The 144,179-nt window shown below is 41.9% G+C and overlaps 1 non-coding gene and 1 pseudogene across 1 annotated transcript; both read left to right on the top strand.

The window, feature by feature from the left end:
* Window positions 1-45,482: 45,482 nt before the first annotated feature.
* On the top strand, window positions 45,483-132,670 carry LOC140699894 (formin-2-like; annotated as a pseudogene).
* Window positions 117,780-117,888, top strand: LOC140699956 (U6 spliceosomal RNA). The gene has a single exon (XR_012078181.1). It is a non-coding gene; the product is annotated as a U6 spliceosomal RNA (small nuclear RNA).
* Window positions 132,671-144,179: the final 11,509 nt, after the last annotated feature.

Below are 144,179 nucleotides of genomic sequence, written 5' to 3'. Positions count from 1 at the left end.
AATTTTCCCTGTACGGCATGGAGCAGCCACAGAGACAGGCTGGAAAAGCTTGTGGCAAACCTGGTGCCTGCTGTCCTGGGCGGTGACCTCTTCTACCTGCACACATTCCTGGGCACCTATAGAGCTTTGGCTACAACCCAGGAGGTTCTGGACCTTCTGTTCCAAAGGTGAGCATTGGGAAAATTGGGTGAGCAATGACCATGGGACATTGGTGACTCAAGCACCTACTAGCAGTGAAATGGGGTAATGTCACTCTACCAACCTGAGCCTGTTTGCCCCTATGTACACTGGGGTCAAGAGAGGATCAGGCCCTAGGAGAGTAGGAATAGAGGGGCTCCTTAATGGAATGTGCTTTTGGGGGACCGGGCCCCTGGACAGGTCAGCTGGAGGGGCTGTGGTTGTGCTCATTGGTCATTTTCTGCTCCCCATGAGGACGCCTCTGCCTCCTGTGTCACTGGGTCTTTGGCTTAGGGTTGAAATGCTTTCCCATTTCAAAGATGACTTGTGATTCCATTGCTGTCCCTGTCCTAGGACAGTGAGAGCAGGGATCCCTGGGAGGAAGAAGTGGGATCCCAGACCCACTCAGGTGTGTGTGATGTGGCTAGTTGGGGGTCATTAATTCCTCAAATAAATAGCAAGGTCCACTAGGGACAGGAATTTTTCTAGGAACAACCATCATTTAATGGGTCAAGTACATAAGAGCCCTGCCTCCAGGGCTTCCGTTCTCCCAGGAGTCACGTCACACTAGACATCACATTTGGGTATTGTTCTCAGTACAGTCCTTGTGATGTCTTTCTGGCCTTGTCTAGATATGGATGTGTTCTGCCTTATAGTGATGAGGACAGTGGACCCCTGCACCAGCTGAAACAGTGAGTTTATCTGAATGAAGAAGGAGGGTCTCCCTTCCCGAAAACAATGTGGAGCTTTGGACTGTGTGGATGGGCAGGGCAGGCAGAACCTTGGATCCCACACATTCTCTGATTCTGACTTGAGAGCAGAAGTCTTAGGGCTTCTCCTAGCAAAGAGGAAAGGAGACCCATAGACCTGTGGATGGGGCTGTAGTGCTATGAGGGACATCTGAGAGGTCAGAGGTCAGAGTCAGCCCCTAAGTGAACCCACAGCCATCCCTCCTCCATCCCAGCCCTGCCCCCACCCCCATCCTGGGACCCAGAACACAAGGGGTGGAGAGCATCCTGCCAACCATCTGGTGGAGCCTCAATGGTGAGGACTCAGTTGGTGTTCAGAGTACCCAGTGAGCCTCAGGGGACAGCTGAGCCCACCCTGTGGGAGGTGAGTGGCAGGGGCAGGAGGGGACCCAGGCAGGATCCCTGGAAGATTAGGCAGCAGGCAGGTGCAGGAGCTAAAGTCTGGGGTGTGAGGAGGCCCATGGGAAGCCTGGGTGGCAGACACAGCCTGTCTGTTCCCTCCTGGGTCAGACACTCATGGAGCAGCTCCCGTGTTCCCGAGATGGCAGTGCCCAGAGCAGACAGCCTGCCTGTCCTCACAGAGGTGCCATCCAGTGGGGAGGGGCTGGGAGATGGACAGAGCAGTGTGACAGGCATCCTTGAAGAGGTAGAGAGATAGTCATACCATTGAGCAAAGGCTGTTCCTTCAGAAGGATTGTAGAAGCCCCTCCTCTGTGTCCAAGCCCACCTCTGCCCAGACTGCCAAGTAAGATGGGACATGGAGAAGAACTGCCTCTGGATGGGCAGGAGCTGAAGGCAAAGAGGCCCAGGTCCCCAGAGGTCTTCCCTGGGAGTGCAGCCTGGAAGTAAAGGCCAAGCCTCTGACTCTGGTGCCCTCATGACTACCCCCAGGGCCATGTCCTCCATCCTGGGCACCTGGCTGCTTCAGTACCCAGAGGATTTCCACCAGCCTCCAGAATTTCCCTGCCTGAAGATGATACTAGCTTACCTAGAGCTCAGCATGCCTGGCTCAGATCTGGAGCACCAGGCCCACCTTCTCCTGGCACAGCTGAAGCTCCCAGAGACAGAGGGTGATGGTGAGGAGGATGCAGGGTGAGTGATGTGGTGAGTGGAGAGGGGAAGGCTTTGGACCACATAGGGCAGAGCCTCCCCAGGCTGGAACTGGCCCAGGAGTGATGTGGAGGCTCAGATCACTTTTCCCCTGGATTTCAGTCTGGGAAGTCTTCCTGGGAGTGGGACCCTGGTCTGAGACTTCACTGATTGGCAGTGAGAACTTTCCTGACTTTTGGGATACAAGTGAGAAAGCAGTCCTATTGATGAGAGTTTCCCTTCTTGGAGCTACAGCACCAGCTCAGAGCAAGCTCTGGAAACACCTGGAGACGTAAAGCCTGCTGCACCTCTCCTGCCCAGGACAGCTCCAGAGCCAGAGCAAGCTCAAGCCACAGCCCTTGCTCAAGTTCAAGGGCCAGATGAAGGGATATACCAACTCCAAAACCAGAGCCAGAGCCTGCTCCCGCCCCAGCTCTCATTTAAGTTCAAAGCCAAGAAAAGCACCTGCACAGGCTCCAATTCTAGAGGAGGTTCAGGCAACAGCTGTCCTCCATCTCAGAGCCTGAAACATCAGGAACAGCTGCTCTAGCACTTCCTCTACCACCTCAGCCAGCCGCCTGCCCTGCCTCACATCCAGAGCCTCAGCCAACCTCAGCCAGAGCTCCCCCACTGGCCCTGGGGTGCCACTGTGCTTTGGCCCAGCTGTGACCCCACTGTGCTTTGGCCCAGCTGTGACCCCACAGGGTTATCCAGTTCTAGATCAGAGACCACAGCACACCCAGTTCTCCTAGTTACTCAGGTGCTAGAGCCAGGTCCTACCCGGATACACCTAGAGCTGCTACCCGATCAGCAAAGAGCACCAGCACATGCAGTGCCTTCAGGGCCGTGGACTGAGCTGCCCCGGGTGCCAGCAGCAGCACTGGAGACACCCTTCCCCTTCCCTGTAATTCCTTCTTTCTTGAAAAATAAATTTGTTCTTATCTTATATATACTAAATTATTCTGTGGTATAAAGTTACCTTAAACTTTAAAACTTTTAATATTTTAAATTCTACTTGTACATGGTATTAAGCATATTCACAATTTTATATAACCCCATTTAATATCTATTCCAGAACATTCTTATCAAAGAAAGTGCTGTAAGTATCAGTCTCTCCTGATTTCCCTCACCTTCAGTGCTGTGACAACCAATGTTCCTGATGTGTCTATGAATTTACAATCCCTGATTATTCTTATTGGTGATAACATATTGTTGTGGCCTGTTGTGTCTGACTGAGCAATATATGAGGAACCTTATTATCATCATCTTTTGCTTTAAATACAAATTTTAAATATTAAAAATAAGGCTGGTCACCAAATGAAAGACAAGGCCTTGGATGGGTTCCCCCCCAATGGAATTTCCTAGCTGCAGCACCAGCTCCCACTTGAGCTCATATGAGCAGAAAGAGTTGTAACAAAACATATCAGGTGTTCAAGGAAACTGCAGGAAGGTCAGAGTTTAAGGCAAGGTGACTGGGAGCTGAGCACAGGCCCTCCCACCCCTCAGGCTTCTCTAGCAGTGACTCTGCCCCATCCCTGGTCCAGCCCCTTCAAGGCTGCCATTCAGATTCTGCAGGGGAAGGAACTCTGCCTTTTGCCCCAAACCACAAATGGAATGGAAGGTGGGCCAACATGTCCATCAAAGTAAGTTCAGGGGATCCCATGGTCTGAGTGACTGAGAAGACGGTCAGCAACCTCCCTCCTCTCCGCCCACAGACAGAGCCCCCCAAGCAGAGAACATAGGTCCTCACAAAAAGGAAATTCCAAGCTCTCCCTGGAGGAGGAAAGACAGAAGCCCCTGTAAACTGGGAAGCAGATGAAGTAGAGATCCAAGGGCCCAGGGGAAGGCCTGCTTGGGCTGAGGCTCTACACTGAGGCTTAGGAGCACAGGCTCTGTGTTGGTTTGAAGGAAGTGACAATGAATCATCACATCAGAGTCTCTTTGCAAAACCAAATCTGCCTCCAGAAAACTCCCTCAGTACAGATCCCCAAACATCCATTTTCCACTTGGAGGCTGTGGACTTTTAAGATGTTGTGTAGCTCATAAATAGGGAGAAGGATAGTGGAGGGGGTATCCACAGAGTCAGGTCAGGGCAGCTAAGGTTGTCTGACTTCACAGGAGGGGACCACTCTAACTGGATGCCAATATTTCCCTAATAGAGCAGAAAACTGAGAATATCAGGGGCAATTGGGAGTTTTTTTCCATCCTCATGGAAAAGAACTACGAGTGTAGAGCGTTCATACTGTCAATAGCACACCACTGTAGCCAGCCATTATCTGTCTTTCTGCCCCTTTCAGCATTTTTAGCTGGTGTCCATCCTCAAGGCTGTCTCTTGGTCTGAAATGGCTGCTGGAGCACGGGACTTGATCCGCCAACATGCCTTCACCTCTGAGGCAGGAAGGAGGAAAGATGAAGGGCCAAACGACCAACTCAGCTGCATCTACTCTATCTAAACAGCCTCCCCAAAATCCACACAGTCCACACGATCCTTTTGCTCACTTCTAATCTGCCTGACATTCATCTGGCCACTTTCAGCGACAAGAGACCTTAGGAAGTCAATCACAGAATTGGGGAAATTCTGTCCTCATTTAGACCATTTTTCTCTTCTTAAGTAAAAAATGAAAGCCATGTGGTGATGCCCTGGGCTGTTTGCCTACACTAAACAGCAAGAAGAAGGGGAGGAGATGGAGTGATTTTCAGATGAGTTGGGTTTTGTTTACCCACCATACAGGCCCTCTGCTTGGTGTCTCTTCATTCCCAGGGGAATTAGAGATGCAGATTCTAACCAGGATTTTCTAGAGGCAAAGGTGCTTTCATTTCCCAGGCAGGCGGCTGGAACCACAGTGGGGCTTTCATCTGCCTGTTCCCTGGAAGCAGCTCAGAGAAGATCCTCTTCTGTTCCCTGATGAGGTGGGCAGAGGTGAAGGATGGGAACTTTGGGGGAAGCAGTATGTCCAAATCGCTGGATCAAAATTGAGATCTGTCCAAAAAAATCTGTATCATAAAAAGTGGACCTATTTGACACCGACACTTTCAGCCTAGGGATATGTGGGCCATCAGGGTGATTATTAGTAAAAGTACTTCACACCCAATAAAACTCCACATGGTCAAATGTATTATTCACTGATAATTTATGGAAGGAAAATACACTACTGAACAATTTTGATATCTGCTGTTTGACTCAGGTCAGTAGCCAGGGTCCAAATAATGATCACTAAGGAAATCTTACAAAGACAGACTCTATAGTCACTAAGTTATGTTTTGGACAAGAAATCTTGTCACTTATTTCCTTTACATTTGATCCCAGGTGAAATACTTTCAGTAAATGAAAAATAAACATGGTTACCCCTGCAGCAGTCCTGAGGCTGGGAGCCGCCCCCAGCGCCCCCCCCCCAGGAGCCAGTGCACAGGCGTGAGCAGAGGCAGGTGTGAGGGCTGCGGGGAAGGGGATCAGCCGCTGAACTGTGTGGGTTCCTGGGAGGCCCTGGGTCCTGAGAAGGGAAGATGAAGACTGAGTGGGTCACCAACTATGTGACCCTCCCTGCGAGGGAGAAGCTCTGAGACTTTTAAGTGCAGCTCTGCCTGTTGCTTCTCCCCACCTGCCTGCGCACCAGCAAGGGGCCTGACTCTCCAGCTACCAGGCTGTGATCCTACCCGGATTCTCAGTTCCGGGGCCGCTACCAGTCACAGCCCCTCCATCATCGGCAGGGTAAGGACCCCAGGCTGGGGCCACAAAGTCAGGCATTGAGTGGAGGGTGCCCCGCGTGCTCACAGCCCTCCCTCCAGGGCGCCCCTGGGGCATCCTGGGCGGCGGGACTGTCCTGCAGCGCGCCTGCGGTGGACGTGCGGCGGGACCTGGCCCTGGTCTGCGACTGCCTGGGCCTGTATTCAGAGAGAACTTCTCAAAAGACTTAAGGAGTAGGATCAGCTCCAGAAGTCTCCAGGTTACCTTTGAGCATTTTCCCTCCTTATTGACTCAAGTGACAATTAACCAATTGGAGGGCAATTGGTGGTGACATACTAACATCTAACCATAATTAGAAAGACATTGCCAGCTTTTGATATTTTTGCATCTGGAGGGCCTCTTGAACTTTGTGTGTGTGTGTGTGTGTGCTTCCTGTTGGTGGTACTCTTTTCCAGCAACAGGCCGTTTTTTGGTGAACCAGGGTTGCTCTAAGTTAAATCAACGTTTAAAAATTCATTTTGAGCAGTTATCATAGACACTCAAATATTTGAAAAATTTATTAAAATGCTCTGTGGCTTTTTGTTTTGAGGGGTCCTGTGGTAAATTATTCATGAGGAAGGGAAGCTTACGGAAGCAGGAGAAATGCTTATTTCATGACATTCTGCTGTGCACTGTTGCAATTTTGAATAACTAATTACAGGTGAACCTCAGATTGGCTCCAGAAAATGAATATTTTCTTTTGAGAATACTTTGCTATTTGTCCTCTGGATTTGTATGTACTATTTTGTTGGTATAAATATGCCCAGTTAGCAGACTTCAAATGATAATAGCAGGTTGTTAAAACTAGGGAACTCTGTAATTTAAAATGCTTTGTAAGACAGAGATTGGATGTCTTTCTCTATTAAAATTTTTTCTTGAGGTACCAAACTTTCCACACAAAACACTCAGAAATGACTTTAAAAAAGAAAAAAAAATGCACTGTCCTTTGTCTCTGGTAGTGAGGAAGCCAGCACATCATCTCACTGTTGAAGACAATGACCTGCGATTGAAAGATGGGGATGGAGTACAGAAGAGTCTCCTGACCTAGAAGTGGCTGTGGCCTGTATTCACCAAGAGGTCACTCACAGTCAATGAGTCTTTCCCAGGCAGCATGGGATTTTAATTACTGTCATCTGGGTTTAGTGAAGTTTCAACAGAGGCACTTGCCAGTGATTGTGTTTTAGAAAGAGCCCTGCCTGTGGGAACCTAAGAGAGGCAGAGACATGTTTATCAGGCATTGACCACAGCAAAGGTGAGGCAAGAAGAACAAAACAGAGCAAGTGAGAGAAAGGAGAGAGAGAAGAACAGAGAGACACTGTGACAAACACAAAGACTGACAGGGAGCGAAAGAGAGACTTACAAAGACAGGTGTAAGGAGAGACTCAGAGTTCAAGACAAAAAGACCAGCAAGGAAACTGCCAGGGTTGACAGTGAGAGGAAGGTGGAGAGAGGGAGTGTGTTAGCCAGCTCAATCTGGCTTTGGGAAGGCTAGCATTGTCTCCCCAGTCCTGGGTACAGGGGAGATGCCTGCAGGAGAAATGATTCCTTTATTTGACTGCAGATGGTGTGTTTTTGATAATTCTGTGTCCTTACTGAGAGAGAAAAGTATTATTCTTCAGAGAGTCTAGAAACACCACCAGGGGACAGCTGGAGCCTACCCCAAACTGGAACATGGTACCAGCACAGGTCTTTCTAACCTCATGTGCTTCTTTGTCTTTCTAGGTGCTCTGGTGAGTTCTCCTGATATCAAGATGTCATTGCTTTAAATAATATCCTGAATTGTACTGGAACTGTTTTTGTTAGGACTTGGAGTCCTAAGAGGGTACTTGTATATTTCCTATGCAGGGACCTAGGGGGAAATTTGGAAGTGGGTTGGCTGACCTTTTTCAGTATTAGGCTTAAACTGGAAAGATTATGTAAATTTGGTCTGAACAAACTGTTTGCTAGTGACATGAGTGATTGAGACTGCTCATCTCTGAAGAAAAGGGACATTTGCTTTTTCCAGCCACAAGGCGTTCTCAGCCAACTGAGAACCTAGTGGAATGTCTGAGGGTTCATCCACTTAACGGTTAGTGGTTCTGCAGAGGATTTTGCTATAGCAATTATGTCAATTCTGCCAGACATAAGGTAGATCACTTCGTCCTCCAAATACCCCCAGCAGTTCCTGTCAGAGGGAGACAGATGAGAGAGTCCAACAGGCCCGAGTGAAACCTTGGGGAGCGAGACTCAGAAGCAGCACACTTTGGATCCATCAATTGACCCTCAGAAGGTTGTTCAGATCATAGCTGATTTAGGGTACCAAGTTAATGACAGGAAACTGTAGCTCAAAAGCTGAACAGCTCCTGGAGAGGCAGCCACTTGCTGGATCTCTGGCTGACTGCTTGTGTGATTGGAATGAAGCCAATGCTGGCAAAAACTCAACTCTGAAATGCCAGGATGAGTTCTTTTGACATCCCAAAACTGTTGAGAAAGCTGACGTGGTAAGACATCTTTTCAAAATGCTGACCCTGAGAGAAGAAAAGTATTTCCAAGGAGAAAAATTGAAGTTATAGCTCTTATTATGTCCTTGAAATTTATATACAGCCCCCATCACCTGAGATAATGGACTTGGCTTAATTAGCAGAACTTGGAAGGGGAAAGCAAAAACAAAAAACAAAAGAAAGAGGCTTTTTAATTTTTTTCTTTTTATTGAGTTATAGTCAATTTACAATTTTGTGTCAATTTCTGGTGTACAGCATAATTTTTCAGTTATAAATTAATATACTTATATCCATTTTCATATTCTTTTTCACCAAGAGCTACTAGAAGATCTTGAATATATTTCTCTGTGCTACACAGTATAAGGTTGTTTATCTATTTTATATATACCTCTTAGCATCTGCACACCTCAAACTCCCAGTCTATCCGTCCCACACCCCTCCCCCATGGCAACCACAAGTTTGTATCTATGTCTGTGAGTCTTTTTCTGTTTTATATTTATTTGTCTTTTTTCTTTTTTTGGATTCTATTTATGAGTGATATCATATGGTATTTTTCTTTCTCTGTCTGGCTTACTTCACTTAGAATGACATTCTCCAGAGACATCCATGTTGCCACAAATGGCATTATGTCATCATTTTTTATAACTGAATAGTATTCCATTATGTAAATATACAATGGTTTCTTTATCCAGTTATCTGTAGATGGACATTTAGGTTGTTTCCATGTCTTGGCTATTGTAAATAGTGCTTCTATGGACATTTGGTAGCAGATGTCTCTTTGAACTAGGATTCCTTCTGAATATATGCTGAGGAGTGGGATTGCTGGGTCATATGGTAAGTCTATTTTTAATCTTTTCAGGAATCCCCATACTTTTTTCCCACAGTGGCTGCACCAAACTGCATTCCCAACAGTGTAGGAGGGTTCCCTTTTCTCCAGACTTTCTCCAGCACTTATCATTTGTGGACTATTTAAAGATGGCCATTCTGACTGGTGTGAGGTGATACCTCATGGTAGTTTTGATTTGCATTTCTCTGATAATTATTGATATTGAGCATTTTTTCATGTGCCTATTGATCATTCATATGCCTTCATTGGAGAATTGCTTGTATGGTTCTTCTGACCATTTTTGAATTGGGTTGTTTGTTTTTTTTCTTATTAAATCATATGAGCTTTTTATATATTCTGGAGATCAATCCCTTTTCATTTTCATGTTTTGCAAATATTTTCTCCCATTCTGGTTATCATTTTGTTTTGTTTATGGTTTCCTTTGCTGTGCAAAAGTTTGTAAGTTTAATTAGGTCCAATTTGTTTATTTTTGCTTTTATTTCTTTTGCTTGGGTAGAGTGCCCTAGGAGAACATTGCTGAGATAAATGTGAGATAATGTTTTGCCTAAGTTTTCTTCTAGGAAGTTTATTGTGTCTTGTCTTATGTTTAAGTCTTTAATCTCTTTTGAGTTTATTTTTGTGAATGGTGTGAGGGAGTATTCTAACTTCATTGATTTACATTCTGCTGCCCAGTTTTCCCAACACCATTTGCTGAAGAGACTGTCTTAATTCCACTAAATGTTCTTGCCTCCTTTGTCAAACATTATTTGACCAAAAGTTTGTGGGTTCATTTCTGGGCTCTCTATTCTGTTCCATTGATCCATATGTTTGTTTCTCAGGAGTGCTAAAAGGACTCTTCTCCCCTGAACAGGAATTAGACTTGTGAGAAGAGGGGCAAATCATGTGAGATTTCACACCACCTGATTAGGATGAGGGGTGATCACCTATGGGAGCCTGCGCTACTGCTGGCCTGAGAAGGGAAGCCACACAGACAGTAAAAAACAGCTTTTCTTCTCAGGAATGCCATAGGAATTTTTCTCCCCTGAACCAGGGACTTAGTCTTGTGAGAAAAGGTGCAAATCTTGCAAGATTTGACTCCAACTAAAGAGGATTCAGGGTGATCACCTGAGAGAAACTGGGCTACAGCTGGCCTGAGAAGTGAAGGCATATAGACAGAAAAGAAAAGCTTTTACATTCAGGAGAGCCAAAGGGATTCCTCTTGCTTGAATAGGGTACTCAGGCTCTCAAGAAAAGGGGCAACTCTCCTGAGACAGCTGGGGTTTCTGTGAGAGGATGTGTGCTCACTGAGATGAGTCAGACTGGATTCATGATCATGTAAGAAGAAAATGCATCCTTACAAAGATAGGTGTTGTCTCCAGAGCTATGAGTAACACCATCTGGGGATGGAGCCCTTTCATCCCTTCAAAAAAAGAACTGACCTGATTTCCAATAAGGGAAATGATTTTACACCAGAGGAGAGGACTGAATTTGGCAAGTAAAGGGGAAAATCTCACGAGACATGGTTCAACCTTAAGAAGTTTCAGGATGACCACCTGAGAGAGGATGGGCTACAGCTCGCACAAGAAGGGAAGATATACAGACAGTAAAGAAAAGCTTTTATTCTCCAGAGGGCCGAGTGATTACTGCCCCCTGAAAAGGGGACTAGGTCTAGCAAGCAAAGGGGCAAACCTCGTGAAATTGCTGAGGCTTCTGTGAGGAGATATGTACTTACTGAGCCAAGGGAAGCTGGATTCATGCTCCTCTGAGTGCAAAACTCATCCTTATAGAGGATAGGACTTGGTCTCAGGAGTGAAAAAGGGCACCATCTGAAGATGGAGTCCATTCTTCCCTTCAAATAAAGGACAGGAGTCATTTCCAATAAGGGACATGACTTTCCCAGATAGGAGCAGCAAGAATCCATGTGAAAAGTGGCAACTCTCATGAGACTTGGCTCCACCTAAAGAGGATTCTTGTGATCACCTGAAAGAGGCTGGGCTACTCCTCGCCTGAGTAGGTAAGGAATACAGACAGTAAAGAAAAGCTTTCGTTCAAAGAGTGCCAAAGGGAGTTATCTCCCATGGTCTGGAGACTTATTCTCATGAGAAAACTGGGGCCTCTCTCAAGATTTGGCTCCACGTGATTAGGATTATTGGGGATCACCTGTCACAGACTGGGCTACTGCTCACCTGAGAGGGCCAGCCACACAAAATGTAAGGAAATGCTATTATTCTCAAAAGGGGAGAAGGGATTCCTCTCCCCTAATCAGGGGACACATTCTCAGAAGAAAACGGGGCAAATCTCAGGAGGTTTAGCTCCACTTGAAGAGGATTCGGGGTCATAACCTAAGAGGCTGGGCTACTGCTCTGCTGAGACTTTCCACCGCCACTGCCACCATTGAAGCCTATGTACTGCTCTCCACAAAAGAGGCACATCAGTGTCACCCAGGGCTCTGTGACTTTTCTTCTGTCTGCCAGATTCTGTCAACCTGCCAGGCCTTGAGAGAATGCAGTACACCACCCCTGCCCTATTTCTTAAAATGTAGAAAGCTCTTGGTCTCCTCTACATAAAACCTCTTTTTTAATGCCTTGATTTAGAAAATGCCATAAAATGTGGAGAAGACAATGACGATCGCTTTTGACACCACCTCCATGTTCTCCCCCGCCCTCCTGCAGCTAAAAGCTGCCACGTGGCCCTCTCTGCACAACTACATTGGCTGAAGCTCTGATCCTGGATGATAAAAAGGTAAAGACCCCAGGAGAAAGGCTTTTCCCTTCCGCCTTCCCCGTTCTTCCTTCAGACCTAGAATGTGGATGGCAGATCCAGAAGAGGCTGCCATGTGACCTTGCAAAGCCAAGCAGAGACTGACAGCCTCACCCCAGATGGCAGTGCTGCCAGATGACAGCAGTCAGCATTTTCAGCCCTGGACACATGACACATGAGACAGTTCAACCCTCTACTGGTTCAGCTCCTGCAGTAAACTTTTCAGTTATTAGTAACACAAATGCTAACTGTTAACCACCAACATGAAATGACTGTTTATCTTATGATGTTTCTCTTCCTGTCATTTTCTCTATTCAGTTGTAATTTTGACATACAAGCAGACAACAGGATCATACATGAAATAATTTTTTTTCATTTTTTTATTATCTTTCTCCCCATAGAGGGATAAGACTCATGAAAAGAAAGATAGGGTATATCTCATTTATGATTTTACTTCCTGTATCCAGAACAATGCCTGACAAATCTCAGTGTTCAATAAATGTTAGTTAAATTAATGAATTAATTAGTAAATAAATGAACATTTTAATGTGAGCCCTTTCCTGGCTGTGAATTTATTTTCTGAAATCTTTTTTTTTCCTCTGATGACACATCTCTCCTATACACATGCAATTATATATTTAACCAGTCACTTGCTAGTGGACTTTTTACGCTACTATAAAAGTACTCATATGTGCATTTTGGGTCTTATGCAATTATTTTTATGATAAAATGATTAGAAAGGTATGCATAATTTATATATTTTAGTACATATTTCCAAAATGATCTTTGAAAGCAGTTTTTTAGAACCAATACTTCCAAGAGAAAATCATGACTGTTTCTTTCTCTGCATCTCCACCAACATTAGGCATTATTAATTTCAAAAGTTTTTCATTTTGGTAAGTGAACAATTATGTCTCAAAGTTGTTTTAATGTGTGTTTCCTGATCACTGGAGTCACAGAGTGTTCTTTTGCCAGTCTGTGGTTATTTGGCAGGGTTTTTCAGGTCCTAAGCTTCTAAAGGAGGAGGGGACCTGCATCTGCCATGGTCTATTGGACATATGTGACCATAGATGGTTAAAGTGGGGTTGGCCAGTATTCAGGGCCCTCCAGGAATTATAGGGGAGGAAGCCAAGAGCTAGACCCCTGAAGTCCTTGAGATTCCAGGACTAGAACCACTGAGCTGGGACTCCTCTTTACTGGAAGCAGGACCACGTCCCTGGTCCCTTGCTAAGGGCCATGGTGGGACAGATACTTCTTCTGGTGTGAGGTTCAGGCCATGATGGCAGGAATTTGGGTAGCCCCAGATGGGGCTAAGACTGCTGTTGGGGGCTGAAATGGGCCAGAAAAAGTGAGCTACCTTGAAGTCTGTTAAGAACTTCTGAGAAGCCCAAGCAGGGTTAGAAGATGATGAAGAAGAAAGGGAGGGCCATTCCAGGACACAGAGGAAAAGGCACTGAGCCTCTTCAAGAATGAGGTGCACTCATGTCCAGATCAGCCCTATCTTCAGGACCACACAGCCAGCCACAGCCTGGAGCCATCCTCATGGCCACACTCTACATCAGTTGGTCACATGTCCAGAAATACAACCCCCTACTCCCCATTTCCCCATTCCCTTAACACACTCCCCATACCCCAACCAAATGACATCACCTCCCAGCCCAGCCCACTCCATAAAGAAGGCCATGGTGGAAGTTGTTAAAACATCTCCTACCCCCACCCTACAACCCTAAGCCAAGCCCTGCAATGCAGCACAGTTGTTCCCATTTTACAGATGAAGAGATTGTGCACCATGTCAAGACCATCTTCTAGTGCCTCCAGGCTGCACAAAGGGCAGAGAAAGAGCTACACGAGTCCCACAGGGTTGGGAGCCTCCTGAAGGAGGATGCCAGGAGCTGTACTGGCAGAGACAACAGCCACCCATGCCCAGCATGCCAGGCAAGAGGAGATCCTGCCAGGTACACAGACCCAGACTTCTCAGGCTGGACCTACTGCTCTGAGCAATGACAGCATGGTGCAATGCTGACCTATGCTGGCAGCTTGGGATCAGGCCCTGTTATGATGGCCATGAGAACCCCAGGAGACAGGACCTGGCTGGGAGATACAGGCACCTTGACCTGGGTGGGGATTGCTGTGGGAAGCTGGGCAGTAGTTAGATCAGAAGCTGGGTAGGTCCTGATCTCAGTGAAAATGACAATACTGGCCATAATTTTCTATGAACTAGGCACACCTCTTATGCTTTATGTATATTATTAATGCGTTTACTCTTAATTCTTAATAGGGGAAACATGCTAATTATTCTCATTTGACAGAGGAGAAAACTGAGGTAATAGAAGGTTATGTAAGTTGCCCACCTAGGAAGTGACCAAGTAGGATTTGAACTCAGGCAGTCTGACTCTACCACAGTTTGAGCTATCTGCTTGTCAAAAACAGGAATAGGAGAGTCTGCTTTTATATGTCCCAACATGGTGTCACTTTCTGTGATTTCTAGAGCCTACCTCACCCCCCGGCCACTGCTGCAGAAGAGCAGACATCCTATAGCCCTGATTATATACCATTCTCTGTCTGGGTCACTTGGAAGGACCAAAAAACCCTGGATATCATATGGGCCTGGGACTACTTTGAGCCTTCCATGGAAGTTAACAAGGTGAGGATCTTGGCAGAGCCCAGACTTTAAGGGAGTGACCTAGATCTTCCTTGTCCAAGGCCACCCAAGATCCAGAGAAGGAGAACCAGGTGGGCCTTTGTGTAGAACACCTGTATGTGCAGTGTGCATCCTCTCTGCTGCAGAAAGCTCTGCTCCTCCTCTACTCTTGCCCTGGTTTTGCAAAAGTTTCAAGCTCAGTCCTCTACAAACCATAGGTCAAATGATAACATCCTGCTTAAAGTCTTTACTGCAACTCAACAACACAAAAAATAAGTGAATTAAAAATGGATGAAAAATATGATCCAGCAATCCCACTCCTGGGCATATATCCAGAGAAAACTCTAACACAAAAAGACACATGCACACCAATGTTCACAGTAGGACTATTTACAATAACCAAGGCATGAAAGCAACTCAAATTCCCATCAAAAGATGAATGGATAAAGGTGTGGTATGTATATACAATGGATACTACTCAGCCATAAAATAAGAATGAAATGTTGAAATTTGTAGCAACATGGATCTAGAGGTAATCATACTAAGTGTATTAAGTCAAGCAGAGAAAGATAAATATCATATGATTTCACTTATATGTGGGATCTTTAAAATTAAAACAAATGAGATTATTTATAAAACAGAAAGAGACTCAGACATGGAAAAGCAATGTAGAGTTACCAAAGGGGAAGGGGCGGAGGGATAATTTAGGAGTTTGGGATTAGTAGATACAAACAACTATATATAAAATAAACAACACAATTCTACTGTAGAGCATAGGGAACTGCATTCAATATTTTGAAACAACCTATAATGAAAAAGAATATATATTTATATGTATGTATAATTGAATCACTATGCTGTACACCAGAACACAACATTGTAAATCAACTAACCTTCAACTAAAACGGGTGAAGGATTTTAAAAGATATTTCTTCAAAAAAGATACTTAAATAGCCAAAAAGCACATAAATAGAAGCTCAGCATCTTTAGTTATTAGGGGATGCAAATTAAAACCATCATGTGACATAGCACCTCACAACTATTAGGATCTAAAAAAATTTTTTTTAAACAAATGTTGGTTTATGTGAAATATGTGAAATATTTCAAATATGTGAAAAAATTGGAAACTTTACGTACTGTTGGTAGGATTATACAATGGTGCAGCTGCTATGGAAAACATCTTATCAATTCCTCAAGAAACTAAAAATAGTATCACCACACATGAAAAAAAAATTGTGTAACTACCTATGGTGGTGAATGTTAACTAGACTTATTATTGTGATCATCTCACATTGTATACAGATATTGAATCATGATGATGTACACCTGAAACTAATACAATGCTATTTGTGAATTCTATCACAATAAAAAAAACTAGTAATATACAGACTAAAAATTACATATGATCTAGCAATTCCACCTCTGGGTATATACCCAATATAACTGAAAGCAGGATCTCAAAGAAATATTAGTACACCCATGTTCACAACATTCACAATAGCCAAAAGGCAGAAGCTACCCAAACGTCCATCAAAAAGATGAATAGACAAACAAAATGTGGTATATATGTACAATCTGACCTCATAATGGAAGGAAATTCTGACCTGCTACAACATGGATGAATCTTAAGGACGTAAGTCTTTGAGGATAAATAGGTCAAAAAAGATAAACACTCTATGATTCCATGCATATGCGGTCCCTAGAGTAGTCAGATTCATAGGGATGGAAAGTAGAATGGAGGCTGTAAAGAGCTAGGGTTGGGAGGGGAGGGAAAATGGGGTGTGGTGGTTTAATGCGTACAGAGATTCAGTTAAGGAAGTCTATAAAAGTTCTGGGTCAATGTATAATTCTATGTCGTAAGTTTTATTCAAAATTTATTCAAAAATTAATTTTGTTTAACCTTTTTACATTTAATTATATAAAATGCTGTTTAATGTACATAAATATGAAACATCTAACAGAATCATCTAAATAATATTTCAGTATCTAGTATGTTTAGGTAACACAGATGTTTTGAATTAAAACTCATGCTGATGGCCTCCTGGAATACCAGTTAGAATACAGATAAAAGGACTCCACTTACCTTGCTTTATCTCTTCATGGGAAAACACTATGTATTATTAGATTAAGTAATTGTACAACTAAGGTTGAAAGTGACAGCAACATTATTCACTGAACCAGTGTGTATTTTATTACTAATTAATCAAGCTATGAAAATTATACATGCCAGATAAATACCAATTTTACCAGTTTTGTACCTTTCAGGGCATAGATGGCCTTCCAGATGTTTTCCATGAGTAGTTACCTCCCTCTGTATTCATAAGCAACACAGCAAGTTCTTAGTCTAGTCCATCATTATATATTCCCTGGGAATCCCCTCAGAGATTGACAAAAATGATAAATTAGCTGTTGATTCAAGATCTGTTCTTTTTCTTTTATGTAATTTCCTAAGAAGCTTGAAAGTCAAAATTCTACCATATAACTTGTAATAGAAAATATCCAAATGTACAAAATGGTGCAGAGGGTGTGTAACTAAAGTGGAAGAATTGATAAACAATAAAAAAAATCATGCTGAGTAACTTATATCATTTACCACAAATAAGTCAAATAGAAACTTGCTTTTACAGCTCTGGAGATGGATGGTTGAACATCTGTGTGACTATACTTAAGGGCCGTTGAGTCGTTCACTTAAAAAATTGTTAAAATGACAAATTTTATGTTATGTGTATTTTATCACAATTAAAAATTTAATTAAAATTAATTAAATTAAATCAATCCTATACTGGCTCCTCTGACTGCCAAACAAAGGTCAGACTGCTCAAGCTGCAGTGAACACCTTCAGGACTGGCACCCAGTAACACCTCCTCCCCTGGGAACTACACTAACAGTCAGGGCTGCAGCAGTAATGGAGGTCTTGCAAGAGCCTGCCCCAGGCTACACACGATTGGTCTAGAGATGGCCACTCATCCAAACTAAGCCAATCAGCACCCTTCCCAAAGGCTTCCCCTCTCCCATCCAAACAATTCAGTACCACTAAAGAGCCATGCTCTTTCCCACCTTTCAGCCCTGGCTCATGCTCTTCTCCTACAAATGGCTTCTCTCCTGAGTTGTCCAGTGAAAATTTACTCAACCTCTAAGATAAATTCAAGCCTCACCAACCAAAAAGTCTTTGTGACCCACACCCCGGACAGCTCATAGAACCCACCATCCTGTACTGCCTTTGGCTATAACACTCCCCTCCGCACATGCCTGTTAACAAGTCTACCGAAACTCAACTTGCTGGAAGAGTCTCACAAACAGAGGCTTAACTTTGTGTTCATACTCTCCAGGTTAGTATCTGGCACCAAGTGGACACTCCGAGTTTACAGAATAAACACATAAATTCCAAGTAAATATCACCAAACCTCTTTCACAGAACCAACATCTGAGGCTCAAAGATGTGGAAATCCCAGTTTAAATTTCTACAAATTCTATGCATCTCTGTGCCTCATCCTATCCCCCAGGCCTCTGCAACTGCAAAAACCCATCACTAAGCACTTGGAAGTCCCGGTCAATCACATAGTCAATGAAAAGCCCACATATTGATATAATGTAGAGCAACAATAGAAAACTAAGACAGAGAAAATTCTTTAAAGAAGACGGAGAAGATAACAGACTCCTTAGACTGACAGTTGACTTCAGTGTGATGCATGCGTGCGTACACACACACACACACAGGGCAGGAAATAGTGGTATGAAACTTTGATGTACTAAAGAACATTCCTGACCCAGAATTCCAGACTGGGGGAAAAATATCTTTTGAGAAAGACGGTGAAATATTGATTTTCAGGCAATCAAAACTCAAAGAGTTTATTGAGAAGCAGGTTTGCACTAAAGGAAATGCTAAAGGAGGTATTTCATGCAAAAGGAAAGTGATCCCAGGAGGAAGGACTGAGACACAAGAAGGAATGGAAAGGAAAGGGCATTTAATAGGTTGGTAGATATAAATGAGCACTGTCCACACCAGTGATGGCTGTGAAGTAAAGTAAAAGTAAAAGAATGAAAATACAAGGCAGCTTATGAGTTGTCCAGGAACATAGTAAAAATATCGGTTAATTGTAGAATTGGTAAATTAAGAATGCAGATTGTAATTTAGGTGAAAACAACCGACAGACACAAAGAGGGGCAGTGAGGAAAATTCAGGGAGGAAAATGTACAGATAGATATAAACAAACCCAAGGGAGCAGGAAAGGAAAGGAAAGAAAAAGAAAGATGAAAGAGGATGATGAATAGAAAGAACAAAATAAGATGTTACTTTTAACATGAACACATTAATAACTATATCAAATGTAAAATAATTAAATGCTTTAGTTATATGGCAAATAGTAGTAAATTGGACTTTTAAAACATTCAACTGTTTCTTTACAAAGCTCACATCTAAAACATAAAGATACAGAAAGACTGTAAGTAAAAGGAATAAAAGTAATATGCTGTGTGAACACTAACCCAAAAAGAGCTAGTGTGGGTATGTTAATATCAGACAAAATATATTTTAAAGTAAAAAACTATTACTAGAGATTAAGAGAGTTATTATAAGATAATACAAAGTTCAACTTACCAAGGAGATGTAACAATTTAAGGTTGATATGTACTTAAGAAAGTAATCTCAAAATATATAAAACTCAAAACTACAGATATGCAAAGACCAAAATATCAATGGAAGGATTTAACACAAGTCTCTCAGGAATAGATAGAAAAAGCAGTCAAAAGCAGTTAAATTCAGTGAAGAAATAGACAATTTGATCAATATAGCTATTAACACATTTGACCTAATGACACACCTACAAGTTGCACCCAGTGAGTACAGAATACACATTCTTTTCAGGCCTATTTGAAACATTTACAAAAAGACCATGCTTAATTGAAATACTAGTAAACATGATTTACAACAATGCAAATCAATAATGGCAAGACATGATGAAAAGATAATGAGAAATTCCCTATATATTTGAAAATGGAGAAATACATTCTTAAACAACCCAGTGGACAAAAAGGAAATACCAAATGGAACTTAGTAACTCTTTAGAACATAATAATAACAAAAATTCCATAAATAAAATTGGTGCAGCCACTATGAAGAACAGTATGGAGCTTCTTTTAAAAACTAAAAATAGCGTTACCATATGATTGAGGAATCCCTCTCCTGGGCACATATCTAGAGAAAACTCTCACTCAAAAAGACACATATAGCAGCATTATTTGCAACAGCCAACACATGGAAGCAACCTAAATGTCCATTGACAGATGAATGTATAAAGAAGATGTGGTAAATATGTGTGGAATACTGTATGAATTAATGCCATTTGAAGCTACACGGATGGGCCTAGAGATGATTATCCTACGTGAAGTAAGCCAGACAGAGAAAAAGTAATATCATGTGATATCACTTACATGTGGAATCTAAAAAAGTGACACAAGTGAATGTATTTATAAAACAGAAATAGACCCACAGACATAGAAGACAAAATTAAAGTCACCAAAGAGGAAAGGGGAGTGAGGAGGGATGAATCTGGAATTTGGGATTAACAGATACACACTACTATATATAAAATAGATAAATAATAGGAACCTACTGTATAGCACGAGGAACTAAATTCAATGACTTGTAATAACCTATAATGAAAATTATCCAAAATATATGTTTATATATGTATAACTGAGTCATTTGCTACATACATGAAACATTATAAATCAACTGTCAATAAAGAAAATTTCAATGTTACATGTCAAAATTTGTGCTTCTAAGTAGATTTTTAGTCTTGAAGTAAGAAATGCAGCAAACTAATTAGAAAGCATCCATTTTAGACATTAGGGATAAAAAGTAAAATAACTCAAAACCATACAATAAATAAAATAATATGAGTGGAAATTAATAACATATAAAAAAATGCAACATATAAAATGGAGGGATCAAAAGAAGAGAAAAAACAAGGTTCTTTGAAATGACTAATAAAGTTGTAAATCCCTGGGTGGCAAGACTGATCAAAAAACTGAGAAAGAGAGAAAGAAAACAAAAAAACCCCCAAGATTTTAAAAAAGAGAAATTAATTAAGAATCCTACAGATACGGGAAATAATGAGAAAATACTATGAACAGTATTTAAAATTCAGATGACATGGATATATTTCTCTCAAAATTACAATTACCAAAATTTATATGAAAAGAAATGTAGAATCTAAATAGTCCTATAATCATTAAAGAAATACACATCTTCCAGGTCCAATGACTTCACTGATGAAGTTTACCAAACATTTAAGGAAGAAATAATATCAACAGTACAGGAACTCCTGCAGAGCAGAAAAAGAGGAAGCAAACCCCAGCTTGGTCACAAAGCCAGCGTAGCCTTAATACTAAAACTTCACAAAGACAGAGAAATAAAAATTACAAGCCAATAGTCTTCAAGGAAGTAAACGCCAAAACTGTAAACGTAACAGCGGCCAACCAAATCCAATAGTATGTAAAGAGAATAATACACTATGAGCAAATCAGTCTATTCTAGGCACAAAAGCACTTTAACACTGGAAAATCAATCAGTGATATTCATCACATTGTAATGGGTTGAAAGAGAAAAAGAAATAGCATTTACACTGGTGTCAAAAACTATGAACAATGTATGGACTGTATGGATTGAAAGTGTGCAGGAAGAAAATCTTACATTAGCCTTTATTGGCAAGTATCAAAGAACACCTAAGTAGATGGAAAGATATGTGATGAATAAACACTAGAAAAGTAAGTATGGCATAGATATCAATCCCAGTCAAAATCCAAACAGAGATTTTGGTAGAAGATATCAAAAGATTCTAAAATTTGTAGGGAGTGTAGTGCCAAGATGGCCAAGACACTCTTAAAGAATGAGATGGGAAAACCTAATCTACTAGATAGTAACACCTATTATAATGCAATAGACATTCAGACAGCATGCTACTGATCTAAGGATAGAAAGACAGGATGGAACAGAACAGAGAGATCAGAAAGGACACTGACATACACCAACATTTGTTATCTGACAGAAATGCCACAGCAGGACAGTAGGGAAACAACATTCTTCTTAATAAATAGTACTTAAATATTCACACAGGAAAAAGACTACTCTTCACACCACACACCAAAATAAGTTCCAGGCAGATTAAAGGCCTAAATAGGAAAGAAGCTAGAAAGCTTTCAGAATTAAAAAAACAAAACAAAACCAGAGTTTTTTATATGTATAATTTTTATTCCAGTCATCACTATTAAGAGTAGGAAGCTCAATTCAGTTTAAATTTTAATATTGGAATCTACATTTTTCTACACAATTATCTTGGCAAAGGAAGTAGTCAAATGACACTTCAAAAGAAAGAAAACTCTTGCTTATTGACACCTGAACACTGCTAAATGTTGGGATTTTTTGTTTGGTTGGTTTTTGCCACTTTATTTTTAAAAATTGGTTTTTCCTGAAGGCTATTTGAAGTGACTATTCTAGCCTGTAGGAGAACCTCAGGCTCAGAGCCCCACAAGGCCTCTAGTTACAGGCTGCACTTAACTTCCTGGTGCAGTTTTTTATTTCCCCTTCAAGGACTTCAGACTTAGTCTCAGCATTCCTTTAATCCTATAGAATTGTCTTTCCCAAGTTTTTCAAGTTACTATTATTGCAATTACTTTAGTGCCTTGTATGTGGCCTTCAGAAAAAGACAAGGTCAAAGTAATGAATACTGTGTGCAAATTAATCAAATTTTGTCAAAGAAGATTCTCAAACCTTAAAGGCACTTTTGTTTTTAATTCAGAGATTTTTGTAGGTTTAAATGTAAAAGTAAAATAAATGCAGCAGCTGCCTTAGGTCAGACCAGGAAGAAAAGCCATCAAAGTAGAAGTTTGAAGAAGTTTGCATCACTGATTCAGCAGATAACCAAGCAGCAACATTATGTAAATAACGCTTCAAGCTGTGACTAATATTTCTTAGGACGAAGACAAGTTAACATCAGTGATACTGGAAGGTACTGAACGTACACCAAATGGCAATAATGAAATGGCTTCCCAGGCTCCAGACAAACTACTTTATAACTCAGCTATCTGAAAAACATCAGCCCAGGCTTTATCAAAGGACAGCCATCACTTTAAGTTGCTGTCTAGTTTGAGCCATGGCTATTCATGACACAAAGCTCTCATTTCACCAGAACCACTCCTGGATTTCCTTTTGCAGACCTCTGCTTACCAGCAGGCCCGCCTCTCTTCATTCACTGCTCACAAACTGGGGGCGGGGTGGGGGAGGCCAAAGATGTCTGGAAGATACAAAGGAGGAGGCAATGCTCCCTCCCAGAGGGAACAGGAAACAAAGGAAACCACTACACCCGACAGCCAAAGCTTTCAAGCTTTGCGGATTCAGAAGCGGGCTGTGAGCACTTGACTTTGAAAGTCTCAGTTCCCAGTCTCCCCAGACAAAACACGGACCGAAGTTGCAACACCGGAATCTCATTTGGGCAATTTCACAGCGAAGTGGGAGGAATCACCCTGCTGAAAAATGCTCTAAAATCAAGTTTAGCCGCCACTAAACTATCTGAATAATCCCTATGAATAGCATTCTCAAAGTAGTCAGAGCCCAAGGGTCACTTGATAAGGAACACTAAGCCAGTCGCCCTCGCCCTTATTTTTACTAGGATCTAACACCCACAGTCAGAAATCCAAAAGAACTCTCACAGGACTTTGCACGCCGCTTTCACTCACCTGCAAGGTGCAAAAAAATACAGGGGCAAGATATGGATTTTATATGTACAAACCTCCCTGGCACATCGCACTGTCTGTACTAATAGTTTGGATCCTTTCAGATTTAAAGTTGCTTGGATTTAGACAAGCGCCAGCGCCTAACTCATAGGCATGACATTAAAAAAGACAGTAACAATTCTCCTAAAAATTCATCCTTAAGAAGGAAGGAGGGGAGCTGGAGGAAAAGTCCACTGGCCCCATCCCCAAGGCGAACAGGACCTAGGGTGGCGTCCTGTCCCAAGCCCAGCGCCCATTTCCCAACGGCCGGCGGAGGCTGGGAAGGCAGAGTCCCGCATTCCCACCCGGCCCACACCCTGGCCTGGGCGCATCCCGAGGCACAGGGTCCCTCCTCCCTCAGACTCGGCCGTGCCAGAGCCCCGGATGGAAACCACAGGGCCCGGAACCCCAACATCCTGCCGGCCAGCCAGCTCCCCGACGAACCCTCACAATGCTCCCTCCCCAAAAGTGGAGCCCCAGGGCCCCCAAGGAGCGGAGCCGCCGGAACCCGGGCCTGGCCACCTCCCTCCGTTCCCTGGGCACGGCCAGCCCCCGCTGCCTCCTCGGAGCCCCCAGCCCGCATCCCGAGGTCCCCACCCCAGGCCTCCGGGCTGCACCAGGCAGGCTACCGGCCGCCAGGGCCAGGCGCCCGCGATGAAGTTTGGGTCCGAAGAGGGAGCGGGAGGAGCTCCGAAAGGGTAAGGAAAGGAGCGCCCCACTACGTCGGGGGATCGAGCTCCTCCCGCCGCGGTAGTCCGACCGCCCTCGGCCTGCAGCGGTGGCTCGGCGGGGGCCGCCGCTGCCCCTCGGACCCTCCTCCGTCTCTGCTTCCTCTCCCTCTCCACTCCCCGAGCTGGGCTAACGCGGCTGCCACAGACCCAGAGGCTTAAAAAACTATAAAGTTTTTAAGAGAATATTTTCATGACCTTGAGGGAGAGAAAACCTTCTTCAACAAGACTCAAAAAGCACTAGTCACTAAGGGGGAAAAGACATGAAGAGAGAGAAAGCCACTATGGGAGATGTCATTCCAAACCATGGAACTGAGATTAGATTAACACAGATTATACAAATTCTGTAAATCAATAAGGATAAAGTGGACAAGCGCAGGAGATGAAAAATGACTACAAATTGCTTGCTGGTCCTCTCACTGGAGGGTGGACTCTAATTTCCCTTCCCTTAAATCTCGGTTGTCCTCACAGACTTGCTTGATGAATAGACAAGGCTGGAGCATGCATGATTAGATCAGAAGAAGCCTTGCAGCTCCCCTGCCCCACACACAAAGATCACTGGCAGTGCTCCCTGCGGGGGCACCGGCTGCTATGTAAGAAGTCCGACCATCCTGAGACCACCATGCTGTAGGCAGCCATGCTCCAGCTAGTTCAGATCCCAACCCTGAAGCATCCCAGCTGAGGCCAAGTCCTGCTCCAACTGAAGACTCATGAGCAAAGGACAACTTTGTTGCTGTTTAAGCCACCAAGTTTTGGGGTGGACTTTATGCAACGATAATGAATTACAATAACAACCCATAAAAAAAAAGTGAACAGGAGATTTGAACAGTGGGTTCCAGGGGCATAGAGAGAGATTGGTAAAAGAGTACAAGCCTTCAGTTATAAGGTGAATAAGGTCCCAGAATCTAATGAATAACATGGTGACTACAGTTGATTACACAGTAGAAGCAGATCTCAATTTATTTTAATTTCCTGTACTGTTCTTTGAAGATACTGTGTTGTTTTACAAATTAAACGTTTGTGACAACCATGTCAAACAAGTCTGTGAACACCATTTTTTCCAACACTATTTGCTCCCTTCACGTCTCTGTTTCACATTTTTGTGATTCTCACAATATTTCAAACTCTTACAACATTATTGTAATTGTCATGGTGATCTGTGATCAGTGAACTTTGATGTTACTATGGTAATTGTTTTGGCATTTTAAGCAATAAAGTATTTTTTAATTAGGGTAAGTATATTGATTCTTTAAGACATAATGCTATTCTAGTTTGAGCAGGTGGGGAGACGGCGCTGTTGCCTGGACAGAGAAATGGGTGGGAAAAGAGTTCCAGAAGGCATCTTAGGGCCGACGGAACTTTGGACACTTATGAGATTAGATCAAATCTGATACACTTTCCTCATGAAATCACTGGGAGAAACTGATTACCAGGGAATTTCCACTGAGACTGAGGGTCTTCTTACTCCAACGGATAAAAAACCTGTTGTTCCTGGGGAAAGTGACTGTTTATACTGGGGTTGGAACTTGGGGAGAGGCATGTGAGGACAGGAACATAGAGGCAGCAACAAATGAGACTGTCAGATCTCTCTGGTGACAGCAACCCTTCAACTGCCCGTCTGTCCCTGGACCACTGTGTGTCCAGCCAGAGATGACCCTGCCAGGCTGTGTGTCCATGAAGGGGACAGTCTCCCTGCCCCCAGCACTGTGGTTCTGAGTGTGGACAGTGGAACCAGACTGTGTGAGTCTGTGATCCCAGCTCCAGCCCCTGCTGCCTGAATGGCCTGGGGTCACGGTGCTCTGACCTGCTGGCCAAGGCTTGAACGCCTTTCACCAGGTTTGCTTTGGAAATTAGAAACCCTCAGACCTCAGGAAGCTCTTGCTCAACCTTCCCATGTGAGGGCAGTTTTCTGCTGGACACACAGAGAGTGAGCTATGGCTTACACGTGTGCACAAGCACACACACACAAACACACACACACAGACACACATGCACAGTGACATTAAATAAGGACTATGGGGTGGGATCAGGAGAGGAACAGATGTGTAGGTGGTAATAAGACAAAAACATCATGGGGTCAGAGGCATCACCTACAAGTGACACCACTCCCACACTTCTCAGGTCTTATCCCATGTGCGCCTGAGGACGTCCCTATAAGTATGAGCTGGAATTAGCCCCACTGTGCAGGTGGGGAGACCGTCCTGGAGAAACAGCAGGATAAGTACAAGATGGACAACAGGTAACAATGAGGAGTTGAGTCTGGAAGCCAGGTCGTCTCCTCACAGCTGCACACAGAGCCTCCCCGGGAGCTGTGGAGAGGGCACGGCTGCTGTAACTGTAGAAGAGGTGGGTCTGTGTGCAGAAGGGGGTGAGCAGGCAGCAGCCCAGAGGGCTGTGTGTGGATGTGTTGTCTGAGGAGAGGGTTCAAGGAAGCAGACCCCAGGAAGTGATGTCACTTCCTTGACAACAGACCCCAACAGAAATGGAACCTGGTTACCAGGCACCCACATTCTAGTTATGGCCCCTGAGCCAACTCACTTCGCTGGAGACAGTTCATAGAGAAACATGTTCTCTTTCTGTTTCACAAACTCCCAGGGCTTCTCCTCCAGGAAATCCTAGAGTGAGTGGTTTCTGAGAAGCCGTAGGCATTGGTTGAACCCTCAACCCCAACACTTCAGGTCTATTATGAGGAGGACACCTAAGGTAACACAGGACGGCCTGGAGGAGGCCGGTCCTAGCCCAGCCTCCTCTCGGAGCCCTCCCTGGGCAGGCCCACATCCCCTCAACTCCATGTGGGGAAAGGAGGACTTGAGGGGAGATGTCCCCTCTGGGAAGGAATGGGTCATTGAACATGTGGTAACCTGGTGGTCCTGTCATGGCCACATCTGAGGACAAGGCTGGCAGAGGGGAAAGAGGAATCCTGAGGGGCCTCTAATCTGTGCCAGTGGGAATCCAAGCCCCTCAGGTTGTCAGCTTTTTGTCCCTGATGGAGGTCTGTGTGGAGAGTGGTGTGTGCGTGTCGAGACTGGAGCTGTCTTATGGGTCTGAGAACCAGTCAGGACAACCAGACAGGGCTCTGAGGTTTCTGCCTGGCTGCTGGGCACTGTGTTTGCAGGACTCCACACAGGAGATGGGACAGGACCTGGTCCATGAAGGCCCCCACTCCATCTCCTTGCAGGAAGGGCAGGTGCCCCACAACACCAACAGAGCCCAGAACAGGCTCAGGGTGAGTGCCAGCAAGGAGACTCCACACCCAGGAAGCCCCGGGTCCCAGAGCTGCCCTGCTCCTCCCCTGGGCTCCCTCTAACAGACCTGCTGGCAAAGGAATCTGATTCCCCATCTCTCCTACCCGCCCTCACAGCCCAGGCCCTGCCTTGGCCAGATGCAAAGTCAATGCCCACATAGAAGTCAGAATCTCAAAAAGAAACTTGGACAGAATTTCAGTTCATGTTAAGTCAAGGGTGTTTCTGCATTTTTCTACAGACTGCCCTGTTTCTCCTCCATCCCCACATGTCCAGTTGGCCTGACGATCCTGAATCCTCCCACACCGGGATGAGCCTCTGTCCTCTCATCTCTAGAATGGGATATGTGACAGCAGTCTCAGGGGTGAGGTAGTTCATCAGGGAGGTGCTGTCACCGCTGTGCTGACACAATGATCTGAGACACTAATGTATCTAATCATCACCCTCCGCCCTTGTACTGGTGATGCCAAGAACCCTGAATCTGCTCAGGGCTCCCCTCTTCCACCTCTGGCACAAGATCTTGAAGCTTGAGCATTTGGTCTCAGCTCCAGCCCAACCCCCTTGGGGTCCTCGGTGCTGCCTCTGACTCATCTCTCTCCTTCTTCCACCCCAGAGGGGAGATGGACCATCAGGGAGCAGGGATGAGACCTACAGGGTGTAGAGCCTCCACAAACACAGGCTGGAGAAGATGGTGATGAACCTGGTGCCTGCCATCCTGGGCAGCAACCCCTCCTACCTGCACACATTCCTGGGCAACTATAGAGCTTTCACCACTCCCAGCAGGTGCTGGGCCTTCTGTTCCAAAGGTGAGCACTCTGTCCTCATGGGACATTGGTGACTTAGCAACTTACTAGCAGTCACATGTGGGATTGTCACTCCACCTCTCTGAGCCTCAGTTTGCCCATCTGCACACTGGGGTCAAGGGAGGATTAGGCCCTAGGAGGGTAGGAACAGAGGGGGCCCTTCATGGAAAGTGCTTTCTGGGGACCTGGCCCCTGGAAAGGTCAGCTGGAGGGGATGTGGTTGTGCTAAATGGTCACTGTCCTCCTGCCCATGATGAAGCCTCTACTTCCTGTGTCACTGGGACTTTGGCCTTGGGTGGAACTGTTTTCCCATTTGAAAGGGGACTTATGATTCCATTAGCGGTCCTTGTCCTAGGAGAGTGAGAGCAGGGACCCCTGGGAGGGAGAAGTGGGGTCCCAGGCCCACTCAGATCTGTGTGCTGGGGCTTGCTGGGCTCATTCATTCCTAAAATAGGAAGGTCCTCTAGGGACAGGTGCTTTCCTAGGAACAACCATCATTTAATGCACCCAGCAGACAACAGCCCTGCCCTCCAGGGCTCCCATTTTCCCAGGAGTCACAGTCACACAAGATGTCACATCCAGGTAGTGTTCTTAGTACAATCCATGTGACTCCATCCTGGTCTCCTCTGCAGGCCTTCCATGCAGGCCCATTTGAATTCAGTGACCTGGGTGTATGCTACCAAACATCATCCAGTACTAGGAGGCAGGGGTGGCCCCACACCTGGTATCTGCCCCAGGAGCAGCTCCCTGCTGGGGAAAGTACCTCACAGGCCTTTACTGTCCCCAGCACCACCTCTTCTGATGCCTCCATCTCTGTTCCCTTAGTGGGCTTCAGAGCCCAAGCCTTTTTCACAGCATGGCCTGTGCCTCCCTCACCCATCAGGTTCATGGAGTTTGAGGTGAAGGAGGAGATGCAGGTTCAGGAGGTGCAGTGGATAAATAGGGTGAAGGCCTGCCTCCTCCAGCCCCACCAAAGTTGGAACCTCGGGGGCCCCAGCCCCAAAAGTTGGCCCTCAGCCAGGTACCCACGTGCACAATGGAGCTGAATGCAAAGGTAACAGGGGCTTAGGGACAGCCACTGTCCCCACATCAGTCCTGTTCCCTCAAGGGGGTCATTGGTCTTTCAACCTCAACAGCCATCAAGGGGTCTCAGCTGTCCTTTGTCACCCTGGGGTATTAATTTGGTCAGTGACAAAACACCCACCTCCCTGTCTAAGGACACCACATAAAGTCTGCCTTAGAAGCGGGCTGGATGGGGAGACACTTGGAAAATTGGAGGTTCCACACTTCCTCACATGTGACTCTCTTAGAAGCTCCCCTTATCTCTCTCTTCTCATTCCCCATCACTGTGGGTGAAGATGCAGGCAGTCTTGAATCCAGCCACACCCATGTCCATGTCCAAACACTGTCTGAACCGACATGTGTGCTGCATGGTCAGAAGCTGGATGCAGGAGCCCCTCACCTTTATTTCCTCCTCGCGCTCTGCCCCAGTGTGTGTGCCCAGGAAGCTACACAGATCCCAGTATCCCTGGGAGAACATGGCACCTAAGGAGATTCCCCCTGAGGCTGTGAAAAAGTATGTGGACACCATGGAGGAGCTGGTGGGGCCTGCCTCCTCAGCCACTGAGGAGCTAGATGCAGAATTCCAAGAGGACAGAAATGAACTGAAGCAGGAAGAGAACGGGGCCTACATGGACCCGGATCTCCTGAGCTACACTGACAAGCTGTGCTCCCAGGAAGCCTGCGTCACCAAGGTGGGCTGGGCCTGGAGCCTGGGGGCTGCAAGATTCCAGGGACTGGCACTCTCAGCACCAGGACAGGGGTTCTGCCCGGGCCTTTGGGACTTAAGTTCTGATCCTTGTCCCTGAGTTCTCTCTCTTTCTCTGTGCGTGCGTGTGTGTGTGTACGTATGTAGCTGACTGCCTCGGTGGTTTAAAACAGGCTACCTTGTGGAGGACAATGGGGTGAGTCTGTTTTTCACTTTCCCTCCAGGTATTCATGGCTCACAAATTACTCCAGGCCAAGGATACTCACAGCCGCTTCCTTCCTTCTTAGGGAGAGGCAGTCATACACCCTCGATTCCTGGCAGACTTGCTTTCCCCAGGGCCACAGCTGGACCTCTTGGTCCTAGCTGAGGAGTTGGAACAAAAGGAAGGACCCAACCTTAAAGAGGTGAGCCAGAGGAGGCAGGGACACTCAGGGAGACAAGGGAGGGATGGACCCCAGGTAGAAGAGGGAAGGCATAAGACACTCAGGTAACCCAGGGAGGCAAGGACCCAGGACAGCCGGGGGATGGATGGGACCACAGAACAGGAGGCCCTCATGGCTCTGTTCATTCCCCCCTGCCTGGAAGGTCAGGCCTTGTGGAGGGCCTGCTAGGGACTGGGTGAGATGCAGGACCATAGGAAGGAGAGGATGGGGGCCCAGAGGGACAGGAAGGACACACAGCTGGGAATAAGGCCCAGGAGGACAGCAGGAGTGCTCTAGTGTCTGTAGTTTGACTGGAGTCCTGGTGACACCCCCTCTCTTGCTCCCCAATGCCATCATTCTCCTGCCCAGCCCTCCTTCTCCCCTCACCCATGTATGCAAGGCCAGTCACTGTCCACATCTCTCCTACCAGCTGGTGCAGAAACAATTCCTGGACCTGAAAGAGGAGTTGGGTGTGCAGGCACCCACCAGTCACAGGGCACCCACCAGTCACAGTGCACCCCGTTTGGACTCAAGTCCTTGTGAGTCTGATGCTGGCCAAGATGCCCAGATGCATGACCAAGGCCCCCAGCTAGGAGTCAGTGATAAAGACAGCCCAACAGATGTTGATTTTGAGGAACTTCTAAGGCACTACTGAGCAGACAGTAGCCTGTTCAGGACCAAACACTTTATTCTCTATCCAGGACATCAGGATTTGCCTTCCTGCCGGGCTGGACAGCCCCTCTCCTCCCTGGGGTCAAAAGTGCACTGCACGGAGCCTGGGACCCAGTGATGCCTCAGTTCTCAGAGAGACGACTCCTATTAGGGAGGACCCAGGGCCAGGGGATGGGTCCAGTGAGGACAAGGGGCAGCTCCCCAGCCTGGCCTTCCTCTTGGCCTCTCAGTACAGCCTGTGGCCCTGGGGGATGTCCCAGAGCTCTGCCCCAGGGCCCTTGAGATTTGTCTGCCCTGGAGGTCAGGGGGCTCCCCAGACCCCCTCCCCTCAGAGAGTTGGCCTCAGCCCAGCTTCTCCGCCAGCTGCCAAGTTGAGGAAGCGGCCTCTAGTGGAGGCCCAGTGTCTGCTGGGAAGCTGTCCCTGCCCAGGCCTGACCTTGGGGTGTCTGGGAGGCCAGCCTTGACTCTGGGGCTGGTTCGCCCCTCACAGGTGAAAAAAAGAAGGTGTCACCTGTTTGTCTCAGGGAGGAAGAGGAGGAAAAAGAGGCACTGCAGCCAGTAGGGAACAGCGGGCCAGCCCTCCACTGCCAGTCCCCAGGGGGACCCCAGAGGAACTTGGGGGCTCCTCATTCAGTGCTGACCCCAGGGCCAGGGTGGACTGGGGTGGGGGACTTAGAGGCTGGGGAAGGTGGGTCTGGGTGGCTGTGGGTGGGAGCAGCACCTTGGGGTGATGTATGTAAAATGTGAATAATGATAGTTTTGTTTGGAAATGACCTCAGACCACTGTAGTCTTATTCATGTCTGCACTGCTCTACAGAGAGGGGTCCTGAGAAGGAGGCTGAGGAGGTCCCAGGAGCTATGGATCCACAGGGGGCTGACTAGACCTTCCTCTGCATTGACACGGGGTCCTCACACTGCTCCTGGGAGCCTGCGGCTCTTTCCCCAGGGACCTCTGCATCGTCCTTTTCCCTCGAGCCTGATTGGCCACGGGCCTGTGGGGCATCCCATCATTATCTGCATCCCTGAGCAAACTAGGGATGGAGAGCTACTTTCATTCTTTTCAGCCCTCTGGACACGAACCAGCTCTCTAGAATGGAGCCTGGAGGCAGCCCTTGTCCTTGGAGAGCTTCAGTCTGCTTCTCTGAGGCAGCCAGAAGACAGGCCAGGGTGTCCTGTCTGGGTGTCCTGACCAGAGGGGAAGACCTGGCCTGAGAGACAGGGCTTTTTGCCTCTCTGCACCATTGTAGAGGGAGCCTCTTCTAGCCTCCTGGGATTACTGCAATGTGGGGAGTGGTGGAGGCAGCTCCCTCTTAATCCCAAGGACACAAGGGGAATGGGCTGAGAGGAAGTTCACAGGGTGCCTGTTAAAGGTGTGTAAAAGGGGAATGACAGTCAGCATCGCTGTGGGATTTGTGGGATTTCTGTACGGGAGCATCTTGTCCAGCTGAGGGAGGACGACTCATCTTGCTGTGGCCTTAGGGGCTACTGAGTTTGTTAAGGTGCCCCACAATTATGATTTGTTCCCTTCCCATCCACGGCTGAACCTGTGTGTGGACTAGTGTCGACATAGATTTGTATTTGCATATGAAACAGTTCCTCCTGTAATGGAACCCCCCTACACTGTTGGTGGGAATGTAGTTTGGTGCAGCCATTATGGAAAATAGAGTGGAGAGTCCTAAAAAGACTTACCCTATGATCCAGCAATTCCATTCTTGTGCATATATCCAGAGAAAACTCTAATTGGAAAAGTTACATGCACCCCAACATTCATAGCAGCACTATTTACAATAGCCAAGACATGGAAACAACCCAAATGTCTATCAACAGATGACTGGATAAGTAAGTTGTGGTACATTTACACAATGGAATATGTTCAAGCTATAAACAAGTATAAAATAATGCCATTTGCAACAACATGGATAGACTTGGAGATGGACACTCTAAGTGAAGTTCACCAGAAAGTGAAATATAAATACCATATGATATCACTTAAATGTGGAATCTAAAGGAAAAGACACAAATGGACTTATTTACAAAACAGAAACAGACTCACAGACAGAGCAAACAAACATATGGTTATCAGAGGGGAAGGGAGTGGGAAGGGATAAATTGGGAGTTTGAGATTTGCAGATACTAACTACTATCTATAAAATAGATAAACAACAGGTTTATACTGTATAGCACAGGAAACTATATTCAACATCTTGCAGTAACCTTTAATGAAATAGAATATGAAAGCAAATATATGTATGTTCACTTATGACTAAAGCATTACACTGTACACCAGAAACTGACACAACACTATAAACTGGCTACACTTCAAAAAAAAATTACACACACACACACATACACACAGAAAAGAAACATGAAATGGGTAAATTACTTGAAAACTACAAACATTTATAAAGAATAATATGAATTCCACAAAATCTGTTCCCGCAAGTAGAAGCAAAGTGATTCTGCTCCAACTTATTTTACGAGGCCAGCCAACGTAACACCAAAACCCGACAATGACAGCTTAAAAAAGAAAATTTCAGACAGATGTCCCCAGGAATATGGATACACACCTTCACAAATTCTCAACAAAATAGAAGTGTGTTCATTTTCTCTGGCTGTTATGACAAATTATTATAAAGTATTACAAATTACAAACTGTATCATTAAATTACAAATTACTATTTAGTAGCTAAAATATCTCAGATTTATTACAGTAATGTTTTGCAGGTCAATATTCTGATATCAGTCAAGGTGTCAGCAGGGCTGCTTCCTTTTAAGGCCTTACAGGAGAATCTGTTTCCCTTTCCCTTTCTGGCTTCCAGAGAACGCCTGCCTTCCTTGCAGTTGGTCCCTTATTTCATCTTCAAAGTGCATCACATTAGTCTCTGCCTTCTATCATCTCATGGTCTCTCTGACTCAGTTCCTGTGTCCTTCCTTTTATATTAAGCAAACCCAGAAAATTTATAATAACCGTATCTCAAGATTTTTAACTTAGTTACTTCTGCAAAATCCCTTCTGCCATACAAGTTAACATTCACACATTGTCATAGAAGTGATTAGACATGGACCCCTTCAGGGAACCATAATTTAGCCTACAGCAAGAAATCCACAAGAATACCTGCCATAAGAATCCACATGAATAGATGATCACCAAGTGGAATTTATTCAAGGAATGCAAGCCTGGTTCAATAGTCAAAAACCAACAGTGTAATCTACCCTATGAAGAATCTAAAGAAGAGAACCCATGCAGTCACATCAATTAATAAAGAAAAAGTATTAAACAAAATTTAACACCCATTTATATAAAAAATGCTCAGAAACTAGGAGTAGAAGGTCACTACCTCAACCTAACAAAGAACATCTGCAAAACACCCACATCCCACATCATAATGGTGAAAGAATGAACTCTTTTCCTGAGTTCGAAAACAATGTTAGGATGTCTGCTCTCTTCTGTCAGTTTGCAACTTAGCACTACAGGTTCTAGGTAGCGCAGTGCAGCAAGAAAGGAAATAAAGGCACACCGACTAGAAAAGAAGAAATATAATCATCATTATTTACAGATGACATTATTGTCTATGGAGAAAACTCCAAGGAATCTATAAGAAAACTCATAATAAATTATAATAAACGGCTTTAGCAAGATCCCAGGATAGAAGATCCATACATAAACATGAATACACAGCATTAATCATACTTCCATATACTAGCAGTGACCTGAGCAATTGAAAGCCAAATATTAAAACATATACAATAGGTTTCAGTTCAAGGTGGTGCCATGGAAACATACTGAACTCACCTCTTCCCACAACACACCAAATCTGCAGCTACATGTGGAACAATTTTCTCTGGAAAAGCCTAACAAATGGTGGAGCAACCCCTTCACATCAGGCAAACAAGAGGGAAGCCACATCAAAGCAGGTGGGAAAGGCTGAGGCATGGTTTCACCAGAAACCCCACCCCTGGTGTGCACAGGCACACTCAGGAGGGAACTCAGAACATGGAACTTCTCCCTGAGGTGTGAACAGTTTGTACCCCCACAGTGGGAACTCAAACTTTGAACACTGACAACTGACAGATACCCCCAAAGCAACGAACTTGGAAGACCCTCAGGGTACATGCCTGTGAGACCCACTGGGCTGTGGTAAATTCAGGAACCACTCTTAAAGAGCCTGTGCTCTTGGTCCCAGGGCCAAGTGCAGAAGCAGCCCTTTGCAAAGCACCCAGACTTCAAGTGAAAGAGAATCATTTCCTAATTTTGAAGCACTGGTCTGAGGGGCAGGGGCTGCTGGGCTCCTCCCCAGGGACTGAGGTTGATGGGTACCATCCTCCTGCTCTCCCTCTGCCTTAATAAAACCAGCAGGTCCTATCTATTTTTTGTTCCCTTCCCTTATGGTGTCAACTTTATGCTCCAGCCAGCAGATGCCATCTTCCCCGCTCTCCCTCTGTCTTGCTATATTTCATTCTTCTTTTTTTCTTCTGCTCCCCTTTATTCAGGAGGTGTCATCTTTGTACTCTCTCACTGCCTCACTCCAGCCATCTTCGCACTGTCCCTCTGAGGGGCTCGAGAGTGCCAGTATCTCCAAGCAGGGAATGTCTACACACTGGTGACCCAGTTTTCATGGCTCCACTCAGGGGCTGCTCCTAGATCAACTGGCTCTGGAGGCCAGGACCGACCGCATGTCTCACTCCCATAGGACTGTAACAGTTGGAGAGACACTTATTGGCAGGCTACTACTTTCAAGGCACTGCACATTAGACTGAGACACACCCCCAGCCTTTATGTGAAAAAAAGGCCTACTTTCTAGCCTTAGCGTTTTGGACTTGGAGGCAGGCTTCAGGTTTGGCACACATCAGGAGGCTACCGAGGTTCTCTCAGGGAAGGTAGGCTGGGGGTGCCATCATTACACTCTCAGTCTGCCTTGCTACAGCTCACTGACATTTCCCAGAAAGGAGTTTTTACACTTATCTGAAGCCCTGTTGTTTGTGACTGTTCTTGAGGGGACACCTCCAGACTTCCTAGCTCCGGGAGCCAGCAGGGCCTGAATGAAATCGAATTAGCAATAAAAAACCTCCTTACAAATAAAGTCCAGACCAGATGGCTTCACTGGGGAATTCTACCAAACATACAAAGAAGAACTCGTATCAGTCATTCTCGAACTCTTCCAGAAAAACAGAGAGTACTTTTTCTATGAGTTTCTACAAACTCATTCTATGAAGCCACCATCACCCTGATATCAAAACCAGGCAAAGAAACTATCAAAAAAGAAAATCACAGACCAATATCAATGAACATAGATGCAAAAATCCTCAACAAAATATTAGCAAACAGAATCTAACAGCCCATAAAAAAGATCATACACCATGAGCAAGTTGGACTCATCCCAGGAACTCAAGGATGGCTCAACATAAGCAAATTCATCAATATAATACACCACATCAACAACAGACAGGACAAAAACCACATGATCATCTCAATAGGTACTGGAAAAGCATTTGATAAAATTCAACACCCATTTATGATAAAAACTCTTACCAAAGTGGGTATACAGGGAACAGATATGAATATAATAAAAACTATTTATGACAAACCCACAGTCAGCTTAGTACTCAATGGTAAAAAACTAAAAACTTTCCCACTAAAATCTGGGACCATCAAAGTTGTCCACTCTCACCATTCCTATTCAACATAGTCTTGGAAGTCCTAGCCACAGTAATCAAGCAAGAAAAAAGAAATAAAAGGGATCCAAATTGGAAAAGAAGAGGTAAAATTGTCACTATATGCAGATGACATGATATTATATATAGAAAAACCTAAAAGTTCCACACAAAACTACCAGAACTAATCAAAGAATTTAGCAAGGTAGCAGGATACAACATTAATGTACAAAAATCAGTTGCACTTATTTACACTAACAATGAATCAACAGGAAAAGAAAGTAAAGAAACAGTGCCTTTTTAAACAGCACCCAAAGTAATAAAATACCTAGGAAGAAATTTAACCAAGGAGGTGAAAGACTTATATGTGGAGAACTAGAAAACATTGATTAAGGAAATTAAAGAATACTTTAAAAAATAGAAAGATAGCCCATGTTCCTGGATTGGAAGAATCAATATTGTTAAAGTGGTCATACTGCCTGAGGCAACATACAGATTTAATGCAACCTCAATCAAATTACCCAGGGCATATTTTACAGAACTAGAACAAATCATAATAAAATGTATATGGAATCACAAAAGACCCAGAATTGCCACAGCAGTACTGAAGAAAAAGAATGAGGCTGGAGAATAACCCTCCCTGATTTCAGACAATAATACAGAGCTACAGTCATCAAAACAGCATGGCATTGGTACAAAAACAGACCTACCGACCAATGGAACAGAATGGAGAGCCCAGAAATGAACCCACAAACTTTTGGTGAATTAATCTTTGACAAAGGAGGAAAGAACATACAATGGAATAAAGCCAGTCTCTTCAGCAAATGCTGTTGGGAAAACTGAACAGCAGCATGTAAATCAGTGAAGTGGGAATACTCCCTCACACCATATACAAAAGTAAACTCAAAATCAATTAAAGATTTAAACATAAGACAAGACATAATAAATCTCCTAGAAGAAAACAAGGCAAAACATTATCTCACATATATCTTGGCAATGTTCTCCTAGGGCAGTCTACTCAAGAAATAGAAATAAAAGCAAAAACAAACTAATGGGACCTAATTAAACTTACAAACTTTTGCACAGTAAAGGAAAATATAAGCAAACCAAACAGCAACCTATGGAACGGGCTCACTCTAAGCCAGGCATCCACTGTCCATGAGCTGCCTGGGGAATAGGTGTTCTATTCACTGAAGTAGCTGAACAACTAGTATGTGTCCTAGTGCATACTGACACCACTTGCTGAATTAATTACAAACTGGGAAGCCCAGGTGGAGTTAGCGGCTCTGTCCAGAATTATCTCATAAAAGTGTTTTCACCAAATGACACAGTAATCTATTCCCTTATCAGTCTGTCTTCTACACCACCTGCAGCATTCCTTAGGGTGGGTGGGAACATGGACCAGGGCCAGGCAGAGAAGATTCTCTAAGTGATAAATCTCACCAGGAGAGCATGTTGCCCTAGACCACACAACCGTGTGACCCAAGTCTAACAGTGTCACTTCTGCGGACTCTGCTTCACACTCCAGGATGATGTCCAAGAGACTGAGGGGAGGGAGGACACTGATCTCACCAGGCCTGCTCACTTCCAGGGAGTAACAACTAGAGCACTAACCCAAGGCCAAGGGCTCAGTGCTCACCTATGTGTTTTATTCAATCCTCCCAACCCTAAGGTGGGTATTGCTACCCCCACTCTACAGGAGAAAAAAACAATCTCAGGTCACATACAGGTGCCCAGAGCCCATGCTCTTTCCCACTCTACTGTACAGACTCCCAGCCAGAGATCAGGACATGGGCCTCTGAATCTGGTGTGAAGTCAGTCAGTGGGTGGTGGACTCTTGGGTGTTTACTGTTAGGCTGTATAACTCACATGTAAGATATGTATCAAATATTAAATATGTTGTAAAGAATGCCACCCAGTTTGGCTGCCACCCTCATACTGCCAGAGACAGGAAAGCAGAAGCACCCAAAAAGCAGCCCAAAGCCGCTCTCCTGCCTAAATGACATTGCCCTCCCCTCTTCTCCTCCCCACCAGCCCCCATCAGCAGGCCCCAGCCCAGCACAAGAAGAGCCAGGGAAGCAACACCAAGAGCTACCCTGGTAAGTGTCAGAGGTCAGTGGGAGACACCACAATACCATCCCCACATCACTGTGCCACTTTAGAGAGGCTAAGCCTTATCAGATGACTCCACCTGGGCCTCACTGCCCAGACCAGTGGTGGAAACTAGCCCAAGCTGGATCAGATTCTCTCCCCCAGGAGTCAGAGTGCTCTGAAGACACATAACTCTGGGAAGCGAGGGTCAGCTCTCTTCTGCCAAGTGCATGGGGATGTGGTAAAAGTGAAAAGAGAAGAAACAAAAAAACAGCTGTGCAGAGATGCAGGGTGCAAGAAGATTCTGTAAATGTATAGAGGGTGGGGAATTGCTGCCTTGATCTAGTTTTTAGTTCCTATCTTCCTACCATCTTTTAGTTCCTATGATCTAGTTTTACATCCATACCTGAAGCTTTAACTGCTCCTTCTGTCTATGCAACACCATGAGAAATATTCCTGGATCTTAATCACAAACTCCCCAATTTCTACAACCTATTTGCCACAAGTAGTGCCTGAAACACTTTAGCACCCTCCCCTATCTTTCACCCAGCTAGCTCTAAGTCATTCTCCAGGTCCCAGCTTAGACAGCACTTCCTCCAGGAAACCAGCCCAGACTAGTCCTCAAAGCTTTGCTCCATTTTTAAGGGTATAAAGGGTAGCACTCTGCACCTCATCATTCAATAAATGTGATTACTTTCCTGTTAGACTGTAAACACTAAAAAGGAAAAAAACCACTTCAATCCTACTGCTTAGCACACAGGTCGGTACACGTTCAGTAACATTACTAAATGAATGAAAATCAAGCAACTGGTGGAGGTACGTAGGAAGAGCGAGAAGGATCAACACTGATAAACACACTTCTGATAAAAATGAAGCTGCTTTGACCCTACCTTCCTCACCCCTTCCAAGTTTCTGCTTCCTCCCTCTTCCAACCCCACAACAGGCCCAAGTTTGCCATGACAATCATCATGTTATACTTTGGTGCCAGTACATTCAGGAACCCAGGCTGGAAAAAGCATGTTTCCAGGTAACTTGTGACAAGAGAGGAAAGCCTACAGTACTTAAGGGAAAAAAAGAATAATGACAGGTTTTGAGGTCCAGACAAATCCCAGTTCTACTATGCAGTTATTGTCTATGAACCCTGGACAAGTCACCTGATGCCTGGTTTCCTCATCTGTGCAGTGAAAAAAAAATAATACCTCAAAGGTGAGGATGAAAATGACTCTGAAACCATAGCACCGAAGGCAAGCTTGCAACTAATATTACCTCGTCATGGTGAAGTCCACGCAGACCTCACCTCTACACCCCAGCCCCAGCTCCTACCAGCCACGGATGGGTTCAGAGCCCAGAGCCTGCCCTAAGACCGAGCATCTGAGAGACCCTGGAGACCATCTATCCTGTTGGCTTTCCAATGTATGGGAGCCTCAAGAAGTGAAAGAGAAAAGACAAGCAAAAAGGAAGAAACAGTATCTCAGGGTCAGGCAGGTGGGTGGGCAGAGCAGGCTGGATGTGTGGGGTAGCTTGAGATGTTTTTTAGGGAATCGCATGATTTTTACTTAACAGCTACATAACTGTGAACAATGTGAGGAATAAACTATACATAGTTCCTGGAAACCTCAACTAGGATGCTTTTCATTAAAGCACTTTTATTAATAATTGAGAATTGAAAACATACAAATTAAATTCATCAGAATAGCATATACATTTTCGCTAACCACCAGGAGCACATTATTAGGGATGTTACTAATATCAAAATGAATTTTCTTTGCATTTTACTTGCACTCAAAACTGTTCAGAAACTCTGGGTTTTCTGTTGCTCATGTAAGATGGTCTCCTCCCATCTTTGAGCTCCAAAAACCATACAAGAGACTTCTTTATTAAAAGTCATATTAACAGCTAAATCAGCACAACTAGGAATATGGTCAGGAGCCTCTGTAGATGATTTATATCATTGCTGGTCCTGCTTTTGAAACAAGTCCCAGGGAGGGATGGAGGGAGGGCTAGAGCTGAAAGTAATAAGGAAAAGCTGATGGAAGAGATGAATCTAAGAAAAAGGCAGAACCTGACTAGGGCCCAGCCCTTCTTGGGGATGGGCTGGAGGGAAACAGCACTGGCATCTAAACAGGATGCTCCTCTGGTGTAGGGACTGAATGTGCTGCTTGCAAACTGCATGCAGGTCATTTGGCACGTCCGCCTCCACCACATACACACCAGAGGCCAATAAGACCTCCAATCAATGCAACAACAAAAAGCGAAACAATGCCCACATACATTTCAATGCCCCTGGAGACTGGATGAAAATCACACACGCTGAGTAGTAGCCCTAAATAGGTAGAAAGAAGAGACAAGTACAGCGGGTAGAAAGTCAAAGAGAGACAAAGAGGGAAACATAAAATCTGATGAGGAACCAGCAGAAAAAGGGCATCCTTCAGGGACCTTCCCCTACCATATCAAGTCCCAACTGCTTAGGAAACAAAGCCCCACAGAACTCAGCCCCAGCCATCCCAGCTGCCTCCACTCCAGCTTTCTCCCCAAGGCACCCACCCACAGCCTCACTTCTCAGACAACTCCTGCTTTTCCTGACCGGCTGTGACCTGTTCAGACTTCTGTACCTCGGCGAGTGCACTCTCCTCTACCCAGAGTGCACATCTCATGGCAAACTCCCAGTTAGACACCAACACCCAGCGCGAAGCTTTGCAAAGCCAGACACAGACAGCCGCAAGCCACTCAGGACTTTGTCACCCACAGCACTCTACAGGGGCTTCTGTGTTCCCGCCCAACTGCACCCCATCGTCTGGAACAAGAGCTACTGAAGGGCAGGCGCCATGTGAGTCCTTGCAGAGAACTTGTGCTGAATGAATTCTAAGTGAATGACCTTGCATGAAAGGTTTTTAAAAGGCTAAAAAGCAAACCGTGCAAAAAGCAGACAATAGATATTTTCTGCTACTGAAAGCATGCATTTTCTCAACTCTAATCTTTGGCTGAGTATCACTTAGGAAGCAGACACAGATGCTCTACCACTTCCTAGTTGGGCATCTGTGGGCAAATTAAGCAACCTCGCTGTGTCTCAGACTCCCGCTTACCGAAAGGAACCACCCCTGCAGTGTGGTTAAGAGGCCTAATGAATATATATTTAAAAAAACAGAAAACATTGACTAAATGGTAGTTCATACTTGCCTGCTGTAATCACAGAAACATTAACAGGACCAGATACTGCACCATCAGGAATATGAACATGACAAAATTTTTGTTAAAACTATGTTTTTTTGAGGAGAGCTGAAAGTCAACAAATCCAACAGCTTGTCTTCCAGCTGCACCCTGCTCTCTACAGTCCTCTGTACCGAACCCTAGTGACCACTATGTCCCTGGCTCCTCCGACAATGCAGACTCCCAGGTCTCTGGTCTCTGACCACAGCTCCTCCTCCTCTTCTGTAGCCTGCCCACTAAGGACACCTAAAGGCAGGCATTCCTTCACCTCAGCTCACACATTTTTTCTCATCTTATCCCCTCTCAAGCCTTCAATTATTATCTCTATGGAGATGGCCCCATGACCTCTCAGTCACATTCAGAAAATGTTTCAAGCTGCATTTATCCAACACAGATGGTTATCTTAATTAGATGATGAAACATACAGCTTCAACTTCTCTCTTTCATATCAATTTTTTCCTTTTCCCCTGAGTCTTATACATCTCACCAGTCCTAAGCTTCCTCTTCCTTTGCCCACCTCTTAAAACTACTTGCTTGCTAAGGCTTCTTTGGTTTTTCTGTTCTGTCTCACCGGTTCCTAACTTCTCTGGGATAATGAACCCTTTGAAAATATACTGAATGATATGGATTGTTTACTAAAAAGAGAAACACAGAATGTAGGTAAGCAATTTCACCTAACCAATGACCTCAAATAACAATCTGTGTTCCTGTACACCAGACTGCCACTTACACAAAGTTCCATCTCCAGATTCTACATCCCTCTTATTTTCAGGATGCCTTGTGGATACAACCTAAAGGGCCTACTTGCATCATAAACTTAAGAAGTCCAAACCAGAACTATTTCTCCTTAACAAACCTCCTCTACCTACAGTATTCCTCCCCTAATAACGGCACCACCATGTCCCTAAGCTAGAAGCCTTGCAAATAATAACCTTCCCCATACCACATCACCAGGTCCTGTCTCAGAATCTTTCCCAAATCCAAATCCCAACTCTTAAGCCTCTTACCCTGTAAGACCTCATCATCCTTTGCCTCCCATACCGGCCATGATGAAAAGTCCACCACTCCTCTGACAAGAGCCCATTATTGACTCTAACATCTCCATTTTCCGCACCGCTACATCACTTCACCTTTAGAAGGTCACGAGCCAAGCTGATTCCCAGCCTCAGTTTTCTCCTGTCATTTCCACTAGTGTTGATCTACAGTCTCCCAAAATTTCAAAACTGATCATGTGCCTGCCTCTTTTCAAAAACTCTGATGCCTCTCCATTACACAAATATAAAATCAAACTCCATTCTGCCTACAGAGTCCTCCACAATTTGCTACCTAAGTTCTTTTCCAGGATTGGATTCCATAGCTTAGATTGTCACTCGCACCTATTATCTTTCTATCAAAATCACACCACTCAGAAAGGCTCAATTCAAACTCCACTCTTTATATTCCCTATGTAATGTTTACGAAAGGACTTTTCATGGAAAAGGCAAAATTCCTAATGAACAGATTCAGAAAATTAAACAAAATTGTTTTCTTCCTTAAAATTTTAAGTCCTTCTGGAAACATTAAGCTTTTCAAAATATCAGTTCTTCAAATATTATTAATATTTCAATCAAGAAATCCTTCAAAAACCCAGCATTGTTAACCAACATTTACTAAATAGTAATAATGCACAATGTAGATTAAACTCTCATATGAAGTATCATCAACCTGAAGATTAAAAGCTATAATCTAGATGCAGGATTCTAATTCCAATATTTGTACTTGGATTTTACTTAAGAAAGGAAAATATATATAAAGCAAGTGGACTTGACGTTTCACCTAATAGAGACTTAAGTCACGTAACTCCACAGCCGAGATAGAAAGTTACCAGATCTAAATCATCTTCAGGCTAGGAAAAATTCTCATCAGTTAAAAAAAATTTTTTGACTGAGAAGTCATAAAATTAGGCTTTTTCAGTACACATTTAAGCATTAATTTTTTCTAAGGGCCCAAGGATGTGATGGGCAATTCCGAGCTTCTCACAACGAGACCTGGTGACTAACACACATACCAGCAGGTGCACAGCAATCAGACCTACTCCAGGTAAGTGATGTTGTGGGCAGTACTGTCTTTCTGTTACCTTCTAGGACCTTGTTTCTTTTAGCCCTGACCTAATTTAATTCCTTTTATCTCCTAACCTACTGAGTTCACGAGAATCTTCACAACTGTGTACTGTGAAGCACTCTGCTCCTGAAGAGAATACAAATAGTCAAGTATTTTTTTTTAAAGAATATTAACTAGTCTTTGTACCTAGCTAGCATACGTGGTAAAATATTCCCTCTATGTATTTCTAAAATTGTGACCATTCAAATTTGAATACGTTTCTGAAATAAATTTGCTTGTAAGAGTAAAATATGCTAAAATTTCAAAATTATTAATAACACTAATTAAGTAAAATAGGGAGTAATGAAAAGAGCTCTGGCAACTGAAACCGGATCTCAGGCTACAATCTCAAGTCTGACTCTTTAGTTGTGCGACCTTCAGAACTGGCTTCACCTCAAAACACTTTCACATCTAAAATAGAGCTAGCACTGCCCTTCCCTCTCTGCTGGTGGCTGTTCAGGTAACATGAGATAAAGGTACATAGCACAATACTTGACATGAAGTGATCATAAATAGTCTGCTTCCTTCATACAACACGAAAGACACACATGAAGGTTTAGGCATAAGGAAGCCTACACCACAAATCTGCATGAGCACAAAATATCACAGGTAGTTGGTTCTAACAACAAAAAACAAACAAACAAACAAAAATCACCATCAACCCCATCCCACGAACACTTCTGAGGGATCTCGAGCCAGACAAGGGAGCCTGCATGTGGTTCTGCAATAACTCCGTCAGGGCGGCATACACACAGACCACTAAAGCTCCAGAGTCATTATGCTAAAACCTCTGGAAGCCTTTATGCCAGTATGAGAGCTCACGCCCGGTAAAAGGGGGGACAAGTCAAATTAGGGCCAACTCCAAAAGACTCCTTAAATAAATCACAACAGCGATGCTGGCTTACCCTTCCTGAAACGCGAACAGTACCATGCCCAAACCCATTTAAACACTTGAAGATGGAGACATTCCACACCCACACTGGTGCCACTACATGCCTTTTAGAAAGCCTGCGCAGGGGAGCACCCCGGCACCACGGAAGATGCTGAACCAAAGCCGACCGCGGAAAAGGCAGGGGAGGGGGGAAAACAAGACGATCACTTCGGGGTTGTGCACTCGCGCCGCTGAGAACCGCTGTCCAGACCGCAGCCGCCTCCTCAAGCATCTGAAGTACTTCGCGGCTTCACTATGGGGACGTCAAGGGAAGGCCGCTAGTCAAGCACCCTGGGGTGGGGGCCGTTCCCGTCCCGGGGGTTCCGGGTCCCGGCCTCCGACCCCCGCGCGGCTCCCCTACTCCGCGCGCCATCGAGGACCGCCCGGGAAGCACCGCGAGTAACGACCCGGCCCGAGCGGCCCGGCCCCGCCCGAGACCCCCGGCGCGCAGACGGCAGGCAGCCCGGCTGCGGTCCGGCCAGGGTAGGGGTCGCGGGTCGGGCACGACGCCACTGCCGCAGCCAACGAGGCGGAGCGGGAGGCCGGGCGGGCGCGGCCGGCACTCGGGGCGCGGACACTCACCACACCACGCGGTAGGAGCCCTCGAGGATGAGACTGCTGGAGCGCGGCCCCACGTGTAAGACCTGCCGGCGGACCACCTCGGGGCCGCCGCCCGCCGCCGCCGCCGCCGCCGCCGCGCTGGGCTTAACGCTTCGCGGCCGCCGCTCGGCCCACGCCGCTCCTCCCGGAGGGACCGCGCTGCCGCCGCCGCCGCCGCCGCCGCCGCCGCCGCAGCAGCAGCTGCCGCCTCGGAGGAGCCGCGGAGCTTCTGAAACTACGGCCGCTCACACCAACTGCCTACTGCCAACTGGCGAGCCGGTAGGCGGAAGGAGGGGCGAGGCCGTGGAGGGCTCTGGGGTGGGGCCTGTCCTGGCAGCGAGCGCGCGGATTGGCTCCTGTGGTCTGGGGGCGGGGCTGCGACTCAGGATGGAGACAGGATACCTGAACTGGTGCCCACACAATTTGTATTTTTTTCTATTAGGAATAATTTTGCTGTGAACATTTGTAAACCAGTTTTTGGGGGATCTAGGTTTTATTTCTCACAGCTGCATACCTTAGATTGTCATGGCTGGGTTATAAGGAGACTCAATGGTTGGCCTTTTTAGAGACTCCAGACTGCTTCCAAAGTGGCTGCACCGTTTTACATATTTCCACTAGCAGACTCTGAGGGTTCCAATTTATCTCGACATTATAGCCAACACCTGTCATCGTCTGTCTTCTTGATGATAGTCGTCCTCATGTTTCTGAAGTGGCATCTCCTTGTGGTTTTGGATTGCGCTTCCCTGATATTGAGCTTCTTTCATATGCTTGTTGGCCATTTGTATATCTTCTTTGGAGCAGTATGTATTAGCAATTATGTATTCTAGATAAAAGGCTCTTTTCAGAAATATGATTTGTAAAAAATAGTCTCTCATTCTGTGGCTTGTCCCTTACTTTCTTGAGAAATTACTGCCCCAGGGCCTGACATTAGCTCTTACCTCGCATTGAATCCTCCCTGGACGCATACGTGGTGGTCTCCCTCCTTCCTTCAGGTCTTGGCTCAAATGCCTGCTTGTCAGTAAGATCTCCTTGGATCCCTTGTAGTGATCACCCAGTAAGAACAATGATGACAGCCCCATGCATCAGCATCCGTCCCACCTCCCTGCCTCATCTCCCTTCAAGCTTTTATCACCATGTCCATGTAAAGTAGTCTTTTGTGAATTGTCTAATTCTTAACTGATTTGGAAATTTCATAAAGGATTTTTTTAATCAGTTTGTTACTACTTTATCCCAAATGTAATTCACTTTACGTAATCCAGTATGAATGCAAATGGAAGAATGAATGAATTGCATAAGAAACAATAATATATTTCACTTTATTTTAATAAACCTATGACTTTTTCCAAATCTGCATGTGAATGCATATGCCAGCATAGTTCAGTCATTCTTTAGTTGGCTGATATAAAACTAATTTCTTCATTTTTTATGGGAAGTAACCTTTGGCTTTGGAAGATTTAATAGAAAATAATGGAGGAAAAGCTAAAATAAATAAGTAACTACTTAATAAAGACTTAAATGTGGCTACCAGCGGTGCAACTTTAACTGATTGAAGCTTGAGGATGGGTAGCTACTGGGAAGCATCATATTCTGCCACTGTGTCTCCCCTCTGAGTGTGAGGAAGTTTGCATGTCCATGGATGCATGTGTGACCAGTCTGGGGGGGTCACAGTTCTGGAAGGCTTGTCAGTATCAGCTTCTGCTCTTTCCTGGCCTGGCCTTGTGTAGATTGACAATCAGGTTCAGTCCTTGGGAGTTTACTGGGAGTGTCTGTCTTTCCCTGGGACACAACTGGGAGAAAGCCACTGGCTCTCCCGTGGATGACAGAACTGGGATGTGGGGGTCACCAAAGGACATTTCCTGCATACTCAAAATTCAGATTATGAAGGAAGAATCATATAAGAATCTGAGCCAGTTATTCCCTATACAATGTGCCACAGATCATATTTCTGGTATTTGGGGGCAGGATCCAAGTCTAGCTTGGGTCTCAAATGCCTGTACTTCTTCCCAGGATTTGGCTCTTCTCCCCCAGCTGTACATTTGGCTCTTCCTGGCTGTGTCCTGGTGAGGGTCCTCAGTGAGGACCTTTTCTTATTTTGTATCCAGAAGCAAGAGCCAAGACATTGCAAATTATGGACTGTGTTAATATTTTTTCCAACACCTCCATAGTGTAATGGAAATAAAAGCAAAAATAAGCAAGTGGGACCTAATTAAACTTAAAAGATTATGTACAGCAAATGAATCCAAAAACAAAATGAAAAGACAATGTACAGAATGGGAGAACACATTTGCAAATGATGAAACTGACAAGGGATTAAATTTCAAAATATACAAACAGCACATATAACATGATGTAAAAGAAAACAACCAACCCAATCAAAAATGGGCAGAAAATCTAAATAGACATTTCTCTAGGAAGACAGACAGCTGGCCAACAGGTACATAAGAAGATGCTCAATATCACTGATTGTCAGAAATTCAAATCAAAACTACAATGAGATACCACTTCACATCAGTCTGAATGGCCATCCTTACAAGTCTACAAAGAATAAATGCTGGGGAGAGTATGGAGAAAAAGGGGACCCTCCTACACTGTTGTGGGTAATGTAAACTGGTGCAGCCAATATGTAGAATAATATGGAAGTTCCCCCAAAAAACTAAAAAGAGAGTTACTGTATGATTGAGCAATGCCACTCCTGGACATATATTTGAGTAAAACCATAACATGAAAAGATGTATGCACCCCAGTGATCCTAGCCACACTATTTACAATTACCAAGATATGGAAGCAGGATAAATGTCCATGAATAGATGACTAGATAAAGAAGATGTGGTATATAAATACACAATGGAATATGACTCAGCCTTTAAAAAATGAGATTACACCTTTTGCAACAACATGAATAGACCTAGAGATTATTATGTTAAGTGAATTACATCTGACAGAGACAGACAAATGCCATATATCATATATATGTGATATCAAAAAATAATGACAAAAATGAAATTTTTACAAACTAGAGTTGAACTCACAGACATAGCAAATAAACTATGGTTACCAAATGGAAAAGTGTTGAGGGGAGGGATAAACTGGGAGTTTTCAAAGTTTCAACATCATTAAGACTTAATTCTTGATGGACCTTGCAGTCTTCTATATAAATTTAAAATAAGTGGTTAAGTTTATTAAAAAAATCCTGATGCTGTTCAATTTATTACATTTGTAAATGATATTGAGGACTATAAGCATTATAATAATATTATCCAAGATCTCCTTTATGAAAGATCTCCATTTGTTCAGATCATCTTTTATGTCTTTTTAATAGAGTTTTAGAGTTTTAGACTTCTTTAAAGAAGGTTTGTGTTTTCTTTGCTGAGCTAGTTTCTAGGTACTTCGTATGTTTCATTGCTCATGGGAATGGTATTTTATTTTTGTATTATTTCTAGTTATTTTGAGGGTAAAGAAATGTTTTCAGTGTCTTTCAGTTGTAAGAATTATATGATCTCCCTTATGAATATTTTTAAACCTAAATGTTAGTTAATAGTACCTATACGTCATAGTTAAAAGAGTCTAACACTAATTGAGATGTTAGGGATTTCTCCCCACACCAGTGAGCAATTCTCTGTGACACCAGCTGGGTGTTTACAATTCAACTCAATTCAGACAGTGTTTATGTGGAGATAGTGTTGGAGTCCACAGATGAAGGGCTCAGTCCTGCAAGACTGCCCGCTCTCATATACCAATCAAAAGTTGTGACTGAGCAGCTTATAGGTTCCAACAGTCCCCTCCATGGGTTTCATTAATTCTCTAGAGAAGCTCATAGGACTCAGAGAAACATTTCAATCACCAGATTACCATTTTATTATACAATGATATAACTCAGGAATAGTTAAATGGAAGAAATGCACAGGGCAAGGTATGGGGAATGGGTGTGGAGCTCCTGTGTGCCACTCTCCCTGAATCTCCACGTGTTCACTGACCCAGAAGCTCTCTGAAACTCAACCTTCTGGGTTTTTATGGAGGCTTCATTACACAGGCTTGACTGATGAAATCATTGCCATTGATGATTGAACTCAGTCGCCAGCTCTTCTCTCCTCTCCCTGGAGGTCAGGGGTGGGACTGAAAGTTCCAACACTCTAATAACTCAGTTGGTTCCCCCTGACCACCAACCCCATCCTTAGATGCTATCTGCAAGTCACCTCATTAACATAAACTCAGGTGTAGCTTGTTATGAATATCAAGACACCTTTTTTACTTCAATCACTTATGAAATTCCAAAGGTTTAGGAGATCTGTTCCAGAAATTGGTCAAAGACCAAACACATATTTCTCATTATAAATCACAATATCACAATAGTCATATGAGATTTTAAAAGCAAAATTTTTATTTGTTTACAGCAAAATAATTGAAACAATCAGAGAAGTTAGTATACACTTTGTAGAATCTTTTGAAATTACTGTGGCTTTCTTTTTGACCTTATGTAGGATCAGTTTTTGTGAAGCTGTGCCCTTTTGGGGGAGCTATAATCCTAAAATCCAGAAACATTATTTATATTTTAATTTAGTAGGTTGTGTTTTACTCTCAACATTAATAAAAATCTCTAATTATTTAAAATTCTTCAAAAGCATCATTTAAACAAATGTATATTTAGTCCAAATAGAGAAACACTAATTTCTTGGTTTCTGTTACTTATTTCTCTCTGGCTTACCTTCTATATTTTGGGCTGGCTTTTATGTATCTTCTTTTCATCCTTTTCTTCCACCTGACCCTTGTTAACTAAATACCACTTCCCCTAAGCTTCATGCTTAGTCCGTCTTAACATCTATCCTCAGGAACCCTTTCCTTGTGTTTTTATGACTCCAGATTCGAATTTCTGGCTCAGATCTCTCTGAATTCCAGACTCAAATTTCCTGTCGCTTTTTAAAATTCTCTGTATGGGTATGGGACGTGATCCAAACTGAACTTCCCTTTTCTCCAATCCCACTCTGCTCCCCTGTTCATTGCCTGCCCTGGTGGATGGTAATAGCGTCTGCACAATCCTTTACCCAGTCTCTTCTGCCAAAAGCCTGGGATGTGTACAACTTAGTAAGTTCCTCACATTTCATTCTTGTATCCAGCTAGGCAATTTCACTAATTTCCTGTTAAAATTTACCTCCAAAATTAAAACAAAAACAAAAACCTCATCTCCTCCTTTCCAGGTAGATTTTTAACATTCTTCTCAGAATTATTCTATGGCTCTCCATTAACTACCAGGACAAATTTTAAACCTGAGATTTATGTTCAAGCAGAAGATTGAATGTGTTCAGGATGGAGGTGATGGATTTGCTAACAGTTTGTGATTCAATGCAGCATAAGGGAGGCATCCATCCTAGGGTGTCCAGCCTTGGAATGGCTGGTCCCAGTTGGAGTGATTGCACTATTCACTGGAGATGTTCAGAGACTGATTGGAGATGTTCAGAAACTGGCTGGAGATCTATGAGGTGACCACAACCCTGGAGAGGCTGAACTTGACCACTGACTTTCCTTCCAACTGCAAGAGTCAATCTGATGTTTGAGTTCAAAAGTTGAGTGGCAACTATGGTCAGTGTGTCTCATTCCTTTTACGAGACTGCTTTAAATTTGTGGAAAACCCTTCACTCAGAGGTATTTTAAAGCTGACATTTATTAGACTTGCTTTTATGGATTTAACATAATAGATTGACATGAAGTTTTTAAAGGCATTTTCCTTTTGACATTTTTATATTGTTTTCTTTGAACTTTGATTTATTTCATGATTTTTGAAGAAATTACTGGAGAAATCCATCATCTAACATACGTCCTGAGAGGGGTTGTTTGTCATTGTCACATATGTTCTAGGATATTCTTTGGGCAATTTTATTAGATTCTTTAGAGTAAATTTCTCAGCTTGTTCTTGTCATGTTTTAGTCCTTGATCAATTGAAGTTTCATAGATTCTTCTTTCTTTTTTATTGGGTTATAGTCAGTCTACAATGTTGTGTCAATTTCTGGTGTACAGCATAATGCTTTAGTCATATATATATACACATATATTTGTTTTCATATTCTTTTTTATTATACATTATTACAAGATATTGAGTATAGTTCCCTGTGATGTACAGAAGAAACTTGTTGTTTCTCTATTTTATATACAGTTGAAGTTTCACGGTTTCTTTTCTTCTCCCCCCAAAAAAGCCTTCATGGATGCCAAAATTGAACTTTAAATTTATACAAATTTTAGTAGTGACTGTATAGTGACTGTAGTCAGAGCTCTCTCTATCAGGTCACTTTTTGAATGCTCTGTCGCTGTGTGATGTTTTATTGTAATTGATTTTGAACACTTTTTTTGCTACTTTTTCTCCATATTCTTAGTTCAGGTAAAAGAAAAAAAATGCAACACATGTGAGTCCTGCTTCATCAAACAGAGCAGTCACCTTCTTCAAAACTATTATGAAGATACATTATGGTCACTTACTATTAAGGACTAAGAAAACCAGCACATCTGTACCCCATCTGCATTTTATAAGTTTAAAATATCTAAGGCTTCCTTCTTTATCTGGAGTTTTGAGCCCGAGTGTGGGAGTGTTGCTGTAAGAGTGTCTGGATCAGCACCAGCCATGGGCCCAGTGGGTTCTGAGCCCTGGGAAGCAGGGAGCTTGGCCCCTTGTGCTGAGTCCCTTCCTGAGCTGTGGGTGTCATCTCTGCAGGTGGGGCCCACTTGGGTCCTTGCTCCTCCCATGACCCATCCAGCCATCTGACCACTCACTCGCCTTCTTTTCTTGAGAAATTGCCAAATGTTTATTCTCATAAGAGCCACTCTTCCACTGTAAAACTTGCAGCACTTTGGATCTGACATTAGACATGTTAATTTCCATGTGATTGTAATTGGCCTTGTCTGTTTTTATTATTTATCCAGCATAGGCCATCAGTATATGATGATACATAATATGTGATCTCTCTCTATTCTCTACATCATGAACTTAAGGAATCATCATTAATGTCTAACTCTGGATTTGCTGGTCAACTGCATTTCCTCTTATGATTTAAATTGGTAGATAATATAGGATTTCAAGAGAAATTTATTAAATAGATATGTCTGAGCTATGATATCAGAAAAAATTAACATAATGAGACTTATTTAATTCATTTTGCATAAGAGATGTGGCCTGTTGAAATAAAAACTTATATTGATACCTTTCAAAATATAGCAATTATATTCATCCTTCAACCATTAAAAAATATCCAAAAGGAAAAAATATCCACTATATGTTTCTAGGCTGTTAAAGTATAAATTGAAAACAGACTATTACAAATTAATGATATTATGGTACATAAAATAACCCAAAACTCACACCTAACCTTCCCCCGTGTATGAGCTGGGACATGTTACCTAAGTATTTGGCTCTTGATTTCTTTGCAGGAAAAATTAGAGTATTAAGCCAAATAATCTCTAAGGTTTCTGGCTCTAAAATACTGGAAATTAAGTGGTGGATTGTCACTGAGTCATTAATCCTAATAACAACAAACAATTGTTAGTATTTGGGTCCAATGAAAACAGAAAAGTTGCATGTATCATCAAGGCTAGTGGGAAAAGAGGTCTCCTGTTGTCTCCAAGAGCTAGTATCAGTATGGAAAGTTTCTCTTCCTGTTTGGACACTTTATAGTCTCCAGTAGACAGAGAAGGAGCCAGGGACTCTCCCTGCTCTGTGTTATCACTCGTCAGGAGCCCATACTCTGTCTACATCTCTTCTACAAGAGTGTCCTGCCTGCATTGGCCTATTATATTGTCATTAGTTAAGGACAGGGAGCATGTTTTCCTCACGATGATATCCTTTGGTGAACCCAGGAGATTATTCGGCACATGATGACCCCTAAGAGCTTGGTTATATCTTGTCTTTGCTATGTCCTGCCCCCCAGTTCCACTAGAGATGTTTAATTAAGATAGTATGTTCTGAATAGAATGCACTTAAAAGTATTCCTTCTTGAGCTTTGGTCAGTGTGATTAGTTGTTAGCCCCTGCAGGGCACAGACCTTGTGGTCTCTTTTATATCTTAGAACAGAATGTTGGTCAGAAGTTTTCCCAGAGGTGCTGGCCCACACAGAAGTGGGAGATGCTTAGAATAAAAATTAGGAGAGCAGAGTACGTGTCCAGTTTTGGTGCTGCCAAGTCTATGACATCAGGCAGATTCTAGAATCTTTTCATTCCTCATTTGGTTTCTTTGAAATCATGATGATAAATTCTTTTTTTTTTTTTGGTTTGCTTTTTTGGGGATTTAGAAATATTCATCTTTTTTATTTAAGTATAGTCAGTTTACAATGTTTATCAATTTCTGGTGTACAGTGTAATGTTTCAGGCATATTTATACATACATATATTCATTTTCATGTTCTTTTTCACTGTAGGTTACCTTAAGATATTGAATACAGTTCCCTGTGCTATCCAGAAGAAACTTGTTGTTTATCTATTTTACATGTAGTAGTTAGTATGTGCAAATCTCCAACTCCGAATTTATCCCTTCCCACCCCCTTTCCCCTCTGGTAACCATAGGTTTGTTTTCTATGTCTATGAGTCTGTTTCTATTTTATAAATAAGTTAATTTGTGTCTTTTTTTTTTAAGATTCCACATACGAGTAATACCATATGGTATTTTTCTTTCTCTTTCTGGCTTACTTCACTTAGAATGACGATCTCCAGGTCCATCCATGCTGCTGCAAATGGTATTATTTTATTACTTTTTATGACAGAGTAGTATTCTATTGTGTAAATATACTACAACTTCTTTATCCAGTCATCTGTTGATGAACATTTGGATTGTTTCCATGCCTTGGTTATTGTAAATAGTGCTGCTGTGAACACTCGAGTCCATATGAATTCATGATGATAAACTCTTGCTCTGCTTTACAAAGCTGACAGTAGTTGTGGATATGTCTTTTTCATTGTATAGTTCTATTCATATAGAAGGTTTCTTGCTTTATATAATGTCACGGCTTCCTTACCCGACAGCACTCCATTGTAGGGACTGATGATTTTACTTCATTGTGCAAGATCACTGTGTGTGTTGTGATGGTAAATAGTCCTTTCAGATTGTCCCCTGGCTGTTGTTTCTATGTTTATCTAGCCCTGTGATGTTTGCTTACCAGTGCTAGAGGAGTATTTATAGATATGGATATAGTCGGCCCTTTGTATCTACAGGTTCTCTGTATCCACCAGTTCAACCAACGGCAGGTCAAAAATTAAAAACAAAAAATCCAGAAAGTTCCAAAAAGCAAAACTTAAATTTGCTGGGTCCAGCAACTATTTACAGAGCATTTGCATTGTATTGGGTATTATAAGTAATCCAGAGATGATTTAAAGTATAAGGGAGGATGCGTATAGGTAATACGCAAATACTAAGCCATTTGATATAAGGGACTTAGCATCTGCAGATTTTGATATCTGAGGGGGTCCTGGAACAAATCCGCCACAGATGCTGTGGGACAACTGCAGCTTAAGCCTGCAAAGCGATTCCACGTGCTAAAGTTAATAGTGTGTAAGTGTATGTGGGAGGAGGGAGAGGGAATTAGTGCAGAAATAATTGGAGAGCATTAATGATTAGTAAGTTCCCTGACTGTCACTGGGTGAATATGATTTTATCATTAATTTAATAAAATAGTAAAACAGACAATGAAAGCATCTTTTTTTAAACTGAAGTTAAGAATTGTAGCTAGGCTGGAGAGGCTGTGGAGAAAGGGGAACCCTCCTACACTGCTGGTGGGAATGCAGATTGGTGCAGCCACTATGGAAAACAGTGTGGAGATTCCTCAAAAGACTAGGAATAGACTTACCATATGACCCAGGAATCCCACTTCTGGGCTTGTATCCAGAAGGAAATCTACTTCAGGATGACACCTGCACTCCAATGTTCATAGCAGCACTATTTACAATAGCCAAAACATGGAAACAACCTAAATGTCCATCAACAGGTGACTGGATAAAGAAGATGTGGTATATTTATACAATGGAATACTACTCAGCCATAAAAACCGACAACATAACGCCATTTGCAGCAACATGGATGCTCCTAGAGAATGTCATTCTAAGTGAAGTAAGCCAGAAAGAGAAAGAAAAATACCATATGAGATCGCTCATATGTGGAATCTAAAGACTCATGGACAGAGAATACAGACTTGTGGTTACCAGGGGGTTAGAGGGTGGGAAGGGATAGACTGGGATTTCAAAACTGTAGAATAGATAAACAAGATTACACTGTATAGCACAGGGAAATATACACAAAATGTTATGATAAATCACAGAGAAAAAATGTGACAATGAGTGTGTATATGTCCATGAATGACTGAAAAATTGTGCTGAACACTGGAATTTGACACAACATTGTAAAATGATTATAAATCAATAAAAAATGTTAAAAAAAAAAGAATTGTAGCTAGGAAAATCATAAATATTTACCTTGTTGATATAATTAACATACGCTAAATGTAAAAAAAAAACACTTGATGGTTGAAGATATTTTAATCCGTGTTAACCTTGCTTATATTTTTTCTTTTAGATTCTGGGTACATTCTTATGATTCCATTATTTACTTATGACTTCCATTAAATTGAGACAAATTTTTATTTATCCAAGTACAGAGCCTTTGAGGAAAAAAGAAGGTAATAGATAACATTTACTGGGCACTATGTTAAGCCCATTACAAAAATTATTTAATTTAATTTTAAAAACTGTCATAGGAGGCAGTGAGGATAATTATTCCAGGTATAGGCGAGGAAACTGAGGCTTAAGAGGGGTCCAGTCAGTTGCCTGAGGCCACAGCTGGGGCGGTGGCAGCATCAGGAGGCCCCAAGCAGGGGCTCCACAGCCTAAGCTCCTGGTTGCCTAGGCTGCGCTGCTTTGCCTGGATGGCCTCATGGAGTCTAGTGACAGATGTTTACAGTGGAAAGGGATGGGCAGAAAGGACACCATTCTATAAAAAAAGAGAAAGAATTTCCCTAGATTTCTTCAGCCATCCATTAGGTATGTGATGTATGTGATTAGTGAGATGAGCTTTCCTAGGTAAAGACAGTGTGACCTAGCATTCCTGGGCCTGCATTTCCTAATTTATAAAATGACACTTGGAGGCTGGGTTTGAAGAATAGAAAGACTGCCCCTCCCACTGGGTCTTCTGTTATTGGGAGGAAGGGAGAGCCTGAGAAGCTGCACCCCTCTCCTGCCCACATACTTGGAGTCATAGATTCACCAGAAGGTGCTTCCTGGGTGCCTATGGAGTTTATACCAACCTGTTAATGCTGCTTTGTATGTAGTAAGAGCTCTGTAAATGTTGAGTACGTAATGAATGAAAATATGAAGTAAAATGGTTTAAATAGCAGAGCACTTAGAAAAGTTATGCTTATTCATATTCTAGGGCCAATTATTTTCATTTGTTAGTGTGATCGACACATCCAGTCTAGAAACAGGTGCTTTGACCAAGGAGCAGAGTAGAAGGCCCAGGATTTGGGGGGCCCCCTGAACTGCTTGTCAGTGTGGGGTGGGTGGTGGGGTGGGGAAGGGGGTGCCAGAGGGAACCTGGGGGCCTCTGTTTCCTGGTCACAGCCAGCTAGTTTGTTCAGTTAAGAAGTAAGCTTTGGTTCAGAAGCCTTAGGTCAGCCCATTGTCCCCAGTTGAGATGCAGGACATCTGATGTCTGATAGGGCCTGTGTGCCCCAATTAAATCCCTGGCCATCAACTGTAGGAAGCAGAACAGAAGGTCATGTCTCTGTCCACTCCCCCTGCTCTAGTCAAACTACATTCACTGGTCAGAAAGGGAGATCGGTGCAGTCCAGCTAGTGTGCAGGTCCTAGAAACAAGGAAAACTTTCCATGTTCTCACCACAGTGGTGTGACTCTTTAATAAGCGAAGTCACATCTGCTATTTTTGCAGAATCAGGAGCATGCCTTGCTGAGCTTTGTAATCTTGATTATTTCACATAACACTTGTGACACATTTTCCATGTCCTTAAATCATTTTAGTAGCATGATTTAAGATATTTATTGTGAAAATTTGATCATACATAAAAGTAGAAGTATGATGACGTCCCATGTACCCAGCTTCAGGAATTATCAGTGTTATCGATGCCATAATAGCTTCGTCTCCCTCTGTCCCCCAACCTGCCACCCTTCTTTTATGAACTAATTTGAGACAAGTTCCAGGCATCATGTTATTTTAATCTCAAATACTTAAATTTGCATCTCAAAAATGTACTTTGAATATGCCATAACTTCATTATTGTATTGAATGCGTATAGAATTCGTTTAGTGTTACCTGTTGATCAGCGCATTCACACAGCTCTCTGATACCCGAGATGAGAGGTTAGGTCCAATCTGACATGGTTTGACCCGTGCTTTTCCCAGAGGGACAGCACATGTGCTTGATGGGCAGCCCTGTGGACTTTATAACCCCGCCCATCTAGAGGCTCACTGTGTTTGCCTGTCTCAGTTGTGTTGACTCTGTGAAGGACTTGTGGGTTTGGAGATGACAGTTTGATCTCTTCTTTGCAAATTTTTCAATTGATCTTTTTTCTAATGGGTTTCCCATCTATTCATTAAGCGAGTCATTACAGATTGCAATTTTCTAATATTGTCATTTCTTCGTATTTTTTGGCTGGAATTTTTCTGTACTGTGAACTTCTTTAATCACTAGGTATGTTTTAATACCCTAAAATACAGTTCATTCCAGGAAAGGTAGATTAAATGCTTCATTTATTTCCCATTTATTCTGTTATCAGTGATGACTGGTGGGTGCACTGGTGTTCTCCAGTGATATCTGTTGAGTGTTACTTTTCTTATTCCTTTCCATACATTCAATGTGTTTACATTAATTAAGTTGTTGTTCTTTCTATAACAACATGACTTGATGGCTGTATAGTAGGCCATCATTAATATATATTCTTTTTTTTTTAATTGAACTATGGTCAGTTACAATATCTCAGTTTCTGGTGTACAGCCTAATGTCCCAGTCATACACATACATACATATATTTATTTTCATTTAAGGTATTATATAAAATACTGAATTGTGCTATACAGAACAAAATTTTTTTTATTGATTTTTATATATAGTAGTTAATATTTATAAATTTCAAACTCCTAATTTATCCTTCCATCATATATATATACAGCTATCTTTAAAAAAATCTATGTCATTATTGTTGGACATTTCAGTTTCTTTCATTTTTTTTCCCTAATAACTGTCCACTTATTACAGTACCAGGAACTGTGCTAAGCACTTTACATGCATTATCTCATTTAATCTTCACAATAATCCTGTGATGCATCACTTTTTGAATATACCTCTGAATATTTACCTAGGATAGATTTTCCAAAGTTGAATTTTTGGGTCAAGGGGTGAAATTTTTAAGATTATTGACACACATTGCCAGATTGCCCCCTAAAGCTTTCTTTCCCAGTCAGTGCTGATACCCACTTCTGGGTTTTGGGTCCTTGAGTCCAGGTTGAGGGATACTGGGGGAAGAAATCTCCCGCTGGTTTGGTGGGTTTTTGAACTCTCATCTTCTTCCCCAGGCCTCCTGCCACTATGCTACAGCCTTGAGGATCTTCACAGAGCTGCCTCATGCCTTCTAAGCACCATGTTGCTTCTGCTGCATGTAGTTGATGCAGTTACAAAAGCTTTTCCAGTTTTAGGGAGAGGAGTATAGACTGAGAGAGACCACAGGAGAGGATATGGGAAGAGTGGGGAGAATGCCATAGGATGAGCTCAGACGCACTCAAATGTTAACATTTAATAGAGAAGCCAGTACACGGGCCTTGAGAGATAGTGGCCAGGGAGGTAGAGAAAACAGAGGGCAGCATCAGGAAGATGCCTGGAAAGTGTTCTTGGAGAGATTAAGAAATTGAGTAAGATAAAGGCGTAAGTATTTTTGGTACAATGCTGGCTACCAGTTTCTGTTGCTTTGGTGGGGGTGGAAGTCAAATTAGACTTGTCAGATGAGAGTGGGCTGGGTCCGGAGTGAGGGGCTCGAGGTAGCAGGTATAGGTAATTCCAGCCAGTCGTCTTCTCTAACTGAGATATAGCTGATTTACAATATTGTGTTAGTTTCAGGTGTACAGCACAGCGATTTGGTATTTTTGCAGGTTGTACTCCATTATAGGTTATGACAAGAAATTGGGTATAACTCCCTGTGCTCTACAGTAAATCCCTGTTGCTTATCTATTTTATTTATAGTATCTTGTATCTGTTACCCCCATGCCCCTAATTTGTCCCCCCCCACTATGTGGTAAGCATACATTTGTTTTCTATGTCTGTGAGTCTGTTTCTGTTTTATATACACTCATTTGTATTATTTTTTAGATTCCTCATCTGACTGATATCATACAGTATTTGTGTTTCTCTTTTCTCAATGTCCGACTTATTTCACTATGCATAAATTATTCTCTAGGCTTATCCACATTGTTGCAAGTGCAATATTTCATTCTTTCTTATGGCTGAGTAATATTCTATTGTGTGTGTGTGTGTGTATACACCACATCTTCTTTGTCCAGTCATCTGACAATGGACATTTAGGCTGTTTCCATGTCTTGGCTGTTGTAAATAGTGTGGCTGTGAACATTGGGATGCATGTTACCTTTTAGAATTAGAGTTTCTGTTTTTTTCTGGTTATAAACTCAGGAGTGGAATTTCTGGATCATATAGTGAGTGGTTCTATTTTTAGTTTTTTAAGGAATCTCCATGCTGTTTTTCATTGTGGCTGCACCAGTTTACATTCCCACCTACAGTGTATGAGGGTTCCCTTTTCTCCACATTTTCATCAATATTTATTTGTAGACTTTTTGATGATCTAGCTGGTAGTTTTGATGTAAAGGAAACTAGGAAATGGGACAGTAGCTGGGAGTAGGGAGGGATGTGGGCTCCGGGAGATTTTTCATAAAATTAAGTGCATCTGCTAAAACAGGGTCTCCCTCCATGGGAAGGAGTCGGCCCCAGATGGACCTAAACTCAAGGGACGAGCTCTTTGCAGGGTGAAGGCAAGTAAGGGGGAAAGGGTGACAGAGTGGTCAGGACGTCCTCTCGGGCAGTGACGACTGAGCAGATGCATGAATGAAGTGACAATGGGTGAGTGGGTCATTCAGGTATTTGGGGAAGAGTGTTCTGATGCAGAAGCTCCGAGGTGGGGGAGTCAGGGTGCTGGAGGAGGAGGAGGCCGGCAGGGGAGCCTGGAGTGGGCGGGGCAGGAGGTGCAGGGCAGCAGGGGTGATCCTCAGTCAGGGCTTTACTCTGAGGGGGTTGGCGAGCCCTGGAGGGTGGGAGTGGCCTTGGACGTTGGTGTGGGTACTGGTAGTATCACTGGGGCGGGTCCCTGCGGGGGGTGGAGGAAGCTCAGGAGGCAGGATTCAAGGTCACAGGTGAGTTATCTCCCTGAGTGTCTGTGACAAGGATGAGAGGAATCGAGGTGGAAACGAGGGCAGTGAGTCAGGGGGTGAAGGGTTAGTGAAGGGGAGAGGAGGACAAGAAGGCTGTGGATGGCAGGGGGTCTCGCCAGTGGCAAGAGTTTCAAGGGAGCTGATCAGTTTGAAGGAGTCAAACTATTTGAAAGTGCGGGTGGGGATCAGAGATCACCACTGACTTCTGGTCGCTGAGATAGGTGGGGTTTGACATAAAACATCTCCACTGAGAGGTCTGTAAGAGGAAGGCCCCAGGGCAGCTGGGCTGTTGTTAATGCGAGGAGGTGGACTTCCCTTCAGAGAGGCTAAGGCAGGAGTTCTCAATCCAGGGCCATTTTGCCACACAGGAGACGTTTGGCATTGTCTGGAGACACATCAGGCTGTTAAAACCAGAGGAGTTGTGGCGGGGCTGCGGGCATCCTGGGAGTCTGGGTCGGGGTGCAGCGCACTGGACCGCCCCCAGCACAGGTGGCCCGGCCCAGGGGAGCTGTGGCTGAGGAGCTCCCGATGTATGGGTGTTTGCTCCTCAGGGAACTGAAGCTCTGGGGGTTGCAAGCCCCCTCTTCCACTCTGTTCCCTAGCCACTTTTGTTAATTTTTGACTCGATATACAAATATACATTTTTTTGCTCCCAAATACGAACACACACACACACACACACATACACACACACACACACCCCCCAGGCAAGATCCTGTCTCCCCTATTTTCTGTCATATACAATGTTGAGTTTCAGGAAAGAACTCACTAGTTCTCTGGCTGTTTTCTGGCCTGCTGTAAGATGTATGACGTGGGTGCACTGTCATTATAATTAATCACTTGAGGATTGAGGGATGTGATTTCCTAGGTGTTTGGGTCCAGTCAGGTTTGCAAGCAAACTTAAGTTCTGTAGGGAAAAAAATCTTTTATTTCTCCTTAGAAAAGTCCTGGGAGACCAACAAGTGTTCTCTAGTGACCTGCAGGAGTGGAGAGAACAGCTCCTTTGCCCTGCTCTGACGTTTTACATGTCCCAGGTAGACTTGGAGTTTAGTTTCGTTTTACAAACAAAAATAGGAGGAGGCATGAAAATTGCATGGCTCCTAGACTGCGCAGGACTGAGCACTTAACATGTTTGAAATTTCAACGTTGTGACTGATGCACAGACCTGGGCCTGGCTCTGTGCAGCCCCCAGCTAAGAGGGCTTTTCAGATTTTTTAAGTTGTTAAAAAGAAAACAAAGCAAAATAAAGCCAAAGAAGAATGTGCAACAGAGACCTTACATGGCCTGTAAAACCTAAAATATTTACGATTTGACCCTGTACAGAGAAAGTTTGCAGGTCATTTCCACTTCCGACCATGGTGCGAATGAATCTTCATCAGAGAATCGTAACATTGTATTCATTTAGAAATCCTAAAAATATGTTTTCATATTTCTTATGTGCAAGTGGCCGAATTTGCAGGATGTGTGCTGGCTGTCAGAGAGGTTGTTTTAGTAAGGGAGGCAGACATTAAATTAATAATTGCACAAATAATTAACTAAAATAATTACACAAAGAAGCTTTGAAGGATGCCATAAGAGTGTGGAAGGGGTCACTGGAAGCTTTTCTGGATGAGTGACTTTAAGTCTGAGGACTGACTCTGTTGGTGGGAGGGTGGGCAGGAGCAGGGCCGGGGCTGAGTGACCCGCGGGCGGCCCTGGACGGGACCGGGGAGACGTTGTAGTTCTCCTACGGTTAGTGCAGACACCTGCTGACTAACTTCCCAAAGGATGATGAGTCAGAATGAGTAGCTTCAGAAATGGATGAGGGACTAGACTTGCAGCTCTCAGCTCTGGCTGAGGTTGGAATCAGTTGGTGCCCAGTCAGGTACTGATGCCTGAGTCCCCGTCCCCTTCATTCTGCTCTCAGGTGATCTGAGGGACAGCCAGGACCGGGACCGAGAACCGTGGGACAGGTGGGCCCCGGTCCTCAGCCAGTGTCCTCCTCTCCTTGTGCCTCTCTTTTCTTATCTCTTTTAGGGAAATAATAAAAGCCTGCTGTGTAGACCTACCCTAGAGTTATGTTTCTGAGGTGCATAGAAGAAAATTTTGCGTTTCTACCATTTTCCTCTTCTGGGTGAATTTTCCTTCTGGCCAGCCCTCTCCCCTACTCAGAGGCTGGTGCCTACCTCCCTGTTTCCTTATTCCTCCCCCTCCCCATTGCCACATCCCAGACTGAATGTTAGCCACTGACATTTCTTAGCCCAAATGGTGGCTACTGACTTCTTCCTCAGAGAGCCAGGGGCAGGGATAACACAGAGCAGAAGGGGGGTTTCCAAAGAAATCCAGAAGGTCGGGTGCTTCTGCAGGTACAAGAAGAGGTAGGACTCATAACGGGACCCATCCTTTTCGGGAGTAGGAGTTGTTTTGGAGGATGTGGGTGTGAACCAGAGCTCCCCTGTCCAGTGTGGTGTCCCAGGCCTGACTGCAGAGCTCTCTCTGCGCAAGTCCGTAGCCTTGGCAACAGTGTTCCACAGGCTGTGTTGCTGGCCTCTCCTCGGGGGAGTTCTGAGCCAGGGGACCTGCCAGTGCTCCCGCCTAATGACCGTGTCTCACCCGCAGGGCGAACTCTGTTGGAGAAGCTGTTCAGCCAGCAGGAGAACGGGCCTCCAGAAGAAGCAGAGCAGCTTTGCTCGCGGATCATTGCCGTGGGTCTCCTCCTTCCTTTCAGTGGCTGCTTCGGGGAACCGTGGGGGCAGAGTGCCCAGTCCAGCTCAGCTCCATTTGATGTAAGTAGGAGACTCCACAGAACTCACTGGCTCGGAGGCAGACTGCAGTCAGAATAGCAGCTGTGCTGTGTGTCGGCCCCAATCAGCCTAAAATTTAAAAACCCGTATGTGACGCAGGCCCTCCTCCTCTCTGCCACTCAGCTTGTTTGTTTCCTTTTTCACTAGGGTATTCGTCAGTATATTTGCCAAACGTCCTTTTCTTAACAGATGGCCACTCTTGACACTTTGCTAGCCCGATGGCTTTGAAGTGGTTCTGAGCCAGTATTTCTGACTTTGCTGGTCATAGACGTGCCCTCAGAAGCATCTCGACAGGGCAAGAGCTGTGTTCCCCGTAGACGGTGGGTTTCCCAGGGCCCGGAATGCGATCTCAGTGTGTTCATAGCTCGTCTGTGTACTGACTGGTGACATGAAGCAGCGCTGTCTGCTTTCTCCCCCGGCTCCCATTCACCAGGAGCGTTAATACTGCCAAACAACAGTCCCAAAGCCATTTCATAATTCATAATGAACAGCTGGATTATCATTCTCAGGCCAGAGTATTGCTAACCTTTCTCAGGTGTGTGGTATGTGTGTGACCTTGGGGGTTGTGATGAGTGTGCCTCTAAACCCACGTGGGTAAGAATTCTCACCTAGGGCGTTCTCGCGAGGAAACTGGAGGCCTGCGTGGCTCACTCGCTGGCGCCCGGTGTCTGGGCGGCGGAGCGCTGGCTCTCACCCGCGCGGGTTAGTTCCGGTTACTCAGGGCTTCTGACCCGCGGCTCCTCTCCGTGGACCCGCTGTTGAACGAGACGGGCGATGATGCGCGCTTTGGAAGACAATGGGAATGAGCCCTGGCTGGGATCAGGAAGTGACAGGAAATAATAAAATGTCTGTGTGTGCCTGCTTTTCTAATTCCTCTGCTTTACCCGTCGTAACTGTGGTCTCCTTTCGGTATTAGGGACGTAAGTCACATAAGATATTGTGAGATCTTTTTGATACTTCCCGTGTGAAAGAAGGGTCCTCGGGACGTGCTGTGGCTTGTGAAGCTTTCTTCTTAAGACTGATCGAGTGGCCTGTCTGTTCATTTATGACGTGGCAGCTAATCACTGCTCGGTAGATCTTTTTCTTCTATGAGAAGAATTAACAATGAATTTTTTTTCTCCCTTTTCCTTTTTGAGAGGTGTGTGTTATTAGAGAGAGAGAACCCGTGGAATGTGGTGGGCTGAAAGCTTTATGGAGCTGTATTCTAGGAGATGTATCAGTTTGCATCTAGGAAGTAAAATAAATATGGTACAAAGGCAAACACTAGGCGTGTCTAACAGTTGCTTTTTGGGGGCGGGGGTTTAGATAATTTGGTTTATTTATTTATTTACTTTTGGAGGAGGTACTGGGGATTGAACCCAGGACCCTGTGCATGCTAAGCATGTGCTCTACCATTTGAACTATGCCCTCCCCATAACAACTGCTTTTTGATTAAAACTGTTCCCAAGTTGACTGCATTTTCCTCCCTTAGAGCTCAAACAGTCTTGGGGGAGAGTATAGTTCAAGTGGTGGAGCACATGCTTAGCATGCATGAGGTCCTGGGTTCGATCCCCAGTACCTCCTTTAAAAAGAAATAAATAAACCTAATTCCTGCCCCCCCTTAAAAAAAGAACAGAAATAGTCTTATCAGTCAGTAAATGTGGACTTGGAATAAGCTGCAAAGAATAGAATAATCCTATTCCTCCATTTTAAAAATCGCTGAATCAATAAACAGTCTGTTTCTTGCCCTCCACCTCACTCCATTCTTGTGTTAGACTAGTGACCCCTCCCACTTGTCATTTTGGAAGGCGGCTGGGTGTGGCATAGACAGTGAAAAGCAAAATACATACAGTCCCTTATGCTGGTGTGAAGAGATTTCCTCAGAACGGGGAGTTTCTTTCCCCAACTTTGTGACTGCATTTTCTCCTTACTGTATTTGTTGGCTCTGTTCTTCCTCTCTAGCAAATCCAAACCTAGTCCAACCTAATCCAAAACAAATATGAAATTAAAGGTGCTCTAGTAACAGATGTTATTCCACACACTTAAATAGCGTTTCAGCACAGAAGTGTGTATTTACGGTTCGCATCGTCAAGAATTTTCTCCAAAGCCAAGCAGAGGTAACAGCACAGGGAGTTATGTGAACTGAGGTGTTAGTGGGGCTGTGGGGAGGACGGCTCTTTTCTGTAGGGAGAGAAGTTTCTGGTAATTAGCCCCTCTGCTGGTTTCCAGAAAATTGCTGCTGGGAGGACTTCTAACCAACAGTTCTCTCGAAGACAGTGGCCCTTTGAGACAGAACATCCTGTGGGAAGAAGCTCACAACCGGCTCTCTCCCCGCCCCAGCTTTGCTCCCTTCCCTGAGAACAAACCTCCCCCTCCCCTCCCCGCTTCATCTCTGTCTACACTCCTAATAAAAGCACTAGAGTTTTGATCTGGAGACCTTACTCATGCGGTTTAGCCAACTTCAGTCAACCCTTTTGATTTAGGTCCATGGAATTGTATACATTTTTAGGGCCTAAGATTGTGCTTTAGAAATGCTATAGAAAAGATGAAAGGATTTCACATTTTCTCTCACATTTTGACTTGGTTAAAATCTCAAGAATACTGAAAGGCAAAGAGCTTTGAGTGATAATGTTAATTCACTCACAGATGTTTACTGAATTCATTCAACATGCCAGGCAGTGTTGCAGGCTCCAGAGATACATTAATGAGCAAGAGAAATATGATTTCCGTTCTTCTGAAATTTATATCCTCTTCCCAGTGGGGTGAGACAGATCAAAAACAGAAACAAAAACAAATGAAACATACGTAATGAATTTCCATCAGATTCTAATAAGCACTATGAAGGAAATAAATTCAAGTACTGTGATCAGTGAATGGGGGGGCAGTGAATGTGGAGTGAAGCAAGTCTCACATGTAATGTGAGGAGCCATGAGTTCAGGTTAGAGGGAAGGTCATTCCAGGAAGCCCCGGGGCAGGTGCACAGGGCCCAGGGAGCACAGGCAGGCCTGACCTAAGCAGAGCACAGCCTGCAGGCCTGTGTAGCTGCTGTTTTGGGAGATGAGGACAGAAAGAAAGGCCTCAGGAGCCAGAACACTTGGGGTCTTGAAAGCTAAGGAAGGAAAATGGATTTTTTTTTCAAGTGGGAGCTTTTGGAATGTTTTGTGCAGGGTAAGAACATATTTGTTCCATACTGCACATGGATCTCGTGGCCTGGTCTCTGGGCAGCACTGTGTAGGAGCAGAAGCAGAAGCCGGAACACCAGAGGGACTGATGGCAGGAGTGGAGTGAGATGCAGTGGTGGTGGAGGTGACAGAGGGTCAGTGGGTGTGGGATGGATTCTGGAGGCAGAGCTGCTGGTTCTTCTGGTGGGTCTCGAATGGGGGCAACGGAAAAAGGAAATCAAAGATGGCTCCTTGGTTCTGATTTTAAGTGGCTGGGTGGATGGTAGTGCCATTTACTGAGGTAGAGAAGACAAGTCAGTTTTAGGAGGAAAATATTATAAGGGCAGAAGTACATGGTGCTCTATATTTTCTTGAATAAAATTCTGTTTATTGAGAAAACTAATACCTAGCATATGACCTGACACACATTAGCTTTTGCTTTTTGCTGAGTGGAATGTTCACTTTATTAACTGATCAAAATTAGGGCCATGACACTTAAAATTATTTCAGCCATCAAAAGGGCTGATAGCCCTTTTTGTAGCCCTGCTTTCAGAGATGAGAAAGATTGTGTTCCTCTAATGGCCGAGTAGCATTGCCCATTATCCTCACACTTGCCTTTTGCTTTGTTGGTTTGTTTTTGTTTTATGTTTCAAACAAAATTCTAAGCTAGAGCAGTTCTGAAGATAGCCGGGGAAAACATATGAATAGTGCTCGTGCTTGCAGCCTGGTAGGTTGTACCGCTGGGTTGTGGATCATGGTATTTTTTGTGGTCTGGGGAAAGATTTTTTTCCTTTTGGAACCTGGTCTAGTCATCTCTCTCAAGTGTGGGGAAAAATCTCTCCTGAAATATTTACTGTGATTTCTAAATCTTTAGAAATAGCAAAACATTCACTATTATGACACATCAAGTAATTTGAAGTTTCAGGCCATTGGCTTGCAACCTGTGGACGAGGTATTACCAGTCCTCAGCCTACTGTGGACCTCGGACCCCGGCTCATTGCCTGTTAGGTGTGGATGGAGGTCATTTTGCAAGAATTAGTGTGTGGTCCCTTAAGATACTTTTTCTTAGAATGCCTTTATTCGTTTTGAGATCCCTTTTTCTGGGTCATATTCATCAGCAGCTGTTTTCAGCAAACCACTAAATTATCTTATATAATTGTTGATTATCCATTAGTGAGCTCTTCTAGGATTTCTTCAATCATTAACTATGTCAGATTTCACTTCAACTCTTTACTCACAAAAAATAAAGCAAGTTTACTTGTAACTTAAGGGGAAAAAGAATATGAAAACGAATATATGCATGTTCATATATGACTGAAGCATTATGCTGTATAACAGAAATTGACATATTGTGAACTGACTATACTTCAATAAAAATATATTTAAAAAATTTAAAAGAGCAAGTTTATTTGGCCCAAGCATTTTGGCAGGACTATATGGTTATATCCACTTAATCATATAGAACCTACCTTAAATGTCTTTTTAGTAGAGTATTTCTGGATGCTGGGCTATTTTGGGTTTGGCAGATGTGCCGATTTTGCTGTATATGTAGTGGTCTGCATGCTGCCCACATGGGCAGGAACTCCTTGGTGTGTATGTAAATGAGCGTAGGTTTGGATGAGTGTTTGGATTAGTGAGGCTAAAATTAAAGAGGAGGAAGACATAAAAATTCAGGCCAAAAAGAATAAAAGAAACATGATCTCGAACCTGTTGAAAGATGTCATTAATCAATAACAAGAGCAGGAAATGAATAGAATGCACTCTACTCACTGTCCTCGACAGTGAGAGTGGAGATTTGATTGACCAACGGAAATGATCATTTGTATTTGTATTCATTTTTTTTTCAGAGCAGGAAGAATACTCAGATGCTATTTAGTCAAACCTACACAATTATTTTCCTGAGAAGCAATAAAAGCTATGATGTGTCTTTCAGCTCTAAGAGCATGTGTGTGTGCAGGGCTCTATTTTTACATTTGAAACATTATGTACAGTATTAACTCTCAGAAGTTGTTTTATTTGTGGTGTTAAAATTATACTTAATTTTCAGATCAGCTTTTAAAATCATTTTAGCTGAAATACTTCTTTTTTCTGCAGACTTACCTCTAATGTCAACTTAGAGTTCAGTAGCAAAATAGATTTCATTTTCTGAAATTCATTTAGTAGCCATGTTTTCTATCCATTCCTTTACCTAGGTAATCACTGCATAAATCCATTATAAGCCGGGTAACAAAAGAAGATTGAAGCTGTAATCCTTTCTCAGTTTTACTTATATAGGTTTTTTTTTTTTTAATTTGAAAGACTTAAAAGATCTAAAGTACCCCATTGACCTGGGTGAAGGGCAGGGAGGCTGGAAGTCATGCAGCAGCCCTGCTCCTCGCCCCGCCCCCCACTGTCAGTGTCCCCCCCCATGTGCTGTCCTGGCTCTTGTTTAGCTGGTTTTGACTTCTGGTATTTTAAGTTTACAGATGCAGTCATCAACATTACTGCCACCTTCTGGCTGTCATGGTGAGGATTTAGGTACCACCTTCCCTGCCCCTCCCCATTCCTCCCAGCATAGTTAATATTGTTTTTCTGGTTTCCCTTTAGTAATTTGCTTTGAAACTTAAATAGTAAGCTTTCTGATTTGCCGCTGTTGTTCCATCAACTTCACATCCTATCTCCTGCCACCTCGCCTGTTGTTAGTGCCTCTACAGTCCCCTCCATCTAGTCCAAGCTTGGACTGTTCCGGCTCCCAGTAGGTTCACTTTTATCCTTAGGGTATATTTTTAGGGTTAATGTTTTATTGATACATTTATAGAAAAAGTTGAAGAAGATATGGATACTGTAAATATTGCCCTGCAGAGGCAGGACTGTGTTCTGATTTCATTTCCTTCTCAACATCACAGTGCCCAGACCACTCAAACTAGGATGTTCATGGGGTCAAGTTCAAATGGATCCTGTTATCTGAATAAACAATCACTCAAAAGTATCCTATATTTAATTTAATTTTCATTTGGTTTATCCCTTTCTGACACAGGGAGCCCACATCCAGCACAACAAAGTTTTTGATTGCCTTCCCTTCCCTTCTGTTCCCTTTCTTTCTTTTCTTTCCTTTTAGGAGAAAAAACATATAATTTTCCTTTCTTTTTTTTCTCTCTGTATTCTAAATATCTTACTGATTGACACTGACTTACATAAGACATATAAACAAATTATTGGAATTTAGTAGTTGAAGTCGACTCTGTAGTCAGACTGTTCTGGATTTGAGCCCTGGATTTTCCACTTATTGTGCAAACTTAGGTAAATGGCTTAATTTCTCAAAGTTTGTTTCTTCTGTAGAATGAGGAGTAATATAGTGGTTTCTGAGTAAGAAGAGCATGAATACAAGTAAAACACTTTGCACAGTATGGGGTATATGATAAGTGTTCAGTGTATGTAAACTGTCACTCCACCCAGGTCATAACCATGTTATGGGTCCCAGTGGAGATATGCACAGTAGGGGGACAAACGGGAAGGGAAAGGGTAACTGAGTCTTCTTGGTAGCTCAGGGGATAACACTTGGGCAAGACCTTGAGAGACACCTAGGAGTTCTTTGCAGGAATTGGCTATAAAAAGAGAAGTATGTATACCAGGCATGGAGATGCAGGTGACCATAGTTTATAAGAATTTCTAGATTGTAAATTGGGAGACTGACAAGTGGAAAGGAGGCCAGACATGTAAACAAGGACATTGATGTCATACTATGTGCTTTAAATAATTTTGAGTAGTTAAGCCATAAATAGATTGGCATTTATTTAAAAAAATTATTCTGGTGGCAGAATGGTGAGTGGATTGAAGAAATTCAAAATGAGTGTCTGGGTGGTCAGTAAAAGTGCCTACACTGAAATGGAGGCAGTGGAGATGGGCAGAGAGATTTGAGGAATATTTAGGATTTAGAATTGCCAGCACTTGACATCTGATTAGATGTGGAGAAGCAAAGGAGTCGATGATTTCCTTGGTTTCAGATTCACATGTCTGGATGGATGGTGATACTCTAGTAAGCATCAGAATACGGAAGCAAGAGCAGGTTTCACGCAAGATGATCACTTTCTTCTGGACTTCTGGAATTTGTGATCCTTTGGGACATCATGGTAGCAGTTGATCGAGGGCAAAGGAACAGGAACTACCAGTATAGGCCATGGGTTATAAGCTAAAAATACAAGCATATAAATCTAGTAAATTAGGATAAAGTGGCGAGTAGTAAATTGGGATTAAAGTTCTTAAGGACAGTGAAGAGTGGGTGGAGTGAGCATGGAGAGAGAATGGATTCATAGGTGGCTGTGGCCAGAGGATATTGTGTTTAAGATCTGAGAGGTGGAGCTGGGCTCCTGATTCCAAAGTCCAGTCTACAGAGTGATTAGAACTGAGGAGCTCAGGGTGTTGGCTGAGATTGGTGTCCCCCAGGATTGTGGGGGAGGTGCTGGGAAGCAGGCACTGGACCATGTGATAGAGCGAGAGGAAGGCTGTGCTGATGAGGCCGTCAGGGTCCGCATGGGGGAGGGGAGACGATGGCACCGCTGGGGGAGATGAGCTTCAGAGGTGGAGAGGATTCTGCACAGGGTGGGCTTGGACTGTCCTCTAGGTGATTCTTGGGGGCCAGATTGTGAGGCCACGTTATATGAGAGGAATCAGGAAAATCTCCTGTCCGATCAGCCATCAGTTGCTTGGCTTATCACATCAGCCTTTCCAGTTATCATCTTGGGTCTGTCGATTACCAGTCTCCAGTCCAGTCTCCTTACTCTAGCCCTGTGGTCCTCAGTTCAGGGCCGTGTTGCCATTCAGGGTATATCTGGCAATGCCTGAAGACAATTTTGGTTGCCACAATGGGGGGAGGGTACAGCTGGCATCTAATGGGCGGAGGCCAGGGATGCTGCCAAGCATTTTACAGGACCTCTGCTCCAAAAAAGACTTAGTGAGTGCCAAGTGTCAGCAGTTGACAAATCCTGCACATTCGATGTATCATTTTCCTACATAAAGCCTTTTAGTGTTTTTTTCTGTCCTACAGAAGTCCAAATTCCTTGAACTTCCATCATCTGCTTCCTGCCTTCAACACTTCCATTCTTTTTGAGCTCATGACCCACTTTTCTTTCTGTTCCTCCAAACCCCAACCTTCACCCCTGCTGAAGACCTCAGTTCTCCCAGCTGTCCGTGCTCTGTCCCACCCTGGAGCTCTGTGCACACTGCTGCTGCTGATCCTGAACTGTGATTTCCCAGCTAAGCTCTACTCTCTCCTAGAGTGCTGTTCAGAGTTAGATGTCATTCCTCTCAGACACCTTCCTTCCTTGACCATCAGTTCTGCATTTTCTCTCTCAGAGGACCTAACACATGTATCATAATAGGCAGCACGCCCTATATGTCCCCATGCAAATTAAATGTTATGTGGAGGTGTGCTGTGTCCCTGTGTTTACCATGGAAACACGGGTCTGTGATGAACACAGGCGTCCGAGTCTCCCCAGAGCGTTTTGGAGCACTCTTGTCCTAAACTGTGGATTCCAATCCCATCTTTTAGGAGGTTAGGACATTTATTCAAGGTCACACAGGTTAAAATTTTTCATGTATAATAACAGTACCTACCTCTGGGGGTTATCTTGAAGATTAAATGGGATGGATTGATAAAGCATTTAGCACAACACCTGGCATGTAATAAGTGCCCAGTGAATACTAGTGATGACTGTTTAGATCTTTCCCGTTTCTATCATAGAACCCAGCACAGCCATTCAGTAAATACGCCTTGGTTTCATGAGGAGGAGGGCTGGAAGGAAAGCCAGGGTGACTGAGGAAAGGAAGACCTGGAGAATCTATTAAGTGAGTTGTTTTGAACGGTCAGGAGTTACCTGTATTTAATAATCTTATGAACACTTGGAGGGAAAGAAGGTGGAGGATGGGATGGAAAGTGGATTAGCTCGGGAATTACCTGGCTGGGGCACCGACTCTGTGGGATGTGTCCTTCCGGGCTTACTGCCATTCTTTCTTGATCTATTTGCTACTCTTGGTTTTACTGGTGTAATAAGCACATTCTTTCCCCAGCCCTCCCTCCCCACATCTTTCTGGATGGAGTGGAATGGACACAGAGACAGTAGGAAAAGCTGTGGGTCAGAAAACTGCCAGTTCTTGGAGGTGACTGCATCATGCCCACTTGGTGGTGTGTCCATGACCACGTCACAGCTCCGTGCTTTCCCTGGGAAAGGATTCCATGCAAATGTTGGCACATAACTTATTTTATCTGTAGTGTAGACCTAAACAAAGGAGGTAAGCTGAGGCAAGCTCAAATGACCAGAAATTGCATTTATTCAGGAATAGCAGAGGAATTGTAATTCAGGAATTCTATTGAGGGTTTGAGGTGGCCCTTTTTATGCTCAGGGAGTGAAAAGAGCAGGAGGCCCAGCCAGAGCCCAGGCAGTAGGTTCATTGGCTCAGGGATGGGGAGGGATTCTCGACAGACGTTCATTGGTCAGGAGAGAGGTTTCTATCTTCTGTAATTAAGGCAAATCAGCCTCTCAGTTCTTAGTTCTGTTTTTCTAGGGGTGTGTGACTGAGATTCTCCCTTCCCTGTCCTCCAGTCCCATTTTAGACTGAAATCCTTTCACAGTCCCTTTTGCTCTGTTGAGTATGAATGTCTGGCGTACTTTGCAGATAATATGGCATGAATGAATGAAAGCACCACTTTCTGTAAGGACCTCTGTTTTACACAGAATTCCAAAGGCAGAGCAACCGAAAGGGCCAGAGCTTGGTTTGCTGCACAGCATTGCTCTTCTCCCTCCAAGAATTCACCCCATGGAATATGTTTGATTTTCTTGGTTGGATAATTCCTATAGGATAAAATTATTGAAGGGAACAGTCAGTAAATATAAACAGGAAGAAATCTGCTTACTGTTCTTAGTTTTCTCCAAGGGGCATCTTTTTCATCCAATTTTATTTTTAGTTAAAAAATAGATTACTTCCTAAAGAATATAATAAGTGGATGTGTATCAAGAAGTTCGAACTTGGTTTCTTTCTTTGCTGGCTGTGCACGTGCATGGTTTTTAAATGGTTGTATTAGTAACCTTGCTTCACCACAGGGTTGATTGTACGGTGGGTCAGATTGCATCCCCCGTGTTTGTCGTCATACAGTTCAATGTGGAATAGAAGGATTTTAGTATACATTTTGAAAATTATTATTTCTTTGGGCTCCATCATTTTAAAGAGGACTCTGTCACATTCATTTCTAATCTTGCAATTGAATGGTTTATGGCTGGATCCTGTGGTAATTAGTATCCAAGCTTTTACAGGTATGGATTGAAGCACATATATTTTGAGATTATTTTATTTTTTCCACCTGGTATGCCATTTAGTAAATTTCTAACATGTGCTGCTTTTTGTGTATTTTATTTTAGAAGGCAAAACAGGTGATCCCTGCCCCCACATTATGCGCAATTCAAGTGTTTTGTTGCAAAAGTAGCAACAGTACTGATTGTTATCCCCGCACCACAGTGTGCTGAGCGGAGCGGGAATGCTGCCAGTGCTTTTATAGATTTCAGGATAATCCCCAACCATAAAGTTCACTGAAGTTTAAAAAATAAATTTTTAAAAACTCATTTGTAGCAGTCACACTTTTTAAGTTAATGACACACTTTCTTACTTGTGACTTGTCTTTCCTCATTGAAGAAGAGCATGATGTTTCAGACACCTGTTCTGGCTCTCACAGCTGGTGCTTTTTATCATCCACTTGGCTAACAGTGGGTCATACAGAATTCATTTTGAATTGCTATGATGGACTTTTATCAAAATGGGTGACCCAGCCCAACTTTTCCATCCTGATTTTCTTTTCTTCTCTTTCTCCTGAATATGCGCTGCATATTAATTAGCTCTGCTGATGTGACCTGCGTTTCTCAGGGCCTTCCTTCTCTCATGTCAAGAGCCAGGAGAAGTGTAGACCCATGGTGGTACCTTGGACTGAGAAGAGACCACCCAGCCAGGAGCTTCAGGATTTTTCCCCCAGATTTTTACTAGAGTTTGGAAATCTGAAACAAGATTCATTTCCTTTATATTATCTTTTTTGTTTAGATGAGGAGTTGGCAAAGTTTTTTAAAGTTGGCCGGATAGGAGATACTTTAGGCCTTAGTAAACGATTCACTGACTCTGTCACAAGTACTCAGCTCTGTGGTTGTAGTGTGAAATAAGCCATGGATGGTGTGTCATGAACGAGCATGGCTGTTATTTCCTAACAAAACTTCATTTACAGAAACAGGCAGCTGCCAGGATCTGGCCTGCAGGCTGCAGTTTGCTGGCCTGTGGTCTATACATAGGTAATACATGAGTTAAATTAATTAATTTATTTAATTTTACAATTTTATTTATTTATTATTGATACAGTCAATTACAATGTGTCAATCTCTGGTATACAGCACAATGTCCCAGTCTTGCATATACACATATATATTATATATTCATTTTCATATTTTTTCCATTAAAGGTCATTATAAGATATTCAGCATAGTTCCCTGTGCTATACCAAAGAAATATTTTTTAAATCTATTTTTATATATAGTGGCTAATATTTGTAAATCTCAAATTCCCAAATTTATCCCCTCCCATCCCCTTTTCTTGGTAACCAAAGAATTGTTTACTAAGTCTGAGAGTCTGTTTCTGTTTTGCAGATGAGTTCATAGTGTCCTTTTTTTAAAATTCCACACATGAATGATATGCAGTATTTTTCTTTTTCTTTCTGGCTTACTTCACTTAGAATGATGATCTCTAGGTCTATACATGTTGCTGCAAGTGGCATTATTTTATTCTTTTTTATGGCAGAGTAGTATTCCATTGTATCAATATACCACAACTTCTTTATATAGTCATCTGTTGATGGACATTTAGGTTGCTTCCTTGTCTTAGCTATTGTATACAGTGTGGCTATGAACATTGGGGTGCATGTATCTTTTTGCGTTAGAGTTCCCTCTGGATATATACCCAGAAGTGGGTTTGCTAGATCATATGGTAAGTCTATTTTTAGTTTTTTGAGGAATCTCCATACTGTTTTCCACAATGGTTGTGCCAGACTATGCTCCCACCAGCAGTGTTGGAGCACGAGGTAACCTTATTGGGTCAGTTTATATGACTTTTCTTCCTGTCTCTACCCATGCCTGGTCACCAGCCGGTCACATAATAGTTATTGAATTTTCCCATAAAAAATGCAGGTGCTCTTCCTGTGCTGTGTCACTGTCAAAGGGGCTCCTGGATGAGCAGAGGCAGTGGCACAGTATTTCACGGGGGTACAGGAGCTGCATTTTGAGTGGTCAGTGTGGCAGGAGCAGAGTGTCACAGTGGGAGGGGCGAGGCAGAGTCGGCATCCAAGGCAAAGGTTCTGGACGGCACATAACCATTTATGGAGGCTTCTGAAACCTGGGTCTAGGAATCGGAACTCAATCCTCAGAGCAGCAGGGAACCGCTGGAGGGCTGTAGGCAGAGGAGTGTGATGTGATCAGATCTGTGTTTTAGAGGCAGCATTCTGGGTGTTTGTGGAGTGTGGGCCGAGGGGTGTTCTGTGGGTATGACTTGGAGGCTGGAAGATTCTGAGATATTGTGGTAATCCAGGAGAAGGGGAGGAACTGCCCTTAACAATGTAAGTGGTGGTGGGGCTGAAAAAAGGGCAGTTCTGATGATATTGATAGATTAGTGGTTCTCCAACACAAGCGGGCATTGCAGTCACCTGGAGGGCCTGTTAACACACATTGCCGGGCCCCACCCCCAGAGTTTCTGAGTCAGGAGGTCTGAGGTGGGGCTGAAAAATTTGTGGTTCTAACAAGTTCCCAGGTGATGCCGATGCTGCTGGTCCAGGGACCACATTTTGAGAAACACTACCTTAGGAGGTCAAAATGACAAGCCCTGGGGATTTGACTGATCGTGTAAAGGTGAGTGAGACGGCAGAAACAAGGATATATGCCCAGATTTCTGGCTTGAACGATAGGGTAGAGGGGGATGTTGTTTACTGTGTAAAGTTGGGAGAAGTGTTAGTTCACACTTTAGGTCTTACTGAAACTGAGGATAATCTACTGAAAGAAATGTAAAAGTAATTGGTTATTTGTGTCTAGGGGTCAGGAGACAGCCTGGGGGAGAGAGATTGAGGAATCTTCATCGTGTAGCTGATATTTTAAGCTGTTACACACTGAAAAGTGCCTGTGGTGAGAATCAATAAGGGCCTGACATAAAGATGAACATTTACGCAGTGGGCAGGGAGGAGGTCATGAGGAGACAGATAAAGAGCAGTTAGAGAGGTAGGTCAGAGACGGTGATTTTAAAAAAGTCAGGTGGAATATTAAGTGATGTAAAATGTTGCCAAGAGGTCAGGTAAGAGTAAGACTGCAAAGTAGTCATTGCATTTGCCAAAAATTATTGTTAATAACCTTGCAGATACAGAGAGGAGTTGGAGTGTGTTGCAGTGGGCACTGTCCAGGTGTCCCAGGCCGAGGAGGTGGGAGGTGGGTCAGCGTGGGTGTGGGATGAGCTCCGGAGGTTTTGTGTCAGAGAGAAGAACTGAGTGGTTTATGAGTGGGGAAGGAGAACTATTTTTTTAAAAATCTTGGGAGTGTTTTGAGCCTGTGTAGATGCTGATGGCAAGGCTCTAATAGAGCAGGAAATGTTGCAGATTTAGGGGAGAAAGGAGAATGGGTAGTGTATGGTCCAGAGAAAGCCAAAAGGGGCAGGATGCACAGCAACCCCCATGGGGGTTTGCCAGGGATATAAATAGGAGCACCTGTGTTAAAAACAAACATGGAAAGGAGGATGCAGTGCTTTCTAGGTGGCTCGTGGAAGTGAGGGTGTGCTGATGGATTCAGTGTTCTCTACAAACTGGGAGATGCTGACTTCTGCATTGGGTGAGAAGAGGTCTGTGAGGCCGGGTGGTGTGGAAAATGTTTCATTTGGATACCACAGAACCAGGACTGCGGGCTGACTAGAGGAATGGAGGGGTGCCTGTGGAGGCAGAGGTGGGACGTGATGGGTTAATGCTGCCTCTGCCCCAGCACTAGGTGTGGTAGCAGCAAAACAGTGCGCTGATCTCAAGCTGATGTTTTACCCATGGGGATGGATACATCTGAAGGTTAGTGAGGGGGGAGTTGAGGATATTGGCTTGGGAGCGGAGTTGACACAAAAGTTAAGTGACTTACCTGTACACTCATGTCAATTTGTTTGTCCCCAAGCCATACTGCCTCCATTAGAGAAGGAAACACTTCTTCCACTTTCCCCATGTTCTTTTGGTTAATGGTCCAGAGCATTCAATGTAATTGGGTAATGAGTATTTCTTTAACAAATTAATCTTATTAATTCCGGGTCAGGTGAATGTGCTGTAAAGAATCTTGGGCTAATTTTAAAGATGTTTGAAAAGGATGTTGGGGATTCTTATCAGTAGATATTAGGGATTCAAAGATGGAAGACAGCCTAGGAAATGTGGAGCTTAGCCTGAGAAATCTGTATGAAAAATAAGGACCTGAAGATGTACTTTAAATACTGCCCTGAAATGAGAACTTTAAAAATGAGAATTTTTGCCACGATGCTCCATGTGAAGGCCCTGGCGTGACTGGCTCCCTCGGGGGCAGCTGCCTGGGAGGAGGGCAGTTCTGATTAGTGCTGAAGGGATGCACCTTGGGTGCAGATCAGAAATGCTTTGGAGCTTCCTGCTGTCTGTGAGTCTGGAGAGAGCCCACATTTAAGCCTGCAGGTAGGAGTGAGGTGCCTGCTTGTCGTCACCATCATGTTCTAAGGTCAGGCTTCTCAAGGTAGTTAGGCTGTATTGAAGGCCCTAGTGACTCCTTCAGGGGCACAAAAATAGGATATCCTTGAAAAAGAAACATCTCATGCAAAGCCAAAATATAACTGAGGTTGGGAATTGGCATTAGGGGAACTTTTTGGAGTCTGAAAATCACCCCATTTTGTAGTAAATATTGGTTGTATGTTGTCTATATATGTACTGAAGGTGGTTGGAGAAGAGGACTTCTGACAAGAGGAGATGGAGTTCTCAGGTCACAGGACGCAGAGGAGAAAGCCTTTATTTCTAGCATTCTGCTGCAAATGCAAATACAGCTGTAATAAGAGGTGATTTTCAGATTCAGAATAGATGGCAGCAGAAGCCAAGGCAAGGTTTGAGGAGAAATCGGGTGTTATGTACCTTAGAATGCTGATCTTGGCATAATACTCTGCAAACAGGGTGTGCAGGACACGGGTTCTGAGATCTGTGCACGATGTAGCAGAAGGTCTTTGCAGGGCCACGATTGGTCCATAAATCCCTCCCCTTCCCAGCTGTAAGTTACAAAACTCAAAGAGAGTTGTCTATGTATGCTGACTTTCAAAGTATGTGGGAAAGCATATACTGAGAAGATTAACATCTGGTTTGCTGTCTAATAAGAAAAAATTTACTGTCTCTATAGGATATATTGCCTTGATATTTAAGAACCCGTCCCAGATTTATCAGGCACCAATCTGTGTCAGTATTGTGCCAGTGCCGTTGACAAATACTATAGGCACACCCTTTAAAGTGATATCTTGACAAAGCAGGAGCTTCAGACTCACTTTGGACATAGCAGTGAAGACCTGTGGGTGGGTGATGCTCTCCCCAGTGTAAGCAGGAGAATGGGAGAGGGAGTGACTAGTCCCACGGCAAATGTAGCTTATGTGAATCCACATGGGTCTAATTTGGTTATGCCAGTCCAGTCAGTAGGAATGGAGGAGAGAGTCAAAAAACTGGAATTTATTTCTTGTTTCTTTATGCCAGGATATTCATACTGCAATGATCTGTGTCATTGAGGATCATGGTAATGTTACTGAGTCCAAACTCGTTCTGCTTGTCACATGATAGGCCAATAAATCAGGAGATGAGGTGTTGGAGCAAGGAATTGTGACTTTATTCAGAAACCCTGCAGACCAAGAGAATGGCAGACTAATGTCTTGGAGAACCATCCTAAAGTCAGAATTCAGGCTCCTTTTACTAAAAAGGGGAGAAGGTGTGGTTGGTTGTTACAAACTTCTTGGTGTAGGAATTCTTTTTTTTTTTTTTGTAGCTGCCCTCCTGGGTCAGGTCATGGTGCCCCTTTAAAACCTCTAACAAAACAAATGTTAGTTTCTATTGTGCAACTTGTCATCTTTATAGAAGTGCAAAAGTGTCAATATCCTTAAAGATCAGAGCCTTGACAATAGACTCTCCTGTATATTTCAGGCTAAAGGCAACATATTTTACAAAATGTGCAGAGCTAGCAAAACTAAGCCTAGAAAACAGGGCACAGAGTTAAAGCCAAAGAAACAGATCTAATATGGAGTCAGATTTGTTCTTTTCTGTTACAGCAACAAAACTAAATTGTTTCCACACTTAAGCACTTCTCTCTTTTGCAAAAATAAGTAAGTAAATACCTCAGCAGCTGTCATGGGGGAACGGAAATTGGTCTTGGGTCTCCATACTTGTCATCAGGGAAGCTTGTTTTCCCCTTTCAAAAAAATTTTTTTTTATTTTTGCAGTGCCTTGCCCAGAGTAGGTCTCAGTGATTATCTTTTCACAACAACATCATTAATGACAAAACCCATGAATACCAGCCAACGTCTTGTCAGTGCTTACTAAGGGCCAAGCACAGTGCTGAGTGTTTCACATGGATCACTTAACTTGATTCATTTTAATTTAAACAATTTATTTAATCCTACTTCCATTTTCTGATGTGAAAACTGAGACTCGGTGTAACTTGCTAAGTCATAAGTGGCAGAGATGGAATTCAAACCCAAGAAAGCTGACTCCACGTCTCGTGCCTTTTCTTCACCTTCCATTGCCCATCTACTGCTGAAGCCTGTTGATTCAAAGATGTTGTTGACTCTTGAACAATGCAGGGGGGCGCAGTGGAGAATCCTCCTATAGGTTATAGGCGTCCGTCCACCTGCACCCACAGTTCAATCTGTGGATTCTGTGCTACTGAAGTATTTATTAATGAAAAAAATTTGTGTATAAGTGGACCTGTGCAGTTCAAACCTGGGCTGTTCAAGGATCAAGGGTCTAGAAACTCTGGCCTTATTTTTTTTCCATTGTCATCACTCTGGTGCAAGTAAACTTTGTGCCTCTAGACAAATGTAATGTCTCCTTATTAGCCTCCATGGTTTCACTCTGGTCCCCTGACCCCAGCTCCTCTCACTTAGAGGAGTGATCACATCACACTTGCTGGAGATGCTTCACCTTCAGCTGAGGGCAACCCCAAAGCTCTTGTTCATGGTTCACAGGGCCCTTCCTTAGCCACCTCCTGGCTAGGTCTGTAGCTTCAGCCACTGCTCCTCTCTGCCACAGTGTTGTGCTATCCAGAGAGCTTCTAAAATTCTCATTTTGGGGCTCCACTTTTGGAATGTCTGGTGGGCTAGGTCTGAGGTTGGACTCTGGATTATAGGAATTTTTTATCAGCTAGGTTTGGGAAAGCCTCACTCTAGAAAATCTGTTCTGTGAATATTAGTTGCTGCCTAGATGTGCAAACTGCATTTTGCCTTTCTTCCTTTGACTCCAAGGGGGTCCTACCTTTGAATTCTCAAAGAGTTTTAGCTCAGCTAATGAAAGCTGCTGTGCTAGAACTCAGCGTAATGACAGAACATTTTCCCCAGACTGCTCATTAAGGCTTTGGTCCACTGTTTGTGTGTGATTGAGAAACTGCTCAGCTGAGAGAGAGAAAGAGAGAGAGGCAGTTGGTCTTCAGGCAGTTGATAGAATCTTCAGTAGAGCTAAGGCCACCTTTAATTTCTTACAGGGACTTTCTCTGTTTAATACTTTCATTATTCTTACTTGAAAAAAGTTGAGGTGTAAAATGCAGATATTCAAACCTAGAAATGTACTGAATAAATTCCTATCTTTAATAAAAAGTGTATCAAATATAATCTTACCCAGTATTCACTGTGGCCCCAGGCCTAATCCCTGGGATATTTCTTCCTTTTGCTTCTTTCTTTATATATTTATAAGCGTGTTCTTCTGAATTTCACTTTTGAAGCTAAGGGGTTATGGAATATTGAAGTTACAGAGTATTTAAGACTGAGAATAAAATAATTATGAGTTTATCAAACTTTCAAACAATCCGAGAGAAAAAATTTTCAACCTCTTTAATAATCTTGTCTACAGGGTATGTATTCTAGATTAAGCAGTTGTTATGGAATGCATATACAGACAGAGATAAAGTTATTTTTATAGGTTGATTTTTACAAATTTTTTATCTTTACCCTTATCACACATACCAAGTATTTCTGATTTGATTTGTAAGCGATTTAGTTGTACCACATAATTGTTGGTACAAACATTTTATGTGTATGCATAAAATAAGCAAGGTACTATTAATGTCAGATTATTCCATTTCTTTTTCTGCTAATGCCAAGCATTTCTGCTACATTTATTCTACTGCATTGTTCATTTTTGTTCCCCTATTTGTGCTGAAGAGAAATTAGGTAGCCATTTCTTCTTGGCATGTCTCTACGCTCAGCAAATATGGCCATTGAAGTACTAAATTTCAGTCAAAAATAGAACTCAGCTTCATTTTGAAAGTTTCTTTTTGTTCATGCACAGGGATCCAAGTATCGGATGTGTAGCTCTGCCCTTTTCTGGTCATTTCAAATTATGGAAAGAGAATTCCCAGAATGGGATTGCAATGATCTTTAACAATGTGGGGGTGAGGGCCTACCCTCCGATAGTCTAAAAGCTGCATATAATTTATAGTGAGCTCTTCGTATCTGCAGTTCAACCAACTGGTAGTACTGCAGTATTTACTGTTGAGAAAGTTTGCATGTACGTGGACCCATGCAGTTCAAACACATGTAGTTTAAGGGTCAGGTATAATTTCCAAGTTTACACAGTGACTGGAAGACATGTTAAAATTCAGCACCACAAGATATACTCACTGGAAAATTAATTGTAATAGTTTTGATTTTAAAAATTTAAAAATTTTGTTCATTTAGCAATTTTTTTTAAAATTGGAGAGAAATGGAAGCTGCTTTCTACATTGCCAGGAAAATAGTAACTGTAGTTTTCTTTCTCCAAGTACAGATGAAAACAAATATGGATACAGTTAAGGATATAATCATATTGGAGAAAATAATCCAATAATTTGACTGGTGATGTTGATGAAATTAAAGGTTTCTTGTACTCTTATGACCCAGTGCTTTCTCAGTTAAAGCTCTGGATAACTCCCTTCAGCTGAGTTTTAGGTTAAGCAAACACACCTTCGTTTTTAGATAAAACAATTTTCACTAAGTTGAATTTACTAAACGACTATGTCCTTTAGCTAAAGGATTAACTTTTATTGAAATATTATTTCACTTTTAAGGAGCTTATGTCAAGATGTAAAGGTCATGGACTCTTACAGATGTGATGGGCTACAAATGCAGATTTAAGGTCAGCCATCCATCAGACGTGGTCCGTGCGGTACTGACGGAAACTGGTTAATCTTTTCTGCACCCAGCATAATATGACCACTGATTAAACAAGACATCAGTTCATCCCATGTTCTCCTTAGTTACAAACAAGAAGCAGTGTCTTTAGGCATGAGGAAAGTTTTCACAAGTTAAGACCAAGCAAAACACAATTAAGGCACATCCTTCTCAGAACCTTGTTGGATTATGACTTTAATTAATATTATTGTGATGTTTAATAATAATTTGAAATTAAAGTCCATCTAAAGAGTACTGAGCTAGGTGATGAAAATTGATTTTGTTTCTAAACTCTTACTGTGTTACCTCACTGGTAAATGATGTCCAACTCCATGACCTCTAATGACCTCAAATAACAATAACATTTTTGAAGTCCTTACTTTGCTAAGGATTTTACATATGTCATTTGATCATTATAACACCTTATAACACCCCTGGGAGGTATTAATTATTAATATCTGTTTTAGAGGGAGACTGGATATTGTAACTAGTAGGAAATGGTTCCCATCTCAGTCTGTTGAACTCTGAAATGTCTGCTCTTAACCACCATCACTGTTATGCAGAGGTCTTTGAATGTGTTTTAGAATCGTTAGTCTATGAATACAAACATAATAGCGATTGACAAGTATGGTCAAAGGCAAATGCACAAGTTCTAACAGGAACCTTCCTTTGTTAATAACTTCAGAAAATAAGTAATATGTTGTAGAAACAAGACTGAGCTAATGAACTGTCTTCCCAGGGGACTGTACATGGATCATATGGATAAACTGGTACATTAGTATGAGTGCTTGGTCTTTAGAAATGGCTTGTGGAAGCCTCTGTGTTGTGCAGTGATGTTTGAGCTCTGGAGAGTGATGTGTGAGCACAGGCCTTGTCTTTGAACGATGGTGATAACAGCTGTGGCCGTGATGGCAGTACAGTCTGCTCGCTGTCCCATCAGTTTCCCTGGAAGCACCATCCACACCCTCGTGTGTAAGCAGTAGAGCTCATTATGGATTTTTACCTTACTTCCAGGCTGCTACTCATGGTGGATGATAAATTTTAAGTCTGACCCTTTATTTAAACTTCTTTTTCTGAGAAAGAGACTCAGCAGGCAGCTTTAACATATGTGCTGCTTCTGCTTGGTCTCCGTTTTCCTGAAGCAAATTGTCAAACTTCACCTTCAGCTAAAACCTTTGAGAAAATCTAGGCTCTGGTGTGTGAAGCCTGGATTGTGAGGGAGGAGAGTTCTGCCTTGAAAAACCACAAATGCAGTTTCCTGCACTACTTCCTTCTAGTGAAGCAAGTGTCATTACAGGCATTTGGATATTCTCCCCCTCAGCTTGAGGTTTGTGAGTATCTGATTATGAGACTGAATGCTAATGAGCAGAGATCTGTCTCTCACCGCACAGGGCTGTGCGGTACCTGCAGAGGGACCAGCGGACTTTTGAATAAATGGCACTGGTCCAAGTTAGCCCTTGCTCTCAGTGCTCTTTACTTATTTCTTCTCATGGGTGGTCACCACCGTGAGCCCTGACATTTACTCACACATCACACTCCCCCCAATCTAATTCAGTCCTGATCTCTCTCCTCCAGGCCCCATCTGAACCTACGTGCCCTTTTGATAAACTGAGCTACTTTTTTCCTTCAAAAAATTCCTTTTACTTCTTCCTTTAACTTAGAGTTGGTTTCTTTTTAATCAGATCACATGTTTTTGCAATCCATACCTTTGCTGGATCTCTTTGGATCTCCTAATCTCATGGTGCCAGGAATTAGGGGTGTGTGTGTGTGTGTGTGTGTTTGTGTGTGTGTGTGTTCATCAGTCATGTCATACGGTGCCTTCCTACCAGGATCACCTCTTCCTGGGCCTGCTCCCATATCTCGGGAACCTCAACACTACAGCCCTGTTGCCTGTCCCTACTTCCAGTGTGAGCTGGACTGTTAGGCACAAAAGTCATGCTAAATTTCCGATTTAGGAAATTCTGTTTCTGGAACCATTGCTGCTGTACTAAGCAGATCTGTGCAGAGATAAGCTTGCTACTATCTTAGCATTTCTCAGGCTTTTCCTGGAGTTTCTCCCTCACTGCCATCACCTTCTGCTCTCCTACCCAGGGCTGTGGGCAGTTACTGGAGAAAGTCCACGAACGTCTGAGAGGCCTGCTCTGAGCTGCCTGCGTACCCTGCACTGAGCAGCACATGTTTTATTTCCCACTGCCTCTTGCTGGCCCTTCCCTGTTTCAAATGCCTTTCCTTGTCCTTAGCAACCATCCAGCCTATTCATTCTGAGCTGGGACTCTCTCATTTTATTGGGAGTTTGGAGTTTTATGTGATCTTACTCAGTTTCCTCTTACATGGACTAACTCTTCTTGCAAAAGTTCTGGAAAATATGCTTCTATTTTTCTACCACTATTTTGTCCTCTATTATTCAATTTCTAGTCACATCACCGTTTAAGATCTTTCTGAAAAGATGTCTGTTTCCTTAGTTTTTTAAAATAATTTTTTAAGATTTATCTTTTATTTCCTTATTTTATGTATTTATTGGGGGGAGTTAATTAAGTTTGTTTATTTTTAGTGGAGGTGCTGGGGGTTGAACCCAAGACCTCATGCATGCTAAGCACACACTCTAGCACTGAGCTCTACCCTCCTGCCTGTTCTCTTAGTTTTTGAGAGTTCACTTTACTTCTGGTAGGATTTGAGACAGTTTTAAACAAGGCTTCCTAAAAATGCCTATTCACTTGGCTTGCTGCAAAACACTACTTTTTCTCCTTATTCCTTCTTGCTGCTAAAATATAGATGTTTCTTAAGGTAAAGTCCTTACGTTTGTCTTCCCTCCCCTCTCCCCTCCTCTTTGTCTTTACACATACATCCTGACTTGCATGCAGATCCCAACTCTAGTCACATATGCATCTGTCTGCCTGCTGAGAGCCTTGACCTCAGGTTTCCACTGGCATCTTAGAGTCAGCAATTTTGAAATCAGACTCCTTTGCCAAATGCCACCAATTTGTCCTCCTTCCTTGAAGTGAAAGGGCCACCACCATCCCTCTGCTTTAGGCCTCTTGTCTGGATTAGTCCCTTCACTTCCCCTTCCCTGCTCATTGTGACTCACTTTTACGAGGACCAGGTGTGATTTATCTCATGGAGGGCTCCTTGTCCTGTGAAGTTAGTGCACAGCATGACTGTATCCAGGGCCTCCACTCTCCCCCTCCGTCCCCCTCTTCTCCACCTTTACTCTCCCTGGTCCCCACCCTACCCCACCTCCCACATACCCCATAATTGTGACCCCTGCAGCCAACCAAGGGGGCTTGACTACCCCGCGTAGCCTCCCAGGACTGGGGCCACCAATCTGTGGCTTATACTGCTCATTCCGCACGGAGGCGCTCCACCCATATGATCTCCCTTGCACTCAGTTCCCTCCCAGGAACACAGGTCCCAACCTCATCACTTCTCTTCCCTTCCTACACAATTGTGTATCTTTCTGACAGCCTTGGTTGTACGCCAGTCCTTCTGCCATTTTCCAGTTAGCTTTTCAGTGAGGTTTGTTCCACATGTAGACGTATGTTTGATGTGTTCACCAGGAGAGGTGAGCTCCACATCTTCTTATTCCACAACCTTGACTGAGCCCATTTCAGCATTTCAGTAAGACCATTCCAATACCTCATAGCTTCTGATGACACTGACTCCTTAAGAAAAATATCCTATTTATTGCTTTCTGTTGTTAATCTGTTTTTTGTGGCTGCTTTTAAAATTTTATTTTTACCTTTTTTCCCTAAAAGTTTTACCAAGTGTACCTAAGTGTGGTTGTCTCTATATTTATTCTTCTAGTTTTCATAGGGCTTCATAAATCAGTGACTCGAATGTATTCTGTCATTTTATAATGGCATCAGCCATGGCCTCTTTTCAGATGATGCTTCAGTGTTACTCTGTCTGTTTTCCTTTCCTTCTGTCAGGCCAGTTGCACATGCATTATAGTTTCTCACTGTTTCCTGTATGTCTCTTACTCTCTCTGTGGTCAGCGAGCCTTCTCACTCTGTTTCATCCTAGGTGGTTTCTGTTCATCTCTCTTCAAGTGCACTAACTCTATAGTCAGCTTCTTCTCATCTACCCTTAAACACATCTGTTGCCTAGTTTAATTTTGGTTATTTTATCAATTCTAGAATTTCTCAGTTCTTTAATTGTTTACAGTTTTGTATTGGAATTCTACATTTTGTCTTTTATTTTCTTGAAATGATTCTATATAATTATTTAAAAATATGTGTCTGATAATATCTGATGCACTTGTGTGTCTTCTGTTATTTTTCTATTCATTTTTAGAAATTTTTTATTTGTGTCAGCATGCTTCCAGTTATGTTTTATTTTATGCTGTGTAGATATCTGAATTGATATAACCTGTTTACAGATAGGATTTGTATTTGGTTTTGTGTGGGATCTGGGACACTAAAATTCCAGGATCAGCTTGAATTATATTCAGGGATTTAGGTGATTTGAAGTTGAGTTTTGGTCTACTTCTAGTTTGCCTTTATTCCTAGTATGATGGCCTCTTGAATTCTAACATACAGTGAAGGTGTCAGAATCACCATCCTCCAATCCTTTCCCTCATAACTTGCAGTCAGATTCTCACAGAAACCCTCAGGGAAAAAAACTGAACATGAGTGTCCACTTCCTAGGTGTGTGTTCTCCCCTGGATTCTTGCTTTTCAGTTTGTCAATGTAATACTCCCTTCCCCTTTGCCTCTCAGCAGAAAAATATATATGTAAATGTATATATTCATATATATACACACATACCACACACATATATACACATATATGTCATTTTTTCTAGTCTCCAGCAAAAGAGTGGTTCTAATGACCTCTTCTGTCATTACCTCAGGTTATTAATTTTTCAATGCACATGCAGTTTGTAGCCTGTTATTTTCACCTATGAACGTATATCATGAAGAAAATGTTACAGGGCATTTGATGTGATATGATTTTAATGACTCTTGCTTATTTGTACCTACCACAATTGTTTGTTTGTATTGCTGTTGTTGGAAATTTTGCTTTTTTCTCTTTTTAAAACATAAATAACTGATATAAATATATTCTAATATGTGAATATTTTTACATATCATTAATTTACTTTTTCCTCAGAGAAAACTCTAAGTAGAATTGCTGGTTCCAAAGGGATCAGTATTTAAATTCATTGGATGCTCAATTCCCTTCCACAAAATTTGCACAAATTTGCAGTCTCAGTAGTAGTAATGTCAGTGCTTGTTTTGAGCACAGATTTAGGAAAACACCCCTTTATATTATCCTGAAACAGTTTCAAAGACCTCCGCTCAACTTTAGATTTAGTTTTCTTGATATTACTCTTGGTATTCATTTGCATTTCTCATTTTTATATACTCAGTTGACCCTTGAACAGTGTGGGGGCAATGCACCTGTATGGTATAGTTGGGCCCCATATCTGTGGTTCCTCCACATCTGCAGATTCAATGATGCATAGACTGAGCAGTACTATAGTATTTACTGCTGAAAAAATCTGAGTATAAGTGGACCCTCACAGTTCCAACCTGCATCATTCAAAGGTCCCGAGTACCCTTCCAGGTTTATAACTTATTTAAATATGAACCAGGGGTGCTTTGGTCACTTTTTCCTGTTCTGTCTGGAGCTGATTAAATGGCTACAGTGTAATGTTAATTGTGTCAAGATTGTGGGAGCGATATAAATTATCAGTGTGAAAATGATCCAATAATTAAACAAATGTACATATTATGTTATTATAAAAGGTTGAGCGCTATGATTACACCCACATAAAATAGTCAGAGAAAGGAGAACAGACCCAGTGGGTGCTGCTGTGTGTGGTACTGATTACTTATTTTTATCTCCCCTGTTTCAAAGCAGTTCTGTACAGTTGTGCTATGGTTTTTTAATAATTAAATGATCAATGCAAACCAAAATGTTGTGAGCACAGTTTAGTCTGTTATCCAGTGAAGCTACCTTTTATTCAGCCAGTCATCCTAGAAAAAGTTCAAATGAGTTTAAGTAGAAGTGGCTCTTCCATCATTTCCCTAATACTAATGTATTTATCATCACCTTATTCCAAAAAGTATTTACAGTAATTAGCAAGAAAGTAAGACAGCATAACATAAGATAATAAAAATCAGGTATGAGTGAAAAGGGAAAAAAGGCAACACTGTGGGAGGAACATGAGCTGGAGCTGGGGTCATGGCTAACCAGAAACACACGTTCCGGAGCCCAGGCCTGAGGCGGGCGGGCCGTGTACTTACTTCAAATATTCTATTGGCCAGAATGGAAAGCATGTCTCATCCGTAAGATGAAAACAGCACAAATAAACTCAAAATGCCATCCAAGTATTTAGTTCCTCAAATGAAGCTGTGAAGTTCTAATACAAGAACTTTCACCTGCAGACAGCGCTGTGTGAGGGATGGGCATGCCCCACAGGCTACTCCCAGGGGACCTCACCGTCTCCTTCCTCAGGGCTTACACCCAAGCCAGGTGTTGAGGCCAGTTGAGCAGGTGCAGGCGAAGAGCCCTCTGCTGGCCTGAGACGCACTCTTCTGTGCCCTCCAGGGTAGATGGAGTACATGGAAAGAAACGGGTGTGCAGCACACTGTGGGGCAATGTTTTACATTTTTTCCCTCAGTCACACTTTGGATATCTGGTGGGAGACTGTACTTCATGGAATGTCTAGGGTGCACTGACTGTGTGTCACCACTCAAATATAGATCCTTGGGCCTTGATGGACACTTGAGCTGGGGCGGTGCTGAGAACATCTTAGGAAGTGAGGAACCCAGACTGTTCCCACATGTGTGGACCGCCCATCTCCACCCACTGACAAGTCATAGGAGTGTCAGTGGGATGATGGGAAGGGTACCATGCCTCTCTGAGAGTCATTAGGATTCTGCTTTAATATATAGACTGAGGGCAATGAGATTTTCTTGTATGCAGGTAGCACCATCAAAAAAGTGTTAACCTGAAATATTTTAAGGTGACAACCAAACCCTCATCTTCACTAGAAGGATCTCAGTGCAGCACTCTTAGAGTCCCTGACTTTGATCATCATAGTTTTCTTGTGGGCCCTCTCAAATAGACTACTTGTGGATTATAGCTGAGTTATTTGGGGGGCTGTTGTTTATAGGCCAGTTAAAAGATGGGGAAATATCTGCTAAAAGAAACCATTTTTTCTTTTTTGAAATAGCAGGCTTGTGAACTATTTATGCCACTTTTAGATTGTGATTTTCAATCTTCTAATCTGCCTATGGTAGAAAGCTTGTATCTGTTTTCTTTACAGTAAGAAATGACCCAGTTCAACAAAAGTCAAACAGATTTAAGAGTTTAAGAAAGTGCAGTAGTGCCAGGGAAAAATTTCCCTGTTTTAACTCAGATATAAAACTGTGGTTTAATTTGTTAAAAGACAATGTTTATTGATCTTGCCCCGTGTAGTTCCTTAATACTCATTGTGTATCTGTTATGTGTACAGAATAACATCCAGGGGAGAATAAGGGGACATAGGATATGGTTGGTAACTGGTGGCAAGGAGCTTATATACTGTACTTGGGAAAATAGCAAATACATTTCCAAAATGTTGGGAAAACAACAGAGAAAAAGACAAATGTGGATGATTGAGGAAACACCACCGGGAATTACTCACTGAATTCAAAACTTAGTGACAGTCAGCACAAACGCCAAGGAGACTCTGCAGACTAAAGTTTGGTCAAGTAGCTTCTCATCATAAAGCAGAGACTTGGTGCTGGTTCTGTGAAGATGTTTTATATGTATGATGACAATTTTGAATTCCTCTAAAAAGGAGTATTTAAAGTATAAGGGATATGTGACTATTCTAATCAAACAGAGATGAAAGAAAATCAAAACAAGTAGTAATCATGGTGGTTATACTTGCATAAGACCGTGTGGTTTTCCTAGCTCTTTCCACATGGCACTTGCTCCCACCTCACACCAATCTTGTAAAAAAGACCAGAACAGGCATTTTTCTTGAATTACTGGTGAGAACACTGAGGCCTCATAAAGTTATGAGATTTGTCTAGTGTGCAGCACTGACTATATACCAGGAGTTTTGTCTACTCCGTATTTCTCTTTGTATTGTAAAATCGCCAATAGGTTTAGAGATAATGGATTGCTTGATAATGTTGCTTTCCATTTGATACACAAAGTACCCCTTGGTAGTTTGTTAAGTAAATGAGGAAAATGAGATTACCAGCTACAGCCACTGCTCAGATTGACAAGCCATCTCTTTTGTCAAAAAACAAAACAAAACAATTATCTGACAATTGTGTTAATTCAATAAACGTGAGGTGGCTTTTATGAAGTCATGTTAACATTGCCAAATATTAGACCTGTGTACATACCTCATGTGATGAAGGAGTTTTCAGTCAATTGGAGGGAAGCTGAGATGCATTCAGGGAAGTGTTAAGCCACCGTTCTGGACAGCACGCTGTGAACTGTCAGAATGAGGGGCGGCAGGCGTGCGGGGTCAGCCTCGTGATTCAGGAGCGGTGAGGTGAGGCGTCAACCCAACTTCATAACTGACCGGTTTCCATGAGTGGGGAGGACTAGGGAGGGCGTGCTGGTGGAGTGGGACTTCACTTAGGAAATGGATGAATTTGGGAGGATGAATGGAAGGAACATAGAAACATTTAAAGGACAAGTTGAAGAGTGGACATTGGATTCTGTAGATGTTGGAGAGAGACATGAGAGAAGTTTGTGTTTTGCTTATTTTCTGCTAGTGGAGCCGTAGGATGAGGGGGAGGATTTGAGGTTTCCATCACAGCACTGAAATGTACCCTGGTCCTGGGCTGTGACTGCAGGCCTGGAGCATGGGCTGACATTACTTTTGGTTTATGTCAGGTTGTAGAGAGTGCTTTGAGCAAACCTTGTGTTTTGGTGAATGATGAAATCCTGAATCAAACCATTTATCCCCTTGGCTGCTGGTGCTGCCTCTTTTATGTGGAGCAAATGAAGTCAGAGGCTGAGTGGCTTTATTATTGGGGTGCTGAAGCTCTCTCAGTGAGAGTCCCCTTTTCAGGGTAGGTACAGCTTGCTACCTTGGCACTTGACGACTCCTTCCATGAAAGGTTCACGTGATGCGGACATGCAGAAGGGGGGATTCTGTGCCTAATGGTTCTCAGCAGCCTAAGAGACATCGCCAAACCAGTGACTCAGTGCAGCACCATCCAGGCATCAAGCCTTAACATCGCCCCTCGCCCAAGTCTTACCTAGTTCTTGTAAGAATGAGGATATTCTCTGATTTGTTTTTGCTGGTCCACTTCATTAAATTCCTTTAGTTTTACCAATGAGAGTTCATTTCTAATATCATGTTAATTAAACCACCTATTTTGACAATGAAAAGCTTTTCCTGATACTTAGTATGCCAAATAGCAAAACTTCTGGTGTCAATCAAGATATGAATTCTTGAAAGAGACCCTGAAATGTTCATCCATGTTTCAAATGTGACCTTTCTGGCTCAATACTAGCTGACTGGGGAATCTGGGTTCTCAGTTTGGGCCTAAACTGCCCTGAAAGTAAAGCTTCAATTACCTGATCTACACATTGTATTTTACTGTGGAGGCTGAGGAATATTTTTTGAATTTCTTAAATCAATTTGTTAAACAAACTACAGAGATAGCAATGCCTTTCCACTGGTTAACTCAGTTTATTTTACAGCCTCAGTGCGGTGGTTACAGTAAACTTTTTTATTTTTGTTTCTACCACTCTGTTATTCTATCTGCTCTAATTTATGCTGATCAAAAGATTTAAGGAGGTGGATCTGTAAGTAAGGAGAATGTCATGAAGAGAACCAAGGGTGTGTATAACTGGGTGCATGGATCCTAAAGCTGTAAAATCCTAATGAGCACTTTCCCGAGGTATTTATAGGCCTCGGAGTGGCCTCCTCTGTGGGATTTCCACTCTGCTTCCTGGCACGAGGTGTAGTTATGAACCTGCTTCTCATTCTGTCCAGATTCTGCTGGTCTGCAGCCGGGAAGAGCTTTCTTTGCCAGATTCTTGCCCGGTTCTTTTCTTCTTGGCAGGGTCATTTACTTTTTCAGTTTTTCTCCCACACAGTTCCCAACTGGGACTCAGGATGAATCAGTTTCCCGGGCTTTTTGTTGTTGAAGGCAAGGAAGCCATTATTGTCCTGTGATGCCCAGCACAGCCTGTCCTCTGAATTTGCCTCAAATTTTTAACAGATTTCCAAGGGACATCAAAGTCCAGGGTATTGAAGATGCCTGGTCAGGGAGCTCTGAGATTGAGTGGATTTTCTGACCTTGTAATTCCTTACAGGCCTACATGGCCTCTTACTCTCAAAGAAAGAGACTTACATTTTACCATAAAAAAGAAGTTGAGACACATGGTTATGAAAATGAAATGGCTGTGTGAAAGAATGTTTATGTTATGAATCTACACTGAATAGTATAAAATGCTGTTTAATGTTGTATGTATGTAGATGCCCACCACACATGTACGTTTATGATGGAAATGATGTTGCAATATATCAGTCAGGAAGATTCCACTTTCATGATTGAATTAAAATAGCTTAAACTTTTTGTTTTGTTTTGTTTTGAAATATAGCAAGATCAACTTCACACCTGGGCTGCAGTTAGTCAACCCACACACTCACTGGATTATATAGACGGGGAGTTTCCCAGGTGAGTCCCGTCTGCTTGGCCACCATCTAAACTTCCTGATGAAGAACACAGGCCCAGGGATGCTGACGCAGGTAGGCCCCCAGGAAGAGTGAATGCTTTGAACGTCACAGCAAGTATCTGTGTGGTGCTTACTGGGTTGCAAGTCTCGGTTTCTCTTCTAAGCATTTCTTAGATTAACTCAAGCAAAATCACTGGGAAGCTTGTTAAATTGAGAATCCTTATGCTGCATCTTCAAGGATGCTGAGTTAGATTTTTGGGGAATGGGGCACTGGAATTGTCCAGTTACTACCTTGTGTACTTAGTTTGAGAACCACCACTTCAGGGTCCAGCTGTGGCCGCCCCCCAAGGAGAAGCTGCACATCCCGTGTGGGCTGAGAGAGCTTGGAAGGGAAATTTTTGCCTACTGGCTTCGAAGGTGGTGGCCACCTCTTCCCACTGTCTCTTCCCTTATTGCTTTCTTCGTGCTTTTCTTCATTTTTCCTTTGCCTTCAGGGATAACTGGGAGAGGCAAGATAGATGTACACATTTTATTAAATCTAAATTTTAAGGAATCTTAAAAATTATACATTCAGATGTAATATTTATTTTTCTAAAAAAATTTGTTTTTTTTCTCTTTGAACCTTGTGTTGTCTTAAAGTATTTTGTGTAATTTTTTAAGTATTTTGAAGATTGCATGAGGTTAACATCAGCTACATGTGGAGCTCAAAACTAGGAAAGCACTTGATTGTATTAAATTAAGAATCATGTTTTTGTAATAATGTTTTTATGGAGTTTGAATGTTTTATTATTTCTTTCTTTTTTCATTTTGGCATAATGAATTTCCAGCTGCTTTTTGGTGGATTGTTCAGGAATATTGACATATGACCCATAAGTGATGAGTAAATAGCAGAGCATTATCGCTATTCAGAAATCTCTCCCTCACCAAGTTTTCCTAAATGGTAGCATCGGTGTTGGAGTTAAGAATTTTGATTCCTCCACCTCATTGGCTTACTGAGAGAAACATGGTGGGCAGAAGCTTGATTTGGACTTGTAAAAAAGGGTGCAGCATAAGAGTATGGAGCTGGGCTCTGCTGCTTATCAGCTCTGAAACCTTGGGCAAGTTTCCAAACCACGGTACTTGGTTTCTCCACCTATAAAATGATGATAAGAATAACATCTCCTGCACTGGGATATTGTGAGAATTGTATGTTAAAGCATAGAATTAGCCTTTAGAATGAAGTCATTATCTTCCTCATGAGTTCCCTTTAAAACCAACAGTGCCCCACATCATCAGTGACTTTATTCTAGGCTCCTGCCTAAAGGTCTGCAGAGGGAGCCTGGTGCTCATAACCTCCTGTTTTTATCCCAGTCCTGGAGTGATGCGTTTGCCTGTTTTTCCTTTGCACTGAGACACTAAAAGGGGGCCCACACCCAACCCTACATGTCCCCCTTTTAACATTTAGTTCTCTTGAAACACTGCTTAGTGTTTTCTTGGTGGACTTTACCCCTGAAATGAACAAAAAATGAGAGATGCAATGTAGGAAACATCGTCGCATGTAGATCTCTGAGTCTCTTGTGGTGCAGAGTACAATTGATCAAAGGCTGAGGTAGGGTTCCTTAATGCAGAGATCTTCAGGGCTGAGGGGGTTCTGACCATAATGACACCTGAAAAAAATTAAGGACATAAAACCATATTTAGTTTTAAAAGGAAAAGCATGTAACTAAAAGTCTTGATCACATTAAATACATTATTTTATTTCTTTATGTTAAAAATTACTTACTGGTTTGGAAATAGCCAGGTGCAGATATAGTAATACTGATCAATTTCACTGAGCGTTCTTTTAACAGTCATTTATATCTTACGTTTTACATAATTGATTAGGGAGGTGTTTTCATTTTTTTTTTCTTCCCTAGTGTGTCTTCCTTTCTTAACTTTTCTAATCAAAACATTTATAATAACCTTTAAAATTTTAGGGAAGTTTTAAAATTATGAAACATTTTGTTATTGATTTAGTTGTATACTGGAGGAACACTATATGGAAAGTTAATTTGTGATAATCTGGATTTTAGTTTGGTAAAAGACAACAGTTGAAATTGATGCCAGAAAATTTGTAACCTAGTTTTTCCTTCATTATTTGACATAGCTCGCAAAATGCCAGAGCAGCAATTTTTAATATAACTTGTCTTCTTTTAAAATATGCATTCTTGAAGAGGATGATGGAGGTAAGTAGAAAATAGTTTAATATAGTGACTTGTTTTTCTCCAGTTGATCTCGTATAAACCCAACAGCCCAACAGCTATTTTGTCCAAATGTCCAGTGTCCCTTTCTAAATATTTCCTGCTGTGATTCTGTGGGACATTATCATGTGGGGGCCACAATGCCTACCCTCCCTGTCCTAGGAAAGCAGTCAGTGGTAAGAGTGAGAATGTTGATAACATAGTGAAAACCTTGCATAAATTCTACTGCTTTTAAAAATACATATGAATTGCAAACTTTGATAACAAGGTTATGAATAGTGATAAACTTGACAATATTGGTGCATAATATTGTGCAGTGACATCCTGGCTAAAATCACTTCACAACATGCGGTCCTTTTCAATTTTAATTTAAAGTAGAACTCAATGATTTTTTTTTTTTGAAAAAGAAAGACTTATGCTTTCATCTTAGAAGATTGGTTTCTTTGCCTTTTTTTTTTTTTGTCCTCCAACTCTTCTTAATATTGGTTTCTAATTTATATGTCCAGCTAATTCAGATCCATGGTCTGCATTTTCTGCCTTTCTCATGGACCTGTCTTTCATTTTCTCATGATCCATTTTTAGAAATGAGTTTTTCTCTACTTTCAAATATTGAAGAAGAAACTGACCCTCTGTTAAATGACTCTGAGTGCGCAGGCTGAGGTGAAGCCTCCGTGTCCTTCCCACCAGTGAGCTGCACAAGGGCTGCAGACTCCTGGGCATCTTCTGCTGCCACCCTGCTCCCTACAGCATGTTTGTGTTGTCTCCACAGAGGAGTATAAGGTATCAATAGTGACCCTCTGTGGTCTGTAGAATGCTTCCTGGAAGGACAAGACAAGTTAGGAAGAACTAATAAGGAAGTTAGGAAGCAACGTGCTCCAAAAGTTCACGGCAGAAACATTAATAAGAAGAAAACCTTTTCAATTATCATTTTTCTTCATCTTCTCTCTCTTCATTTTCCTTTATGTATTTAATTCAACCCACCTCCCTGCTATGGTGGTTTTTTTCTTCTGAAGTCCCATGCCATTTTATTTATATTTCTATCATTTGAATTATTTAGGTATGTAATTTATCTCTTTCTACATATCTGTCTCTTATGTAGACTCCCAACATTTTAAGACCTTTGGACACATATACTTAAATATTTTGGACACATATACTTTGGACACATATACTTAAATATTTGAGTGAATAATTGAGGATATAGTGTTGAAAAAGATGTAAATAAATAAAATATCTACTCAGCACATAAATGCAATAATTTGAGTTTTGTGTGTGTACTGAAACATCCCATGGACCATTTTAGAGGCTCAGTACCAAGTTTCAAAGATTACACAACAGATTTATACAAACAGACAACTTTAGTTGATGAATTCATGGAGATCAGGATCAAGATGTCTGGGTGTGAACAGAGACTGGATCATTCTGGGTGCATCTTTGGAAAATCAAGGCCCTTATCTTTAGTAATATGAGTAATCAAGAGAGTGAACAGAGGGCTGATTTTAGAAAAGCTGTTTGGGCACATAAAATCCCGGAGGAAAATATGGAAGGAGAGTTGGTAGAAACATGACAAACTTTTTGTGTAGAAATCCTAAAAATTGTATTTACATGCTGGCTGAAAGAATTGTTACCTACTTTGGCTCCAAAAAAGAAAAAAGGGAGGGGTGGTTTGAGCAGTTTATGAATATACAAAGTGTCCAAAAGAATTATAAAGGAAAATAGATTAAAATGAAAGGAATTTAGGATGGAACAATAAAATGAAGCAGAATGTATTTCAGAAGGGCTAGCAGTTTTTAAAGGTAGTTGCAAATTTATCCCTCAGGTTGAAAGTAGAAAGGGAGAAGGGAACAATTATATATCATGCCATGTGTCCATGAGATTAAAAGCAACAGTCTCAGAAGAACAACTTTTCTGGCCTCCTGTATCCAAAAGAAGTGTTTCTACTGGTTCTTAATAAAAGAGACTCTGTGGGATGAAATGCAAATACAGCATCATCACCCCATTTCCAAGCTTAGTCCCAGTGCTCTAACACATGTTTAATGGAGGTTAATGCAGAAATTCTGCAAGGGGCCAAGGGCATGTTTGATGGCAGTCATCTCAACTTACTGCATGGTCAAGGGGAAAAATGCTGTAGAACAGATCAGCCATGTCTCCTATAAATGGTTCTCCATGTTCAATTTTTTAAAAAATCAGCCCAAATTTCCCCCTTATACGTGCAAGCTAAACCTCATGTGTGGCTATCCTTTGTTGGCAATGAGCAGCAGCTCAATACTATTAAATAATCAAATAGCAGAATACAAGTTTGGCCCCCTTTAGGGAAATTACATGTTTAACCCCATCTTCCTTTGTAGAAGGATGTGGTATACCAGAATTACAGACCCGTACCATTTGTTAGGCAGCTAGTCATAAGTCATGCTGTTTAAATGAAATTTAATGAAGTCTCTTTCAATTAAATTGACTAGATTTGAATTAAATTAACATGTACCATTAAAGAAGCTGTAGTTTAATAATTTTACGTAAGTGCATATTTCCTTAAAATGTAAAACTTGTTCCCACATCAGCTCAGCTCTTCAGTCATGGCCTCCTCAGTGGTGGCCCATGTCCCCACTCATACACTTTTTGTCAGTGGCCCCAGTGACATGGATTTTGGGGAGGGGGCTGCTGTGAGTAGCAGCAGTGCTGACCTTGGTGTGCCCAGGGGGGCCTGGGGAGCCACGCTGGCCTGGATGGAACTGGCTCCTGGAGAGGCTCCTCTGCCAGAGCCCTTGTCTCCTATTATTCCATAGTTGTCATGTACTTTTCTATCCCTGGGGGTTGGGACTCTGGGACGGGAGTGGAGAATGGAGGAGGGACTGCCCCAGCAGCTCCCAAAGCCACTTTTACTTCAGGAACACTCCCTTTTCCTCTCAGTTGCACCCCCTTGGAATCCCTGCTGCATGGAAGCTATTTGGAGAAGAAAGGTAGCATCAGAGATCTCATGACCCCTCAGCCAGAATTAGGATATAAGGGGCCCTTCCTCTTAAGCTAATTATGGCTTACAGTGATTTGGTAAATTACACCTGTATAAACAGAACTGAAGCCTTTATCTTTTCTTCCTACCTGAGACCTTCAGAATTTGGAAACTCTTAGGTTCCTAGGAGCCTTTCCAAGTGAATAAGGAAGGCCATTTCATGGCAGATGCAGGAACCTCAGGATATTTTGGAACTTGAGAAAAGTCCACCTGGGTCTGCAGGCATTGCGGGTGGGGACTGGCGGTGGGGCTTTCCTGGCCTTGGGAGGCCTTTCAAAAGTTCAGCCTGAGATCCCATATAAGAAGTTCCAGCAAGGCCAAACTTAAAAAAGTGCCTTAAAACAAATCATGTTTTACAAAGCGGTGGATCTTCATGTAGATACTCTTTGCACTGAGCAAGGTGTGAGAAGCCTGGGAAGTATGTGTTGAGTTTTACTGTGACTGTGTGTTATACAGGGGGTCTAAAGGGACATCAGTGTCTTGCAGTGAAGGCTTCCATGGGGCAGGATATGGTCTGAAAATGTGCTGACTGGTCCTCATTCTTCTGGACGTGTAACATATTTGTGTGATGTTTTGTGACTGTGCTGTGTAGTGAGGCACAACTTGGTTTTCTCAGACACACGTGGTGTGTATACAGAGATATGGTGCATCGTCTCTGGAAAAAACATTGGGAACTTTGCAGCAAATTGTGTGAATTTTTACAGCATCGCAGACATGTTCACTGGGTCATAGCATCCCTGGCACAATTTGGGGCAACCTTTGCTGAAAGTTGACACCATGGACAGGACAAGGAGAGGGAGATGACACTGTGGCAGACGAGCGTGCGCAGGGGTGAGACTGGCTGTAGGAACTCAGGTTGTCCTCATCGTCATTGGAACAACACACACACACAGGTCCCTCAGTCAGTCGTGATATGCTCCAGGTGCAGGCACCACTTGTCCAAATCCAGGCTGACGGCAGAGGCCTTGGGCGGGTGCACCCCTCACACTTGCACTTGCTGCAGTCCTCCCTCCTGCAGGTGTGCAGCCCTGAATCTCCCTTGCTCAGCGGCTTAAGCTCACCTGGCTTGTGCTCTGATTTGGGCTGTGCCCTGATTATCCCAAGGAGGATGATGATCTAAACCACCTCTGTGCAGAGGGATTGCTGCTGGTGCTTGTCTTCATGCTGCTCTGAGACCCTGAGCTGACCACGCTGATGGGCCTGGACAGAGAAGCCCGCACAGAAGCCTGGGCCTATGAGTCCTGGAGCCCCAGGACTGGTGGTGCTCAGGCAGTCCATGGAATCTCTTGTGTTTCTCCTGAGTGGAGGGCAAGGAGCAGGCTTGAGCTCCATCTGGGGAGCACTGTAGGGCCCTCTGTGTACTCACTGGTATTTTGGATGTCTCTGATCAGATCCAGAGACAGCATGCATAACTGCTGGGTGAGGGTGTCTCTGGGGTCAGGCTCCCCACGCTGCCTGCCACCATCAAGGGTGCCTACAGCAGGGCTGGGACCCGCTGCCACTCTGAGCTCTGGCGTCCATCAGGCCGTGTAAGTGTGGCCCCTCCAGCAGACTTACAGCATCTGAATTTGTGATTGTGGCTTTGCACCCTCTCTCCACTAGAGCCTCTTCTTTCTCCAATGTGCAAGTAAACTCAGCCCTGATGCAGACTCCCTCCCCCACCATCCAAACTCTACCTCAGTCTGTCTTCTGAGCAATTGGCAGGATGAAATGAGAAAAGGAGAGGAAAGTCAGGAGCAAGTCCCCAGATGATGAACACCCTCCAGGGTTTGGGACTAAAGGCAGCACCTCTTCTAGGAGTGCACTAGGAGTATTTCCTCTTTTTTTCTCAGTGAGCTGGAGGCTGAAGAACCAATAGTGAGTCTCTTTTCCTGACAGATGAGCAAATGAAAAAAGAAAACCTTACAAAGTCCCTAAAACCAGGTGGCCAAGTTATGTGACCATGTCAGAGTGGGGGGGTGTGGGGTGGCTGGCTGGGCCAGGTTGGAGGTGGGGGGCCTGGGCGCTGTGTGCTCTGTCAGCCCATCTCCTCACTTGTGCTGCAGTGCACAGCTCTTGGCAGTGCAGACTGGGTGTAAGGTGGATTTGTTCAGATTCTGTGCCGCACATTAGAAGGCTTAATCAGGTATGGGATGGGGTCTTTTGGTTGACTCCTGACTATGGCAGGCCACGTGGTTTGGCCTCTTTATGTTGGGAACAAAGGAATCACTCCTTCCAACATTGGCCAAATTCCACCCAATATATGGGCTTCAGTAAGGACTGAACAGTGCCATCATCTTGTAATATTACACAGCAGTGACTGGTTTGCCACTGATTGGACTCACTGATCAGGAATTTACTGGAGAGCCCCAGATGGAGCCCACTGGATCTGCAGGTTAGCCTTTGGCCTGGCTACCACCAAGATTGGTAGATGTGCCTTGGGTTTTCCTTGGGCACAAGTTCACTGACATGTGACATTACCACAGTAAAGTTTGCTAGCCTACCTTATATCCATATCAGATGGAGGACATCTGTTCTTAAGTGGTATGATTATCTACTCAACTTCTTTGTCCCAAATATAAGATTGGAGAGTGTGACCCTGACTTAGAGGCCTTGGCTAACTTCACACGGAAAGCCCTGAATGATAACCAGCAGTTTTACACTACTGAGCATGGAGTTCCCCCTAATGTGGGAGGCAGATTTACAGAACAAAGTGGCATCAGACACACTGATGGCTTCTCAGGGAGAAACTGGTGTGGCTATTCCCGCCACATGCTGTGTTCACATCCCTGATGAATCGGGAAATGTCTCTACCCTTTATGATGATGTGAAAACCCAGAATGTTGATGGTGCTGACACACAAGGCCCTGAAGTTCTCTTTGATGTCGATCCCTGGTTTTCAAGTTTGTTTTTGATTCCTAAAGGCTGTGCTCCATGTTTTCAGGACTATTTCAACTATTGCTTATGCTCATCGATACTATTCCAGGGTTTTATATGGTTTTTAGCTTACAGTGCACTGTGCACCCTGCCTTTGTAAAACTACGGTGACGTCTCTAACATGCACCCCTGCTAAACAGCATGAACACGTGCATTTTTCCATCAGAAAAACCCCAGAGGAAAGCCCAGTTCAGCAGGAAGCAGCTAGGAGAGGATGATGCCGGTTCCTACTTTCCATAGATGTAGAAGGAATTAAGAGTGGGAAATACTGCCATCACTGACCATCTGGTATTCATAAGTGCTTAAGTGTTCAAGGGTTTAGACGGCTTTCCTCATGCTCTGGCCCACAAGGGTTGGGCTGGAGAGGAGGGGCTGGTTGGGTGGTCTGCCCAGTCCCCTGGTGGTGCTGTGTGCTTTTGCCCCTGACACCTCAGAAAAGGCAACTGAGTTTCTATTTTCTGTATGTTATTGTTCATAACCCACCCCAGCTGCACACGCAGGCAACTGTTTGTAGTCTCCTGTGGTTTCTTTGTATTTCGTTACTTGAGGTGCAGGGACTGCAGCAAGAGGTCCCAGGTCTCAGCCTACTTCAGTCCTAGAAACATATACCAATCTGCATCTAAACTTCACAAGTTTTTCTCTAGAGCACTTTTCCATAGCCTCCCTTCCTAAATACCCTTTGTTGTAGGCACAACAATATTAGGAGATTCCCAAAGCCAGAGGTAAACATGCCCATAAGGACATGCCTGGTGGAAGTAAGAGCTGCTTCTGCAAAAACAAGGACAACATTGCAACAATTTGTTACCTTGTATGCGACCTCTATGGAAATTAGGGCCGCCCCTTGAACTCTTGAACTTTTACTGTAAAACCCCCTTCCATCTATCCCTGGAGGTTCACTGTCTTGGAGGCACTAGCCCGCTGTGAGCTTCTTTGCCTGGCAAAGAAATAAAACTCTTTTCTGCTTCATCCAAAAAAAAAAAAGTAAAACTTGTTAGAGACTGCTCATTCATTTTCATAAGGTATAATTTGTATATGTTAAAGGGGTGACTTGATTTATTCTCCATTCATAGCAGAGCAGCCCATCCTCTTCATTTTTCTTGCTGTCCTCTCTACAAATGTGAAACTCATCCAGGTACATTTTGTTTTGTAAGTCATAGGCTTATTTGTGGTGATGAAGAAATCATTTCTGAAACGTATTTGGAGTTGTGGGGGGCCCAGGCATTTTTGTGAGGGAACTTAAAAAAAAAAGAAAGAAATGGAACATTTAACATTCTGTCAGGGCTGCTCATTCTCCTACTTTGTGTCACAGTAATGTTTGTTCAAACCAGGCTCATTTCCTGATTCTTAAGAAGGCAGAGAGGAGTTGGCAGATGTCCCCTTGTAAGCTCACCAGTTACTCTTTAAAAGCCACCATCCTAGTTAATGAATGGGGCCCGGATGCTGGCTCCAGAGTAAAAGGCAGTTCCCAAAAGTGCTCCCGGGCCCTGGGAGAGGAGAACAGGGGAGTCTGCATGAGGGGCAAGCATCCTGAGGATGCTGTAGAGCTGAGAGGGTTCCTCACGCACTCTTGCCCACCAACTCCAGACCTGAGCCGTTACTCAAGCCAGCGTCCTGGTCATCGGCCCCCAGCATGCTCGCTTCTCTCTGCTTGTTCCACGTTTTGCAATTTCTCAATCTTATCTTTACTGTTTCTCTTTCCCTTCCTTTTCTTCCCTCTTTCTTACTTTTACTCTCTACTGTCTTCTTTCTCCTCAACATTTATTTTTCTTTCTTCTCTAACTATTCTCACTAATTCCCCCCTTACTTTGTAGTACAGTTAGTTATTCTGTATGTTTCTTTCACCTTAAAATCTTGACCCTCTAGAACTCCTATAGTTCAGCTTCTGATTTTGAAGAGAATATTTTCATGTATAAGATTCTCCTAGATGTTGTAACACACTGATTCAAGGAAATAAGAAGTATAGTGAAAGGGATGGGGATGGGAAAATCAATTCAATTCAGGTCACATTGATTTAGAGGGAAATCCACTGTTTAGATATCAGTGTTCAAAATATCGACTGATAAAATCTTTCTAGTTCATTGTTCTGGTCAGCTGTACACATTCTTGTTCACCATCAGAGCCCAGGAGTTTGCTTTTGGGGGCAGGTCACCAGGTCTAGGGCTGTTACTGTTCCATCAGGGGACCCTGTGGGCTCCTCCTGCACTAGCCACACAGAGAGGAGGAAGGGACACTTTCTCATCAGTGCAAAGCCCCAGGACCTTTTCTCAAGTCTATTGTACTCAGGAGGATTTGGAGGTGACTAAAAACAGCAGAAAATAAAAATGTTCCAGTCTGGACAGGATTTAATATTAACTCTTCCTAGCCTTGCTGTTAACGATCTTCATTCCAAATTGGCTAGCTCAGGTGTTAAGTTCAGAGTAGAGATTTGTCAGTATAAGAGAAAAGAAGCCCTTTTACTTAACTCAGTGGAACAGCGCTTGTCTGGGGAAGGGCTTGTATTTTAAGGCCACTTGCTAATTCTGTGCCACAGTGACGCCTGTCCGTGAGTGACTGCTTCCTGGTCTTCTCGGTGATTTTTGTTCTGAAAGAGACACTCGGAGCTCAGGTGGTGCCTGTGCCTTCTGTTTGATCCCTGCCCCCCTTCCCTGCTCAGCTTGCTCTCTTCCTGGTGGCTCCCACTTCCGTGGTTGGAATCACTGGATCATTCTTTTGATCTCTCATTCCCTCCTACAAGTACGCAACAGATATTTTAAACATCTGCTGTTTACCAGGCACTATTCTTGATGCTAGGGGTTCAATAAGGGGAAAAAAATCTACAAAATCTCTGTCTTCAAAGGATTTGATAAATAAGTCAGCAAACAAGTGAATTGTGTTGTATTTCATTTGAGGAGCCACACTGTGAAGGAATCACCAGGGAATGGGGAGAGCTGGGGAGCCGACGGGGCTGCTGCTGAATAGAGGGCCCAGGAGGACTGCACAGAGCCCGGAAGGAAGGGGGCAGGGAGCAGGGGTGTGCAGATGCCCCTGCTGTGGAGATCTGGTGCAGGGCGTGTGACTGGTGCATCCAAAGGCAGCAGGAAGGCCGTGTGGCTGGAGCAGAGGTGGTTAGAGAGGTCGGGGTGCGGGTGGACAGAAGAAGGCCCTTGGGCCCATGTGGAGATGGTGCTTTAATCTACGTGAAGTGAAAACTTTCAACACAGTTTAACAATATACTGTATGATTTAAATAAGTGCCTTTTATTTTTCCTATACATTGTCACATACATCAACTAAAATTCTACTAAAGTAGAAATGTCTAAAGTGTCCCCAAGAGAGACTGCTGTGTCTTATCAGGTGTCTGGTCTGCATGCCAGTTTGGGGTGGGGATCAATGTGACAGGAGACAGACTCTAGTCTTCATCTGGCCCAGATGCTTGTGTTCTGGGCCTCTGGTCTCTCAATGCAAATGCCCAGGATGGACATGATGAGTCATTTTCAGACTGATCCATGCAGCCCTGGGGATTCCTGGAGGCTCTGTTATGTTTTTGTTTTCAAACTACCATGCAAGCTTCACTTAGAAGAAAGTATCCTGAGTTTAAAAAAACCAAACCAAAATGTGGACTTGGGTGTCCCTTAGGTTTTCCAATATGAAGAATTTGCAGTCTTGTAGATTCTCAAATGACAAACTTAAAGGAGCAAAATCTCTTATTACTCAGTGCCTCTTGGTGAGTGTTCATTATCTCTTATTAAAGTGGAAGGTAGATTGTCAAATAGTCAGATAAGGCGTTCAACATTCCATCCTTCAGGACTGGTGTGTTGGCTTCTATCATTGTACAGACTTAAGTGGCTAATATAAAAAGTGAATGTCTTTGCAGGTACTTCCTGGTCCCAAAACAAACTAGCAATTGAGAGAAATAACCATGATTGATGTGTAAAGAAGGGCATAGTGCTAATCTGATTTTGAAAATAACTGGTGACATGAGGGTTATATATTTTGTGTGTTAAATATACAGAAAAGCAGTCTTGTCTTATAATATGGAGATATAACTGGGAGGTAACCTGCATATTTTGGGTACTTATGGTTAAAATATATATTTTAGTTAGTTTTGTTTTCTGATCAAAGAAGTGAGAAAATTTGCTATTAAATATATTGTCTTCTTCCTTTTCAACCCAGAATCGCAAACTGCTGTTGTAGAAACTCTGAAAAAATAATCAGATGCTGTTCAGGAGGTAAGAAGATTTGATTAGGATGTCAGATCCCTTTCTCTTATTTGTCTTAAAATTGTGACAAACTGATTTCTCTTTCCATCTGCCTGCTTACTAGGCTGCCCTGTTTCTCAGCCTGCAGGGGAATCCAGGCAGGTGGAAGTGGATGCTTTCTTCCATTTAGACTTTGCCAAGAAAGTCAGCCTTGAGGTGGAACTGAATACAGGTGTCTCAGATTCTGTGTCGTTGTGTGTCCAGCCAAGGAGCTGAGCCCACAGCAGCCACTCCAGCAGTGAGCAGGGCCACTCTGTGCAGGAGAATGTGCCTGATTGAGCTAACAGTCACATGGATAAGAAGTTTTTAATGTGTTAGAGCTTTCCTAAAATCAAATAATATTCTTCAGTTGCTTTGGTTGGATAAAGCATTAGTTTAATTTCCACAAAATTTTTTTATTCTGTTAATAAGGAAGCCAAATGTTATGACTTTTTTCCCTGCACAAATATACACCTCCTGCAATAATAGAAAACACTTATAATTGTGGTTAGCAATTGCTCTTTTGAGTATAAAATCATTTGAAAATTTTACTTACACATACTCCCACTATTCTTTTAAAAATAACTTAGCATGTGAAATTGCCAATAAGAAGAATGTTTTCTGGAGCATGGTGTAAGCAGAAAATGAAACAGTTTATTCCTCAGTTCCAGGCTCAGGTCTGTTTCTGGTTATTTTGTGACAACATACTCAGGCTATCTAGGGCATAGTGTTCATCTCTGTAAAATCAAATAGTTTGCTGATTTTTGAGACTTTTTCCAAATATAAAATGGCTTCCCTCTTCAAGTGAAGCAGCCCTGCATCATACATGAAAGTTTGCTCCTCCTGGAGGAGAAAAAAGACTATAACATTAGTTGAGAACTTCATTTCATATGTCCATTCCTGTGCTTTTCAGAAATATGGCTAAATTGGTCATTATCATAAGAGTAAAGATTCTCTTAATGTTAATGTCATAAAACAGGTTTTCCCAGCTTCTTTTTTTAGAGCAGAAACCTACATGATGCTAGGGGACTTGGAGAGGCGTGGTGGGCTCAGCTGAATGTTAATTACTGTGTAATGATTAGCTGATAGAGAATACGATTTAGAAAAATAAAGAGCGGTAAAGAGAAATAAAGTGAGATATAATTAAGAAAAATATTTATAATGTCTTTTCATTATTTTTGTGACTCTTTTTCTGACATGACTAAGTTCTAATCTGAGCTAATGTATTAGATTTTTCTAGTTCTCATCTCCAGGCCATATCTTACTGAATTCTCTGTTATATATGATAATGCCAAAGAAAACCTGGACAAAAAGTGTTCTACACAATCAACAATGATAAAGCACATACAACATTGCTCTATATATTAAGATTCCAGCTATAATTCAAGGTAGATATTCATATCTATAAAATTATAGTGACTTTCTATTTTTCTTAAGCTGTGAACCAATAATAAGCAGAAAACCTGATGAACTGGGTGATTTAAAAACAGCTGATGGTACAGCTTGGAAACGCAATGGTGAAATAGACTGATTTAAATTTCACAGCTTCTCATTTCCTTGTTGCCAGTGAATTGTCTGGAAGCTAGAAAATGTAATACACTAATTGGGAGGTGACAATATTTGGAAGTAATTGAGGTCAAGCACTCAGCAGTGATATCACTTACTCTTGGAATCACTGACTCTTTGTCATAAGTTTACTTCGGGACTGGTTCTTTCTTTAGATGATGTTTGTCTGTGTCATACGAGGCTAAATAACTGGCCATAAAATGGGTTCAGGAAACCAGAATTAATTGCCAACATTCTGTGCACCTATTCTTTTACTGTATTATCTTATGCAACACTTAGAATAATCCTTTGAAGTAATTATTATAATTGATATTTAACTGATAAGAAAATGATGTTTATAGGATATAACTAGCTTTAGGTCAAAAAACTGATAAAAGGGTGAGAGCCAGGATTTGAACATAGATCTGTTTGACTTTATACCTCATGTTATCTCCACTGTGATAAAAGCTGTACGTTTACATGGGTCATTGCCCTGTGGCTGCTTAATACCATCTCATGCCAAAATCATCAAAGGATGAGGTGACAAGTTTACATTATTCTATTATATTTATACCATTTATAAGAGTCTGATGTCAAGATGCTTCAGAGGCATAGAGAGAAACCGGTCAGGTCACCTGTCCATGTTTAAGTTTTATCAGAACTTTGCCATGCTAGCTCTGGTGCTTCATTACTGTTTAAGAAACCTGACCATTCTGTTTTTCCTGTAAAGCACCTTGCTTCTTAGTTACTAGATGACAGTCTTTATCTCTGTAAATTGCCCCTGCAGAAGGAAATGGGGGGTTTTAAGCCCATTTTCTCTGTGTGAATAATAAACGTGAGAGGTTTCAGCGCCCTCCAGGGCTGCCTGCCCTCTCTGAGGTGGTGATGCAACGCGAGACCCAGGACCACCCAGCCAGGGCGTGGAGCCAGGTGCCGGGCTCCCTCTGGGGTTTTCTTCAGATGCCAGTTCAGGCACCTCTTCTCTCAGTCTGAGCAGCACGCTGGTATTTGTTGAATGGGTTTTGACTTTGACTCTCTCATTGTAATTAATAATTCTGAGAGCTCCATATCCCTGGAAGAAGCATGGCTCTTAAAGCCTTTCCTCAGCTGAAAGGAGTCAAAGGCTGCAGTGATGCTCAGAGCAAACCCAGTCAGCACTCACATGAAGAGAGAGAACTACTGTTGCTCCTTGGGTGCTTGTACAGATGCGCCTATGGAATTAGGAAGTTTTAAATTAAAACTACTTTCTTTACACCTCACTTACTGATTATTTTAATTTTAAATAATTTGCTCTGAAAATCTGCTGTGTCTAAAGAGTTATTTCATAAAAGTGAAATAGGATTCTCAGTTCTGTTTTTTTTTATTCTTTGGCATTTGAAATACCATTTATAAACTGAAAATTCTTTTACATTTTTACAGTATATAACTATTGTAGCCAAATGTCATTCTCTAAAAACATTTGCTCCTACCTTAAAGATTAACATATGGTACCAAAACTGGTTACCACCCAGTTTTTCATTTATTTTTTGCTTTTGAAATTATATATAAGATGTGTGCTTTCAAGTATTTTCCTAAAACTCTTAGCATCTTTCTAATTTAAATGGACTAGTTGAAAGGTAAATAGAATGAAGTTTGATCTTTAAAAACTCCAACTTTGGGGCAAGAATTGATAACATCAAGCAATTTAAAGTTAGGTCTGCCCACACATTATGATATTTATTAATTGTGAATAGCCACATCTATGACAAAGTGCTGGATAATTAAAAGAAATTAAATAAGATCAATACTCTCTTATCACATATGTTGTATAGTTTATATGCAAATACATTCTCAAAGGTTAGAAAAATGCTTCTGATTTGAGGGGAGTGGCAAAATCCTATCTCATTCCAGTTTTAACCTTCTTTGAAATCGGCTTTAATCTCTTCCCCTGGGGTCCTGTTCTGGTCAGTCCCCCCGGGCCCTCTCAACCTCGCAGTGCCTAACTGGGCTGCAGACTTAATCGAGGGATTGAATATTCTTTTCTATTGGTTCTCCTTTTAAAGTATCTCCTATAGGGCTCTGTATACAACAACCCCTCAGTACAATGTATTATCAGCTTCAGAAACATCTTTATTTAGGAAGAAATCAAGGAAACACATGTGACTAATGAGGAGCAGCCTGGTCAGTGGTACTTGAGGGACTACTCACATGTGTCTTGGCAGAGACAGGTTCAAAGAGTAAAAAAAGAATTGCTCAGATCAAAAGAAAGGTGTGGGGAATGCAATTCTGAAGAAATAGAAATGGAGACATGAAAACAAGTCACTTGAATTTTATTAGAATTTATTAGTTATATCAAAATGTTGGAAAAATCATTGTTTAATGTTAAGTTCCTGATAAACTGTAAGGCAAAAAAGGATAGAATCCACATAATTTAATTATAAACCCACAAAACCACAATTCACAAGACAAGCATACAGCTAAAATATAGACCAGAGTAGGAAACAGAGGGGTTCAAGAAGAGAGGCAAAGGCGTGGCTGAGGCCCCAAAACACGGGTTACTCTTCCTTGAAGTTTACCTCAGACTCTGCTCTTTCTTAGGTGCTTGATAAACACTTTGGCTCAGTGAGCGTGGGGAGGATGAGATGTGGCTGGGGAGGGCGAGGTGTGGCCTCGGAGAGTGGGGTGAGGCGTGGCTGGGGAGGGCAGAGACACAAGGACACCCTTGTGGAGGAACCAGTTTTGAAAATGGGTAACACTTTGGCAAGGTGTTCAATATAATGCATTAAGAAGCAGACAGGATTTTTCTGAAAAGTATTTATTTTATGGAAACTCTAAGAGAAAAAAATTAGACATTTTAGTGTTAGAAATAAAGAAATAAGAGAAACTATTCTGTCAATTTTAAGAATGAAAAGCAGCAGGCACCTGGAAAGCAGTTACAACTTGAGATGAGAATATGAAAGAAGCATTAGAGGTCACACAATGTTTTTCTTTGCTCTGGGGCCATAGGGCTTACCGTGAAATGAAGCTGTGTGTTTGCCCTACAGAGCCTCAGAGGGTATGAAGTTCCTTTCTGTTGGGCAACGTTGGTAATGATCTGGGGAGAAAGGCAAATTGTTCAAGCAGCTGATCTAAATTGATAACTGGCCGATAAAAGTTCTTAGCTTATAAAGGATGTTTATCTTTCACTGAACTTTGTTGGACATCTGTTGATGTTCTATGTGCAAGGTAGTTGTGGTAGGTACAGAAGGAAATACAAAGAATTGTAAGGTCCTGGGCTTTTCTGTATATATGAAATGATTTGCTTGATGTGATGTGATTTTGTCAAGGTATTTAGTGTATGTTGCACTACAGAATTAAAATAAAAGGGAACTGTTGGGAAATTGTAATTAAGGACAGCTTTTTAGGAAAGGTGCAACTTCGATCAAGTCCTCAAAGTCATCACTTCTGAACCGAGGGAGGGAAGAAGAGAGAGTATTGCAGATGGAGAAGAGAGTGAAGATATAGAAGTAGAAGTGAATGTGGTGTTGAGGCAGGGAGGACACTGACAGGTGCAAGGGTCCTGGGGCTGTGAGAGGCTGCTCACTCCATTCCTCCAGCATCTCGGTCCCCCTCTGGTGCTCCTGCCTGTCCTGCCACCCCGCAGCCCCACAGCCCTGTTTCAGCCCAGCCCCAGCCCAGCCTCAGCCGTGTCGGGTCACCACAGCTGTCTCCCAGCAGATCTCATCACTTCCAGTCCCAACCCCTCCTGATCTTTCCCCCACAGTCCTCCAGAACTTTCTTCCTGAAATTCAGATTTATTTGTATCCGATGTCTGCTCAGACCCATTTGATGACTGCTCATAGGCTCTGAGAGAAGAGTCAGACTCCGGAGTTTGACGGGCAAGGCTTTCCCTTGCCATCCCTTGCCATTAGCCTCATCCCTCGCTATTTCCTGCCTGTTTAGTTTGTTCTAGCCTTGAAAAGACAGGCAGGTTTTCTGAAAACTTTAGCATTCTTCCTGTCTGCCTTTTACATTTTTTTTCTTCTGCAATCCTAGTGGCCTTTTTAATCCACTGAATTTCTATTTCTTAATCTAAACTCATGTCAAACTTCACTCCCTCTTAGACACTTTCCCAGAGAGGCCTCAGTCTAGAGACTCCTTTTGATGTCTCTTCTGGGATCCCTACACTTGCCTTACTTTCCCATGATTGGCGCCTCATGCATGTCTCAGAGGCAGTAGGGTTCCTTAGAGCTAAGACTCTCCATATTCTGTTTGCCCCTCCAGTATCTAACATAGTGCCTGACATTTCTGGGCAGATCAGAAAATGTTTGATGAATGAATAAACATACTGGTGACCACGCTGACTCAAGCAGAGGTGCTTACTGGGGAGAGGTGGAAATTTTGCTTATATTCACAACATAGTGATTGAGTTTTGGGCTCTGAGCCAGTGTGCCTGGGCACAAATCCCAGTTATCCCACTTTTAACTGGGGAACCTCAGCCATGCTTTTTATTCTCTATGCCTTAATTTCCTCATCTACAAAATGGGGATAGTAATAACTCCTGTCTCATAGGTTTCTGTGAGATTTAAATGCATTAATTTTCATGAAGTGCTTAGAAGAACTCCTGGCACATGGTAGGCACTCAAAATGTTAACTGATATTTTGTCATTATTATTGTCATGTCTGAGCAGTACTCTGGCTTCCAGAGTTGCCTTCTTAGCACAGTTGATCCTCATCAATTAGAGATTCTGTATTTGTAAGCCTGACAACTAGCTAGAATTTATTTACAGCCCTGAAACCACTGCTTGCAGGCCCTTTACTTCATTTGCAGACATGCGCAAAGTGGTGAGAAACTTGAGTCACCTGGCATGCGTCTTCCCCAGCCACGGTGGGATGAAGCAACACTCTGCCTTCTTGCTTCAGCTAATTCTGTAAATAAATGTCTTTTCTGCTGCCTATTTAGTGCCACATTTTCCACCTTTTTGTGCTTTCTGCTGATGACTTGGCCATTTAAAATGCCCCCAAGCATAGGGCTGCAGTGCTGTTCAGTGTCCTAGGTGCAGGAGGGCTGCGGAGTGCCTTACAGAGAAAGTGTGTGTTACATACAATGTATACATTTAATACAATTTAAATATATTTATTATATTATATAAGGTGACTTTAGAAAATGTAGCTGGAGGCTTGTGGGAACTGAACACTTTTTCCCCAGAAGCAGCGGTTCAGTGCTCACTAATTCATTGTTCTCGTTGACTTCATACAACATAACTGAATAAGGGGAGCCGACTGTATCCCATTAAACCCTCACAGTAGCCCTTGGCAGTAGGCAGGGGAGGTAATTAGGGTATCCACATTTTTACAGGCTATTAAAGACCTTATGAGCCAGGTAGAGTATTTATAATGTTTTATGCTCAACATAAGAGCCATGAGTCTTTGAGCAAGGATGTACCATGATGAACTCATGTTTAAGGACCTTGTGAGAAAATGTCATATGATAAGAAGAGGGAGACTAGAACCAATCAGGAGAACCAGATCCTAAAACTCTCAATTATGAAGTGGGGAGATTCTGAACTAAAGTGCTGATGTGATAAAGGAAAAGTAGCAGCCAAAGGCTGAACTAATGGATTTGGTAACCATATCTAGAGTATAAATTTAGGCTTTGGTTCTCAAAGTGTGGTCCCTGGAGGAACAGCATCAGCATCATCTGGTAACTGGTTAGAAATGCAAATTCTCAGGCCCTGCCCCAGGCCTACTGAACTGGAGACGCTGGGGGTGGGGCCCAGCAGTCTGTGAGTAAACAACCCCTCCAGGGGATTCCGCTGCACATCAAGTTTAAGAGCTAATAAGTTAGAAACATTAATCAAAGCTACTGCCAAGCCTCGAGAAAGTGCAAGGCAGAGAGATGATATTTATTTATAGGATAAGATGCATTGTAAATATAAAGAAAAAGGAAAGTAATCAAATAGAAATATTATGTCAATTTTTCCTCAATAAAAGATAAAATTTAACAAAATAGCAATGATAACTATGCAGCCACAATATGGAAGTGAAGTATTGTTGAGAGGGGAAAACTTGCAAATCAGCAGTACAGAGATGAGAGATTTAAGATGATAAAATTGTTGATCTCCTCTAGCACAGAAAGAGAGGATTGTGGGCCAAGGACAGAGTCTTGGGAATTACTACAAGTTTGGTACTGTACTCCAAAAAAATTCAAATGAGAGAAGAGAAAAGCAAATGTGGAGAGAGTGTAAAATTATAGAAGCCAAGTGAGGAGAGGATTTTAAGAAGGAAGGAGTGAGAAATAGTTTCGCAGTCTTTATAAAGGCTAAGTTGGAGCTGTAGTGTTGGCAGTGAGAACACGAGGGTCACCAGGACAGCAGTTCCAGCCAAGTGGCAGCAGGGTCAGAAGGTATAGCTCTGCCCCTCTGGGTAACATTCCCAAGCCATTGCATTTGATTTTCTGTGAGCTTTGTTGTTTGGAACTTTTATGATGTTGGAGGCTAGTTGGGTATTGACGCAGGGAGGCAGCTGGGAGGTGAGACACTAAGCTGTGTTGTTTGCGTGGATCATCAATGAAGGGAAGCTGTGACAGACTCTTTTCCTTCCTTGCACTAACTCAGACAGTTAAGGAATGTTTTGCTTTGGAGTATAGTGCAGGACCTTGCCACAACACAGGTCATGGGAGAGAAAATTCAGAAGATGTGAGGGAACCAGAAAGGCTGTTTATTTCCATTTTTTTCTGACTCCTTTCCTAAACATGCTGTTTACTTATTTTTTTTATATTTTTTTATTGATTCATAATCATTTTACAGTGTTGTGTCAAATCTAAACATGCTGTTTATTACCTCCACTCTGGTCATTCACTAATGATGGTGACTTTAACCTTTCCATCAATCAAATTATCAACTGCTGCCATAGGAGTTTAAAGTTACCCAGCCAGTTATGATTTCTGACTTATCCCTCTCCTCTCCACCTCACATTTCGCATCTAGGCAGTGAAGGGTTTGGAAGTGATTTGTCATTTCCATTCCAGTTCAAAAATATTACAATTTCAATAGCTCATCGTTTCCTTTGTAAGGATTCCAGAAATGCTTTTTTAGTGCTCTGGGAGAAATGCTTTTCCATAAAATGTTCTCATTTAACACACCCTAGGTATGTTATTTACCAGTTACCATATTTTCTGATATTCCCTTATTTCTTGAAATTCCTTTTCAAAGTTGAAATTTTCTTTTTGAATTGCAAAGGAGAGTTTTATTTATTTTGTCCTTGTGATCATTTGAGTTTTTCCCAAGAATTTGTATATTTTTCTTTCTTAAGAATTTTACCTTTGAGACTTTTTTATTTTTATTTTTTAAAACGTTTTTATTGATTTATAATCATTTTACAATGCTGTGTCAAATTCCAGTGTAGAGCACAATTTTCCAGTTATACATGAACATATATATATTCATTGTCACATTTTTTTCTCTGTGAGCTACCATAAGATCTTTTGTATATTTCCCTGTGTTATACAGTGTAGTGTTGTTTATCTATTCTACATTTTGAAAGCAAGAATAAACAAATGGGACCTAATTAAACTTACAAGCTTCTGCACAGCAAAGGAAACCATAAGTAAAACAAAAAGACAACCTACAGAATGGGAGAAAATTTTTGTGAATGAAACCAACAAAGGCTTGATCTCCAGAATATATAAGCAGCTCATACCACTTAATAAGAAGCAACCAAACAACCCAATCCAAAAATGGGCAGAAGACCTAAACAAGCAATTCTCCAAGGAAAACAAGCAAATGATCAATAGGCACATGGAAAAATGCTTAATATCACTAATTATCAGGGAAATGTAAATCCTTTTCAAAGTTGAAATTTATTGTACTTTATTTCTGTGCATAATCTTATTCTATTTTAAAATCTGGGTTTATTTTCCTATAGAATAATAACATGTATTAGCTTATTGGAAATCTGGAATCTCACTGGTTTTCTCCAAAACCTAAGACTGGTCAGAATTTACAGCTTGAGAAATAAAGAGTTAAGAAATAAGTATGTGTCTGTGAAGAGTAGAATTCATATTTTACAGCTATCTAGAGGTATCCTAACTTGCCAGTAATATGGCCTTAGAATTTAGCAGAACTTGAAAATCTGAATATTAGAGAAAATGAATTACATAGTAAACATAGTGAAGTTTCAAAAGTTTCAAAGATGAGCAAACTTAACTTTTCAGCAGAAGCTTTCCATGAATATATCTTAGCTTTCTTTTTGACAGTTTTGGCCTTAATATTATAGTAATGTTTCTTTTTCTGGGAACCAGATACTCTTTATTTTGAAAATACTTCGTTGAATGTATTATTTTTAATGGCAGCTTGTATTTTGTGATATTCAAGTGATCAAGCAATTTATAAGAAATAACTAACATCACCCACATGTAAGATTATACAGAAATGAAAGAATTTTGGCTAACTTATTGTACACACTTGTTCAGCCAAAGTGGATGGCAGACTCTACCACTTATGCTAATTTACAGGTTTGAAGCAATATTTTAAAAAAATAATGTCAAATTTGGTGATATGTAAAATAAAATACTTAGTATGCTGAATAAAATAGATTTGTCATCTTTCCTCTGGTACTTGCCCCAGGACCTGGTCACCCACCAGTTGGTGGGCAACAACCCTGGGGCCACCTGGACCCTGACTCTGCTCATCAGTGAGCTGGTATTAGCCCCAGCATTTCCCCAGCTTCTGCAGTCAGCTCTCTTGTGTCCCAGTTCTGCCAACAAGTGGCCAGCAGCCTGTGTACAAGGCAGAACCTGGCATCTAAGTGGACCAGGAATCAATGAAGCCTACCCACATAGCCAGCCCACCACAATAGAATGATCCATCCCTCATAGGGGGAACATACAGCATAGAGCTTGCATAATGAGAGGGGAGTGTGCTGCTGGGACACAGGATGTCTCCTGCAGCGGGACCCCTCTGCAAGGTCCTGAAATGCAGCTACTGTACCAGACACATAAAAATAAAAGCAGAAAGTTAGGCAAAACGAGGCAGCAAGGAACATGTTCCAGACAAAGCAACAAGATAAAACCCCAGAAGAGCTAAGTGAAGTGGAGATATTTTACCTGAGGAAGAGTTCAGAGTGATGATGGTAGAGATGATCAGAAACTTGGGAGGAAAATGGATTCACAGAACAAGAAAGGAGTTTTTACAAAGAGTTAGAAAATATAAAGAATAACCAAACAGAGATGAAGAATATGATAACTGAAGGGAAAAATACACTAGAAGGAATCGACAGTAGACTAAATGATACAGAGGAAGGAATCAGTGAGCTAGAAGACAGAGGAAATCACTGATGCTTAACTGAAAAAAGAGTAATAAGAAAGAAGAGAAATGATAGTTTAAGAGACCTCTAGAGCAGCATCAAGCACACTAACAGTCACATTATAGGGGTACCAGAAGGAGAAGGGAGAGAGAAAGGGACTGAGAACATATTTGAAGACGTACTAGCTGAAAACTTCCCTAACTGAGATAGGAAACAGTCACCCAAGTCCAGGAAGCACAAGAGTCCCAAAGAGGAGCACACCAAGACATATTGTAATTAAATTAATGACAAAACTTAAAGATAAATGGATAATATTGAAAGTAGCAAGGAAAAATCAACAAATAACAAACAACAGAACTCCCATAAGGCTATCAGCTGACTTTTCAGTACAAACTCTTCTGGCCAGAAGTGAGTTACACAACATTAAAATTGATGAAAGGGAAAAACCTACAACTATGGATACACTGCCCACAAAGTGAGCATCTCATCAGTAAAGGCAAACATATAGTAAAGGTAGGAAATCATCCACACACAAGTAGGACAGTTAAAAGACAAAAGTAGTAAAGTCACCTGTATCCACAATAAGCAGTTAAGGGATACAAACAATAAATTAGATGTAAAATATTATATCAAAAACAATAATCATGAGGGGAAGAGAGTACAAATGCAGGATTTTTAAAATGCATTTGAAATTAAGAAGTCAGCAAACTTGTAACAATCACATGTATATATTGCATGCTAAATAAAAACCTCATGGATGCTCACTTTGGCAGCATGTAGATACTGAAATTGGAATGATACAAAGAAGATTAGCATGGCTCCTGCACAAGGATGACATGCAAATATGTGAAGCATTCCATATTTTTTGGAGTTTGAGATTTGTGAATTTTAAGCACTATATATAAAAATAGATTTCAAAAGCCAAATTTATTCTGTATAGTACAGGGAATATCAATATTCAATATCTTGTAATAACATTTAATGAAAAAGAGTATGAAAATGAATATATGTATATATATATATGCATGACTGGGACATTAGGCTGTACACCAGAAGTTGACATATTGTAACTGACTATACTTCAATTTAAAAAAAAAACAAACAACCTCATGGTAGTCACAATCTAAAAATATATAATAGGTACATAAAAAAAAAAAGGAATCCAAACATAACATTAAAGATAGTCATCAAATCACAAGAGAAGCAAACAAAAGAAGGAAAAAGGAACAAAAAAAGACCCACAAAAACAACCCTAAAACAGTTAACAAAATGACATTAAGGACATACATATCAATAATTAGTTTAAATGGAAATGGGCTGCATGCTCCAATCAAAACACATAGAGTGGCTCAATGGATACAAAAATGACCCATATATATGCTGCCTACAAGAGACTCACTTCAGATCTAAAGACACACAGACTGAAAGGGAGTGTGTTTTCACTCCCAAAGTGTTTTCACCCAAAATAAGCATAATACATTCTGTTCAAGTGCACGTGGAACATTTTCCAAGATATATCACATGCTAGGCCACAAGTCTGGGTAAATTTAAGAAAAATGAAATATCAAGTATCTTTTCTGACCACAGTGCTACAAGACTAGAAATCAAGTACAAGAAAAAACTGCCAAAAAAAACCAAACAAAACCCCAAACCCACAAATATGTGGAGGCCAAACAATATGCTGCTAAACAACCAATATATCTCTGAAGAACTCTAAGAGGAAATTTAAAAAATACCTGGAAACAAATGAAAAGGAAAATATAATGATCCAAAACCTATGAAATACAGCAAAAGCAGTTCCAAGAGTGAAGTTTATAGTGATACAAGCTTGCCTCAGGAAACAAGAAAAATCTCAATAAACAACCTAACCTTACAGCTAGAGGATTACAAAAAGAAGAACAAACAAAACCCAAAGTTAGTACAAGGAAAGAAATCATAAAGATGAGAGCAGAATGAGATGAAATATAGACTTAAAAAATAATAGAAAAGAGCAATGAAACTAAGAGCTGGTTTTTGCAAAGATGAACAAAATTGATAAAGCCATAGCCATATTCATCAAGGAAAAGAGAAGGGCCCAAATCAATAAAATTAGAGATGAGAAAGGAGAAGTTACAACTGACACCACAGAAATACAAAGGATCATGAGAGATTACTACAAATACATGCCAATGAAATGAACAACCTAGATGAAATAAACAAATTCCTAGAAATGTACCATCTTTTAGGACAGAACCAGGAAGAAATAGAAAATATGAACAGAACCAGTTACCAGCAATGAAACTGAGTCAGTAATAAAGGGAAAAATAATAATAAAAAAAACCCCTACATACAAAACTCCAGGACTAAATGGCCTCAAAAATGGATTCTATCAAACATTCAGAGAAGAGTTAACCTATTCTTTTCAAACGATTTTGAAAAATTTCAGAGGAAGGAACACTCCTGACCTTGCCAGCATCACCACGAAACCACAACCAAAGATATCACACAAAAAGTAAAATTATAAGCCAATATCACTAATGAACATTGATGTAAAAATCCTCAACAAGATAGTAATAGAGTGAATCCAATAATACATTTAAAGGATCATGAACCATGATCAAGCAGGATTTAACCTAGGGATGCAAGGATGGTTCAATAGCTTCAAATCAATCAATGTAATACACATGAACAAACTGAAAAATAAAAACCATATGATCTTTTTAATAAATGCAGAAAAAGCTTTTGACTGGATTCAGCATCCATATATGATATACACTGACACACACACACATGGAGTATTACTCAACTATAAAAAAGAATGAAATTCTGCCATTTGCAACAATATGGAAGGACCTGGAATTTATTATGCTTATTCAAATAAGTCAGAGAAAGACAAATACTGTATGAAACCACTTATACTTGAAATCTAAAAAATAAATCAAACATGCATATAATAAAAAGAAGCAGAACCACAGAGATAGAGAACAAGCTGGTGGTTATCAATCAGAAGAGGGAGGTAGAGAGGGGCAAAATATTTTTAGGGGATTAAGAGATACAAACCACTATGTATAAAACAAATAAGCTATAAGGATATATAGTAGAACACAGGGAATATAGCTAATATCTTACAATAGCTGTAAGTGGAACATAGCCTTTAAAAATTGTGAGTCACTGTTGTATGCCTGAAACTTACATAATATTCTATTTTTATTATACCTCAATAAAAATATATTTTTAAATTGAGTTTTGGAAAACTTTACTAGAATTTACTTGAATGTGTTTCCTCAAGTAATTTTTCATATGTTCCCATAAAAGGGAAAATGAGAGCATTATTTACATTCTAGGATAACTCAAAAAATACTTATTAATTATTAATGGTCACTTTTAAGGCTATTCTGGAAAAATGAAAATACTCTATATAGTTTACTAATGCAGGTTCAGGAAGAAATTTTGAATATTTGTACTTTCTGGATGAATTTGGGAGCTAGATTTTTGGCTTGTGATTTCTTGTAGCATTGTAATTGGAGAGTGGAATTAACTCTCAGGATATTAGTGATTGTTTATTAAAGTTATTCCTTTTGCTATGGGCTATTTAGAGAATATATGGCCTAATTTCCCAAACTATGCATTGTAATACTGTAGTCTTGTGTGTAGACATTGGTGAAAAATAGTAACTTAGATTTTTTTTAAATATAGGTATGAATACCTACATTTACATATAAATGATAAGAGCCTCACAATTTTGCCTGTTTAAGGTGTGTTATATTCCTTAATTAGTTGCACAGTAAATGAGTGTTCCTTGCAGCTTCCTTGCGCAGTAAGAGCTACCTGCTGTTCTTTGATTACAGGGCAGTAAGGGCCTCCTGGCAGGGCTGTGTCTCTGAAGGTGCAGCTTCTCTTTAGCTCTCATTGAGCAGCATAAATGACCTTCAGCAGGTGAAATGTTGTAGTAAATACAGCGTTTTTAGGGAAGAGGTAATGGGTTAGGATTAAGACTGTTAAGCTTAGACCTTTCCTATTCCCGTTAGAAAAAAAACTACTTCTGAAGATTTTGAACAAATACACCCATAGCACCAAAATACTTCATTTATAGTAAATATATGCATTTCTGTCTTGTCTGCCCGTAGCTTTTCCACTGCAAATGGGTTAGGTATTTGTTTTGGATTTATAAATAGTAAAGCGATTTGATAGGGTTTTTTTTATTTTGCTTTGTTTTTGATTTAGTTTTTGACAAGCAAGATACAAGTTTAGTTTCACACTTCATATCATATTTATATTACCTGTTAACTGTTCTTCCTCAGTAGATAAAGAGCAGGTGTGCAGGGTCAGCTTCAGGCTCCCACGTGGGGAAGATAGTAATGTCTGTGTCTGTGGTCTGTGGCTCTTTACGGCGGCCTCTATTGGGATCATCTTTGAAAAGCCCTGGGAAGCTCTGGAGAAACAGTTCGCAGCACGAGAACTCGCTCCCTCTCGTCTTTTCAGTCCAGCCCCCACTGAGCAGTTAGTTCCCAGCCTGTGTGAGCAGCTGCCTGACACTGCAGCTTCGCACAGCTGGAGTCTGTGCTGCCTTCTCTGGTACCTTCTCTTGTTTCTGTTCTCCTCCTTTTTCTCTACCCATTCCTCTTCCTTCTCTTTTATTTTTACTCATCTATTATTCCTATTTAATTTACCCATCGGGCTTTCCCCTTTGATTTGGGTAGGAAAGCATTTTTTCCCTTAAACTGTTCTGGTAAATTTCATGCCTTGGGAGAGCTGGGCACCATTTGGATGTGAGGGTGACTCATACGTTGGCACAGTTGCTCTCAGCTACCTTGACAAATTGTGGAGAGTCTAAGGTACCACTTTCTGAAATGCCTCGGGTCAAATATTTGAATTAGAGTGAACATGATATAAGCAGTATTCATGCACATAAGACATACGCCCATGGCCATATAAATCACAAGTATCTCACATGATCCTATTGAAGACCTTTTTAGCGATTACCTCTTAAAGGAAGTGACTAACTTTAAAACTTAGAATCTAAAATGTCTTTAGGGAACATTCTACTACCAGGTGTTACCAGGCAGGGAAGAGAGTAGCGTATCTTGGAAGTAAGTTGGTTCGTCACTCAGAATTGTCTCCCCTCTCCTCAGGGGTCTACTTGTCTTCCATGATTTCATTCAAGGATTAGACAAGGACCTTAGGACTTTATGGTAATGTGTGTCACCACTCTGAAATCTGAGAGTGGATAAGAGGCAACACATACAAATACTGATAGTATCTTCCCATGGAGGGATCTTTTGAAAGTATTATAACCAAACAGATATATTTTGCTTAATTTTATCTTTCTTTTTTTTTGGTATTTTGAGTATTCCTTTTTTATATTTATCTCTGATGTCTTTGTTGCCCCTCAGGAAGTTTCTGATATGAAGTCTGAGGGCCAGACCACTGTCATTCAGCAACTGGAACAGACCATTGAGGATCTGAGGACCAAAATAGCTGAACTAGAGAAGCAGTACCCTGCTGTGGACATGGAGGTGGCAACTGGCCCTCACGGGGTTCAGAATGCAGTGGCACCTTCAGAAGACGTCTGTCTGGAAGCTCTCAGGTTAGGAGAAAAGGGTTTGACAGGCAAAGTCAATCCAGACATCCCCGAAAGAAGAGGGCAGGATTCTGACCCTTCCTTCTGTTAGTGCCCGACCAGGGTGTCCCCCAGGCCCACCTGGGGCTGAAAGTGGAGACTCAGCGGTGCCGTCCTCACCTTCTGGACCTCAGACAAAATTCTGTTCAGAGGTACTTTTGATTGTGTCTCCAAGGCAAATATCTGTACAGCTCAACCCACATCAGTCCAGCCAGACTCCACCACCTCCACCCTTTCCCTGAATTGATGGTCAAGGAACGGCCAGGGCTCAGCCTTCCCATCCTTCTCTTCATACTGAGTCTGAAGCCAGCCAGGAGCACTCTGTTTGCTCCTCCTTTGAAAACAGCCGTGACATCGCACCCCCACCACCTCTGCCTTGTACACAGTCCTCCAGCTCCATGCCTGGCCTGGCCCCAGTGCCCCCCCACTCCCCCCTCTCCCATGACATGGGATATGCTCTGGCATGACAGGGCTTGCTCTGCACAGTACAGCAGGCCCCTCGACTCCTCCTCTGCCTGGTACAGAGATGCTGCCATTCCCTCCCCCACTTCCTTGAGTGGGGATCCCCCTCCCCCTCCTCTTCCTTGAGTGGGGATCCCCCCTCCCCCTCCTCTTCCTGGAGTGGGGATCCCCCCTCCCCAACCTCTTCCTGGAGTGGGGATCCCTCCTCCCCCTCCACTTCCTGGTGAGGGAATCCTTTCTCCCCCTCCTCTTCCCAGTGTAGGGATACCTTCTCCCCTCCTCTTCCTGATGTTGGGAATCCCCCACCTCCTCCTTTGCCAGGTATGGGGGTTCCACCTCCTCCAGCCCCTCCCCCACACCCCTCCTGGAACAGGCATTCCCCTACCCCTACCAGCCTCTCTGCTTCCTGGATCAGATCTCCCTCTCCCACCACCAGCACCACAAGTGTGTGGATGTCTTCCTCCTCCATTGCCAACTGGCTTGTTTGGATTAGTGATGAACCAGGACAAAGGGAGTAGGAAACAGCCAATAGAACCCTGACAGCCAATGAAGCCTCTCTGTTGGACCAGAATTCAGCTACACAGTAAAAGGTAACACGAATGGGAGTCCGTCTTTCCACAGTTTGTCAATATGAGGGAAGCATTTTCCTTTCAAACTTTTGGGAAAGTGACAATTTAATGTATTCCCAAGTACCACTCTAAAGCTTGCCTGTAGATTTTTACATCAGTATTCCATGAAGCAATCTGCTGTTTAAAATTTGAGACTTTTTCCCAGAAGTATCCAAAGGATAAAACAAATGACATATGTCAATGTGCAGATTTCTGTCTATATAGTTTTTGATTGACTTTTTAAAGATAGAGGCATATATTTTTCTTAGCATGCAGGCTCTGTTGCCTAGTTGCAGAACCTCACTGACAAATAGCTTATAAAAGTGAATCAAATCCTTAGACAAACTGAGTCTTGAGGATGCTTTCTGCATCCCTTTTAAGGCACATTGCTACTGTTCCATTTTGTTTGCTGTAGTCTTTTCAGAAACATGCTACACAAAAATACACACACCCACACTCCATGAGTGAAATGATTTAGTTCTGAGCACTTCATGGTACTTCTACAGAAGATCAGCAACACCGTGAGGTCATAAAATTATACATTTATATGATTTTTATAAAAGTTACATTTTGCTTCCCACTAGGTATGCTGCTGGCATATTGCTTATCAATGCACAGACCATAGCCTGTGTTCTTGATCTCTGGGACAGTGCTGTGACGTGGCTGTGGAATGTGCTGGTGGGAGACAAAACATACACTTTAAATTTTACTGGACTTCTTTGTCCTAAATTCTCAGGATTCTTTGAAATTTGCCTGGTGTCTCACAGAGTTAGAAATAGGGTATTTACCAGGCTCATTCTCATTTCTCATATTTATTTTCTCTTCACTGAATCATTCTGAGGAGAAGAATCTATATATTTTGAATACTTCATGCTTTGCAGCTCATTCTCTGAATAATTTGCCACATCAATTATATATGCTGATGCATCATTTCAAACTGTGACCCAAACTCACTTCATCCATATGCGTTATATGAAGTTGTCTTGTTTTGTTTTTTCTTTTGCTTTTAAAAAAATGGATCTACCCTTTTTAGGTGGTACCACGTGAGTCTGCAGTCACTGAGAAGTCAGGTCACGTGGAAAGATGGGCAGTGGTAGGAAGAGGGAGGGGACACTGTGGGTCATAAAATGATTGCGTTTTAGCCCATGAGTAATCCACAAAGCTGATGAGCCAAGTTGAGATTGTGAGATGGCAAACATTTCCTGCCTTGATAGCCATCCTGAGAGGGGTTTTCCATTTATGTTTTTACATAATGACTTGATGACTGAGAATTCCTGGAAATTATTCTTTCCAAAATTACTATTGTTTTCTCTTCTACCCTCTCCTCCTAGTCCTTTCTGTTCATGCTCCCCATGTTGTCTTGGAGTTTCGCTTGATGTCTCTCTTACTGGTTTTTTGCTTAACTTTAGAGACTCCAGTGTTTCACTTATTTGGGAAAAAATTGAAGAGCCATCCATAGATAGTCACGGATTTGAGGAATTATTTTCCAAAACTACTATAAAGGAGAGGAAGAAATTATTTCTGATACCATCACAAAGACCAAGGCTAAACAAGTGAGTACCCATGTGTTTTCTGAAGTTGGACAGTATTTGGGGCATAAGTGCTAACTTTCCTTACAGAAAATCTTTGAAATCATTTTCTGGGCTCTGTAACCTGCACAGTCCGTAAACAGATAGCAGAGGATAGAATTTTAGAGCACGTGGTTAAGTAAGAGTTTCCCAAATAAAACAACAAAAAATCATCTCCACCAAGTGACAATATTCTGACTATTTTATTCTTAGTCTCACAAAGCTTATTTTCAAAGTCCCAGAAGTTGCTTATTTCTAGAATACATTGTCTAGAAATAAATTGTCACTTGACTGAAATCCATCTGAGTGCTAGTATGGATGGAAAGAAAGGTAACAGTGAGCAAAAACAAACAAACAAAACCAAGCAAGGAACCCAGTCCTTAGTAAACCATCAGGAAAAAGTAGTAAAATCCCAGAATAATGAGCCCAGATGGAAGCTGTTGCTACTGGTGGGCCTCCTTCACCCTGAAATGGGGAGTGGCTACCTTTCCCACCTTTGCAGGGGAGGGGGAAGCACACAGAGGAAGGAGTGGTGAGCAGCTTAGGTTTTTCAGGTCAGGGAAAGGGAGAGAAGTGAGGCCTGAAGTCCCCAGTGTTCTCCTGGCGCAGTCTCCCCACATGAGCCACAACTAATGGGGTGATGTGATTCCTTGAATTTCTGCCTCTAACCTGGAATCTGTAGCTAGACGTGCGACCCACAGTTGTTCCTCTCAATATTTTATTTCAGAGCAGATAACCCCTACCAGACAGATGCTCCAAAATCCAGGCAGGTAGGAATGGATTTGCATGGAAACTCTATCTGAGTAGGTGGGCAGTTCACCCCAGGCATTTCTGTTAATCTGAGAATGATGCAAATCCAAATATTATGCAATCCAGTTTTTCAGAACCATTTACTGTGGTACAGCCGGTTGCTGGTGAATTTAGGTCAGAAACTATGGTAAACCTGGCATATTGTAGGCACTGAATAAATATTGTTGAACAAATAAGCCAGCTGACTGCAGGAGGAGGACTTTATAAATATCAGTGACTATGCCCAATAATGATTAAAAGATTAAAAAAAATCATTCATCTCATAATAATCAATATGGCCAAGGTGAGTTTGTTGGTGGAATAAAGGTGAATGGAAAACCACATTTTTCTGCCAGAGGGAAACATTTAAAAAGTCTTTTCTATGGTGTATTCCAGATAGCATGCTTAGGCTGAGTCTTCATGTCTCTTCTCTTGGGCTGTATCAGAGATGGAAAATCTGTCTGGGCAAGGAATACAGGCGGGGAGCACAGGCATCATGAAAAAGGAAGCAGCCGGGTTGTCACCTGACGAGCTGGCAGATATGATAGGAAATGTCTCTTGTCTAGAGATGAAACTCTCAAAAAGGCAAACCATGCCCTTCCCACCTCCCATCACACTTTTTCTGTTAAGTGAACAGAAATAAGGCAGATGCCTCATATGTTGTCCTTGAGAATGGGATTTCGTGGTTTCTTTGACATTCCATTTCTAAGCTTACTGGAATAAGATTCATGTCCAAATCATTAAGACTTCAAACTCAACTAGTTGGCATGGGATGGCCTCAGCATACGAACAGTGCGTCTGTGTTGAACATCATCTCAGCACAGTCGCCTCACCCTGTCACTAGGACATTTCATAAAGTGGGGGTAAGACTTTGCCAGTCCTGTAATGTACACCTGTTGATGGTGACACTGCTGTTGACCTTCTGTCTCAGAGAGGGTTTGTGGAACAGTCTCCATCATGACTCGTCATGAGCTTGCTCGGCATCTCTTTGGCCTGGGTCTTGTACTCAGCTCTGTCAGGTCTGTTTTTGGAGGGATAAGGAATTTTTTTTCCATATGTTGGTGAGAGAAAAATCTGTTGCAAAGTGTTATATTGCTGAAGAAAGCTAGTTTTATTTACCTGTGTTGTATTTGGAAGAAAAATCTATCCATTATATCTACTTGAGATTTTAAAGGATGCATGCAAATGCATTTGACCCTTGAGCAACACGGGGTTAGGGGCACCAGCCTTCTGTGCAGTCAGAAAGCTCTGTGTAAATTATAGTCAGCCCATCATGTACGGAGTCCCTCCACATCCTCATTTCCACGTCCACAGATTCAACCAACCTCAGATCGTGTGGTACTGCAGGATTTACTACTGGAAAACATCTGTGTGTAAGTGGACCTGCACAGTTCAAATTGTGTGACCTGTAATTCCTCTTTTCATGTGCAAACATTTTAGTACCTCATGATCCATTTCCAGGGAAATGAATAGCCTTAATGCCTTGGAATGTGTTTATAGAATTATTTCAAGCTATTCTTCTTATATACAATGAAAGCTGCAAATTCTGGTTTTCTTTAAATATTTCAAAATAGCCAAATAATTTTCTGTGATCTGTCCTCTTCTTGAAAGTAAGACTGTGGCCAAATGCACTGCGATTTAAGGAGGTGGCTGTGCTGTTTTTACTTTCAGAAAAGATGTTTTCAGTGTGATAACAGAAGATTCCTTAGCTGGACACACTGCTGTTTGGCAGAATGAGAAAGAGGTTGTTCTCTGGATGCCTAGAGTAGCTACGATGATGGATCTCTTGTATTTCTAAACCCTTTCTCCTCCAAGGAACCAAAGACAGAGGATTTCATACTTTTCATAGAATCTATATTTGAGTTCTGTGATGACTTCTTAGCTTGCCCTTCTGCATTTTGAGGTATATGAAGCATAATGAGATTAGCTGGGAAGGCATATGGGAGTTTATCAGACTGTGATTTGACACAGTTCTCCTTTAGCAAACAAGCATGACTCAGATCAGAATTAAACACCAACCTGCTAACTTGGCACAACAGTAACCCTGTCTCTTAAGGAATCAAGAAGATAGAAAACCAGTCTCATATGTGGTCCATGCTTAAAACATCACACACATATATACACTTGCCCATTGTTTATGTCTTAACTTTTCTTTTCATTGAAGTATAGTCAGTTTACAATGTTGTGTCAATTTCTGGTGTACAGCACAATAGTTCAGTCATACACATGCATACATATATACATTTTCATATTCTTTTCATTGCAGGTTCCTAAAAGATACTGAATATAGTTCCCTGTGCTGTATAGTCAAAACATTGTTTATCTCACTTGCCCATTTTGAAGGAATGCCCTAGAGCTAGTAAACATGTAGCTGAGTCTCCTCTCACCCAAAAGGGTAATTCCCTAACTGTAATGTTGATAATGATCCTAAGTCAGCTTGGGATCTTTCATGTCCAAATAAAGCTTAAATTTAACCTGAACCTATGAGCAGGAAAGTGGGAGAGTTTACATGGGAATGATTTAGATAGTAAGAATGGCCTCAGAGAGAAGTTTCTGGTTCATCCTATGTCAAATGAGGTCATGAGCAAATATATTTTGGTGAACACAGCAGTAGTGGTAGCAGCTGCTTCAGCAACAGAAATAATCATAGTGGTGATTATGACAACAACGGTCATAACAACCATGGAAACCTCCAGGTCACTGGGCTTTATTTACCATCTGCCAGTCACTGTCCTAGCAATCTAACATTAGCTCATTTCATCCTCATGATCCTGTGAGGTAGACGCCATTGTCTGTGGTGTATAGTCCAGAAAACCAAGGTGCAGAGGGATCACAATGTTCCCAGGAGAGTAGAGGGCAGAGCTTGGGTGCAGACTTCAGCCATCTGGCTCGAGTCTGTTCTCTTAATCATGAAGTCATAGGTATGGATGTGGACTGTTATATATGAGTGTAAGTTTGGTATTTTATTCATATGGAAACCAGAATCAGAATAGATAATTTTAAAAATAACTTGGATTTGTATTGATTTTCATATATGCCAAATGTTTATTTATGTATTTGTTTATTTTTGGTTGTTCTTATTTTTATTGGTTATCATTATTAAGTTTGTTTGGCACCTTCCAGTCTATACAGAAATTTACAAACATAATCTTTTTGAAAAAATTGAAGTATAGTCAGTTACAATGTCTCAATTTCTGGTATACAGTATAATGTCACAGTCATGCATATATATATATATTCATTTTCATATTCTTTTTCATTAAAGGTTATTATAAGCTATTGAATATAGTTCTCTGTGCTATACAGAAGAAATGTCTTTTTATCTATTTTTCTATATAGTGGTTAACATTTGCAAATCTCAAAATCCCAAATTTATCCCTTCCCACCCCCTCATCTAATTTCCAGAAAGGCTTCTCTGTGTGTTGTTAAAGTTCATAATAACAATGGGAAAAGAAGCATTCATTGCTTAAATGTTCCTATGTGGAGTGTATAATGTAAAGCCTCTAAGTATTCTTATCTGAAATAGTATTTGCTGTTAAAAAGCTTCCCCTTATCATGTTGGGACATTGGGAAATCATGTGTGCTGTACTTCAAATGTTGTCTGCTGCTGTAAGATTGGTTGGTCGGAAAAGGAAAAGAGAGGTATGAATTTTATCTGTGAATCTGCTTACTTTTACTTATTGAAAATGTTTATTTTTTAGATTAAAAATGTCTTATCATAATCAGTGGGTATTTCAGGGCTCACAGGATGATGGCCTGAGTGATACTCTGAGTAGCAGAAGTCTCGTGTTGTGCATTGGTGTCCATTTGTCCTGTTGTAGCTGGCAGGGGTGTGTTTGGGTTGGACAGTGCTATTTGTCTCTTAGACCTAAAAGAATGTGTGAAATAGCAAACATTTTATAGTAAGACAATTTAGATTTGTTTTGAGGAATGCATCATAAATGTTTTGTACTTTGTAACTTTTAACATAACATCTATTTTTAATAGAATACATTCCTATTGCAAGCCTTAAAATGTATTTACATAGAAAACCACATCAAAATACAAGGCTATAAGTTAAGATGAACACATGATTTGTGGAATCTGAGTCTGTTTTAGATGTTGAAAAATCACTGTTTTTTGAAGGTGCTTTTCCTGTAACTATTTATAGAGCATACCCAATCAATTCAAAGAATGCAGCAAAAATAACCTGTTTGTAAAAAATCCTCTTTCAGCCAGAATATTATTTTTATACTTCAAAATAAATGGCTAAAGACTGAATAAGCAAAGAGCCTAATGGCATATTAAAAAGGAAATATAATTAGGCTGATGATCCTTGACCTTGCTAGATGTATTAGGAAAATTATATTTAATTAAATGTACTTTGGAATTGCAAAAAATTTAACAATGATGGTGATGTTTAGTTCTTTTGGACTTTATATTACATTTAATATGATGATATTATGTTCTGCTGGACTAGATGTATTAGAAAGGGGTATTAATTTTCAACAGATGAAATGTTCTGTTTATTAAGATCCATCAGCATAGAAAAAAGGGCTTGGGGGAAATTTACTTAAGATTTATTGTCTTTTAAAATTCTTTATGGAAACTAAAATTCATCCTTGCAAAAGTGAGGGAAGATTTTTGTTCAGATGATGAGAGTGTGTCTTGTCAATACTGCTAAAGTGGAGTGACACAGCTACTGCAGAGAACCTGGGAAACTGGAAAGAGAGGGGGCCCCAATTACTTTCAGGGATGCACCCATTTCTTGACCTGATGGGAACACGATTTATCCATTTCTGCAGGGAGAACAGCAGAGAAAAGCAGGAGCCATGTCAGGCAGAGCACAGAGGTTCTCTGGAGGGCTAATTTATTACAGAACAGCCCATGGGGTCCAGCATTATCTAATCATGTCACAAAATGTGCTGTCTGTGGTCAGGAATTGAATAGAATGAGTCAGCTGGACTTAGGGTGAGACTGTTTGGAAGAGATGAAACTTGAAGTGGACCTTGAAGAGTTTATTTTATTTAGATATGTACAGAGGATTAAAGGATGAATTTAAAAAATTTATTGAAGTGTAGTTGATTTACAGTGTTAGTTGCAGGTGTAAAGCAAAGTCATTCAGCTATACATATGCATACATATATACATCATTTTCTTTTCAGAGTCTTTTCCGTTATATGTTGTTACAAGAAATTAAATATAGTAAGGGATTACTTTTGAAGATAGCGCCATGAGCAAAGATTTCCTTGCGTCTTATTTAAAACCATAGTAAATCAGCCAGCAGAGTAGCAAGCTTCTCCTGTGTGTGGGAAGTTCCGTGTGATGGTTTCAGTAATGTGAATGCAGGCTGTTGGTATTCATTTCCCTTAGCTGAATGTGCCTTCTTCTTGTCTTCCTAGTAAAAGTCTTTAGGTTTTTCACATTAGACATAAGACTGAGAAGTAAATTTAGATAAATTAGACCTGAAGTTAATTTTGATGTCTTGGTTCTACATAGTGGAATGTATGTTTCTTTACTAGAGACAGCAACAGGGTTTTGGACTATTCCAGTGCAAAGGAGAACTTTATTTCTTTTTTATTTTAAAGTGTAGTTACATTTATGATAGCTCCTACCTTTTGCCTGTAGGAGGTGATGCTGTTGACACTAGACTGATTGCTCACAGTGTGCCTCTGTGTGACCTAAGCTGAAAAATAGCTCCAGTTATGGAGGACACAAACTTAAGACTTAGAAGAAAAATTACTGTTCTTATTTATATCCCTAGTTTTTAATTTAAAACTTTTTTATTTAAACCAAAATATAAATTTATATTTCTGAAAGTAAATGACATCAGACCATAATTTGAAATTACATGCACACACAGACACAAATCACTGGTAAACATAATTTTTATCTACACAGAATATAATACAGCTGCACATCTCTTCTTTATTCTTTTGACTAACTTTAAAAGGAAGTACATAAAACAATAGGTATATTATCGAGCCTATGACATATAGACGTAATATATTTGAGAACAAACTAGTAGAAACAAAAGCTGTATTTGTATTAGAGTAAGGAAGTGACACCATATGTAATTCAAATCTACAGAAAAAAATGAAGAGAATAATAAAGGGTAAATAAGATTAATATAATATAGTTTATAAGTGTACTTCTCTCCTCTCTCAAGTTCTTTAAAAGGCAAATGATTATATAAACTAATAATTATAACAGTTTGTACCATATATAAATCACACACATAGTATGTATAACAGTAGTAACATAAAAAGGTGGGAAGTGAATGGAGCTATAGAGGAGTAAAGTTTCTATATTTTTGAAATTAAGTCAGTATAAATATGAGATAGATTCTTGTAAATTAAAATAAATATTGTAAGCCCTAGACTAACCACTAAGAAGACTCAAATACAGTATAAAGTATTTGGGCTCAAATACTGAATAAAGTACAAACGAATTAAGTATCTACTTAATCTATGTATCCATCCATTACAAAAGAGGGCAATAAAGGAAGAATAGAGGAACAGGAGCACATTCTGACCCAACAGTTCGCCTGCTCTGGACAAGCCGCGCCCGATGACTCTAGGAACCCCCGAGCCTGCACTGTCCTCGCGCGGACGAGTAGAGCACCCCCGCCCCGCTCAGCTCACCTAAGCTCCCTCCCCGAGGTGAGCCCGGTCCCCACGTCCTCCAGGCGGGGTTGAGGTTGGGTGGGGGTGCTCCTTTTGGGCGGTCTCCAAGGCGTGAGGCCCCGAGGCGCTCTGGGGGATGGCCTCGTCCCTCGCTCAGTGGCCCCACGTCTCTTTTGGGAGGCCAGTGCGGGTGCGGAATCCGGGAGGTGTCCGCACAAAAGACCAAGACAAACTCCCCATCGCCTTCCCTCCCTCTTGCCTTCCTCGCCCCCTCCCTTTCGTGCCTGCTCCCTCCTCTTTCAAACCTCGCCTCGGCTCGCTCAGATGGTGTCAGTTCAGTCCCAGCGCCTCGGAGCGAGGAAATGGCCATGGAGCCGGAGACGCAGGTAAAGGGGGCGCGCCCCTCGCCGGCGCGCGGTCCCAGGTGGCGCCTCGCCTGTCCCCTCTGGCGTCCTGCGAGCCCGCCCTCAAGTCTCCGGAACTCATTATCTCGCCCCGTCCCCCCGATGGTCCTGCCGTCCTACCCGCCCCCCAGCCCCCTATCCATACTATGTATTCCGCTCCTCTAGGGCGCCCCCTCCCCACCCATCTTCTGAGCAAATCCACCAGCAGGTGTCCGTGGAGCCCCTGGTGTGTACAGACGTTTGACCATCACACTCACTCTTGGAAACAGTCTAGATGGCTTGGGGGCAGGGGAGCAACCCCTTCCTCGTGCCGGGAGCGAGGGGCCCGCTGGAGGGAGCCCGGGGGCTGCGTGGGTGGTTGGGTGGGAGGCTGTTCCTGAAAAGTTGGGTGGCTCTTCCGAGCAGGTCTCCCCGTTTGCCTACTCGGTTGTGGGGGGCGAGCGGAACAGTGGGCGCCAGCATGGGGGTCTCCTGCGATTGCCCCGAAGGGGCCACGGCAAGTTGGAAACAGCCAAAACAGTGTATTCTAACAGGCGTCCCCTGCAAACAGTGGCCAGGGCCGTCCGCAGAGGCTGGGCAGAGGGCGCCTCTACAGAGGCCAAGGGAGGGACTGGACCTCGCTGCCCTAGGCACACAGCTGTGTGTGGACCATAGCTGTTTTGACCCTCCTTTTATGAGTGTGGAGCCCAGTCACATTCTGTGTTTCCAGTAGTGAGTCCAGTTCCATTCCCTGCTGTGTGACCTCTCCCCCTACCAGTTTCTGCATAAGCCAAGATCTTTACCTTCTCCTCCATGTGCACACTCCAGTGACCTCTCACCTCCACACTGCTTATTAACTTGGGCTTCTCTGCTATTTCTGGTCCAAAGAGATATTATCATTTTTTTAAAGCACACTGTGTGGCTTGGTTTTCTCTCTTTATGTTCTCATTCATTGCTATGTGTTTTCAGCAGCACAAAGGCTCAGCCTATGAATTTTTCATTCCATTTGACTGGAAATCTCTATTCACTTTTATACATTTTTTCCCACTGAAAATTATAACATGAGCATTTCCCGTGTCATTTAATGTAATTCAAAATCTTTTTAAGATGATTTCATAATAATCCATCTTATGATTGCACTGTAATTTAGTTGTCATTTGATTCTTGTAAGAAATTAGACTCCAGTTTTCCTTGCTCTTGAGAAACATTGTGTTGAACATCCTTATTGACAGCCTTTTTACTATAGCTCTGATTATTCTTTAATATAGATTCTGATAATTATGGGATCAGAGGCAATGAATATTTGTTTTCAGATTCTTGATTTTTATTACCCAAATACCTTCTAGAAAAGCAACTTGTGAATTTAAAGGGTGGGATGTCTCATAAAATAGAATTGAAAAATAAAATTTATGAGATTTAGATCAGTAAGGAATCTCAGAGATATTATAGTCTAATACCTATCATTCAACAACTTTTATTAAATTAATAGAAAATAAAAAATAAAAACGTAAACCCTTCCTTCTAGTTCATAGACTAATAAGAAGACCAATACTTCTGTGAATAACCGCTATACAGTATACAGGTACTTTTAGTTATGTAAATAAGATAATATAGAAACACAGAAAAGGAATGTTTAAATATTCTTGGAAAATTACATGTAAATTGGATTTTGAAAAGTAACCTAAAAAGTGACAAGAAATGGATTGCAAAATCTGATATAGCTAGAACATAAGTTGCTCAGGGACATGGAATCAGAAGATGACAAGCCATCCTTGCAAAGGGTCTTAAGGACCTACTGAAAAGTTTGGAATCCATTCTGCAATCACTACTTAGCCACGGGAATGCTTCTAGGCCAGGACGCAGTACACTCAGATAGGCGTTTCTGAAAGGCCATCATGAGGCACTTGTGAATCATGGTTTAGAGGGGAGACTTGAAGCAGCAGACCTAGACAGTCAGTTGTTGAGGGCACAAGCTGAGGTCCCTGTGTTAGGATGAAAAGGATCTGGGAGTACTTGGAGATGCATTACAACAAGATTCTAACCAGATACAGAGAGTAAGGAAGAAGGGATAAGATGACTCTTTAATAGCTTGTATACCGGGTGGATGCTAATACTATTCCAGAAGAGAATCCAGGAGGAATGAATAGTCCAGATACCCCTGTATTCATAGAATGCAATAAACATAAGATGAGAAAGTTTTCTGATCATGCAGAACACACAAGTTCATATGCTTTAGAAGGGATTTACATTTTATTCCAAATGCAATATCCAGCCACTGAAGAATTCTGTTTAGGGAATTGGAGTGATATAGTTTGTGTCTTGAAAGTACTGCTCTGGCAAGCATAGAATTTCAGAGACATGTTGGTAAGAAACTCAAATAAAAGATGATAATCATTTTGACAAAGGAGGGGGACAGAAGAGATGGAAAGAACTTTAAAAAATGATTCCAATTTTAGGGCCAGTGAGCGTGGTATAAACTATATAAATGTTTCTGTGTACAAGCTAATATATAACTGCTTCTTAAAAATTTGATCGCTCCATAATTTCCTCCAGGTGAACATTAGATTACTGTAAAGTATTTCTGTTTGAGATGTTTAAAAGCCTTTACATAAGCTTTGAAGGAAACATTTTGACTTGTGATTTTTTCCAAAGTCAGTAAGATTTTATTATCTTTCTCTCTCTTCTCATTTTCCCTCCCCTTCCCTGTACCAATATGCACATGTACTTAATTCAGATAAACATTTTCTAGGATGTTTAGACTTTTTATGCTGTAAATCTCTTGACTTTCCATTACTTTCAGTGGTAATTTTGCTAGTGGAAGGGAGAGTTAATAAGAAGGAAATCAAGTCATTGGTCATTTAATTTTAAGATTTTATGCCATTTATTCACATTACAAAAAAAAAGTAAAGTTGTATTTCCTCATTTTCACTAATCTCTTGCTTTTCGGAACTGACTGCCTTGAGAAAAACCACAATAATTAATGGTGATTATTTATCTGACATTTAAATGAAGACTTATTTTATTTTAGAAATTATCCCTGATTGTGTTACAGTGTGTACTTTGCAAAAGTGTTTTCTTTTCATGCAATGATCAACTTGGATTAATTCAAAGCTGTAAGATACTGTTTCACACAGGGACCCAATAAACAAATTATCACATGAAAGTATAATTTACTTCATATATGGAGTAAACTGTCACCATGGGATTCAAGTCATTTAAAGTACTCTTTGTGAATGTTTCATTCTCTGTGACTGAGGTCCTGTGATTATTTCTTTTTCCATTTTCCATTTGCAAACTCCTGCTCACCCTTTGTACTCAGAGAGACTCTTCAGTAAAGCTGTCTGGATGAACTTGCCCTGCAGGAGAACATTGATAAAAATACACTGGTAGATTTATAAGTAGACATTTACAGAGGTAAATGACAGCATGTTAAAAGTGAGGGTGTAAGTATCAATAACTTTTCAAATTACACCAAAATACTACTGATTAATATCTTTTTAAAAAATTTAAAAAGTCAGAGAATGTGAAATATTTTCAAAAATATGGATTAGTGAGATTTCTTTTACATTGATAGTGGAAATATAAATTAACACACTTTCTTGGAAAAATATCTGGCAATATTTCACTAACTTTTTAAAATCCATATTCTCTGACCCAGCTTTTGGTCCCTAGATGTATATACCAGTGCAGAGGTGACCAGGCTAACTACATTTATAGCAGCAGCAACCAAACCCCTCAGATATTTTTCAATAAAATAATTGCTGAGTAAATTAGTATCTTCTCTCAAAGAACATCATTGAAGAGTGAAACTAATTGCACTACATTTATCTGCATTAAAAATAGATAACTCTTATTAATACAATCTTAAGAAAAAACAAGGCATGGAAAATACAAACAGTATGATTTCAATTTTCAAAGTTTATATATCTATATGTGTATGTGTATATACACACACACACACACACACACACACACACATATAAAATAACTTATTTAGGGATAGCAAGGGGATGAAAAAGTCAACCTTGAAGGTAGTGGTTGCCTCTGGGCCTGAGGGTGGGATGTAAGGAGCATAAGGGACCCTTCCAAAATACTAGTTCTGTTCTGTGTCTTAAGTTGGAAATTGGGTATATGTTATATACATGTTATATATGCTCCTCTGTTCATATATATCTTTAATCATTGTATTTAAGAAGAAATAAAAATAGGTAACCATCCAAGAATCTATCTGAATTAGAGCTGAGATGTAATCATCTGGACTTACTAATTTAAAATGTGCAACAATACAGCCTTTTTTTTATTGTTTATGATGAAATTATATAGCTTAGCAAATTCAAGCATAAACACAATTAAGGACCATGTGAAATTTAATTAAAAGAACAAACTATGTATAAGAAGACTTCAAATATATGTTTGCAGATGAACAGTACTATATATAAAACCGTTTTTGGGGAAAGAGTAACTTGAAAAACTAGCATGTTATCTGTGAACAGTTAAAATAGATATTATGTATAAGCAATAAATAAAAATAAAATTTTTAAATACTGGTGCCAGAAAGCTGTTAAGTACTTAGAAAAATATAATCCATTAAATTAATAGATTAATGTTTCTACTAGTTGTAAGTGAAGTCAGGGAAACAGAAGCCATATTTGTTAGTGTAATGGAAATCATTTTACACAGGTAATTAGGTTAAGACATGTTAGAGCAAAAAGGGACTCTCAGGTAACTATTGGGAGCAGCCATCATCCCTAGGGCTAGAGGAGTGAGATGAAGAGGTTGGAGTTGTCCAGGAACCTAGCATGAGAGGGAGAGCGTTCTGTGGGGCTCAGACCCAGACGTCTGTGGAGAGGATGCTGGCTGTGCAAACAGTGCCTGTGGAGCTCAGAGAATGAGCCTCGCAGAGCTGAGACTGCGAGCTTTGGGGAGGTGGTACTGACTGGGCTGGTACTTTGGAGGGTGCTTTGATGCTGGATTTGGGCCTGTAAAACCAAGCAGGGAACCGGAGCCACCTGCTGATTCGTGAGAAGTGTCTGGGGGCAGAGCTCACCAGAGCAGCAAATCCCCTAGCTTCCTGTCCCTTCCTCCCATCCCTCTCTTCCCTCCTCCTTGGTGAAACCTGTCAGGGAGCCAGATGGCAAAGGACAAAGGTAATTGGCTGACTCCCAGCACCAGCATCCCAGGCCTTAGTACAGAAAGGGAGTTAGGGACTGAGACAAAATCTTAGTAACTTACTACTTCTTTCATGCTTTTTTTCTTTTTTATTGAAGTGTAGTTGATTTACAATGTTGGGTTTGTTTCTAGTGTACAGCATAGTGATTCAGTTATACACACACACACATACATATGTTCTTTTTCATTAGAGGTTACTGCAAATTATTGAATACAGCTCCCTGTTCTCTATAGTAGGGCTATGTTGTTCATTTATTCTGTATATAGTAGTTTGTATCTGCTAATCCCAAACTCCCAATGGATCCCTCCTCCCTCCCTTTCCTCTTTGGTAACCATAAGTTTGTTTTCTATGTCTGTGAGTCTCTTTCTATTTTTAATTCTTTAATTTACATTTTTATTTCCATTATTCTAATATAACCCCACCTGTCTCTCTTACGGTTCTCAAAGTTAAGAATAAATGGAAGAAATGCATCACTTGTGGAGATACTTAAACCATACTGTACTTTGTCTTCTCCTGGTTAACATTTCTTCATGTTATCTTTACACTTTATTTAGTCCTTTCATTGTTGCTTTGTAGACAGCCTCACAGATGACCATACCCATTGCTAAAACTCTGAAAGATAAAAGTCAGAACAGAGCATGGATGGAGGATTCTGACCAGTGTCTGGAGCAGTAGAAAGGCATTGAGCTTGTTTGAGTAGCACACCTCACATAGCCATAACCCACATCCTCTTCGGTTTTAATAATAGTTACTTGTTAACTCAATTGTCCACGTGATTTGCAGGTCATTCTTATTATACCTCTGCCACATTTCTGTGCTACCTGTGGTCTTGGTTTCTATATCTTAAAACTGTGACACAACATTGTAAAATGACTGTAACTCAATTAAACTGCTAAAAAAAAAAAACCTCTGAATGTATATATGTTGGAACTCATGGTTTCTGATAAGCCTTATCAATTTTCCTAAGAAATAATAATTTCACAGGAACATCTAAAGTTCTTGTCCAGTGTTCTAAAAGTTGCAACTTCACTGAGGTTTCTTTTTTCAAATTTTTTACTCAATTAACATTGGTCTATAACATTATATAAGTTTCATGTATACAACATTGTACTTCTAATTCTTGGTGCCCTACAGTGACCTCGTCACCAAAAATACTTTCCATGTGTCACTATCCAGTTATCCCACCGTTACTTATTTTGTCCTTCCCCTATTGTAACCACTACTCTGTTCTCAGTAGCTATATATTTATTTTTAGTTGGTTTGGTTTATTAATATATTTTGCTTTTTTGTTTGCTAGTTTATTTTCTATATTCCACATATGAGTGAAATCATACAGCATTTGTTTTTCTGCCCTGACTTATTTCACTTCACATAACACCCTCAGGGTCCATCCATGTTGTTGATTAGGGTGAAATTTCATCTTTATATGGCTGAGTAATACTGCATTTTTATATATGTACCATATCTTCTATATCCATTCATCTATTGATGGGCAATTAGGTTTCATCCATATCTTGGCTGTTATAAGTAATGCTAGTGAACATAAGGGTGCATGTATCTTTTTGAATTAGTGTTTTAGCATTTTTAGGATAAAGACCCAGAAGTAGAAAAGGTGAGTCATGTGGTAATTCTATTCTTAATTTTTTGAAGAGTCTCCCTGCTGTTTTCCATAGCAGCTGCATGAATTTACATCCCCAGAAACAGTGCGTGAGGTTTCTCTTTTCTCCACATTCTTACCAACACTTGTTATTTCCTATTTATTTGATAATCGCCATTCCAATAGGAGTGAGGCAATTGTGGTTTTGATTTTCATTTCCCTAATAATTAGTGATGTTGAACATCTTTTCAAGAGTCCGTTGGCCACCTGTATGTCCAAAGCATAGTGCCTATATTTGCTTTTAGTAGTTTTATGGTTTCAGGCCTTACATTGAAGTTTTTAATCCATTTTGAGTTGATTTTTGTGCATGATGTGAGATAGTGGTCTAGCTTCATTTTTTTTTAAACCTGGCTGTCCAGTTTTTCTAACATGATTTTGAAGAGACTCTCCTTTCTCCATTGTATGTTCTTTTCTTCTTTGTCAGAAATTAATTGCACATACAGGTATGAGTTTCATTGCGGACTTTCAATTCTGTTACACTGATGTATGTTTAAATTTTTCTGCCAATACTATGCTCTTTTGATTACTATGTCTTTGTAATACAGTTTGAAATCAGGGCATGTGAAGCAAATAACAGTGGTGTCTCTTTCAGTTGATGGGTGTTGCTCATTGCCATTTGGTTGTGTGGAACATTTACTAAACTCCTTTAGGTTAGTGAAAACCTGCTGGGTCCAATATTTATTCCAGTTCCAGCATCAGTGTATTTCAGAATTGGAAGATATTGGCATCTATAGTGACAGAACTACTCCAGAAGCTCTGAAGGCATCTCTGAGTTTTCTAGGCCAGTCAGAGATGCCTGCAGTTACACTTTAAGTCATTATTTAATGACGACTTTAGGGGCAGCCAGTATGCGGCCAAGCCCCTGGCCAGTATTACGAAGAGCCTGTGTAAGCTTCTGGGACAGTCATGCCTGCCCTTGGTAAACATTATCACCTAGTCATAGAAGTTAATTTTGTGATACCCTTAGAAAATGTCAGAGGCTTCACTTTGAATAAATTTATATATGTAGTGTGCTGGTGTATATTGTATAATATTTTCAATTGTATACAAATCACTCTGATACTCAAAGCATTATACCATTTTATTTGTAAATTTTAACCAAGAATTAATTTGTACAAGTCCTAAATGTTAGAGCACCTTTTTAACTTTTCAATATATTATGGTTAAGGATGGAGATATTTGAAAAATTCTAGATGCATATGTGAAATGTTATAAACAGCAAGTTCGTATGTGACAAGAACATTTTTATTATTTTATTGTGAGATGTTTCATGTCATCTTAAATATGGTTTTAATCCATGAAGTAATAACTTTTCACAACCAACTTAGGAAAGTTGAATATTTTTACTTATTTAGAAGAGTTGAGCTTGTAAATCATCTTTCATACTATGCCTTCCCAGTGTGTCTGCTGTCGCTCTGAAGCGGCAGCCACACCATCAGTTAAAGAGATACTTGTGTCCGCAGCTACAGCGCCCTCAGCCTGTAAAACTTACGTCAGATGCAGATGACAGCCAAGCCTTACACTGTCTGTGAGGCGTGTTTGACTGCCCTTAACTCTAAACCAGACGTTCTGTAGCAGGGCCCTGGCCTCAGGTCCTTTAGTTGGAAGTCTTGAAATTCCAAGTTAGACAAACTGGGACACCTTGTTATTTACTGTTGTTTGTATGTAGCTTTTTATTTTGATGTAACTCAAGCCTACAGGAAAGTTGCAAGCTGGCACTTGGAAATCCTACATTTGCTTTACCTGGACAACCAGTTGCCTAATTTTCCCATTTCCCATTTTTTCTACCATTCCCTCCCTCCTGCCCCTCACATACAGACATGTATGTATGCGTGCTGGTATGTACATATGTAGCTCTGCATGATTTTTTCCTGAACTATCCACCAGCAAGTCAGAGATACCATGCTCCTTAACCACCAAGTACTTTAGTGCATATGTTCTGAGAACGGGGGTGTCCTTTGACATGTACACTGTATAATTATCAAATTGGACAAATTTGACATCGATCAGTACTATTATCTAATCCACAGCCTGCATTTAGAAGTGTTCTTTATAACTGTTTTTGCCGATCTAAGATCACACATCTCGTTTAGTTGTCACATCTCCTGAGGCCTCTTGAACCTGTGGCAGCTTCACAGTCTTTGTCTTTCTGACGGTGCCATTGGGGTGTGCACACCGGCTTGTTTTGTACACAGACGTCTCTTCTTCTGGGTTTGTCTGCTGAGTGATCCGTGTCCTGTCCATTGGCTGACTTGTGTCCGAGGGCTGTTGGTCTCATTACTGCTAATGAGGATAAACAATTTGGTCACTTTGTCTAGGTGGTTTCTGCCTGTTCCTCCACTATGAAGTTATGTTTTTTTTTCCATTTAAAATCAGTAAATCACTTGAGTGGTGATTCTTTGAGGGTATCTAAATATCCTGTCCTCATCCTCCTTCACCCACTAGACTGAGCATCTGTTAAAACTTCTAACTTCCTTATTCCTTCTCTGTTGGTTGAAGCTTGTCATTCTTGTGTATACATTTCTTTAAAACAAGCTTGGTATATCTTTAATTCCATTTTAAGCTACTTTGCTCTTTAGTGTATCATGAGAGGCATTCATCAGTGTTAACTAATTAATTATAGTTATAGCTTATAGGCAAGGTTAAGTTTATAGGAAAACCCAGTTTACCTTTCCTTGTAGTCTCTCAGTGTCATCTTTAGAATTCCTGTAAACTTCTACAATTTATTTTGCTTTCCTATGAGTTCTGAGCTAATAGTAATGTTTATTTAACAATTTGTTTATTCTCAGAAATCAAAAGTTGTTCCCATGAAGAGCCATGTGATTTGGAAAGGGAAATGGCTAGAAATAGTACTATACTATTTTCAGTACGAAACAGTCTTTAGTAAGTGACATGTTATGTCATGATTTATCACATGAATGTCTTCAAAAAGCAGCATTATTTTTAAAAAATTAAGTTGAATTTATGTATGGACTTAGGTATAGAGCTCTATTGTTGAGTATCAAAATTCCTTAAGACCTTTCCTTTGGCTAGTTTGCTGATGGCTGTAATTCAGAACAGGGACAGTGATGGAAATATAAATGGATTCTTTTTGATTTTGTAGATAATTTTTTTCATTTCTTTTCTCATAGTATATGTGACGCATGATCCATTTTAGTGGCAGAAGTATGTGAGTATTTTATATATGTACCTTTGAAGGAAACATGTGGCAAAACATCTATTTTTAAGCGGGACCATGTTGCCTTCTGAAGTTAAGAAAAAGCAAATATCCAACACCGAGAAGTGTTGTGATTTGTAATGCTTTTACCTTTTTGACTCCATTGTTGACCATTGAAAAGATAAATATTTAGAAAATGGAAGAATATATATATATATATATATATATAGTGAAGTATACTCGATTTACAATGTTGTATTTTTGATATACAGCATAATGATTCATTTATATGTGTGTGTGTGTATATATAAATAACCCTTACCATATTCTTTTGCATTATACATTACTACAAGATATTGAATATACTTCCCTGTGCTATACAGAAGAAATTTATTGTTTATCTACTTTATATATAGTACGTAGTGTGTGCAAACCTCGAGCTCCCAATATATCCCTTCTTTAACCATAAATATGTCTGAATCTGTTTCTGTTTTGTAAATAAGTTCATTTGTATTTTTTTTAAGTTTCTACACATAAGCTATATCCTATGGTATTTTTCTTTCTCTTTCTGGCTTACGTCACTTCAACTGACAATCTCCAAGTCTGTCCATATTGCAGCAAATGGCATTTTACTCTTTTATGGCTGAGAAGTACTCCATTGTATTAATATACTACAAGTTCTTTATCCATTCATCTGTCAAGGACATTTGGGTTGTTTCCATGTCTTGGCTGTTGTAAAGAGTGCTGCTATGAACATTGGGGTGCATGTATACAGTCAAATTAGAGTTCCCTCTGTATGTATGTCCAGGACTGGGATTGCTGGATCATGTGCTAAGTCTATTTTTACTTTTGAGGAATCTCTGTACTATTTTCCACAATGGTTGCACCAAACTACATTCCCACCAACAGGGTAGGAGAGTTCCCTTTTCTCCACACCCTCTCCAGCATATATCATTTGTGACTTTTGAATGGTGGCCATTCTGACTGGTGTGAGTTGATACCTCATTGTAGTTTTGATTTGCATTTCTCTGATCATTAGCAATACTGAGTATTTTTTCATGTGCCTGTTGGCCATTTGTGTGTCTTCATTGGAGAATTGCTTGTTTAGGTCTTCTGCCCGTGTTTGGACTGGGTTGTTTGTTTTTTCCTTGTTAGGTTA

The sequence above is a fragment of the Vicugna pacos genome, chromosome 11 (genome assembly GCF_048564905.1).
Source record: "Vicugna pacos chromosome 11, VicPac4, whole genome shotgun sequence".
NCBI classification, from domain to species: domain Eukaryota; kingdom Metazoa; phylum Chordata; class Mammalia; order Artiodactyla; family Camelidae; genus Vicugna; species Vicugna pacos.
This window is presented reverse-complemented; position numbering and strand designations above follow the sequence as displayed.